This window comes from Leptodactylus fuscus, chromosome 7 (assembly GCF_031893055.1).
Source record: "Leptodactylus fuscus isolate aLepFus1 chromosome 7, aLepFus1.hap2, whole genome shotgun sequence".
Lineage (NCBI taxonomy): Eukaryota > Metazoa > Chordata > Amphibia > Anura > Leptodactylidae > Leptodactylus > Leptodactylus fuscus.
The window spans coordinates 7,529,779-7,673,957 of NC_134271.1; the positions used below are offsets into that span (position 1 = coordinate 7,529,779).

Genomic DNA, 144,179 nt, shown 5'->3' on the forward strand with positions numbered 1-144,179 from the left:
TGGTGACAGTAACCTATCTATCTGCAGGGCTGGGGTGATATGCTGGGTCTGGTGACAGTAACCTATCTATCTGCAAGGCTGGGGTGATATGCTGGTTCTGGTGACAGTAACCTATCTATCTGGTACAGGGCTGGGGTGATATGCTGGTACTGGTGACAGTAACCTATCTATCTGCAGGGCTGGGGTGATATGCTGGGTCTGGTGACAGTAACCTATCTATCTGCAGGACTGGGGTGATATGCTGGTTCTGGTGACAGTAACCTATCTATCTGCAGGGCTGGGGTGATATGCTGGTCTGGTGACAGTAACCTATCTATCTGCAGGGCTGGGGGGATATTCTGGGTTCTGGTGACAGTAACCTATCTATCTGCAGGGCTGGGGTGATATGCTGGGTCTGGTGACAGTAACCTATCTATCTGCAGGGCTGGGGTGATATGCTGGATCTGGTGACACTAACCTATCTATCTGCAGGGCTGGGGTGATATGCTGGTTCTGGTTACAGTAACCTATCTATCTGCAGGGCTGGGGTGATATGCTGGTTCTGGTGACAGTAACCTATCTATCTGCAGGGCTGGGGTGATATGCTGGGTCTGGTGACAGTAACCTATCTATCTGCAGGGCTGGGGTGATATGCTGGTTCTGGTTACAGTAACCTATCTATCTGCAGGGCTGGGGTGATATGTTGGATCTGGTGACAGTAACCTATCTATCTGCAGAGTTGGGGTGATATATTGGTTCTGGTGACAGTAACCTATCTATCTGCAGGGCTGGGTGATATGCTGGTTCTGGTTACAGTAACCTATCTATCTGCAGGGCTGGGGTGATATGCTGGTTCTGGTTACAGTAACCTATCTATCTGCAGGGCTGGGGTGATATGCTGGTTCTGGTTACAGTAACCTATCTATCTGCAGGGCTGGGGGGATATGCTGGGTCTGGTGACAGTAACCTATCTATCTGCAGGGCTGGGGTGATATGCTGGTTCTGGTGACAGTAACCTATCTATCTGCAGGGCTGGGGTGATATGCTGGGTCTGGTGACAGTAACCTATCTATCTGCAGGGTTGGGGTGATATGCTGGTTCTGGTTACAGTAACCTATCTATCTGCAGGGCTGGGGTGATATGTTGGATCTGGTGACAGTAACCTATCTATCTGCAGAGTTGGGGTGATATATTGGTTCTGGTGACAGTAACCTATCTATCTGCAGGGCTGGGTGATATGCTGGTTCTGGTTACAGTAACCTATCTATCTGCAGGGCTGGGGTGATATGCTGGTTCTGGTTACAGTAACCTATCTATCTGCAGGGCTGGGGTGATATGCTGGTTCTGGTGACACTAACCTATCTATCTGCAGGGCTGGGGTGATATGCTGGTTCTGGTGACAGTAACCTATCTATCTGCAGGGCTGGGGTGATATGCTGGGTCTGGTGACAGTAACCTATCTATCTGCAGGGCTGGGGTGATATGCTGGATCTGGTGACAGTAACCTATCTATCTGCAGGGCTGGGGTGATATGCTGGTTCTGGTTACAGTAACCTATCTATCTGCAGGGCTGGGGTGATATATTGGTTCTGGTGACAGTAACCTATCTATCTGCAGGGCTGGGTGATATGCTGGTTCTGGTTACAGTAACCTATCTATCTGCAGGGCTGGGGTGATATGCTGGTTCTGGTTACAGTAACCTATCTAGCTGCAGGGCTGGGGTGATATGCTGGTTCTGGTGACAGTAACCTATCTAGCTGCAGGGCTGGGGTGATATGCTGGTTCTGGTGACAGTAACCTATCTATCTGCAGGGCTGGGGTGATATGCTGGTTCTGGTGACAGTAACCTATCTATCTGCAGGGCTGGGGTGATATGCTGGTTCTGGTGACAGTAACCTATCTATCTGTAGGGCTGGGGTGATATGCTGGTTCTGGTGACAGTAACCTATCTATCTGTAGGGCTGGGGTGATATGCTGGTTCTGGTGACAGTAACCTATCTATCTGCAGGGCTGGGGAGATATGCTGGTTCTGGTGACAGTAACCTATCTATCTGTAGGGCTGGGGTGATATGCTGGTTCTGGTGACAGTAACCTATCTATCTGCAGGGCTGGAGTGATATGCTGGTTCTGGTGACACACTCCCTTTAAGTATTTTTGTTTTTATCTCCAGACTAGAAAGAAATCTTCAGACTCTTACCCAGTCTAGCTGTATTGTGCACTGAATAGAGCACAGCATTCTGGGTAAGCGAGGAGACAGACCGGGGATGGATTAGACATTGACAATGGTGCTCTGCTTTGTTACAATGTTGCATTGTTACTTTTGTTCTATAGCGTCTTCTTTTCTCCTTCACCTATTTGTATCGATTGAATAAAACACCTCTATTAAACTCATTCTGAGGAAGATGGCAAATGCAAAAAGTTCTGATGAGCGGAGTATAATGCCTCGGGGGGAAGGAAAATGATTTCCAGAAAAAAAGAGCAGCCTGGTCACCAATTTACATCATTATTATGTTGTTTTCATGCCAGCTTGTAATTAAAGGAACGCTAAAGCCTTGAAGAAGAACTACTTAGAAATGTAATGTGCTAATGACTGCCATCGCCTCCCAGCTCTGGATCATAGCATAGGCTGCACTTGCCAAATGTGTTTCTTAAAGGGGATGTCAGGATAGCCATCGATGGTAAGTTGTTAGTACTTACCACCAGTGGCGTAACTTCCAGGGAAGCAGTGGAGGCGGCTGCCACAGGGCCCGGGACATTAGGGGGCCGGCGATACCCACTACCGTTGCAATTTTTTTTTTTTAATAGGTCGTTACCGGCTGGAGTGACACCACAGGCCCCGCAAAGATCATTATTATACTCAGGGGTCTTTTCAGACCCCCGAATATAATGATCAGAGGCCTGGGAGAGGTGAGCAAACATTACAAACAGTGTTACTTACCTCTCCATGCTCTGTGAAGGCTTCGAGGCCTACTTGCAGGGCCGCCGATAGGCCAGTATTACTGGTACTGGCGTCAGGGGCCCGGCCAAACTGAAAACTGGTGGGGGCCCGGTTTTGGCCCGCCACCGTGTGCCGGCCCCCAGGTGCCCGCACCAGTCATTCAGGGCCGGCGTCAGCGCAGGGCATAGTCGGGCAAGTGCCGGGGGCCGGGGCCCACAGAGCCTCTTGGGGCCCCCGGCACTTGCCCACCCCAGCGCTTGCCGGTCCCGGTTTCAGCTCATCGGCGTCCATCGGACGCCGATGAGCTGAATACTTACGCTTTAAACTCTGCTGCTTTAAACGCTCCTGCTTTAAACGCTGCTGGCCATCTGTAGGCGCGATGACATCATCATATCGCGCCTAAATTATTTCAGTGGCGTGAGAGAGGAGCGGCGGGGGATGCGATGGAAGAGGTAAGTGAAGGGGCCCATGAAACAGGGGGGCAAATGAAGGGGAGGGGGGGACGGCATGGCACTGTGGAAGATGAAGGGGGTGGGGAGAGCATGGCATGATACTGGGGCAGATGAAGGGGGGGGGGGAATGGCATGATACTGGGGCAGATGAAGGGGGTGGGGAGAGAATGGCATGACACTGGGGCAGATGAAGGGGGTGGGGAGTGAATGGCATGACACTGGGGCAGATGAAGGGGATGGGGAGAGAATGGCATGACACTGGGGCAGATGAAGTGGGGAGGAGAATGGCATGACACTGGGGCAGATGAAGGGGGGAGGAGAATGGCATAACACTGGTGCAGATGAAGGGGGTGGGGGGAGAACAGCATGACACTGGGGCAGATGAAGTGGGGGGGAGAATGGCATGACACTGGGGCAGATGAAGGGGGAGAATGGCATGACACTGGGGCAGATGAAGGGGGGGAATGGCATGACACTGGGGCAGATGGAGGGGGGAGAACGGCATGACACTGGGGCAGAATGGCATGACACTGAGGAAGATGAAGGGGGAGAATGGCATGACACTGGGGCAGATGAGGGGGGAACGGCATGACAATGGGGCAGAGACGGGGGGGGACGTGAAACTGTGGGCAGTTGAAAGGGGGAGAACAGCATGAAACTGGGGACAGAGATGGAGGGGGGACATGAAACTGGGGGCAGAGGAAGGGTGTGTATGAAACTGGGGGAGAGATGGAGGGGGGTATATAATTTACGGGTGACTGTAGGAGGATTATACTATGTGGGAGCACATGGAAAATGAATGGGCGGAGTCAACAGAAAAGTGGGCGGGGCTAAATTTGCTGCAGCGCGCAGAGCACGCCGCACATTTTCTCCCTCTTTCTACTCTTCAAAAGTTGGGAGGTAATAGATAATTGGTATGTCACAAAATAAAGTAGTTTTAAAATGGCGGGGGGGGGGGGGGGATGGCGGGGGGGAAAATGGCCCAGACACTTAGGCTGTATGGGGCCCCAAAATTCCTGATGGCGGCCCTGCCTACTTGTGTGACGTCTCAGACGTCACATGGCCGGGGCCTGCGTCCTTATGCATTGCGATGCAGGCCCCCAGTCACATGAGGTCCCTGACGTCATTGAAGATAGCCGTCAGCGAGGAAGTAACAGTGTCTATGTTTGTATCCCCCTCTCGGTCTCCGATTATTATACTCTGGGGTCTAAAAAGACCCCAGAGTGTAATAATTGTTAATGGGTGTCCACAATGGAGCATAATACTGGGTGATGGGGCCGCTATGGGGCATAATACTGGGTGATGGGGCCACTATGGGGCATAATACTGGGTGATGGGGCCACTATGGGGCATAATACTGGGTGATGGGGCCACTATGGGGCATAATACTGGGTGATGGGGCCACTATGGGGCATAATACTGGGTGATGGGGCCACTATGGGGCATAATACTGGGTGATGGGGCCACTATGGGGCATAATACTGGGTGATGGGGCCACTATGGGGCATAATACTGGGTGATGGGGCCACTATGGGGCATAATACTGGGTGATGGGGCCACTATGGGGCATAATACTGGGTGATGGGGCCACTATGGGGAATAATACTGGGTGATGGAGCCACTATGGGGCATAATACTGAGTGAGGGGGCCACTATGGGGTGTAATGCTGTGTGCAGGGGCCACTATGGGGCATAATAGTGTACGCATGAATGCGGGGGGTGGGGGAGTTGGTCGGGGTCTTTGGCGTCGGTCAGAGGGGGGGCCCCATGTCAAAGGTTCACCACGGGGCCCCGCCATTCCTAGTTACGCCTCTGTTTACCACCATAGTCCACATGACAGGGATCCAATTTGAGTGATCCCTGCAACAAACTGGCAACATAAAATGTCAGTACATCTTGGAAAGGCAGTTGACCACGCCTTTTGGCTCCATTCTACTTCCCCAAGTAGCCACAGGTTGACCTATTACAGACTAGACGACCATGTGCCCTTTCCTACATCCAGCCCCATTGGATTCTACCCCTAGCAGAGATCAGTCCATGCCATCTGGACAATACTGGCACGTATCCTAAAATATCCATTCATGACCATTATACTGGCCAATTGCCGTCATAATTCAGTGGTCTCTAAACAACTGGGCGCTAGTGGGGAATATAAGTCAGGGGGCACCAACTAGCCACTATGGACTCACAGCGCCCCACATGGACCAGTGATCATTCATGGAACCATTAGGAAACAATGGGTCAGTAATACGGCCAGCCCATTGACAAGGCAGACGGTTACACTACAAAGTCCCCTATTCCCGCCATAGAGCCCCATTGTCAGCCACAGTTGCCCACATTACTAGCACAGCATTATACGGTGAAATCTTTCCCTCCTGGCGTCATTCAATCCTCTACGGCATGGAAGGGATCGGCGCTGCCTGGCTGTGATTGGACGGTAATGATTTAATTGGCGCCTCTGTCTGTAGGTAACATTTACACATGAACAGTTTCCAGTAATGATAGATTTCGGTGGACTCCAGCCTCTTCTAATTACAACGTGAAGCCTAAATTATAACCCAGCCGTAATGATAAATGATGTGGATTTTGCATCTGTTTCTTCTTCTCACTTATACAGTCGGCGTAAAACAATCCTAGGAAACGATCTCCTCGTCTGTCTCGCAACATTTCTCCAAGGAACCTCCATCAATCCCAAACTGGGCATCAATCATCGCTGAGAATACTCACTTATATAAAGGGGAACATTCACACTTTTGAAACCAGGCTTCCTATTGTAGAGTGGGTGCTGGTTATGGACCCAGGACCATCCATCCGAAACATAGGCTCTCCATATCAAGAGCTGGAGAACCCCTATAGGCCAGGGTGACCCTAAATACAGATCTGCCTCCTAGTGAAGATTCTGTAGGATACTCATGTTCATACCTCCCAACTTTTGAAGAACCGAAAGAGGGACAAGCCCCACCCACTTTTGTGTTGACTCTGCCCATTTTCATTAATTTTTCATGTGCCCGCACACAGTATAATCCTCCTACAGTCACCCGTAAATTATATGTCCCCCCCTCTATCTCTCCCCAGTTTCATATACACCCTTCATCTGCCCCCAGTTGCATGTCCCCCTCTATCTCTGCCCCCAGTTTCATGTCCCCACATCTCTGCCCCCAGATTCATCACCTCTCATCTCTGCCCCCAGATTCATGTCCCTCATCTCTGCCCCCAGATTCATGTCCCCTCCATATCTGCCCCCAGATTCATGTCCCCACATCTCTGCCCCCAGATTCATCTCCTCTCCATCTCTGCCCCCAGATTCATGTCCTTCATCTCTGCCCTCAGATTCATGTCCCCTCCATCTCTGCCCCCAGATTCATGTCCCCTCCATCTCTGCCCCCAGATTCATGTCCCCTCCATCTCTGCCCCCAGATTCATGTCCCCTCCATCTCTGCCCCCAGATTCATGTCCCCTCCATCTCTGCCCCAGATTCATGTCCCCTCCATCTCTGCCCCCAGATTCATGTCCCCCCATCTCTACCCCCAGATTCATGTCCTCCCATCTCTGCCCCAGATTCATGTCCCCTCCATCTCTACCCCCAGATTCATGTCCCCCCCATCTTTGCCCCCAGATTCATGTCTCCACATCTCTGCCCCCAGATTCATGTCCCCTCCATCTCTGCCCCCAGTGTCATGTCCCCACATCTCTGCCCCCAGTGTCATGCCGTCCTCTCCTTCATCTGCCCCCAGTTTCACGTTCCACCTCCACATTACACTTACCTTCTCCTCGTTCCCCTGCTGCACTCTGCGCACCTCTCTCTCTCACTGGCGTACAGTTGTAGACGCGATGTGATGACATCTACAAGCCAGTAGGCGGCGTTCAGCGGCGAAGCAAGGAGCTGACCTCTGGATGCAGATCTGAGTTGAAATCGGGACATACCTCCCTCCAACCGGGACCGTGGGACACGTCACTGGAATCGTGAATGTCCCGCGGAAATCGGGACGGTTGGGAGGTATGCATGTTCTGGCGTTCTCTGCTATACGAAGCTCGGCAGTCTTATGTCACCATCTTCCGCACACCTTAAGTAACATATTACTTGTTGCTTTATGGCAGCCATTCAAGTCTGTGTGTGAATATTTGTCTAAAGCCCCGACGGTAACAATGATGGATAATCTGGCAAGGCAATGGAGGCTTCACATCAATGCACATGTTTGCTAAGTGCAGATTCTCATGTATTATTCACACTGACATGACAATTTACTTCGATCTCTCGCCATTCCCGACTTCCCACTTCACACTGCTGCGGTGTACGTTCTGCTCTAACAGCGGCGTTGTCAGACCCGATGACCACCGAACCTACAAGGATGAGATGACTTCTTACAAGACGTAGCTGCTAAGAACAGATGTAAATATTTAAGGGGGACTTTATAAGAGATGGAGATATTTGATGATCTTGTCAGTGTGTAGGTGTCATAGGATGTTAGTGGTATAATCCCCGTTTAAACTGAATATGCACCTTTAAGGTGGCACCTGAGGTCTTTTTGGGCATTACTCTCTGGCAATATCCCAGCTCAGTTATATCCAGACACGTTGAACCCTTTCATTATTGGCAGTTGTGTCATGTGATCACCAGTCTGACTACTAGTAAAAAGCAATATGTTGGTGCCTCCTGTGTGCAGAACTTCCTGTGGACTACAAGATTGCATGATCACCTATCAAATCCATCCCCAGTCTATCCAGCTCCATCTTCCATGTTTATCTGTATACTTCCACATACTGCTGAAGACAAGGATGTAGAGGTAGCCGTTACTACTGAGACTCAGACCCTGAGGGGGCCCCAAAGGTCCTTCTGCCACATAAACTATACCACTATTCTAAATGGTACAAGGTAAGTAGGAGTTCCATGATAGATTTTGCATTAAGGCCCAGGAGCTACAACCCATGCCTATGGCAAGATATCATGTCTACCCTAAGTGAGCAATGAATAGCACATATAATGACTGTCTACCTTGTGTGCTGTGTGCAGAATCTCCAGTGTATTGCTATGAAATGCAGTTTCACTCTGCCTCCTTCTTTTCAGAATCGATGGGGAGAAACCTATCACAAGCAGGAGGCAGGAAAATCAGAATGAAGTTGCATTGCATAGGGATACACTGATACTCTATCCATCTGGTCTGTTACTTCTGTCCTTGCTGCAGAGAAGGCTCAGTGAGGGTTTCCTTATCTGTGTCCTAAGTCCTATTTATGTCCTTAACACATGTAATGAAGGACACAGATGCATCATTTCCAATCACATCGTTCATCGTGGTGTATGTGTATATGAGGGCCTATAGAAGAACACTAGAGAGACATTCAGTAGGAGAGGATTAGAGTGTCATCTAACATTACCACTTATATAACAGGGCCGGCTCTGCTCGGTATATACTGTACATAGAAAAGCTCATTGTATCCCCTCCTACACAACGGCCACAACATCACATCCAAGCGCCGGTATTAAATGGAAAATAGACAAAGGGTCAATAACTTTTCATTTTCCTTACCTTGTGTTACTGACATTTCCTCTTAACTGCAATTGATTCAATGAGCCCATCCATGACCAATGGTAAGAACTGAAGGATTCGCAGCGAAAATAGGATTTTATATGGCGACTACTAACATAAGAGCGGGTCCGACAAGGTCTAACGTGCTGCAAGTGTATGTTACTTATCACTACACCCCTGAGACCACCCCAAGAGGTGGAATTGTGACTGGTGTTTTTGACCACCAGAGAGGCTTAAAGGGGTATTCGCATGTACCTTGCTCACCAGTATTCACTGCTGCAAAGACTTCTTTCTTCCTGGTTTTCGACGTCAATTGGTGGGCGGGGTTTCATATGCAAAGCCACACTGTCCGACTACCACCAGTTTAGCCCCGCCCCCAAATTATTGTGTAGCCCCGCCCACCACATAGCGTGATCCTATGGGACGACTGAAGGGCCTGTGATGTCATCAAAGGTCCTATAACACTTGGATTTAGCTTGTTCTATATAGAGTCGGCTAAATCCTAGTGGGCTAAGGGACCAGGATTTAGACTGTTTTATATAAGAAAGCAGCACTCATTTCCTCCACTCCTTTATCTGAGAGCAGGCAGCTAGGTCACATGTGTGGTGCAGACACAGGAACAGCTACAGACACAGGCTCGCTCCCGTGTACTTAGCTCCTCCTCCCTCCCCCCCTGAGAGCAGGCAGCTAGGTCACGTGTGGTGCAGACACAGGAACAGCTACAGACACAGGCTCGCTCCCGTGCACTTAGCCCTTCTTCCCTCCCCCTGAGAGCAGGCAGCTACCTCACTTGGGAAATGAGCAGTTAATCCCAAGGGCCATAGAAACACAGTGTCAACAATGAAGTGAATAAATTAAGATAGTGGACAAACAAAGCAGTTTTGCTGAAGCAGTGTATTTAGGAAAAGTCTTACATCCACATTAACAAGCAGTATAGATAGGATCCTTGTTATGGGACGACCCCTTTAAAGGCAATGGGTCACCAGAAAGTTAAAAAAAATTGCAGTTCTTATTATAATATGCTGAGACTTCTTGTTTTCTAGAGAATTCTTTTCAGCAGTCCCTTCACTTACAGCTCGTTGACGATCACAGTGATCACGTATATGTAGATAATAGACAGAATTCACCAGTGGATTTTCCATCTTATCTACCAACCCTCTACTCAATGACCCCTGCCCGGGTCACAGAACATGCCACGAAAACTCTCCCATAAAGGTGAATGGGATCTGCTGCGGAGCATCGTGTCTCCAGCCCATCTATAGGAAATAGGAAGTCGCAGAATGTTTTAGGCTTAGTGGCCTAAAAAAATAAGCCTGAACATCCCCTTTAAATCACTAAATGCAGCCTCAGAACTGACTGACACTTGCACGTGGGCTCCAATTACCATTGTCTATGATGAATTCTGCACGAAGGATCTACAACCAGAATTAGCGCCTTGTGAATGACACGGTGAAGCATCTGCGCCCCCGGATACAATTCATTTACAGGTTTCGGTGCTGTCACAATACTTATCTCTACTCGCTGGTCATCGGATACTATTTCACGGCTGTTGCGATGTGTCACATTCTCGCTGACAGATAGACAGAATGCAGAATGCGCCTTCACGTTCTATATTTGGGATGTTTGCCAGGACGCCGTCTGAAGACATCGCAGCGGAGATTTCTCTCTTGGACTTATTAAGTTTGTCATTTTCGAGAACGAGAAGTCAGGTGATCGCTAAATATAACGCGAAAGCGAAGAAGCGACCGTTCTACGGTGCGAATATGGCTTATTGTAGGTTTGGACTTGAAATATTGGCGGTGTTATGTAAAGGGGATATCGTCACTCCATAGGGAGAGACCACCGTATAGGTGTGTGGAGTCTTATTAAGCCATGAGCGCTCCACTGCAAAGGAACATGGGAAGAATATGCAAATCTGACTTCTATGATGTAATTAAGATGCACACCAATAGAGGGCGCTGACTGAGAATGTGCAAGTCTAACTTCCATAATTAGGAAGACAGAGTTTCAGTCAAACACACCTATAGAGGGCGCTCCCTTTAACATCATGCCAACCTTCTCAGAGGCCTTTGTTTGCAATGATGTTGGGATTATACCAGATACAGTCTTCTCAGCCAAGGACAGCCGTTTCGATGTATTTGCATCTCATCAGCTTGGCGTAGAGAGGACTGATCTGGCAGAGGTGAGAGGCTTAGACAGGGTTAAGGGGATATCGTCACTCCATAGGGAGAGACCACCATATAGGTGTATGGATGAGATGCAAATACATCGAAACGGCTGTCCTTGGCTGAGAAGACTGTATCTGGTATAATCCCGACATCATTGCAAACAAAGGCCTCTGACAAGGTCGGCATGGTGTTAAAGGGAGCGCCCTCTATAGGTGTGTTTGACTGAGACTCTGTCTTCCTAATTACATCATGGAAGACATACTTGCACATTCTCAGTCAGCGCCCTCTATTGGTGTGCACACTTGAGGCACTAACATCCTAATTACATCATGGAAGACAGACTTGCACATTCTTCTGGTGTTATGTAGTCAAGGTTCACTGTATGTCACACGACCAGGGTCAGATTATAGGCCATGTTCTATTTGTGGCCCTTTTCACGGGTCTCACCCTATACTCGAATGTATGATGGATCTGCGAAAACAGCCGCCCCTCGGGTACAATGCATATGTTTGCACCTCAGTCTTGTGAATGGAGCCTTAGCCCGGAGAAAGGGAACGTCCCTCTTCGATACGCTGTATTATTTGGAATTTTTCGGCCACCTTTTACCTTTGCTGGAGGAGGGGTTACCTCGGTTCGATCCCCGTGTCGGGGGGTTCACAAAACAACTCTGAGCTGTGGCTTACAATATATTTTTTTTATTAAGAACAATAGTATTTGTACAGACGAGGTCTCTAGAAATAACACACCAGACGTGGAACTCGTGTTTAGAAGATTTACACTTTATATAAAATTTAGGAAAATCTTTGACGGTAACAGGATATTTCCGTTCATATCTCATATGAGGATGAAACATGCACCATATACAACACAGTATATCATCAGGACAAGCTTTCAATGCCGAGAGATTCTTGAGACGGCTCCAAGAATAACAAGGGAGTCGACCTGCACAGTGCCAGACGCTGGATTTAAAGGGGAAGTACCGAGCGACGTGTAAAACCCCTTTTTAGGCTAAGGCCGGGGTCCCATGTTGCAAAAAATGTGGCGTTTTACAATGCCTGCAAAGTGGATGGGATTCGCCACTGGACCCTGCAGTATAGTAATTTCACTTTTGGATCTATCTGCACTTACTTGTGCCGAATAATCCTTCTCTACCTATAGATACAGTATACGGCATTTTCCAAAAGTGGTTTCACCATCATATGAGTCCAAATTGACCGCATGTGTACAGCAGTGCATGGAGTCTGTATGGCTCCCTAGTATGGACCTACAGTATATAGCTGCCATATAGGTGCTGTATATGTAGAGACATTGGGCCCTAGAGGTCATGGTGGAGCATGCCACAATCCTTCTCAAAGTACAAGAAAAACTGCCCCTCTGGAAGGGACGATAGAGGCCCTGTGCAATTCTAGGGGAGCCCTATTGACAGTACCTATTGACAAGGCCAAGCCCCTTTTTCGGGTGTTACATCCCTTTTCGTTATTTGGTTATGCAACGTGCTGATCACATCTCTTTTTTGTGATGTAACCGACACATAACATGTCGGTGGAGCATTCTGCAAGACTCGAGAGATTTGGCCGCCTGGATCTTTCGAGAGATTTGGCACGTAATATGGCCATGTGTATGGAGGTTTACCATACAAGCTGATACAATTTGTCATCTGTTGCATAGAATCTATGGGTAAGGGATGCCTCTCCTGTTTTGCGAAAACGAGTGCCACAACTGAATGCCAATTTGTCATCGTAGAACAGGGGTCAGGAACCTTCGGCTCTCCAGCTGCTGTGAAACTACAACTCCCAACATGCTCCACTCACTTCCAAGAACAGCAGAGCAAGTATGCATGCTGGGAGTTGTAGTTTTGCAACAGCTGGAGAGCCATACGTTCCCTACCCCTGTCCTAAATGCTATGGAAAATCTGGTGTCACTTTTGCCAATATGGCCGCCGCCACCAAAACTGGCAATATCCATAACGGAAGTAACAAGACTTTGGAAATCCTCTTTGATGGTTTTTATTACACTGTGCATGTCCACATCCCAAGTAGCACATGACCTCCTCTCACACTACAAAAACATCAGTCAAGGGGGACTCCGAATTTTACTATAATGAAAACAATGATAATACTGAAGAGAACATACTGAATTAAGAAACCGGAAAGAATAATGTTACCCGTGGATGAACCAATATTTATTAGAAAACCAACACAGGCCATAGAATGATAAGATGTGAGCAGATTATGTCGGTGGAACTAAGCAGCATGCCATAGAAAAACATTCCAAATCTAGTGACGTCATCATCAAGTGGAAAGGAAAAGACGGAGGAGGGGGGGATGAAAATAACAAAATAACAAGTAACGCACACTCAAGAACATTTATGAAAACCTGCGCCCCAGAAAAGATGCAAAACTCATGGCTCTTGTGTCTTCTACCGTTGACTGCGATGGTCTGTAGGGTTTGCCATGGCTTCGAGCAACTTCTAGCAACGTTTTCCCGGTGCCTGATGTCATAGATGTTCCTTATTAAATCTTCTAGTGTCCAACATTCTTCCTTCTGGCCTCAGAGGTCGCGTTGGTGCGTGAAGCCAGCCATCCTTAATATTCCATATGACAAGCTTGGCGTTCTCGTAGCTTATTCAACTGTGCTCACGGAGATGGTGGACCCTTCAGAGAGTTGCATGACCCATTGCCGGTTGCTGCATTTTGAGCAGACCACTAGGTGAGAGAAAGAAGATGAAGGTTACAAAATAACAAAAACATCACCAGGTTCTTCCAGATATCAGAATATCTTTATGTTACTTGGGAATGGTCATGTTCATGGCCAATGGGTCTTGGGCTTGTCTTGTAAGATGTGAGTGATGGTAGCACCCTACGTTGTTGAGACCTAGGGCATGTGCCCCCAATTATCTACCCCTGTTTTACAAGACCTAAGAGAACATCTGTTTGCAAACAGTCATGAACAGGTCAAGAAGTCCATAGTGTAAATCAAAAACTGTCCAACAATCCCAACCATTGGTGGTGATTAGAGTCTGCTCACATGAGGTCCATCCCATCACGACCATGGGGAACCTGTGTTCCCATTTATATGGGAGATGGTTGCACATGTGCACTGCCACTTCATTCAATCTCTATGGCACTGAGCGATAACTGAGTACACAACTTAGCTCTCTCCATCAGTCATGGGGATGAGACACTTCCCGTCAACACCAGAAGTCAAGTGTTGAATCTCTATTGTTTAACACAAGGATGAGATCCAACTGGAATGGACATTCCTTCTACAGTTACATTATAGTAGCCACATGGGCCAGTGGTTACTATAGGAGTAACAGGAGTTGACCTAATAGTCAAGAGGTCCCACAGATATAGAGACCACACCACATCTTCTGCTGAGTATCAAGGTGGCTGTCCAACACCCGCCACTTCTCCAATGTGAACAAAGTGGTGACCTTGGAGGAACCTGTCATGGGTGGTATCAGAGGGGAAGCAAGATGTCTCCTGGTGGGGTTAAGGTCTCATGTGGCCTTGTAGTAAAACAGCGCTGGAGATTCAGTGGGAACTAAGAAGCCACCTGAATGTGAAGAACCCAACCAGAGTAGACAGTAGACCAAGAACCTTTGGCGACAAGACATAAGGAAGCAAGCTCTAGATAAGAGGTTGGGTGTTGTTGTGACCTTTATCAAAACTGGCCATGGTTCACATTTGACCCAGTAAAATCCATCATGGAAACTATTCCCAACAAATTGCATTTAAATGACATTTCTGAAGCCTGTCAGTCCGGCCCGTAAAGGCCAATTCTTCTCCTAAGACGGTAAAGCAGCTGTCAATAAGATTATATCGTGGAGGGATAATGACTCAGAACAAGGCCGGGACAATGGATCCAGCCTGCTATTTACCTTGGACGGCTTGCGTTTCCTCAAGACATTTGTTTTGTTTGTTATGGCAGATTAGCCCCATATACTGTAGTGTCCATCTATGCCCTACATCAATTGGAGATCACAATCTAATTCTCTTCCCTTACATCTGTCAGATTTTGAAGGTTATGATATAAATTATCTGCGAGAACCTTCCATCTGTACACAAGTGCGTATAGCCGAGGATCTGAACATAGAGCGTATACAGACAGGAGTGATCCTGGCGTACAAAGCCAAAGCCTTACATGATGTACATAGCCTTAGCCCCATGGAATTAGGGGAGTGGGATGGTTCAGGGTCGTGCCCCTGCTCTCCCGCCTCTGTCTTTGCATTAGTAGAGCTGCTAATCTGGAGGAACAGGGTCAAATATTGGGTGGACACTAGTCGGAATCTCACAGGACTATCTATTGTACGTTCCTTCACATGTCACATGGTCAAAAATATTTGCGTGACTTGGCGTGTCCAACAGTGATGGAATTTTTAGACAGTCAAATAAGACAACAATGTGACAATCACTAGATTTGAGTTCGGTCAAATGCTCGTACAGCCAACTTGATTCAGTCAACGTACATACTGCAGGTTCAGAATGGGGAGAGAAGAGTAGACAACCTTGGTGGAGACTACGGCTACACGGTGACCTTTGTCACAGCTTCCATTGAGTGACCAAAGATCGCGGCATCGCCGTGCGACTCATTCACCAATAAGTGAGTGGTCACATTGCAACCTCAAGAAGTCTCACGACTGCGACCTCTAGTTACAAAAAGTTTCAGCACTGGCGGATTTGTTTGTGACCAGAAGCCTTGGGGTCATCAATGGCTTGTGCCAGATTGGTGGTGGTTAGGGTTGTGCGATCGGGTTTGAAAAAGATCGGATCCCGATTGGCGATTGAGCAAATTTCATGATCGTGATCGGGATGGGGATCGGCTGGAAAATTATTGAAAATCGGATTTTGAAATCTCAAGATTGGCTAAAGCCTAAAAGTGACTTTTCCCATAGAGAAACATTGACTAGGGTTGAGCAATCATGATCGGAAAAGATTGGATCCCGATCGGCGATCGAGCAAATTTCAAGATCGGGATCGGCTGGAAAATGATTGGAAATTGGATTTTAAAATCGATCCTGAAATCTCTAGTGGTGGTGTGATAGCTGGGCTCCCCAATAATCTCATGATCGAGGGGTCCTATCACTTGTTCTATCCTCATAGTAAACACAAGTTTGGAATAACTTTTTGATCTTTGGAGTGTAGCCACCGTGACATGAATGGCAAGCTGTAAGGAATATTTAGCACACAGTGTGACAGTCTCCTGTCACCCTCCGCTTGTTCTCAATGCTAGAACGGTTCTGAGGTCTCCTGAGATTCGGGGGTGGTGGGGAGGGGGATTATTTCTTTCTGTACAGATGTTTCCATACAGTACATCCAACACTTTCTACAATCCCATCCATAGTCAATGAACTTTTTGATGTAAACCAGATTCGGGGTGTGTAATTTAAGGGTCACAATCCACTACTCATGTAGGATGATAGAACAATGCGCTGGAGGGGGCGAAACGGGAAATGCTTACGTATACTGAGATGTGCAAAAATTAGTTCTTCTTGGTACTTGCAGACAGTTTTTGGCAGGGAGGTTGTTCCCGCCAGAACTAAGCCCAGATTTTCTGTGGATGTTACTTGCTCCAAACCGTCTGACTCTTCACGCCATCCCAGACAGACTGGACGATGTTGAGATCAGGGCTCTGCGGGGGCCGGATCATCACTTCCAGGACTCCTCCTCCAAAGGGCAAAGGTCACACCAAATATTGATGGGAAAATCATTGTGGCCACTGACTGATGGACATAGCTAGCACAGTATTTTACTAGCTTTATCCTTTGAATGGCTTGTCAGTGCACATGTGCAACCATCACTCAACACCAATGGTGGACAGGAGGCGATCAGGACGTCCCAGGGATCAGATATGTCTCATAGGTGATAAGTTATGTTGGTGGGACTGTCCCTATAAAACTAGGGGAAAAACATGGGCCTATGTCTGAAGGAAAGAAAGCTAGGTACTAAAATAGCTGCAGAGAGTAGGTTACAGTGCAGACGCGGCTTCTGTTATCACTTCTGCACAATAAACAAAATCTGTACCTAATGATCAGCTGTGAAAGTGATTCACACTCCGACACCTTGGCTTTTATTTTCATGTATGTTAATCTGAAACGCGTGGGACGTGTTGTACGATTTACTAACATCTACCATTCTTAAAATACCCCAGATGGATTCGAGATGGAAAAAAAGTTTTCCAGACTGGTGAAATTTGCTAAAAAATCGAGAGGAGGGTGGGGGTTGGGCATTTCAAAGGTTTGCTATGGTGCCCCAACATTCCTAGATAGGACACTGGGTCTAGATACTAGAAAAACACAATGGGGCAACTTTGTTACACCTTGTACGTCCGTTTTCTGGCACCACAATTTAAGCAAATTGGGTTTTTGCACAAAAATTTGCAAAAAGGAAGCATGACGAGTAGAGATGAGCGAACACTAAAATGTTCGAGGTTCGAAATTCGATTCGAACAGCCGCTCAATGTTCGTGTGTTCGAACGGGTTTCGAACCCCATTATAGTCTATGGGGAACAGATACTCGTTAAGGGGGAAACCCAAATCCGTGTCTGGAGGGTCACCAAGTCCACTATGACACCCCAGGAAATGATGCCAACACCTCTGGAATGACACTGGGACAGCAGGGGAAGCATGTCTGGGGCATCTAACACACCAAAGACCCTCTATTACCCCAACATCACAGCCTAACAACTACACACTTTACACACTCAATACCACCTCTCTGACAGTAGGAAAACACCTTGAAACATGTGTATTTGGCACTTGCAGTGAGGAGAGCTTGTCACCAGCAGTGAATTTGGCCCTTGTAGTAAGTTGAGGTTGGCACCAACATTTGTTTTGAAAATCAGGGTGGATTGAGCCTCTAACCAGCAGAGTTTGGGCAAATTCATGGTGGAGGGAGCCTCTAAACACCCCAGTTTGGGCAAATTCATGGTGGAGGGAGCCTCTAAAAACCCCAGTTTGGACCAATTCATGGTGGAGGGAGCCTCTAACCAGCCCAGTTTGGGCAAATTCATGGTGGAGGGAGCCTCTAAAAAACCCAGTTTGGACCAATTCATGGTGGAGGGAGCCTCTAACCAGCCCAGTTTGGGCAAATTCATGGTGGAGGGAGCCTCTAACCAGCCCAGTTTGGACCAATTAATGGTGGAGGGAGCCTCTAACCAGCCCAGTTTGGACCAATTAATGGTGGAGGGAGCCTCTAACCAGCCCAGTTTGAACCAATTCATGGTGGAGGGAGCCTCTAAACAGCCCAGTTTGGGCAAATTCATGGTGGAGGGAGCCTCTAAAAAACCCAGTTTGGACCAATTCATGGTGGAGGGAGCCTCTAAACAGCCAAGTTTTGGGAAATTCATGGTGGAGGGAGCCTCTAACCAGCCCAGTTTGGACCAATTCATGGTGGAGGGAGCCTCTAAACAGCCAAGTTTTGGGAAATTCATGGTGGAGGGAGCCTCTAACCAGCCCAGTTTGGACCAATTCATGGTGGAGGGAGCCTCTAAAAAACCCAGTTTGGACCAATTCATGGTGGAGGGAGCCTCTAAACAGCCCAGTTTGGGCAAATTCATGGTGGAGGGAGCCTCTAACCAGCCCAGTTTGGACCAATTAATGGTGGAGGGAGCCTCTAAACAGCCCAGTTTGGGCAAATTCATGGTGGAGGGAGCCTCTAACCAGCCCAGTTTGGGCAAATTCATGGTGGAGGGAGCCTCTAAAAAACCCAGTTTGGACCAATTCATGGTGGAGGGAGCCTCTAACCAGCCCAGTTTGGGCAAATTCATGGTGGAGGGAGCCTCTAACCAGCCCAGTTTGGACCAATTAATGGTGGAGGGAGCCTCTAACCAGCCCAGTTTGGACCAATTCATGGTGGAGGGAGCCTCTAACCAGCCCAGTTTGGACCAATTAATGGTGGAGGGAGCCTCTAAACAGCCAAGTTTTGGGAAATTCATGGTGGAGGGAGCCTCTAACCAGCCCAGTTTGGACCAATTCATGGTGGAGGGAGCCTCTAAACAGCCCAGTTTGGGCAAATTCATGGTGGAGGGAGCCTCTAAAAAACCCAGTTTGGACCAATTCATGGTGGAGGGAGCCTCTAATTAGCCCAGTTTGGACCAATTAATTGTGGAGGGAGCCTCTAACCAGCCCAGTTTGGACCAATTAATGGTGGAGGGAGCCTCTAAACAGCCCAGTTTGGGCAAATTCATGGTGGAGGGAGCCTCTAACCAGCCCAGTTTGGACCAATTAATGGTGGAGGGAGCCTCTAACCAGCCCAGTTTGGACCAATTAATGGTGGAGGGAGCCTCTAACCACCCCAGTTTGGACCAATTCATGGTGGAGGGAGCCTCTAACCAGCCCAGTTTGGACCAATTCATGGTGGAGGGAGCCTCTAAAAAACCCAGTTTGGACCAATTCATGGTGGAGGGAGCCTCTAAACAGCCCAGTTTGGGCAAATTCATGGTGGAGGGAGCCTCTAAAAAACCCAGTTTGGACCAATTCATGGTGGAGGGAGCCTCTAACCAGCCCAGTTTGGACCAATTCATGGTGGAGGGAGCCTCTAAACAGCCAAGTTTGGACCAATTCATGGTGGAGGGAGCCTCTAAAAACCCCAGTTTGGACCAATTCATGGTGGAGGGAGCCTCTAACCAGCCCAGTTTGGACCAATTAATGGTGGAGGGAGCCTCTAAACAGCCAAGTTTTGGGAAATTCATGGTGGAGGGAGCCTCTAACCAGCCCAGTTTGGACCAATTCATGGTGGAGGGAGCCTCTAAACAGCCCAGTTTGGGCAAATTCATGGTGGAGGGAGCCTCTAAAAAACCCAGTTTGGACCAATTCATGGTGGAGGGAGCCTCTAATTAGCCCAGTTTGGACCAATTAATTGTGGAGGGAGCCTCTAACCAGCCCAGTTTGGACCAATTAATGGTGGAGGGAGCCTCTAAACAGCCCAGTTTGGGCAAATTCATGGTGGAGGGAGCCTCTAACCAGCCCAGTTTGGACCAATTAATGGTGGAGGGAGCCTCTAACCAGCCCAGTTTGGACCAATTAATGGTGGAGGGAGCCTCTAACCACCCCAGTTTGGACCAATTCATGGTGGAGGGAGCCTCTAACCAGCCCAGTTTGGACCAATTCATGGTGGAGGGAGCCTCTAACCAGCCCAGTTTGGACCAATTAATGGTGGAGGGAGCCTCTAACCACCCCAGTTTGGACCAATTCATGGTGGAGGGAGCCTCTAACCAGCCCAGTTTGGACCAATTCATGGTGGAGGGAGCCTCTAAACAGCCCAGTTTGGGCAAATTCATGGTGGAAGGAGCCTCTAACCAGCAGAGTTGTGGGAAAGCAGGGTGGAGGGAGCCTCTAACCAGCAGAGTTGGTGGAAATCAGGGTGGAGGGAGCCTCTAACCAGCAGAGTTGGGGGAAATCATGTTGGAGGGAGCCTAGTATTAGCAGAATTGTGCAACGCTTATGGTGGATGAGTATGAGGATGCGGAGGAATTGGAGAGGTTGAGTACAGACATGGAGTTTCATGTTGGGGTGCTTTACACAGGTGGGCACAAAAATGAAGGCTCTATCCAGTAGTGGTTCATTTTTATCAAAGTGAGCCGGTCGGCACTCTCAGCTGACAGACGGGTGCGCTTGTCAGTGATGATGCCACCGGCTGCACTGAACACCCTCTCAGATAGGACGCTGGCGGCAGGACAGGACAGCACCTCCAAGGCATATAGGGCAAGTTCAAGCCACAGGTCCAACTTCGACACCCAATACGTGTAGGGCGCAGAGGGGTCGGAGAGGACAGGGCTGTGGTCGGAAAGGTATTCCCGCAACATGCGCCTATACTTCTCACGCCTGGTGACACTAGGACCCTCCGTGGCGGCACTTTGGCGAGGGGGTGCCATCAAGGTGTCCCAGACCTTAGACAGTGTGCCCCTCGTTTGTGTGGACCGGTGAGAACTTGGTTGCCTACTGGAGGAACTGCCCTCCCTGCCGCCACTGTCACATGCTGGAAACATCTCCATCATATTCTGCACCAATTGCCTGTGGCAAGCATTGATGCGATTGGCCCTCCCCTCTACCGGAATAAAAGACGAGATGTTGTTTTTATACCGGGGGTCAAGGATAGCAAAGATCCAGTACTGGTTGTCCTCCATGATTTTGACAATACGCTTGTCGGTTGTAAAGCACCCCAACATGAACTCAGCCATGTCTGCCACAGTGTTAGTTGGCATGACTCCTCTGGCCCCACCGGAAAGTTCAATCTCCATTTCCTCCTCATCCTCCATGTCTACCCATCCGCGCTGCAACAATGGGACGATTCGAAGTTGCCCGGAAGCCTCCTGTATCACCATCACATCATCGGACAACTCTTCTTCCTCCTCCTCCTCCTCCTCCTCCTCCATTAAACGCAGTGAAGCGGACAGATGTGTGGACCTACTCTCCAGCTGTGACGGATCGGATGCTATCCCTAACTCCTCTGTGTGATCTGAGTTATCCCTGATGTCAATCAGGGATTCTCTCAGAACACACAAGAGCGGGATTGTAAGGCTCACCATCGCATCCTCAGAGCTCACCCTCCTTGTGGACTCCTCAAAGACCCGTAGGATGTCACAAAGGTCTCTCATCCATGGCCACTCATGGATGTGAAACTGAGGCAGCTGACTTTGTGGCACCCTAGGGTTTTGTAGCTGGTATTCCATCAAAGGTCTCTGCTGCTCAACCACTCTATTCAACATCTGAAACGTTGAGTTCCAGCGTGTGGGGACGTCGCACAAAAGCCGGTGTTGTGGCACATGCAGGCGTTGCTGGAGAGATTTTAAGCTAGCAGCGGCTACTGTCGACTTGCGAAAGTGGGCGCACATGCGCCGCACTTTCACCAGTAGCTCTGGAACATTGGGGTAGCTCTTTAGGAAACGTTGCACCACTAGGTTGAAGACGTGGGCCAGGCATGGAACATGTTGGAGTCCGGCAAGCTCCAGAGCTGCTACCAGGTTCCGGCCGTTATCACAAACGACCATGCCTGGGCCCAGGTGCAGCGGCTCAAACCATATTGCCGTCTCATCGAGGAGGGCATCCCTCACCTCGGAGGCAGTGTGCTGTCTGTCCCCCAAGCTGATCAGCTTCAGCACAGCCTGCTGACGTCTACCAACGCCAGTGCTGCAACGTTTCCAACTCGTAGCTGGGGTCAATCTAACAGCGGAGGAGGAGGCGGTGGCGGAGGAGGAGGCGGTGGCGGAGGATGAGGCGGTAGAGGAGGAGGAGGAGGGGGGTGTTCTTCTCGTGTCCCTGCCAGGAATGTTAGGCGGGGAGACGAGGTACACCGGGCCAGTTTGGGAAGCAGTCCCAGCCTCAACTACATTCACCCAGTGTGCCGTCAGTGAAATGTAGCGTCCCTGTCCGCATGCACTTGTCCACGCGTCGGTGGTCAAGTGGACCTTTGTGCAAAGCGCGGAACTAAGGGCCCGCCTGATGTTGAGTGACACGTGCTGGTGCAAGGCGGGGACGGCACACCGGGAGAAGTAGTGACGGCTAGGGACGGCATAGCGAGGTGCCGCAGTTGCCATCAGGTCCAGGAAGGCGGGAGTTTCAACAAGCCGGAACGCCAACATCTCCTGGGCCAGCAGTTTAGCGATGTTGGCGTTCAAGGCTTGCGCGTGTGGGTGGTTAGCAGTGTATTTCTGCCGCCGCTCCAATGTCTGAGAGATGGTGGGTTGTTGTAAAGAAACGCCTGATGGTGCCTTTGATGGTGCAGGAGAAGGAGATAAGACAGGACCAGGGGAGGATGAGGTAGAAGTCAACAAAGTGGCGGAGGCAGATGAAGTGGTGTCCTGGCTCGTCCTCTGGAGTGCATCGCCAGCACAGTCAGCAGTGGCAGTGGCAGAGGCAGAGGCAGAGGCAGAGGCAGTGGCAGTGGCGTGAACGGCAGGCGGCCTTTGTCCTGCCGTTGCTGCCTGCCACTGATTCCAGTGCTTGGATTCCAAATGACGGCGCATTGAAGTGGTGGACAGGTTGCTCTTCTCAGAGCCCCTAATCAATTTCGAGAGGCAAATTGTGCAGACAACACTATATCTGTCCTCGGCGCATTCCTTGAAAAAACTCCACACCTTCGAGAAACGTGCCCTCGAGGTGGGAGTTTTTCGGGGCTGGGTACGAACTGGAACATCTTGGGAGATTCCGGGTGTGGCCTGGCTTCGCCTAAGCTGCTGACCTCTGCCTCTGCCTCTAGCTACCCTTTTTGGTGCTGCACCTGCCTCAACATCCACACTACTTTCCCCGCTTGACATCCCCCCTGTCCAGGTCGGGTCAGTGTCCTCATCATCCACCACTTCCTCTTCCAACTCCTGTCTCATCTCCTCCTCCCGCACAATGCGCCAGTCAACTGGATGCCCTGACGGCAACTGCGTCACATCATCGTCGATGAGGGTGGGTTGCTGGTCATCCACCACCAAATCGAACGGAGATGGAGGAGACTCTAGTGTTTGAGCATCTGGACACAGATGCTCCTCTGTTAGGTTCGTGGAATCGTGACGTGGAGAGGCAGGTTGAGGGACAATGAAAGGAGCGGAGAACAGCTCTGGGGAGCAGGGACAGTTTGGGTTATTGTTCTGTAAAGCTTCGGAATTTTGGGAGGAAGGAAGACAAGACTGTTGGGTAATAGGAGGAGAGGAGGCAGAGTCTGACTGGCTGCTGGACAATGTGCTGTAAGCGTTCTCTGACAGCCATTGCAAGACCTGTTCCTGGTTCTCGGGCCTACTAAGGTTTGTACCCTGCAGTTTAGTTAATGTGGCAAGCAACCCTGGCACTGTGGAGTGGCGCAATGCTTGCTGCCCCACAGGAGTAGGCACGGGACGCCCTGTGGCTTCACTGCTACCTTGCTCCCCAGAACCATTCCCCCGACCTCGCCCACGGCCTCGTCCACGTCCCTTTCCGGGAGCCTTGCGCATTTTGAATTCCTAGTTAGAAATTGGCACTGTATACCAGTAGTAAAAATTGTGGGTGCACGTAACCCCAATATATTCTTTGAATTCCCAGTCAGAAACTGGCACTATATGGCAGTAGCAAGAAATGAGGGTATTTGTATTCCCAATATATTCTTTGAATTCCCAGTCAGACAATGGCACTGTATACCAGTAGTAAAAATTGTGGGTGCACGTAACCCCAATATATTCTTTGAATTACCAGTCAGAAACTGGCACTATATGGCAGTAGCAAGAAATGAGGGTATTTATAACCCCAATATATTCTTTGAATTCCCAGTCAGACAATGGCACTGTATACCAGTAGTAAAAATTGTGGGTGCACGTAACCCCAATATATTCTTTGAATTCCCAGTCAGACACTGGCACTATATGGCAGTAGCAAGAAATGAGGGTATTTGTATTCCCAATATACTCTTTGAATTCCCAGTCAGACAATGGCACTGTATACCAGTAGTAAAAATTGTGGGTGCACGTAACCCCAATATATTCTTTGAATTACCAGTCAGAAACTGGCACTATATGGCAGTAGCAAGAAATGAGGGTATTTATAACCCCAATATATTCTTTGAATTCCCAGTCAGACAATGGCACTGTATACCAGTAGTAAAAATTGTGGGTGCACGTAACCCCAATATATTCTTTGAATTACCAGTCAGAAACTGGCACTATATGGCAGTAGCAAGAAATGAGGGTATTTGTATTCCCAATATACTCTTTGAATTCCCAGTCAGACAATGGCACTGTATACCAGTAGTAAAAATTGTGGGTGCACGTAACCCCAATATATTCTTTGAATTCCCAGTCAGAAACTGGCACTATATGGCAGTAGCAAGAAATGAGGGTATTTGTATTCCCAATATATTCTTTGAATTCCCAGTCAGACAATGGCACTGTATACCAGTAGTAAAAATTGTGGGTGTATATAGCCCCAATTCTATTGCTAGGGGACTTGCAGGGTATTTCTGGGGTGAAGGTGGGGGGGCACACCGTTGGAACGGGTATCGGGGTATATATCGGGTATACGGGAATACACTGACAGTGTATTCCATTCAGGATCCTGGGAAAGCTGGGTTGCGGCGATTGAGCCCGTCAGTGCCACGTTACACTGACAAGCTTCTCCCTGGAATTTAGCTCTTACAAGAGCTGTTGGTTGTCTTCTCCTTCCTATCCTAGCCTGTCCCTGCCTACCCAGAATCTAAGCCCTAGCTAGCTGGACGGAAACCTCCGTCCTCGGTGAATTGCAAGCTCAGAATGACGCGAAGCTGGGCGGCGCTGTTCTTTTAAATTAGAGGTCACATGTTTTCGGCAGCCAATGGGTTTTGCCTACTTTTTTCAACGTCACCGGTGTCGTAGTTCCTGTCCCACCTACCCTGCGCTGTTATTGGAGCAAAAAAGGCGCCAGGGAAGGTGGGAGGGGAATCGAGTAATGGCGCACTTTACCACGCGGTGTTCGATTCGATTCGAACATGCCGAACAGCCTAATATCCGATCGAACATGAGTTCGATAGAACACTGTTCGCTCATCTCTAATGACGAGGGCTCCAGGGGACAGGACGAGATTTACGATAGCCGGTGATGGAGCAGTGAAGACTGGTGATTATTACGCCGGTCTTCATAGCTCTCCGCCAGTCACTTTATTGTATCGTCTCTTTCTTTTATTGCCTAATCTATTTTATAGCTTAGACTTTTAGGACTTGTCTTGAAGGGTAATGATTTTTCTCAGGATATGATCGATATCGATCTCTTGCAGGGATGATCTTTGCTTTTTGTATCTGTGGTTCAGAAACAATCGCTTTGATAAAACTTTAGGATTGTTTATTGATGTCCAGTATAAATTCAGATGTACAAGTCCTCAAGTCAATACGCCACCATCCATCTTGTCAAATTTTTATATATACAGTCCTATGAAAAAGTTTGGGCACCCCTATTAATCTTAATCATTTTTAGTTCTAAATATTTTGGTGTTTACCACAGCCATTTCAGTTTGATATATCTAATAACTGATGGACACAGTAATATTTCAGGATTCAAATGAGGTTTATTGTACTAACAGAAAATGTGCAATATGCATTAAACCAAAATTTGACCGGTGCAAAAGTATGGGCACCTCAACAGAAAAGTGACATTAATATTTAGTAGATCCTCCTTTTGCAAAGATAACAGCCTCTAGTCGCTTCCTCTAGCTTTTAATCAGTTCCTGGATCCTGGATAAAGGTATTCTGGACCATTTCTCTTTACAAAACAATTCAAGTTCAGTTAAGTTTGATGGTCGCCGAGCATGGACAGCCCGCTTCAAATCATCCCACAGATGTTCAATGATATTCAGGTCTGGGGACTGGGATGGCCATTCCAGAACATTGTAATTGTTCCTCTGCATGAATGCCTGAGTCGATTTGGAGCGGTGTTTTGGATCATTGTCTTGCTGAAATATCCATCCCCGGCATAACTTCAACTTCGTCACTGATTCTTGAACATTATTCTCAAGAATCTGCTATGACCCTCAACTTTAACAAGATTCCCGATGCCGGCATTGGCCACACAGCCCCAAAGCATGATGGAACCTCCACCAAATTTTACAGTGGGTAGCATGTGTTTTTCTTGGAATGCTGTTTTTTTTGGACGCCATGCATAACGCCTTTTTGTATGACCAAACAACTCAATCTTTGTTTCATCAGTCCACAGGACCTTCTTCCAAAATGAAGCTGCCTTGTCCAAATGTGCTTTTGCATACCTCAGGCGACTCTGTTTGTGGCGTACGTGCAGAAACGGCTTCTTTCTCATCACTCTCCCATACAGCTTCTATTTGTGCAAAGTGCGCTGTATAGTTGACCGATGCACAGTGACACCATCTGCAGCAAGATGATGCTGCAGCTCTTTGGAGGTGTCTGTGGATTGTCCTTGACTGTTCTCACCATTCTTCTTCTCTGCCTTTCTGATATTTTTCTTGGCCTGCCACTTCTGGGCTTAACAAGAACTGTCCCTGTGCTCTTCCATTTCCTTACTATGTTCCTCACAGTGGAAACTGACAGGTTAAATCTCTGAGACAACTTTTTGTATCCTTCCCCTGAACAACTATGTTGAACAATCTTTGTTTTCAGATCATTTGAGAGCGGACTGTCCATGCTCGGCCACCATCAAACTTAACTGAACTTGAATTGTTTTGTAGAAAGAAATGGTCCAAAATCCCTTCATGCAGGATCCAGGAACTGATTAAAAGCTACAGGAAGCGACTAGAGGCTGTTATCTTTGAAAAAGGAGGATGTACTAAATATTAATGTCACTTTTCTGTTGAGGCGCCCATACTTTTGCACAGGTCAAATTTTGGTTTAATGCATATTGCACATTTTCTGTTAATACAATAAACCTCATTTCAATCCTGAAATATTACTGTGTCCATCAGTTATTAGATATATCAAACTGAAATGGCTGCTGCAAACACCAAAATATTTAGAACTAAAAATGATTAAGATTAATAGGGGTGCCCAAACTTTTTCATAGGACTGTATAAGTGCTGCACAAGCCAAGCACTGTGTAAGCTAGGAGACCTCATTGTCATAAGCTGAGAACTCTGCCCTCCAGTCTCTGATTGACAGCATTTTCACTGTTTCTGGGGCATAGGGAGAGATCTGACAATCAGACACCATCCATTTTGTCAAGTTTTCATACATGTAAATGCAGTACAAGTTGAGTACTGTGTGAGCTGGGAGACCATGCTTTCATGAACTGTGGACTCCCGATGACCTCCAGTCACTGATTGACAGAATTCTTACTCTTACTATGCTTAGGGAGAAAGCTGACAATCAGCAGATAGTGAACAGAACATGGAGGGCTCCAGGAGACACGCACATCATTGGGAAGATAAAGATTCAATTTGCTGCCCTATCCCCATCTCTACCATGCCTTCTTTCACCCCCATTGACCCCAGAAAGTCTCTCCAGGGCACAAGCCTCTCCCCTCCCTGCCTGTCCATTACTCTATTCAAAGGGAAGACTTGGTGGGATCCCCAACAATCAGACCACAATAATAAGACGGTGCCAATCTTACCTCGACAAGTGGGTGCCAGTGGGCGATGGGCTTTCTTGGATATGATAGCATTTCACTCCAATGCTCCCGACCCAGGCTCTCTGCGTCGTTGCCTACTTGACACACCCCAATGACCTCATTGTGACCTACACTGTGAAAATGTTAAATAATGTTTTTTCTGCATGAAATACATCGAAACACTTCACAGTCATAAGACATTTCATCAATAGTTAAAAAATGGAAACCATAGTAAGAAATTTGGTGGATAAGGTTGATGTGCGATACCAAACACAGTCCATGGAGAGCGATGCCGCTGAAAAAATTCTAGATAACCCTTTTAAATCATAATATTTTGGAGGCCATTATCCACCACTAGAGGGAGCCCATGAGCTTAGGGCATATTGATCTTAATAATAACAGTAAGCTACTATACTCCCTCTACTGGTGGATACTGAGAGGCAGAATCTGACAATTTAATGAGTATTTGCTGTTTCAAATTTTTTATATATATAAATTAATAGATCATGTGAATATTAGAAACTTTGTAAAATATTTTATAATAGGAAAATACTTCTATCTCCTGTTATCATCTCCTTTCCTGTCTGCTAAACTGCTCATTTTACTGCTCAGACCCATCTTCAGTGAAGGAATGGTAGCGCTCACGCAAAGATCAGGTTACATAGAAGTCTATGGAGAAGGGAAAGTGGAGGAGGAGCCAAGTGAATGAGAAAGAGAACCAGGGACATGCACCCTCAGATAACAGTAGGGGTTTAGAACTTTTATAGCAGTGACATACATCCAGAATGTCCGTGTCTGAGTCTATCTCCTTCTTTCCCTCCCCCCTCCCCTCTCCATAGACTTCTATAAAGATGAATTTGACAGTGAATTGAGCAGTTTAGCAGACAGGAGAGGATTATGATAAGTGTATACGATACATTACAAAGTGTCTTATATTCACGTGAACTATTAATTTACCAAGAAAAAATTGGGCTGAAAATGACTCTTTAAGTCGGGGATGTAATGATAAGAACCGGAGCTTTCAGCGCTCTAAGGATACATTCGGAAATGAATCATCATGGAATGTTAAACCTAAAAAATGACATTTTGTGACAAGTCAGAATCAGATCTTCCATGACTGTAACCTAAAAGTATAAAAAAAACGAAAAAATCCGGAGGTTTTACTATAGAGAATATAAGAGCTGGTAATGGCAGAGAATTCATTGTAATATCTCACCGGTCGTAATCCATCACCGCTATTAACAGACTGATCTGATCGATATTTTCTGGCGGGACATCGAATACTATGGCTTCATTATAAACAGGATTTAATGTGTTCCTCTTGGTCGATGTTTTCCTTTTCTTCAGCCTCCTCCCTTCGCACATTAATGACACCTTCACATACGGATCTAAGAGAAAGGAATGACCTGTTAGTCAGCGCAGGAGCCGCCATGTACGAGATCACCGGCACTCATGTTCTATCTCCTATCTATCTATCTATCTATCTATCTATCTATCTCCTATCTATCTATCTATCTATCTATCTATCTATCTATCTCCTATCTATCTATCTATCTATCTATCTATCTATCTATCTATCATCTATCTATCTATCTATCTATCTATCTATTATCTATCTATCTATCTATCTTCTATCTATCTATCTATCTATCTATCCATCTATCTATCTATCTATCTATCTCCTATCTATCTATCTATCTATCTATCTATCTATCTATTATCTATCTATCTATCTATCTATCTATCTATCTATCTTCTATCTATCTATCTATCCATCCATCTATCTATCTATCTATCTATCTATCTATCTATCTCCTATCTATCTATCTATCTATCTATCTATCTATCTCCTATCTATCTATCTCCTATCTATCTATCTATCTATCTATCTATCTATCTATCTCCTATCTATCTATCTATCTATCTATCTATCTATCTATCTCCTATCTATCTATCTATCTATCTATCTATCTATTATCTATCTATCTATTTATCTATCTATCTATCTATCTATCTATCTATCTCCTATCTATCTATCTATCTATCTATCTCCTATCTATCTATCTCCTATCTATCTATCTATCTATCTATCTATCTATCTATCTCCTATCTATCTATCTATCTATCTATCTATCTATCTATCTATTATCTATCTATCTATCTATCTATCTATCTATCTATCTCCTATCTATCTATCTATCTATCTATCTATCTCCTATCTATCTATCTATCTATCTATCTATCTATCTATCTATCTATCTCTTATCTATCTATCTATCTATCTATCTATCTATCTATCTCCTATCTATTTATCTATCTATCTATCTATCTATCTATCTATCTATCTATCTCCTATCTATCTATCTATCTATCTATCTATCTATCTATCTCCTATCTATCTATCTATCTATCTATCTCCTATCTATCTATCTATCTATCGATCTATCTATCTCATATCTATATTCTATACAGTATCTGTACCACCTTACAGCTCTATGGAGTACCTGAACCATCTTAGCACTCTATATAGTGTCCGGCCCACCCTATAGCCGTGTAGATAGAGTGTCTGAGCCTGGACCATCTTGATACTCTGCTGAGTGCTGGAACCACCTTAGAGCTCTGTAGACTTTTGCACCATCTTAGGTATCTTTGGTTCTGCTTGAACACGGAAGTCCCTTATATTATATAGACCATATGACAAATACCATATCTTCTCCTAAGAGGGTTTACAATATTGTTTGCTATTCAAATTCTTTTGGAAAGATCAGGCAACAGGACCAAAAACATCGGCAACATTTCAGAAGCTGAGACTCTTGAGGCCATCAAAGCCAAAGCAATAAAACATCAAAGTTATCATCACCTCTAAGTCTGAGGAATCAGATGGAATGGGCAGAAGATCTTCCTTTGCTCCACCACATACAATTTTTATGAGTTATCAAGTAATTCCATCTCCAGGATTTGACCTCTTGGAGACCCCGAATGCCTCATCTTATCGTATATCCTTCCCTCTACATACTGTACCATGCTTTACAATCACGTCTTATAGGTTAAATCCTTTTAAGTGTCCAGGACATGGCAGATGAAATACTTTTAGTGTTAGAAAAAAATAAAATATTTATTTTTTATATATTTTATATAATTTTTTCATATTTGTTAATGCCATATCTAAACCCCCCTCAGCCTGTAGTATTAACCTCTTTTGGTTCAAATTTAAAAAAAAAAAAAAAAATGTTTAACTTGGTTTAACACATTGTGAGAAAATTCTCAAAATTAACCCTCAAAATGCACCTTCAAATCTACAACAACTTTTTATAAATGAGTAATACAAATGCATAGAAGAAACTTTGTAATAGATCTTAGTAATGAGATGTTTCCTTTTCCACCTATTGAGCTGTTTTTGTCTTCTTTCCCTTTATCAGACTCTTATCTCTTATTGTATGCAGCTCATACATAGAAGTCTATGGAGAGGGGAGGGAAAGGATGAGGCTGCTGTCAGCTACAAAGTAACTCATTGCCTCATTCTGTACATCACTAAATACAGCAGAGTACAAAGAGTTATCTTACTTCCAGAATGTTGCAGAATTTAGAAGCCGCAGTGTCTTTTCCAGTAGCCCCTCCTCCCCCTTCCCCTCCTTAGACTTCTATGTTTAAGTTACTCAACCTGATAAATGGAGACTGAAGCATTTTTGGTAATAAGTCCCTTCTATCCCCCTCATACTATCCATTTTTGAAAAGTTGGTATATAGTTGGATATACAAAGTGAGTTTCCTGTGGAACCAGCCCAAGAAATTGGTTGCCAAGATCTTTGCTTCCGTGCAATTGAAAGGAATCTCTACTCTATTTAAGATTAGGAGTCCAGAACCCAAAGATTTGGAGGTCTCATTGGTAAACGATAGTCTTAGCCTTAGCGACCACGAGGTACAAATTCAGGGCTCAGTCTAAGAAACCACAAGGTGCAAATTCAGGGCTCAGTCTAAGAAACCACAAGGTGCCGAATTCAGGGCTCAGTCTAAGAAACCACAAGGTGCCGAATTCAGGGCTCAGTCTAAGAAACCACAAGGTGCAAATTCAGGGTTCAGTCTAAGAAACGACAAAGTGCAAATTCAGGGCTCAGTCTAAGAAACCACAAGGTGCAAATTCAGGGCTGAGTCTAAGAAACCACAAGGGGTCACGTTCAACAATTCCTTGAGCTCGTAAATCTTCCACCAGAGCAGGGCTCCTTGTATACAAGGACTTGCATGTACCACATATGACCTGGATTGCCAGCACCTATAGATGACATTTTATGGGATCCTCAGGGTTGTCCCTTTCTAGACCCAGGAGACCCATTTTAAGACACATGAGTCTCTATAGTCATGGCAAAATTTTTGTGCCGATTGTGAATATTTCTAGGCCGGAGGGTGGAACTGCTCTTCAACATTCAGTCGGGCAACAATGTAGACGTGGTTCTACCCAAACTGTCTCAAAGTTCCATCGGAATCAACCAAAGTTGGCTGGATACATTAGTTGCATATTGTATGTTGTCCCCACCTGTGTATGGGGTCTCCCAACTCTTCCTCGTTGCCAGATGTTGGGGGAGGATAAGGGTGTCTAATGCTCGACCATCTTGAGAGGTAGAGACAAGTGAGCAAGGAGGAGTTGAGCGAGATAGCATGGCCGCCAGCCCGGGCAACATCTCCACCCCAAAGCAACTACAATTTGTCCACAGTTCCCCATAGTTACTCACCAGAAGCCCCCGTGATATCCATCGCCTTAAGATTTCTTGCCTTTATGATAGTGATGGTGAGTCTTCCGGCAGTCGGGAGGTAGCAGAGGGAGAACATCAAGTCACCAAGGTCAACATTGTCCTAGGAAATACAGAATGAAATATTTAAGGATTAAGCACAATACACGGAAGAAGAAGATCGGAGGACAATGCAAAGCAAAATGACTTTCTATTGAAGAATCAAATTGAAGAAGAATCGGAGGCTCCTTCCTTCAATGTCATTACTTCTGTGCTGAAAGGTTAAATCATCTCTCAGTTATGAATCAGTCTTTATTCTAAAAAGTTACAGTAAAAAAATCATGAAAATCTATTCACCAAATCACATTCATCTTCTGTGTGTTGTGTTCTGCCTCAGCTGAAGGACAGAAGACCCTTGTTTACATGGGGGGTGTCCTTGTAAGGGGCTCGGTCATGGAAAGAAAGGGGGGGTAATATACCAGGATGGATAAATATACAACAGATGATAAATAGATACATAGATAGATGGATAGATAGACAGATAGATAGATAGGATATAGATAGATAGATAGATAGATAGATAGATAGATAGATAGATAGATAGATAGGAGATAGATAGATAGATAGATAGATAGATAGGAGATAGATAGATAGATAGATTGGAGATAGATAGATAGATAGATTGGAGATAGATAGATAGATAGGAGATAGATAGATAGATAGATAGATAGATTGGAGATAGATAGATAGATAGATAGATAGATAGATAGGAGATAGATAGATAGATAGATTGGAGATAGATAGATAGATAGATAGGAGATAGATAGATAGATAGATAGATTGGAGATAGATAGATAGATAGATAGATAGATAGATAGATAGATAGATAGGAGATAGATAGATAGATAGATAGATAGATAGATAGGAGATAGATAGATAGATAGATAGATAGATAGATAGGAGATAGATAGATAGATAGATAGATAGATAGATAGATAGGAGATAGATAGATAGATAGATAGATAGATAGATCGATAGATAGGAGATAGATAGATAGATAGATAGATAGATAGATAGAAGATAGATAGGAGATAGAAGCTGCTCCAGTATAACATATGTCCCTCCATAGGAATGCACAGAACCTTTGTGCCATAATAACATAAAATAATAAACTGGAGACTGCTGAGGGAATTCACTTCCCGGCTTCAAAGATGAGATGAGTAATTTTTTGTGTAAATATTACAATATGACCTGATGCATTTTTCTGTTTATACACTGCAGAATTTACATGAAAGCTGCTTTTCCTGCAGAGCTGTCTTGCAGCCTCTAGGGGTCCAGCCTAATAACCGGGGCACTGCTGTGATAAACTGGGTGGAAATCATAAAGTATTCAAAATATGCCATCAATTGTAAATCAGGTACATGCTATCTGCAATACAGCGCACACACGGAATATCAATAAGCTACAGAAATAATACCGCCTACATGGAGAAGAGCAAGAGCTGGACCACACAGCAAACACAGGACATGGAGACACACAGCGAACTGGTCTATCTATCATCTATCTATCTATCTATCTATCTATCTATCTATCTATCTCCTATCTATCTATCTATCTATCTATCTATCTATATCCTATCTATCTATCTATCTATCTATCTATCTATCTATCTCATATCTATCTATCTATCTATCTATCTATCTATCTATCTATTTATCTCCTATCTATCTATCTATCTATCTATCTATCTATCTAATATCTAACTATCTCCTATCTATCTATCTATCTATCTATCTATCTATCTATCTATCTCCTATCTATCTATCTATCTATCTATCTATCTCATATCTATCTATCTATCTATCTATCTATCTATCTATCTATCTCCTATCTATCTATCTATCTATCTATCTATCTATCTATCTATCTCCTATCTATCTATCTATCTATCTATCTATCTATCTATCTCCTATCTATCTATCTATCTATCTATCTATCTATCTATCTATCTATCTCCTATCTATCTATCTATCTATCTATCTATCTATCTCCTATCTATCTATCTATCTATCTATCTATCTATCTAGCTATCTCCTATCTATCTATCTATCTAGCTATCTATCTTCTATCTATCTATCTATCTATCTATCTATCTATCTATCTAATATCTAACTATCTCCTATCTATCTATCTATCTATCTATCTATCTATCTATCTATCTCTTATCTATCTATCTATCTATCTATCTATCTATCTATCTATCTATCTAATATCTAACTATCTACAGTTCTCAGCTAACCTTGTCTACCTTTTGTATCTACAATCTGGGCTCCCCCCCCCACCCTTCTCCATAGATATATATTATGGTGAGCTGTACTTTGATGCTTCAGTGCCTTTTACAGCCCATATTGGGAGAACAAGATAGACTAAGCAGAGATTTCAGAGTGAGTTTCAGTTTAGGGGTGTCAGTCTATAAGATATATTAAGTTTCTTATATTTTTGTACATCCATACTATAAACCCTCCTGGGTGATCTGTCCCCAACACTGGGACTACTCCTCTAGCGACCAAGTCATTCTTTGCTGCATTCAATAAATCCCTGTACAAGGGTTAAAGGGTAAAAATCATATTATTTTAGACAACACCCTCATGAGTAGCCCAAAACCAAACCAGTTAGGTTACAATACATATCCAATTGACATGTTCTCTTCCAGTACACTGACTCCTACAATGGGGATCCCTATGTGACTAGAGGGCCCGTATTGTAGGGTATCTTTACTCTTATATGTTGCTCCTGTTGGGGCATGAGGGGTTAACATCGTCCTATCCCATTTATCTTTCCTGCTTTATAAAATTCTGATTATTACAAATCTGGAAAATTTCCCCATAGTAACAAGCAACGACGGTGACGTCAGACCGGCCTCATTGGAACATGTTGACTGTCATTTATCATGTCGATGAGAAGCCAGAAGAGTCGTCTCGTCACGAGCATCAAGAACGAATGAGTCGTTTTCTCCATTGATGGCCAGAGATCGCTTTCCCTGGAAATTCTGAAGTTTATCTCATTGAGAAGAATATCCTCGCGTCAACCCAGGAAATAAATGTATCATAAATGTATCATAAATGTATCGTAAATGTATCATAAATGTATCGGCTCCCGCATTAATTAGAACTCAGAATTAGAATATCCAGCCAACTAGCAGTGCCAAGGTGAAGCCCAGATCGTGATGCCCTAAGGCTTAGCCTTCAATGACTAAATCTGGATCTGTATTACCCTGACACGGCATAAAAATAGCTAGAACTACATCTATTGAAACACAAAGGACACTGTATATATATATATATATATATATATATATATACACATATCTCCTCCCAGGGTCCTTCACTGATCACATGACTAAGGCTTTGTGCAAACAACTATTATAGATTTTTATCCTACTTGTCACATTTTTGTGCGGTTTTTCTCCATGAAGTCCATCTAATACTATAAAGAAAACCCAGCGGAGGTGACACTGGAGGCCGCAAGGACACAGATTATCCGTAACGGAGGTGAATAAAAAATTTAAAAAATTAGAAGTCTGCGACCAGATCCATGAGAAGCCTCTGACTGTACTGGACGCTCTGCAAAGCTTATGGCATCTGTTTTCAGTCCTAAACTAGACAGTTTTCTGTGTTTTTTAAGTATGGGACTGATATCTAACACTATAGGGAAAAGAATACGGTTTTATATAGAACTTCAGTCGTCGCATCCAAACAATTGTGTCCATCAGTAACAAGAAACCGCAGAGTCCGATAACAAAACTAGAAATGGCGCAACAGACTCCGACTACATCACAGACGCTTGTAGCAGCAAGAACAGAAGATTTCTATTATTCACTCGCTACTCTGTGTCTTGTATTGTTACCTGTTATACCGGGGTAATGAGCAAAGTCACAATACACAGAGTGATGTCACAGTACAGAGATAATACACACAGTGATGTCACAGTACAGGATAATACACACAGAGTGATGTCACAGTACAGAGATAATACACACAGTGATGTCACAGTACAGGGATAATACACACAGTGATGTCACAGTACAGGATAATACACACAGAGTGATGTCACAGTACAGAGATAATACACACAGTGATGTCACAGTACAGGATAATACACACAGAGTGATGTCACAGTACAGAGATAATACACACAGTGATGTCACAGTACAGGATAATACACACAGTGGTGTCACAGTACAGGGATAATACACACAGTGATGTCACAGTACAGAGATAATACACACAGTGATGTCACAGTACAGAGATAATACACACAGTGATGTCACAGTACAGGATAATACACACAGTGGTGTCACAGTACAGAGATAATACACACAGTGATGTCACAGTACAGGATAATACACACAGTGATGTCACAGTACAGGGATAATACACACAGTGATGTCACAGTACAGGGATAATACACACAGTGATGACACAGTACAGAGATAATACACACAGTGATGTCACAGTACAGGATAATACACACAGTGATGTCACAGTACAGGGATAATACACACAGTGATGTCACAGTACAGAGATAATACACACAGTGATGTCACAGTACAGGATAATACACACAGTGATGTCACAGTACAGGGATAATACACACAGTGATGACACAGTACAGAGATAATACACACAGTGATGTCACAGTGCAGAGATAATACACACAGTGATGTCACAGTACAGGATAATACACACAGTGATGTCACAGTACAGGATAATACACACAGTGATGTCACAGTGCAGAGATAATACACACAGTGATGTCACAGTACAGGATAATACACACAGTGATGTCACAGTACAGGATAATACACACAGTGATGTCACAGTACAGAGATAATACACACAGTGATGTCACAGTACAGGATAATACACACAGTGATGTCACAGTACAGGATAATACACACAGTGATGTCACAGTACAGAGATAATACACACAGTGATGTCACAGTACAGAGATAATAAACACAGTGATGTCACAGTACAGAGATAATACACACAGTGATGTCACAGTACAGGATAATACACACAGTGATGTCACAGTACAGAGATAATACACACAGTGATGTCACAGTACAGGGATAATACACACAGTGATGTCACAGTACAGAGATAATACACACAGTGATGTCACAGTACAGGATAATACACACAGTGATGTCACAGTACAGGATAATACACACAGTGATGTCACAGTACAGAGATAATACACACAGTGATGTCACAGTACAGAGATAATACACACAGTGATGTCACAGTACAGAGATAATACACACAGTGATGTCACAGTACAGAGATAATACACACAGTGATGTCACAGTACAGGGATAATACACACAGTGATGTCACAGTACAGAGATAATACACACAGTGATGTCACAGTACAGAGATAATACACACAGTGATGTCACAGTACAGGATAATACACACAGTGATGTCACAGTACAGAGATAATACACACAGTGATGTCACAGTACAGGGATAATACACACAGTGATGTCACAGTACAGGGATAATACACACAGTGATGTCACAGTACAGAGATAATACACACAGTGATGTCACAGTACAGGGATAATACACACAGTGATGTCACAGTACAGGGATAATACACACAGTGATGTCACAGTACAGGATAATACACACAGTGATGTCACAGTACAGAGATAATACACACAGTGATGTCACAGTACAGGATAATACATATGGTGATGTCACAGTACAGGATAATACACACAGTGATGTCACAGTACAGAGATAATACACACAGTGATGTCACAGTACAGGATAATACACACAGTGATGTCACAGTACAGGATAATACATATGGTGATGTCACAGTACAGGATAATACACACAGTGATGTCACAGTACAGGATAATACATATGGTGATGTCACAGTACAGAGATAATACACACAGTGATGTCACAGTACAGAGATAATACACACAGTGATGTCACAGTACACAGATAATACACACAGTGATGTCACAGTACAGGGATAATACACACAGTGATGTCACAGTACAGGATAATACACACAGTGATGTCACAGTACAGGATAATACACACAGTGATGTCACAGTACAGAGATAATACACACAGTGATGTCACAGTACAGCATAATACACACAGTGATGTCACAGTACAGAGATAATACACACAGTGATGTCACAGTACAGAGATAATACACACAGTGATGTCACAGTACAGAGATAATACACACAGTGATGTCACAGTACAGGATGATACACACAGTGATGTCACAGTACAGGATAATACACACAGTGATGTCACAGTACAGGATAATACACACAGTGATGTCACAGTACAGGATAATACACACAGTGATGTCACAGTACAGAGATAATACACACAGTGATGTCACAGTACAGGATAATACACACAGTGATGTCACAGTACAGGATAATACACATAGTGATGTCACAGTACAGAGATAATACACACAGTGATGTCACAGTACAGGATAATACACACAGTGATGTCACAGTACAGAGATAATACACACAGTGATGTCACAGTACAGGATAATACACAGAGTGATGTCACAGTACAGGATAATACACACAGTGATGTCACAGTACAGGATAATACACACAGTGATGTCACAGTACAGAGATAATACACACAGTGATGTCACAGTACAGGATAATACACACAGTGATGTCACAGTACAGAGATAATACACACAGTGATGTCACAGTACAGAGATAATACACACAGTGATGTCACAGTACAGAGATAATACACACAGTGATGTCACAGTACAGAGATAATACACACAGTGATGTCACAGTACAGAGATAATACACACAGTGATGTCACAGTACAGAGATAATACACACAGTGATGTCACAGTACAGAGATAATACACACAGTGATGTCACAGTACAGAGATAATACACACAGTGATGTCACAGTACAGGATAATACACACAGTGATGTCACAGTACAGAGATAATACACACAGTGATGTCACAGTACAGAGATAATACACACAGTGATGTCACAGTACAGAGATAATACACACAGTGATGTCACAGTACAGGGATAATACACACAGTGATGTCACAGTACAGGATAATACACACAGTGATGTCACAGTACAGAGATAATACACACAGTGATGTCACAGTACAGGATAATACATATGGTGATGTCACAGTACAGGATAATACACACAGTGATGTCACAGTACAGGATAATACACACAGTGATGTCACAGTACAGGATAATACACACAGTGATGTCACAGTACAGAGATAATACACACAGTGATGTCACAGTACAGGATAATACACACAGTGATGTCACAGTACAGGATAATACATATGGTGATGTCACAGTACAGGATAATACACACAGTGATGTCACAGTACAGGATAATACATATGGTGATGTCACAGTACAGAGATAATACACACAGTGATGTCACAGTACAGAGATAATACACACAGTGATGTCACAGTACACAGATAATACACACAGTGATGTCACAGTACAGGGATAATACACACAGTGATGTCACAGTACAGGATAATACACACAGTGATGTCACAGTACAGGATAATACACACAGTGATGTCACAGTACAGAGATAATACACACAGTGATGTCACAGTACAGCATAATACACACAGTGATTTCACAGTACAGAGATAATACACACAGTGATGTCACAGTACAGAGATAATACACACAGTGATGTCACAGTACAGAGATAATACACACAGTGATGTCACAGTACAGGATGATACACACAGTGATGTCACAGTACAGGATAATACACACAGTGATGTCACAGTACAGGATAATACACACAGTGATGTCACAGTACAGGATAATACACACAGTGATGTCACAGTACAGGATAATACACACAGTGATGTCACAGTACAGAGATAATACACACAGTGATGTCACAGTACAGGGATAATACACACAGTGATGTCACAGTACAGAGATAATACACACAGTGATGTCACAGTACAGGGATAATACACACAGTGATGTCACAGTACAGGATAATACACACAGTGATGTCACAGTACAGGGATAATACACACAGTGATGTCACAGTACAGGATAATACACACAGTGATGTCACAGTACAGGATAATACACACAGTGATGTCACAGTACAGGATAATACACACAGTGATGTCACAGTACAGGGATAATACACACAGTGATGTCACAGTACAGAGATAATACACACAGTGATGTCACAGTACAGAGATAATACACACAGTGATGTCACAGTACAGAGATAATACACACAGTGATGTCACAGTACAGGATAATACACACAGTGATGTCACAGTACAGAGACACATCATATTATTATAGTATATAGATAATGTATACAAAATGTCGCCTTGTATAATCCCCCCTATGTACCTGCACAATGGTGTGACCATAAGTTTAGTATTTTAGTATTTCCTATTCCATTATTTATAGTTATTGATAAATCGCTTTTTCATTTCCCCAGTAACAATCCGGGGTCTGATATTCTTATACAAGGTCTGGATATATAATTATCCTTTATAAAGGCCATACATTTTACTTCTATGAGCCCCAGAAATTCCTGATGTGATACCCGATGGCGGACTGCACAACCCCATCACCTGCTGTAATCTGCGGGGTCCATGTGACTCTGAGTGGGGGGAGGGGTGATCACATTCGATACAATTGTCTCCATCTCCGCGTCAGTAAACAACATTGTAGTAAAATAGTAACAATTAAAGTGAGATTATGCGCCATTCTAAATCCCTATGCAAATATTTAAAGGCAATAGCAATAAGAAGGGAATATTAGAATATCGTACAGTAATAGGCGACAAAACTCTCATCTCCGGATCCGTCAGGGGAAGTTCAGAGAACGTGTTTACGTGTGTGACTTTGGCGCTGACCTGCTGCGTAGAGACATCTGCTCTTTTCTGCATTCTGCCTGGCCGTGTCAATGATTTTAATACGTTCCTTTGAGGAATCCAGACAGCTGAGATGACGCAGGCGGTTATTGGCTGGCGCTGTCATTCAGTCCGTGCGGCTCTTCTAGTCCTCCGCATCTGATACCGAATTCATTTCCATTTACATAGTCTGAATGGGGACTTGGCGCCCGGCCAGCACATTCATCTGAAATGTTTCTCTAGCTGAATATTCCTACGTTCCACTTAAGTACAATCCTTTCGCTTTTTACCGCCCGCGTCGCACTGGCAGACGCAATTTTCGCTGTCGAAAGTATCAGATTTTTTGTTTTATTGATCAATGCCCAATCATGATTAAAAATGTGAAGAGCGTCGCATCATTAAAGGACGGCGTGTAATGGAGACAATGTATCCACGTGAATGTGCTGGAGGGATTATGTGCGGGGACGCTTACGTAACCGGAGATTCTGAAGTCAATGGAGCTGAATAGCATGGCAAGGTTCGGGGCCCCAATTCAATGGTGGTCCCAACGCCAGGACCCCGATTGTAATAGGTTTTGTTAAATAGACAAAGGTGGGAACCGGGATCATAACTTGGCTTATTCTGCAAGCCAAGGGCCATTATGGCCACTTATCTCCTATCTAAAGGACATAGACTAGTGATCAGGATGATGGGCTACCTAAAACCCCATAAGGCCTCCTTGCGTAACCATCAATCATTCTCATCTATGGGGCTGGAGATTACAGTTTCGGAAGCCCCATAGCAGTAAATGGAGCCCCGGGCAACCAAGTGATCTGTGGTGCTTCCTAGACAAGGAGGCTTGAGATGGACTTGTGGATCACTGATCAGGTCTCCAGCGATTGGACACTTATTCCATGGCCTATGGATAGGGGGTAAGTCTCCATAAGGGCACAACCCCTTTAAGATCAATTTGACGCTATGTTCTCATCTGTGTCTGGTGTCCCTGATAAGAATAGGGTTACACAGCACATACCAGGATCCATCTTTCGATCCACTTCCTACTACACTACACCAAATACTCAGCTGTGAGGGCTGTCTACTTCCAAAGACTCTTTGCCCACATCCCAGACTTCATATCTGCAGATGAGAAGAGGAAACTCTACATCCTACTGGGAGAAGAAGAGGCCATTGTGGAGATCGCTGCCCAATACGTGTCCAGCTGTCACCAAATAAGAGGAAGATGAGACTCCACGGACTGTTATATTTATCCCAATACACCCACCCCACCCCACCCCCACCTCCCCATATAGCAGTCACCAACGAAGAGGAAGATGAGACTCCACGGACTGTTATACCCCAAACCACCCACCCCACCCCCCCATATAGCGGCCATCAACTAAGAGGAAGATGAGACTCCACGGACTGTTATACCCCAAACCACCCGCCCCACCCCACCTCCCCATATAGCGGCCACCAACTAAGAGGAAGATAAGACTCCACGGACTGTTATACCCCAAATCAACCCCCCCCCATACCACCACTCTTCCCCCCCCACTTTACTAACTTTGGCAATGCCAAATATCTATTCATACGTGCCAATAAAGCCTGCTTGATTTGATTTGATTTGATCCATCCGTCCATGGGTAGCCATCAAAAAATATGACCATTTGTGTCCTTTTTTGGCGGATCCGTTTCCCTTCCCTTCATCTTCATTCTGAGCATGTGCAGAGAAGAATGAAGAGGGAAAACCGGATTGTAAAATGGACACAAATGGTTCACTCTCCTTTGGCAATCTATTTGTGTCCGCCTTCCATAGACCTCAATGGTAAAGAAAATGGATTAGTTGTATTAGGGATGGGGGAAAGATCGGATCCCGATCGCGATGGAGCAAATTTCACGATCGGGATCGGTTGGAAAGTGATCAAAAATTGGATTTTAAAAACGATCCTGAAATCTCAAGACTGGCTCAACCCTACCGCGTATCCTTATTTTTTGGATGGAGCAAAAGTGCGCCATGTCCAACTTGTCTCTGTCCAAAATAGTGGATACATGGCGGAAATGCCCCAAATGCAGACCGGGGGTTGGTTTGTAAAAAATATTTTTTTTTTTTTAAATTACCCGTTCTAATTGGGTTTTAGGATCCTTTGATGGATCACAGAAGCAGATCGGGTGCGGTGTTACCAGCATAGATATGGACCGAACCTTAAAATGCACCCCGAGAGGTGTATGGTGACCTTATGGGGGGACAATGTATAAAAAACATGACCTAAGAATGAAGCCCAAGATGCAAAAATGATTAAATTAACCTAAAAAAGATGTTCTAGACCTCCAAACTGCTGACCATATGTCCAATCAAGAACCAGAGAAAGTGGCCCCGGTAATGAAGTGGTTAAGAAATAATTTGATCATCCAGAAAAGACGTCGGGTCTCTCCGCAGCTCCAATTCTCGATAGCTCCTCGCCGTCTGTACAGTATGGGCTGCTAATACAACATCTCTGCGCTTCCAGGATGGTGACAGCTCCGATCTATTTCCTTCCTATAACCCCCCCCCCCCCCCCCCCGGTACGGTATTACCTGCAGCACGCCAGCTGTTGCTACACTACAATTCCCAGGATGCTCGGCTCACGGCGGCCGCACTAATTCAAGCACTAGATTTCAACAACTGATTGGAAGGTAATTTGCATCCCTGTTCCAAGTCTGCGCGGCCCCCACACGCGGCGCGGCGGAGAGCGTAATTATCAGGAAAATGTTTCTTGATTTGCAAGGAAACCAAAACATACAAATGTTTGCAGTAAACACAAAAACAACTACTTAAGGGAATCGCAAGGAAAATTGGTTCTTAAAGGGCCGCGCTCTGGAAATCAACTGGAATCTTACATTTACTCCTGGAAGGAAGTCAATATCCTGAGTGATCCGTAACAGCGGCGCAGGCGCGGAATTGTGGGATATCAATTCTGGGGAGCCAATCCTTCTATACTTCCAGCGCCCCTTGTCCGTCTCTATATAGATGTATACACGGCACCCTGGCAGTTTCTGCAGAGGGAGGTGGGGGGAATGCACTGGACTTATATACTATGTATCCAGTTTATTCTTTCAAATCTTTACATTCCATGAACAGGATTTGGAAGAAATGTCTGTTGGGTGGGTGACCCTTGGCTTGAGAATAGGGGACTGAAAGTTACCCTAAATGCTCCATGTGGTGGCCCCACCACACCGTTCACATAGAACCAATGGCGCCCTGTTCTCCTAATCCTGTGTATAGGGTAACCCTTTTACAAGCCCCTAGTAGCCAACTAACTGGCCTGTAGTTGGGGTATGTTGCCCTTAGATAAGGTGGCATATTAAAGGGGTTTACTAAGATAACTGGAGAACCCGGGGGTGGTCTGAGATGATGGAAAAAAAAAGTGGTGATATTCACCAACCTCCCGGACTCACTCCAGTGCCAGGACTGGGAACGCTGGGGCTCACATGACCACTAATGATCACATGTGCAATACTGATGATGTCACCGGTGCTAAAAATTGACCACAGTAGTCAAGTAACACCTCCAGCCTGGATAGCTGAATGGAGTAGGGTATTGCTCCATTTTAACACCACCCTCGGCCTCCCCATATATCTTTGCTGTATAGGATACGGAGACGTTTTATAGACCTTAAATGTATCTAACATAACACAGAAAAAATTCTTGATTAAATACATTGTATCATTTGTGTTCTGTGGTTCCATGGCTACAGACTACAAACAAACTCTGTGTAGTCAGATCTTTAGTTTGTGGACTGTAACATCTACGTCTGTACAGGACTTGTGGACACAAAATGGAAGTTTTTTCCCAATAAAATTCTAATTTTTTTTCCTCTGTATTGAGTCAGTGCACCTGATAGAGCAGCGATCCAGTGGCCACGGCTACACGATATCCTTCCTATCCCCTGTATCTGCCATCTGCAGTATATTATGTTACCTGCACCATCTCGTCCTGGATCCTGAGCTCCAGCTGCACCGGCTACACGACGCCGACTACTCGGACTCCATATTGTTCATAATTAATTTTCCGCTGCCAGGAATCTGTATGGATTTTTTTTTCACCGGCATTAACAAGTTCTTGTGGGATATGTGTCAGGTTTAGTGTCTGAGGACTAAACACAAATCTGAGAGCCAACCAATCCCCCATTAGACGCTGGATGAGGCAGAACGTATAGGAGGACGCACTTTACCGTCTATTATATTGTGGGTTGCCTAAAATAGTCTAAAATTTAAAGGGGTTATCCAAATTTTTGAAAAATTGGTGGTTTATATTTAGGATAGGCCATTCATATCAGATCGGAGGGGGTTCAGCTCTCACCCCCTTATGTGTGGTCTGAATGGGGTTTGTAGATATACACTAATGACATATTGTTAGGATCCAAACACAGTGACCCCACAAATGCTAAAAAAGAGGGGTAAAGGTAGTGCCAGGGCATCCCATGTTAGATATGGATATGACGGGCCAACCATGTATCCTCTATAGTATTGGTCTCCTTATATTGGAAAATGGCCCTATGCTCTTGGGTCTGGATGCGATTGGGATTAAATTGGGATCACATTGGTCTGATGTTCCCACTAGATACTCATGGCATCAATGTCATGATTTATGGGAATCTCTTACCTATTGATCTTCATAGGCTAGGTTCACATCTGTGCAGGGCTCTCCATTGGGTCCGCCGAGGGACCCGAAAGACAGAGAGTAGGACTTAGCCTTAGCTGATCAAGTGGTCGCTGACTATACCGTTAGTTATCTGGCACTCTCATTCCAATGAATGTCTGACCACTGGTCCATAAGGAAATGGGGACAAAACTCCCCCATTCCCGTTATCGGTGGAGGACTGAGTGGTCAAACGGTGTTAAGTTTGGATTACCCCCTTAAAGTTCCCATATACATAAGAGAAAACTGGTGTAAACCTAACAATCTTATACTTATGGGGATCTCCCAACTATCCATAGACAAATGAAGTTGGGGCAAAGAAGAATTCTAATGTATTTGGCAGCGCCTTACACTCCTCTCCCATTGAGAAGACCTATATGGCCCATTCATCAGTCTGGGGGATCGGGAGGAATAGCTGAAGTTGTATGGGTACCTATAGGGTCTTACTGTCCCTTCCTCATGCTATACATTGCTGCTACTCTGCTTATTTGTTGCTACATTGTGAGTCTTCTGTAACATTTTTTGGAATGTGGCTACAGTCAGAAAGGAAGAGTTACCACGAGCTTGTGCCACAGCCAATGTTATCAACAAAGTAGCCGCCAACGCCCAATAGGGCCAACTTGAAGGTGTAAGAGTATCCTATGGGCATCGGCCCCACCTGCAATGAGCCGCTTACGTTCTATGGAGGTTAACTTGTTGTTCACGGAATATTCCGAATAATATTATTGTGGAAAATATGAAGCTGGTGGCGTCTCAATGGCGCTTTTCTAGAGGTAGACTCGGTGTATAATTATCGTGTGCCGTTATTATGCAGACCTGTCATCAGGTAAATTATAGGTGCGGCAGGAATAGAACATTAGGTATAATGAGAGCGGAACATGTGAAGTCGGGATCTGGAACATTCACAGACAGGGGGTTTATGATCTCATATGGAGGCTTTCGATTAACACTTAGTAATGAGTCTTAAATGTTAAGATCATTAAGTTAGAAAGACGGACAATGTGTTCCGGTCGTAACTAGAAATTACCAAATGTTGCGTTCTTTAGGGGTCCCTGTCTAGGAGGATTTCCCTTGATCAATGGCTCTAATGCAAAGTAATGGGCAGGAATTTTTTATTTATGGCCTATCCTTAGGATCAATGGAGATGACAGCTGGCCCCGGATGGATCAGGTGTTTGGGAAGCTTCTGATGCCCATACTACACACAGTACAGAGCTGGAAGCCATTGGATCTGGTCCCTGTATAGTGGCCGGGCGCCATCACTGCTGGACAGCTCCCAATGACGTTGCCCCCCCACCATTCTGATATTTATGGCCTGTTCTCCTCTGACATAGTCTACATCGCCCCTTTCATTCCCTTTGAGTTCCCGTAGCCTCATGGACTGTAAGAACTTGTAATTTTGGGACGTTTATTGATCCCATTAATTATTCTGTACAATGTACTGGGAAGAAGAAAAAATTCAGAATGGAGTGGAATTGGAAAAAAAACTGCATTTGTGCGACTTTCTTATGGGCTTCATTTTTATGGCGTTCACTCTGCAGCCAAAATGACGTCACCTGTATTCTATGGGACGGTACAATACCAGGGATACCAAGTTTATATAGGTTTATTTACCTTTTAACCCCGTAAAAAAATCCAAAAACTAGGCAGAAGTTTGCAAAAGTTCAGAAAAAATTCTACAAAGTAAGAACGCTTTCAGAAATAGAAGGGTTAATAGTTTATTTTTGCAAATCCCATCAAAATTTGGCCCTTGGGAGGAGGAGTCATCAGTCTGTCAGTCTGTTTGGGATGACATGAAGAGAGAGACGGATTGGAGCAAGGAACATCCCCAGAAGATCTGGGCTTGGTTCTCCAAGATGGCGGCAGGAACAACCTCCTTGCCCAGTTCTACCAAAAAACTGTCTTCAAGTATGGAGAAGGACTGATGGAAGGCAAAGGGCAAAGGTCACTTCTATTGACAAAAATAAACAATTAACCCTTTGATTTCCTCCTTTCCAGCATATTTTCCACACCTGCCTGAAACTTGAAACTTTTTGGTCTTTCATTTTTGGAATAAGAGAACCCAAGAACATTACGTTATTGGAACAAGTTCAAAACTTGTCTGGAATAGAATCTGCGACACAACTTTTTACTTTCGGCACGGAATACATAATCATTGCAGTTGGGAAACCAGGGCGACAGGGATCCCTACTGATAAAAAGATACAAAATGCAGCCGTTGCAACTTTTTGCCTTCCAGGACACTTTTCTCATCCTGACTCGTCAATGTCTTCGCTAACAACATGATGCAGGTGGTGGGAGTCAGATCTCCTGTGCGAGCGCATGGTGGGATCAAGGTGCCGTAATGCCAATGTCAGCATCTTAGTTGAGTCAAAAACTTGGATAAGTCGGTCACGCTGCTATGGGAACTATTTTTAAGCAGTCTCCTTAATATAAGAACATGAAAACTAAAAGCTTTCTAGTAGAAATTTTTTACAGATTAATTTGTTTTTAAGTTTTTTTTTTTTTTTGGTATTTTGCAATGCTTTTTGATAACTGGATCCATTGCTGCTCCAAATAATCAGCAATTATCTGTCTGGGAAGTGTTCAATTTCCCTGCAGCTCCCCCGCAGGCCAAATAAAGTATTACATGGCTCCATGTTAAAATGTGGCAGGTTCTTTACTCATTGTAGCCAATCTCTATTACTTGTAGTCCCTCAGAATGTCCTAATAGAAGCCTTGAAAATATAATTTAATAGGCAAAACCCAATCAAATCCGGATTATACACCCAACAGGCAAAATCATTTGTGCATTTTTTAAAAAAATTATAATTATATATTCTCTAAAAATAAACTGGTCACAAGATCCCTTACTGCTAGATTGCTAAGGGATCAGCTTTAATTTGTAGGGTGTTTAATTGCCCTACAGCACCCCCACAGGTGAACTAAGGTATTACATGGATCCATTACATGAACCAAGAAGGTCTGGACTTACAAAAATCCCCCCCCCCCCCCAAAGTCCTAAGTATATCAATTTACTCAGTTTTGTTACAATTTATACAGTTTCCTAGCTCCTAAGGGATCAGCTTTAATTTGTGGGGTAAGTGTTCAATTGCCCTACAGCACCCCCACAGGTGAACTAAGGTATTACATGGATCCATTACATGAACCAAGAAGGTCTGGACTTACAAAAATTCCCCACAAAAGTCCCAAGTAAATCAATTTAATCAGTTTTGTTACAATTTATACGGTTTCTTAGCTCCAAAGGGATCAACTTTAATTTGTAGCATAAGTGTTCAATTTCCCTACAGCACCCCCAAAGGTGAACTAAGGTATTGCATGGATCCATAACTTCCAAAGTAAATGGCCCAGAATCAAAAATAGGACCAGTTACTTTGGAAGTTATGGTGTTTTCTCTATGTATATATATGGCCTTCTGTTATATGAGGAAGTTTTGGTGTGTTTGGTATTACACGGATCCATTACATGAGCAAGTAGGTCTGGACTTACAAAAATTCCCCCCAAAAGTCCCAAATATATAAATTTATTAATTTTTGTTACAATTTATACTGTTTCTTAACGCGTAAGGAATCAGCTTTAAGTGTAGGGTAAGTGTTCAATTTCCCTACAGAACCCCCAAAAGGTGAACCAAGGTATTACATGGATCCATTACATGAACCAAGAAGGTCTGGACTTACAAAAATTCCACAGAAAAGTCCCAATTTAATCAATATACTCCGTTTTGTTACAATTTATACAGATTTGTTACAATTTATACTGTTTCTTAGCTTCTAAGGGATTAGCTTTAATTTGTAGGGTAAGTGTTCAATTTCCCTACAGCACTCCCGCAGGTGAATGAAAGTATTACATGGATCCATTATGTGTTCGAGAGATGCTAATGAACCAAGAAGGTCTGGACTTACAAAAATTCCCCCCAAAAGTCCCACGTAAATCAATTTACTCAGTTTTGTTACAATTTATACGGTTTCTTAGCTCCTAAGACTGGATCATTAGTTTCTATGTTATTGGCTTTTAGGGCCCGGCATGAAATTCTCTTTTTCCTTTTTCTTAATCCATAAAAACATTCCCTTCTAAAATGTCAAAGTCTTACTTACTGTCATTAGTCTTCTAGATCAACAGGATCACCTGTCATTTTTGGTAGCCCGTCAAAGAGAACTTGTCTTCCTTTGTTAGTTTGTTGCCCCGCGGGTCATCGTTGGGCAGAACAGTCTGTCATTTGGCTTTGCCAGTGGATCATTAGGCCGCTTTGACTAGTCTGCCTGTCTAGTGAAGTCAAGTTGTTGTAGCTCAGCCATCACATTGTAGATCTATAAAAATCTGGGTCTCCTCGTCCTTGGAATCATTATACTTAGCTTTTCTTCCTCTTCGTGACAGCTTGTTACTAGATGATGTCTTGAATTTACTAAGAAATACCCATGTGGTACCCACGATATTTAGAAGTGAACTAAAACTTAATATCTCAGGGAAAAAAAATGATATTTTATGCACAGACAACTTTCATAGCATAAGCAGTTTTGCATGGTGAGGTGACCCTGGGGGTATGGGGTCCTCCATCCTGGTGCCGCTTCATGGCTTCATACCCCTCTGCTCTGACATTGCCCCTTTGAATCCCTTACCGTAGCCTCATGGACTGGAGAACTTGTAATCCGGAAGGTTTATTGATCCCTATGGGAGATGTTGTGGGCATGCTCTATGACCTCTGCAGGGGTCACTGTGCAGGGAAGGGGAGGAAGTCAAATGTGTCTATCACCAATAGTGAATAGTGGATCCTGTGTTATCTACATTACCTGTTATTGTAATCATGATTGTAATGATAACAAGCAGACTACAGAGCAGGAAGTGTCAGTCTATCATTAGGCTTAGTGGCCAGAGTGAAAACTGCTGGACTTTTGTTTTTACCAAAATTCTTTAAAAATGGGTATACTGATGTTGCATTCCCTGAAGATCAAATCCCTTCTCTGACTCTCACTTAATGGGGCGAATGGAGTCCATTTCTGTCCTTGGGGTTCTTATTTAGGTTTGTAGGTTGGGGGAACACGTGTCCTGTCCACTCTGTGGTTTAGAACTGGGCCAAGGCTAAATGTTAAGGTTGAGTAGATGACATCACTATTGTGTCCCCGATGCTCAGATTGGTGACCCACATATGTCTGTGTATAAAGCCTTGCTTCAATCCTCCGGTATACAGACATATTGAACATTTTTGGAAATAAGGGAGCAGCGGGCCCTGCAGCAAGCACTGTACATGGGGCCCCGGCCCTCCAGCAGCTCATCATAGATCAAGCCTTTCTGTTGCTCTTACAATTCATCCGCAGCTACGAGCCATTAATATCATTAGTTTTGCAATCCCATACACAGTAGGGACCTGATTTTAATGTGGAATTTATCCCCCCCCCCCAAATTGCTTAAAGAGGATCTTTCTTCACCTCCACTTATTCTATTTCTTCGCATCTGATTCACTGATTCCAGCCAAGTTGGAATTTTCTCTCTAGACCCCATCGTTCCTGAGCAACAAGGGAGGGTAGTTTTGGTGCCTGATGTGGTATATGAGGTCAGGTGGGCGGTGGGCAGCGGGGCGTGTCTCAGAGCTCCAATCAGAGGCAAACTGTGTCAGAGCTCAAAATCACACCCAGTACAGAGGCTATAGTATAGTATATCAGGGACCAAACATAACAACATCGATTACTCAGGAATGGTGGGGGCTGGAGAAAAAATTCCAAATGTGCCGGAATCAGTGGATCAGCGACTATTATTTGTACAACAGGACTTGTTGGTTCTCTTTAAGTAGCAATTTCTGACAACCTTGGTAACAAATAAACAGTTATCTATCTATATATCATCTATCTATCTATCTATCTATCTATCTATCTATCTCTCTCTCTCTCTCTCTCTCTCTCGCCTATCTATCTATCTATCTATCTATCTATTATCTATCTATCTGTCTATCATCTATCTATCTATCGATTTATTTTCTATCTATCTATCTATCTCCTATCTATCTATCTATCTATCTATCTATCTCCTGTCTATCTATCTATCTATCTATCTATCTATCTATCTATCTCTCTCCTATCTATCTATCTATCTATCTATCTATCTATCTATCTATCTATCTATCATCTATCTATCTATTTCCTATCTATCTATCTATCTATCTATCTATCTATCTATCTATCATCTATCTATCTATCTATCTATCTATCTCCTATCTATTTCCTATCTATCTATCTATCTATCTATCTATCTATCTATCTATCTATCTCCTATCTATCTATCTATCTATCTATCTATCTATCTATCTATCTATCTATCTATCTATCTCCTATCTATCTATCTCCTATCATCTATCTATCTCCTATCTATCTATCTATCTATCTATCTATCTATCTATCTATCTATCTATCTCCTATCTATCTATCTATCTATCTATCTATCTATCTATCTCCTATCTATCTATCTATCTATCTATCTATCTATCTATCTATCTATCTCAGTATGGTGACATATTCCACTATCCCTCGGTTCGCCTATACATTGCTATATGCCATACCATCAACATGGACTCTAGAAATGACCTAACATCTCCAGATACAATTCTTCCATTTGGCGACTTCCATTTGCGCTCCTCTACATATTTCGGAGATTAGGACTCCGCCTGACAGCCGTGGCAGGTGAGTGACAGTCGGTCATGAATGCGGCATGTGGTTGGGGGGCAGAGAGCTAGTAGATGAAATCTCTCCTGTCACTTATAGAGAGTCACAGGACCGCGGCCTGTCGCTTCGCTCCTCGTGCGTTCCTTATTTCGCGTTGCCTAGCCCTGGCTGACTGCGCTGCCTTTTATTCAGTCAAATTACATTTGTCCCTTATAATAAATCAGCGACGCTGTTTATTCCCCCACAGGCTGAATATGAGGTGTCCGCTTTCCATTTAACATAATAGACCGCCACAACGCGAGGAGCTTGTTCATCCACCTTCTATACTTTTACATTCTATTTTCCATTTCAGCAGGAGCTATGTAATACTTCATTTCCCCTGTGGTGGCGCTGTAGGGATTTGTTTTATGTAGCATTCCTACATATAGGATCATCAAGATTTGCAGGGACCTTTTTTTCAACCCTTTAAAACATGGTATCTATCAACGGGTGAGGAGCCATTGTGTCTAACCAGTTTGGCTTTGGGATAACTCCTTAGGGCACTGTCTAAGTGACTCCCCTTTAACCCCTATACAGGGATCTAGACTTCATTTAGGGAGCCATCAGGTTGCTACTTGATTACTTGGAGTAATCCCGGTGTAGCTGACCAAGAGATTGAGATACAATGGCGTGTCATACTAAGGGATCAAGCAATAGTGGAGTCCAGGGAATGGTCAAGGTCAGGACTGGCAGAGTTTGTGCATAGGCCGAGATTGGGCAGAGTTTGTGTATAGTCATAGGTCAGGGTTGGCAGAGTCAGTGCATAGTCAGTGGACAGGGGGAGCAGAGATAGTATATAGTCAGAGGTCAGTGCTGGTAGAGTTTGTGCATAGTCAGTGGTCTAAGGGGCAGAATTTGTACATAGTCAGAGATCAGGGCTGGCAGAGTTTGTGCATAGTCAGACGTGAAGGGGACAAAGACTGTGCATAGTCAGAGGTCAATGCTGGTAGAGTTTGTGCATAGTCTGAGGTCAGGGCTGGCAGAGTTTGTGCATAGTCAGAGGTCAGGGATGGCAGAGTTTGTGCAGAGTCAGAGGTGAAGGGAGCAGAGACTGTGCATAGTCAAAGATCAGGGCTGGCAGAGTTTGTGCATAGTTAGAGGTGAAGGGGGCAAAGATTGTGCATAGTCTGAGGTCAGGGCTGGTAGAGTCTGTGCATAGGCAGATGTCCGAGGGACAGAGTCTGTGCATAGTCAGAGATTAGGGGAGCAGAGTGTGTGCATAGTCAGAGGTCAGGGCTGGCAGAGTTTGTGCATAGTCAGAGGTCAGGGCTTGCATAGTTTGTGCATAGTCAAAGGTCTGAGGGGCAGAGTCTGTACATAGTCAAAGATCAAATAATAGGTTGGGAGGGGGGAGATAGAACAGACACAGAAGTCAGTAACAAGCTGGACCTAGATATGGCTATGCCATATTCCTCTGTATGTTGTGCCATTCCTCCATTAATCCTCCAGGAAATTTATGAATACATTGACAACTAGATGATACCAGTTACCATCATCCCACCAGTGTTGAGACGCATCCTGGGAGAGTTGTCAGGAGCTCTTTACGCGGTTTGCTATGCTTTATTGGTTTTGGATATGACTTTGCGACTTGTTCGGATATTCTGTACGTGTTTCCCTGCTGGATTTAGCAGAGTCGCATGAACTTTGTAGTAGTTTTGGGTCTGTTTATATCCTGAACAGAATATAATATATATAGCAAAGAACAAGGCTCCAGGAGAGGAGCCCGAGGCTAGTCAGCCCTAATAGGGTCATGTCTGTGCTATGATTCTTATATTTCCTCCTGCACTGGTATATATGGCGTCATCTTATATATCAAATCTGTATCGATGGAATAATATCAAGAATCCCATAATGTCAGGGACTAGTCATCAGGGACATTGTGGGCAATAGTAGTATAAGAGGGAATATGAATACATGAGGGGCATCAGGGGACCTCGAAAGGGCATCATCACCCCTAATATTTCTTTAAACGTATTTCCAGGAGGAATAACAGAGGGAACAATGCAGATTTCTTCAAATAAAAAAAAGCTACTGGAACAGAGATGGGCGATTTTGTGCGGTCCTAATGGCGCTTGCTCGGTGATATATTTTAGCTCTTGTTTGGTTGATATACTCTGCTACAGCAAAACATATGTGCCGAAATCCTGCGTGTGCGATGAATCAAACATGGCCACAGAAGTAGGTCTGTTAGTGCATAATTTATGAGCTGCTAGAAGCTCTGTAATCTCCGCGCAGCCATTAGGCTAGACTATAATAACCCTCCATTCACACATTACAGATTTTCCAGTTATTTCCTCTGATTTTCTCTGATCAAAGGTTTCATCTTGGCCCTGCATATATGCAAAGGAGCAAGGTCTTGTGTCCCGTCCATTGAGATGTGAAGGATTCTCCATTGTGTAGCCTAATTTTTACAATACAGCTGAATGCAGGAGATTTACCTTGCAGGTATGACAATGAAAAAGTGATTTCCACAGGTCAGGCCGGGATCTCCACGTCTGCCCTATAAACTGGTGAGATTTTATCTAGATAGGTTGACAATTCAGTGCTCAGGTTTTGCAGGATTGTGATGACTTATCCTATGAGATTGGTGAGGTTTGATACCTGGCCACAATCAGATGAAGAGTTTGTATCACCAATTGGCACCAATTAGTATAGGGGAAGAAACACTTGCCCAAGCACTGTGCTGCTTCAAACAACTGATCAGTGAGGGTGCCGGAGTTTTAGACCCCCTCCCTTCTGACCGCTCCTAAGTCCTATCAGGTACTCTAACTGGGGCACTATCTGGCACTCTAATTAATAGGGTACTTTCTGGCACTCTAATTACTAGGGCACTCCATGGCACTCTAATTACTAGGGCACTATCTGACACTAATTACTAGAGCATTATCTGGCACTCTAATTACTAGGGCACTCTCTGGCACTGCAATTACTAGGGCACTCTCTGGCACACTAATTACTAGGGCACTATCTGGCACTCTAATTACTAGAGCACTATCTGGCACTGTAATTACTATGGCACTCTCTGGCACTGCAATTACTAGGGCACTCTCTGGCACTCTAATTATAAGGGCACTATCTGGCACTCTAATTACTAGGGCACTATCTGACACTCTAATTACTAGAGCACTATCTGGCACTCTAATTACTAGGGCACTATCTGACACTCTATTTACTAGAGCACTATCTGGCACTCTAATTACTAGGGCACTATCTGGCACTCTAATTACTAGGGCACTAACTGGCACTCTGATTACTAGGGCACTATCTGGCACTCTAATTACTAGAGCACTATCTGGCACTCTAATTACTAGGGTACTATCTGGCACTCTAATTATTAGAGCACTATCTGGCACTCTAATTACTAGGGCACTATGGTACTATCAGGCACTCTCATAGCTAGGGCATCAATGATGATGCTATCTGATAACTAGGGCACTATTGGGCACTCTGATAACAGGGCACTATTGGGCACTCTGATAACAGGGCACTATTGAGCACTCTAACTAGGGCACTATCAGGCACTTTAATAACAAGGGACTATCAGGCACTCTGATATCTAGGGCACTATTGGATACTCTGATAACTAGGAAATGTTGGCACTATCGGGTACTCTGATAAGTAGGGCACTATTGGGCACTATTGGGAACTCTAACAACAAGGGGCTATCTGGCGCTCTGATAACTAGGGCACTATTGGGCACTGATATTTAGGGCAATAGAAGTATTGGGTAGTCTGATAACTAGGACACTATTACACTGTTGCGCATTCTAATAACTAGGGCACTGGAACTATTGAGCACTCTGGAAACTTTAGCACTATCGGGCACTCTAACTAGGGCACTGGCAGTATTGGGCACTCTAATAGCAAGCAACTATCGGGCACTCTGATAACTAGGGCACCATTGGGCACTGATAACTAGGGAGACTATGGGGTACTATGATTACTAGAGCACTGACACTATCGAGCACTCTAATAACTAGGGCACTATTTGGCACTATCGACCACTATGCAATAACTATTATCACTATCTGTGACCTTATTTAAAGGAACATTCGCCCGTTTTAGAAGATGAATGGGAGATGAATGAAGACAACGCAAGAGACTGGCAGACAAGTTTTATAGGACACACTAAGAGAAAATTGTGCTAAAGGCAGGTGTGAAGATTTCAATACATTCATTAGCACAAAAGTAGTAAATTTCAAGTTGGGATGTGTGAATGACGAAGTCTATGGATAATTTTAGCTACCAGGTGCTAAGAAACTTCCTAAAGTCGTGACAATCCAGGGAAACTGGGATTTTTATTGAGTCTCTGCTCTTTGTATTGTCCCTGCAAACTCTGCTCCTTATTAAGTTTGGACTGGTCATAGAGAGAACCAGAAGAACCTTCGGTAGACCCCGGACCAAATACAATGAACCCCAAAGTCCGGCAGAGGAACACCCTGTTTAGGAGCTCTGTGACCTGTGCCGGAGGGGAGGGGAGGGGGAGCACTTGAGTTTTGCTCATTGGCGATTGAGGATGATAGAACCTTGATCCTGACTGTCACAGTAATCCTGACTGATGGCAATCTCCAGGCTGCTGATGTCATTAATATAGTGGACATTTATGGATCCAACTCTTTGCACCCTTCAATAGACGCCCCTTCACGGATTCTGAGGCAGTTGGAATTTTTTCTCTAGCCCCCACCGTTCCTGACCAGTTAGCGCTGTTAGTTTCAGAACCCAATCACTCTCTACTGTCAGGTGGGCGGTCTCAGGCTATCTGCTCCAGCCAAGGACCACCCACCTGACAGTAGAGAGCCTAATTAGCCTATTAGGTGCTAACACTGACATCACTGGTTGCTTGGGAATGGTGGGGGCTAGAGAAAAAATTCCAACTGTTCCAGAATCAGTGGAGTGGGGGCTATTGAATGATAAGTTGGTGGAGGTGGTGAGGAGTTCGTTTAATAATTCTGGGGCTTCTTGGGTGTTCACAAATGGTGGGGTGGGCAACTCTTTGTAATTTTTGTCACTACCTTCCCATTAAATGCTTCCAGGATTTGTAAGAAGAGTCCTTGAGTCCTGTTCTCCCCCTTCCTACAGAGAGTGACTGACAGCTATACTATACTGTTGGAGAAGTGAAGCAGGACTCTTAAGCTTTCTCTAGGAGTCCTGGTATTATAACACCTAAAATACAGAAGAAAACCATACACATCTATATATCCCCGAGCTCAGTATCTCCCTCTCTATCCTTTGCTTCTCTTAGATAGGAGAAAAAAACATTTTTTGGTTGTTTGGTCGCTCCTTAAAGCCACGAATCGCAACGCGTTTCCTCCATCATTGACGTATACAGACACATGGCCTGGGCTTGCGATCAAGGTGCAGCCAAGGTCTTGCATGGATCTTGTCAGGGGTAGAAAACAAATCACATGCCAGCCATGGTGGGTTCTGAAGGGGCTCGGGATCCCCTGTGGAACATAAGAAGACAGCAATATGGCCTGTTATACAGTAACTTTTGCATTGCGCCTTGGATTTTCCAGTTATTGGGGGGATATAATATATTTTATGCAGAAAACCTGAAGGTCTTCCATTCTATTGATGCTGTGATGCGGCAGAATCCGAGGCAGTGGCAGATGACATGTTTGCAGGCGGCTGTAGCTCTGATTATGATGTATTTGCTAGACTAATCTGACTGGTGTACAGGACTCCGGCAATGATCACTGTTCTCTTAATGTTCATCCGACACAACAAGGTGAATTTCTCGTCCGCCTGAGAGGATTTACCCAGCGACTGATTGCTGTTTTCCACACCTTGGAGTAACATTCATCTCCCACTGCTGTGGGTCCTTGTAGAGCGTTGCATGCCTTTCTAGCTGCACAACACTCTGCATTTTATCACTTTGACTGAAATTTCATATTCTAGAACCCTTGAGCTAGTTGCTACGGTAACAAGGGTAAATATGTGGCGTAATCGGTCAATGTGTCCCTCCTACAAGTCGCGCTGACTCCGTCTCTATACAATGACACTTCAATGGCTCAGACCGCTTTACAAACATTCAGAGGAGAAGTGGAACCAAAAATGGAGAACCCGGAGGTCAAAAAATTGTGGAGGACGTAACGTTAGACCGACCTCACCCTGCAGAGAGAACAAGTGATGTGTGGTCTAGGGCGGGTCCATCGTCTGCTGTAGTCTCTCCATCACACCCTGCTCACATCTGTCTCTTCTCTAACCCCTGCTCACATCTGTCTCTCCATCACACTCTGCTCCAGTCTGTCTCTTCTCAACCCCCTCCTCAGGTCTGTTTCTTCTCTCCCTCTTGCTTGGGGTCTGTTTCTTCTCTGTCTCCTTCTCCGATCTGTCTCTTCTCTACCCCCTGCACAGGTTTGTCTTTTCTCTCCCCCCTGCTCAGGTCTGTCTCTTCTCTCCTTTTTGCTCGGGGCCTGTCTCTTCTCTACCCCTGCTCAGATCTGCTTCTTATCTATCCACTGCTTAGATCTGCTTCTTCTTACCTACCCCCGCTCTACCCCATAGTCTCTCCATCACCCCCTGACCTGTTTCTTCTTCACCCCTCCTCTCCTTCATCCTTCAGTCTCTCCACACCCCTCCTCCGGTCCGTCTCTCCTTCTCTCTGCAGTCTCTCCATCACCCCCTGACCTGTTTCTTCTCCACCCCTCCTCTCCTTCATCCTTCAGTCTCTCCACACCCCTCCTCCGGTCCATCTCACCTTCTCTCTGCAGTTTCTCCATCACCCCCTGACCTGTTTCTTCTCCACCCCTCCTCTCCTTCATCCTTCAGTCTCTCCACACCCCTCCTCCGGTCCGTCTCACCTTCTCTCTGCAGTCTCTCCATCACCCCCTGACCTGTTTCTTCTCCACCCCTCCTCTCCTTCATCCTTCAGTCTCTCCACACCCCTCCTCCGGTCCGTCTCACCTTCTCTCTGCAGTCTCTCCATCACCCCCTGACCTGTTTCTTCTCCACCCCTCCTCTCCTTCATCCTTCAGTCTCTCCACACCCCTCCTCCGGTCCGTCTCACCTTCTCTCTGCAGTCTCTCCATCACCCCCTGACCTGTTTCTTCTTCACCCCCTGTTTCATTCTGTCTCTCCCTCCCAAGAATTATAAACTCTTCTGCTTGTGTACAGAGAAAAGACTGAAAACACTCGATAAGAGATAATAGCATCTTCATGACTCCTGTCTATTTCTTATCTGAGTAATTTCAGTCCGTATTCCATACACAAGCAGTGTCAGTTTACAATGAAGTCTATGGAGAGGAGAGAGAGAGATATGAGGAAGTAAAAGCATTAAATGAAACACTTCTGTCATGAGAAAGTTGGCTAGTAATTCCTGATACTCCAATGTATTGTGAAAGAGAAATGTCTCTCTATACTACAGAAGTCTCTCTGCTGCGAGGAGCTCCTCCTCCTCCCCTCTCCATAGACTTCTATTGTACAGATTTGATCATTATAAAATACATGACAAAGTTTGTTCCCTTCTCCTACACTATGGATACTTTATGATATAATCAATAACAGTTTCGTTCCCCTGTAATGGATATCAGATATTGATATTACATTACCGCCCATGTGTCATTGAGCTTCGCCATCTACTGCACAACACGCTGACCGATTCCTCCGCCATAATGACACGATCTCGCCTCCCTATTCCCATCCAATACGTGACGGCGCTCATCATTTTGTGGCTTATAAATGGCGGTATGGCTTTTGGTGGAGTCTCGTGATTGATGTATTGAATACGGCGTAACCATCGCGCAGAACTATTTATATGCTGTATCAGCGCATCTTTTATTTCTCTCGACATCCAGGCGATCTTAACCTTTGGTCGTCATAGAAACACCCGCTGGTGACGCTCAGATGTGACGCTCCTGCAGGGATCCCTACGGTGGATTTGTCAATATCAAATACTGCAGCTATAAATTCTACTTCACTTGGTGTCAGCTCATTCCCAAATCATCTTCTCTTTATGGAAAGTTCGGGCAGCGGCGCAGCGAGACCTTGGAATTCGCAACGTCAAATGAATAGATGTTCATGCCGGCTCATAAGCCACCAATTTATGCAGCAGAGTATAGTAATCCTATCAGGGGACCGTGAGGAAGCCATGAGGTCTGCATTAAAGGGGTTGTCTAAGATCCATGGTAATGTATACAGAGACAGGTGGACACTTTGTCACGAGTCCGGTTCCAACTGAATATCCCATTGGGGAATCATCTTGGACAAACCAAGAGACCCCAGAGTATAATAGGTGAAGGTCCAAACCCGATCACAGGTCTCAGCGGAGAGCCCAGGCACATGATCATTGAGGAGACCGAGAGAGTGACGGACGCAAAGAAGAGGACCGACAGAGGTGAGGATAGGTGACTGAAAATGCCTTTTCGTTTTTGCACCTCCCCTGGGACCCCACCTGTTATACTACCTGACGAGACCCCAGAGTATAGTGACGTTATGTCTGCTTCTATCCGAACTTGTTTGACCCAAAACAGTTCAAGGACCCGAAACAGAAACAAAATTAACCTTGGGAAGTTCGCCCATCTCTGTACACTGCAGTGGTCTGTCACTGGAATCAGCATATCACCCCAGCCCTGCAGATAGATAGGTTACTGTCACCAGAACCAGCATATTACCCCAGCCCTGCAGATAGATAGGTTACTGTCACCAGATCCAGCATATCACCCCAGCCCTGCAGATAGATAGGTTACTGTAACCAGAACCAGCATATCACCCCAGCCCTGCAGATAGATAGGTTACTGTCACCAGAACCAGCATATCACTCCAGCCCTGCAGATAGATAGGTTACTGTCACCAGCACCAGCATGTCACCCCAGCCCTGCAGATAGATAGGTTACTGTCACCAGAACCAGCATATTACCCCAGCCCTGCAGATAGATAGGTTACTGTCACCAGACCCAGCATATCACCCCAGCCCTGCAGATAGATAGGTTACTGTCACCAGACCCAGCATATCACCCCAGCCCTGCAGATAGATAGGTTACTGTCACCAGATCCAGCATATCACCCCAGCCCTGCAGATAGATAGGTTACTGTCACCAGACCCAGCATATCACCCCAGCCCTGCAGATAGATAGGTTACTGTCACCAGACCCAGCATATCACCCCAGCCCTGCAGATAGATAGGTTACTGTCACCAGATCCAGCATATCACCCCAGCCCTGCAGATAGATAGGTTACTGTCACCAGACCCAGCATATCACCCCAGCCCTGCAGATAGATAGGTTACTGTCACCAGACCCAGCATATCACCCCAGCCCTGCAGATAGATAGGTTACTGTCACCAGACCCAGCATATCACCCCAGCCCTGCAGATAGATAGGTTACTGTCACCAGACCCAGCATATCACCCCAGCCCTGCAGATAGATAGGTTACTGTCACCAGCACCAGCATATCACCCCAGCCCTGCAGATAGATAGGTTACTGTCACCAGAACCAGCATATCACCCCAGCCCTGCAGATAGATAGGTTACTGTCACCAGAACCAGTATATCACCCCAGCCCTGCAGATAGATAGGTTACTGTCACCAGAACCAGCATATCACCCCAGTCCTGCAGATAGATAGGTTACTGTCACCAGACCCAGCATATCACCCCAGCCCTGCAGATAGATAGGTTACTGTCACCAGAAGCAGCATATCACTCCAGCCCTGCAGATAGATAGGTTACTGTCACCAGAACCAGCATATCACCTCAGCCCTGCAGATAGATAGGTTACTGTCACCAGATCCAGCATATCACCCCAGTCCTGCAGATAGATAGGTTACTGTCACCAGAAGCAGCATATCACTCCAGCCCTGCAGATAGATAGGTTACTGTCACCAGAACCAGCATATCACCCCAGCCCTGCAGATAGATAGGTTACTGTCACCAGATCCAGCATATCACCCCAGTCCTGCAGATAGATAGGTTACTGTCACCAGAACCAGCATATCACCCCAGCCCTGCAGTTAGATAGGTTACTGTCACCAGACCCAGCATATCACCCCAGCCCTGCAGATAGATAGGTTACTGTCACCAGAACCAGCATATCACCCCAGCCCTGCAGATAGATAGGTTACTGTCACCAGAACCAGCATATCACCCCAGCCCGGCAGATCGATAGGTTACTGTCACCAGAACCAGTATATCACCCCAGCCCTGCAGATAGATAGGTTACTGTCACCAGAACCAGCATATCACCCCAGCCCTGCAGATAGATAGGTTACTGTCACCAGAACCAGCATATCACCTCAGCCCTGCAGATAGATAGGTTACTGTCACCAGAACCAGCATATCACCCCAGCCCTGCAGATAGATAGGTTACTGTCACCAGAGCCAGCATATCACCCCAGTCCTGCAGATAGATAGGTTACTGTCACCAGAACCAGCATATCACCCCAGCCCGGCAGATCAATAGGTTACTGTCACCAGAACCAGTATATCACCCCAGCCCTGCAGATAGATAGGTTACTGTCACCAGAACCAGCATATCACCCCAGCCCTGCAGATAGATAGGTTACTGTCACCAGAACCAGCATATCACCCCAGTCCTGCAGATAGATAGGTTACTGTCACCAGAACCAGCATATCACCCCAGCCCTGCAGATAGATAGGTTACTGTCACCAGAAGCAGCATATCACTCCAGCCCTGCAGATAGATAGGTTACTGTCACCTGAATGAATCAAACAGTGTTTTCCCCTTGTGTATTGCTGCCTATATTGCCACTGTTTTTGCCAATATGGAAATGAGCCTTTTGGATCAACAATAGTCCTGCCATTGCTCCAACTCTGGTAACTATGTAAGCCATTTTGCTGTCTTCAGAAGCATCACATAACCCATAACATAATAATGTATGTGGTCTCCTATGTTGAAAAATTATTGTTTGATCGCAAATTGCCTAGATGTTGCATCATTTGTGAGCCCAGATCAACTGCAATATGTAAAAAACAGTCCAGTTGGGTTTTATTTAGATAGTATAGAAAATCCTCTTATGAACCAGTCATCTGGTCATCGACCAACTCAATCTGCCTGAAACGTCCACTTACGTAGGTTGAAAGATTATTACGGCCCAGATATGGACAGCTTACACGATTATTACTTAGTGCAGTGATATTTACTGTATGGTGGTGGTGATTTTTCATGTTGAGCAGTAGATAGATAGATAGATAGATAGATAGATAGATAGATAGATAGATAGATAAGTCATGTTCATAGTTTCATCTATTGATTCTTCAGACTATCATATCTTTGATTCCAAATATTGTTATACCAGTGCTCATCTGCTGATGGTTGTCTTTTGGACAAGATTGTATGATTGGATTTATTCCAAGCCATGACACATGGCTTCTTAGAAAGTCAGGCATTGGTTTTTAGGGAATTACCCTCCAATAGGTGGTGCTAGAGGTAAAGTTTTGCTGTCCCCAACTCAGAAATATTCCAATACTCCAGTTACAGAATAGCCATTTACTAAGTATCTTTCAGAAGATGACACCTAAACCTGGTAACATCTACCATCACCTCTAATGAACAAAAAGATTCACAAAATACATTGGGGAAAATTTGTCTACGAAGTCATAAAGCCTATAATTTTATGAGGAAGACAGTACATGTATGAGAAGGTAACCTGACCACAATAAGGACATCATGGCTGGTTATCAGAAGGACACTACATGTATGAGAAGATAACCTAACCACAATAAGGACATCATGGCTGGTTATCAGGAGGACACTACATGTATGAGAAGATAACCCGACCACAATAAGGACATCATGGCTGGTTATCAGGAGGACACTACATGTATGAGAAGATAACCTGACCACAATAAGGACATCATGGCTGGTTATCAGGAGGACACTACATGTATGAGAAGATAACCCGACCACAATAAGGACATCATGGCTGGTTATCAGGACAAAATGGACCAAAGATGGTCAACAACCGATATCAGCACCAATTCCAGTTACACAGATCCCAGGTCTCACTTGATTTGGAGGATCCAAGTCTAGTAGAGCATACGCTCCACAATTATTTAGGTAAGGGCTGAGTAAACACGGAACCTTCTTTGTCTCTATCACCCTAAGGACCACATATGCTCGGAGCAGACCCCAGATAGAAGGGATGTTTTTGAAACTTGAGACACATCTCCAGAATAGAAATATCACCTGTAAACAAGATTAAAAGCTCAGACCACTGAAACTTTAAAGCTTTTATTTGAAAGAACTAAATGCCCAGAGGTCATTTCCTGCTCAGAACATTCACAAAGCCTCAATGAATTCCCAAGTCAGCCGTGCGAATATCCAGAATAACATTAAAAACCGCAGCATTAGAGCGAGAACGCGAGGAAGTCAGCTGACCGCCCATCATTGGGTAAATGTACAAAGCTCCGTGTTGTGAGACAAGCTTTGCTAATGCCTCTGGTCAAGGTTTCTTCTGTGTTTGATGGCTACAGCTTGAACTCCTCTGAATGACTGTATTTAATTTATAAGTTCTTTTATCCCGTGGCTTCTCGAGAGGTTAAATTTCAATCTGCCCTCCTGAACAATTCATCACTATTGCACTTTTTCATAAGCTTTATCCGCATGAGTTACTGCGTAAAAAGCAATATATATTCTATCAGCTTCTGCTGATTTGCTTTTTATTGTGACTCTCTTTGTTGTGTATCAATCCTGGGGTTTAGGTAAGAGATGCATAATGGACAGGCTGCATGAGATTCAAGCTTGAAAATGGACCGGAGCGACTCGTATGATACGGGATCTCGTAACCACCAGCGTGACCTTGATGTTTAGGGGAGCGTTTGAGGGGGTGATACATAAAGACACTGAGTATTGCTCAAAAAATGGCTTGTGTGATCAAAAACTGCTGCTCTTCCTCCCCTCTCACAGCATGAAATCTCAGAGACATACTGACAAAGAAATACTGCAGCTGCAGCCCTTCCTCTCCCCTTCTCCTAGACTTACAATTACACTAAGGTTGTTTTTTGACATGAGATATAGTAAATCTGGCATATAGTTTCCTTCCCTGCTCTTCCCATATCACGAGTAGTGAATGCAATGCTGGAGCGGAGATGCACAAAAGAGTCAAAATGCTTCTAAGAGCAGCAAATCTGGGCCAAATCTGCAATGAAATCCTCTTTTCCCACCATAGTAAATGGCATAAGAATAAAACTATCTCTCACTCGAACCACTCCCAGTCTTGGCCATTGAGGAACTGGAGCTCAATCATTTGTATAGTGTTGAGTTTTAACTCTCTGTACCCACACCTGGCCACAAGAGGCGCTGTGGAGCAAAATGCCTCATGCCTTAAACCCTTTGACTCACTAATCAATGGGGGTTCCAAGAGTTTGACGGCAAGACAAACATTGTAGACTGTGTTATTGCCAAAAATGCTGGAAAATTTGACATGAAGCCCAATGGACTCCAACCTCCGTGCCCAGGTGTGAACACAGCCGAAGCTACAATGCTAGTAGACTGTTATAGATAACATAGGTGAAGAGGAGGTCCTCATGAACTGAAGTTTAGGAACTAAATTGTGTAGAGATGAGTGAACTGGTTTGGAATGACCCAGAATTGTTACAAATTTTCAAAAAATTATGGGTTTGAAAGAGCCCAAGTCTTTGGGGGTTCATCACCTACGAATTATTATTATACCCTGGAGTGTCTTACAACCTCAGAGTATAAGTGGAGGCCCAGGGGAGGTTCACAAACATAATAAACATTGTATTCACCATCCCTCACCTCTCCTGGACTCCCTTTGATCATCTTCTGGCCTCCTTGGTGATGTCACAGGGCATGATGATGTCATGATGCTTGCAGTAAAGCACCATGACATCAGCATACACCACGTGACAGCTGAGACCCAATCAAAGGCCATAATGGTGTAAGAGACCAGAATAGGTTGGAAGATGAATGAAGACAACCTGACCGAGCCTTGTACACCACAACTTCGGAAGTGTGGAGACTTAGTCAGATCAGAAGTCCATGGTGGACCCGAGCGACTAACACGTCTAAAGATGACGTTGTCTCCAACCCTTGTCTTAACCTAATTTCTTCCTGCTGTTGGTGCCATAGATAACATCTACTCCTCCGGTGTGGTGTGAACGTCGGCCAGGAAATAATTACAATGCTTTAGTTAAAATGTACAAATCCTTCTCGGCTCCTCGGTGCAATGTTCTTTATACTGTTTTTAGCCTGTGGCGAACCAAACAGTTGAAAAAAAAAATGTGTTTTTCTGTCTGCTGCAAAAATGAAGGCAATCAGGAGCCACGGGAAACCCGACTCATCTCCTGTTAGCGTGCAACTCAAGACCTCCGAGATGTGGATCATTTGTTCGCGAGTGTAGCCGACAGTGGGAGCTCAGACCTGTATTAGCCTTTCGTACAAGCAAGACACATCAATATAGAAAAAAAACTCCTCTGCTTCTAGTGACGCTCACCTCTAAACTCCCTCAATACAGCTAGAGGAACAAAACCTCATGGTTTAAGGATTTCTCAAAAAGTTTACTGTTTATTCCAAAAAGACTGATGAGAAACCTGTAACCTGCACGCAAAATAATTATCTAAAAACATCCAGGAGACATGCGTTACTGAAAATTCTCCCAAATCTCGTTCAGACAATTTAATCTTCTCCACCAATGGGATGTGTTGGATAAGTGGTGGAAAGTTGTAGAAGAAAGATGGGGTGGTGGCCTGGCGCCAATGCTTTGGCCACTGCTATGGTCCTCTCCATGGCGCCAGAAGCCAGGGGAATCACAGGCCACAAGAACATGGCCGCTTACTTACTGTGTAAGCGGCCATTTTTCTTGTGGCCACGAGGCCTACAAGTTTCAAAGCCTGTGCTGGAAAAAGACACAGGAAGATGACGTTCCTGAAGAAGATGGAGGCGGCGTTGGAGAGTTCTTTGGCAGCATTGGGGATGCCCTCAGTGCTGTTTGAGCTCTGGGGCCTGCCCCCAGTGCTGCGAGAGAACTCATTTACATACTGGCGAAAACCGGTATTTCTACAGAACGGCGGCACAGAGAAGACATCTAAAGGTAGGAGATGAATAGCCTTTCATAAGGCTATTCTGACGCGTTAGGGACAAAAAATTCATTCTCAATTATAGGATCCCTTTAAATTTATCATAGAGTTACTTTTGAATATTTATAGGGAGGGTGTCCAAACCTGTAACCCTGTAAAGAGTCTTTCCTGACCCAGTACCAATGGTTTATGCCAAAACCACCAAAATTTGTAGACCTTTCGCATATGTTTACTCTACCCAATATGACTGACAGTTGGGTCCACGAGATTTTGATACAAAGTATTTTTGGTACATAGTATCAACTTATCATGTCAGGTCTCTCAATTCCACCAGCTGAGAACCCATAAAGGTCCCAATGAAACGTGACCTGATAACATTGACGCTTGGTTCACTCCTACGTTCGGACACCTGAAAAACGGAAACCCAAACCACTTAAAAAACAGTTACCCACTGAAACCTGCAGACCCCATAAACTATAATAGGGTTCAACAGCCTAAAAGGGGTTTGTATTTTGATACTTTGATGACCTTTCCTAGTATTACTATACATTGAGTCATGTGACCTCTACCTTTGGCTCAGAATACATGAACTATGATATATGAGAAACCCTATAAGACTAATAGTTACCTAAAAATATCCTGCGATGCTAAATATACAGACCTGTAATATCACAGCTGACCTAGAGGAGGGGTCCTGAGTATGAGCGATGGGCAGCGCCATTCATCTGTCTTACATCCTATCTGTAATATAAGAACAATCCTCTACACGCTGACTGTATCTGCTGACGTCCTATCGATTATATCTAATGAAATCAATCAATGTCCTCTTTTGCCTGCGCAGTTTTTTTTTTTTTTACACATAATATGATACAGCGAATACACCACATAATACCGCCATATAGTCCGAGGGGTCATCTAATGCAGAAAGACTTGGTACAACTTGACCTTGTGGAACAAGCATAGAAAAGCTAAGGCTGGAAATCCAGGAGAGCGGCTGATAGCCGGGGGGTCCGACTACTGAGAGCCACATTGTGAGAACGAGAGTCCTAACAGTTACACATACATGTAGCCCTATCATTCCTCTATATATCTATTTACATTTCATATCTGTAATCTTCTATCTATCTATCTATCTATCTATCTATCTATCTCCTATCTATCTATCTATCTATCTATCTATCTATCTATCTATCATCTATCTCCTATCTATCTATCTATCTATCTATCTATCTATCTCCTATCTATCTATCTATCTATCTATCTATCTATCTATCTATCTATCTCCTATCTATCTATCTATCTATCTATCTATCTATCTCCTATCTATCTATCTATCTCCTATCTATCTATCTATCTATCTATCTCCTATCTATCTATCTATCTATCTATCTATCTATCTATCTATCTATCATCTATCTATCTATCTATCTATCTATCTATCTATCTTCTATCTATCTATCTATCTATCTATCTATCTATCTATCTATCTTCTATCTATCTATCTATCTATCTATCTATCTATCTCCTATCTATCTATCTATCTATCTATCTATCTATCTATCATCTATCTATCTATCTATCTATCTATCTATCTATCTATCTCTCTCCTATCTATCTATCTATCTATCTATCTATCTATCTATCTATCTATCTATCTTCTATCTATCTGATTGCTCCTCTGATATATATTATATTCCTCTGGCTTAGTACATGATATATAGAACATGATATCCGACCATTATACATGACAACGTCGCAGACATGACTGGATGAGCAGCAGAGACAAGCTCAGCAGCGTCCGGCAAATCCATGGCCGCTTTCATTTGTATAGACTTGTGTGATGGCACAAACACTATTAAGAGCTTACTGGGTTTTTAGACAAGAGGTGGAGTGACCCAGATTTGTCTTGGAAGCTTTTAGAACGGCAGCGACGTCTATCGTGGCCATAAATCTGGCCCGGAATAGTGTTAATAAATCCTGGATGCTGAATAATGTATGGCTGCATCCATCACAGGACCGCAGCGATTTCATCTGTCAGGCCCAGACGGCTCGTACACTCGGCCGTACGCAGGATTCTCACTTATCGTAACGTATAGTCAATGTAGTTACCTCCGAGGGGTAAAAAGTGATGTGAGGACAAGGTGTCTTAAGAGGCAGGAGATCCTATAGTGAATGGGTTCCCATAGACTGTATTATAGTCACTGGGGTGAGGACTGAGCTCCCTTTCCAGGACCCTCATCTATTAAGGAGGTTTCCAGAACTTTAGGATAGGCCCCTGATTGAAGATCCTTGGGGGTGCGATATCTGGGAGCAGGGGTGGAGCTATAGGGGGTGCGGGGCAGCCATGCTGAAGCGGCCCAAAGGCTAGAAGCTACCGGAATTATAGATAGGACATGGTAAGTAGGGGCCCCATTACAGATTTTGGGGCCCAGGAGCTTTGAGTAACGCCCCTTCCTGCAAACCCTATAGATCAACTCGATGAAGCGTCAGCTCCACGACACAGGTCACGTTCATCAGTCACAAGCCGTGTTTGTAGCTCAGTCCCATTCAAGGGAATGGGCTGGACAGCAATGCCAAGCACAGCGAAGTACTCAAATGGCTAGAGCCTCTTTAAACAGTCAATTGGCTGGGGGCCCTGGTATCGAAACCCTGCCTATCTTTAATTGATGATGTATCCTAAGGAAAGGTCATACATTATTTAGCCTGGAAGATCCCTTTAAGAAGGGCAGAGAGCATTTCTTCCTTTAGAGGACCTCCCAGGCCCATGCAATACATAGACATGCTATTGTGATCTGTGCAATACTTCATTTCACCCTTGGGGGCGCTGGAGAAAAACTGAACACTTGCAACAGTGACCGCACACACTGGTATATATGAGATGGTGGCCATTAAGATAATACAGCAGTGCCAGATGTCAGTGTAGGATTATATTCCAGGTCTGACGTGTAATTGAAGGGAGATAATATAGACATTACAGAAGATCCATCGGCTCCTGAAATATCTATTTTAGTAATGGGGTAACCTGAAGTTCCTGGGTGCAAAGTACGGTATATAATGGGGCCCCCACTTACCATGTGCTTGCTATAATACTGGAGTTGTAGAAAGCTATTTGGGCCCCCAGGGGCTCTAGGGCCCCACCTCTGCAATACATCATTAACCTATTGTTCATCCTGGAAATATGTGAATACATTGATAATCTTGCAATATTCCATCTGTTAAATGGGTCCTTACATATCCTAAAACTAACAGGTCAATACTAACAGTGACATTATATCCTATATATAAGACTATAAGTATATAGTTAGGGGGCTGAGCTGTGCTCCTGTATCATAACTGTGTGACGGGAACCGTCTGCTCATCAGTAGTGTCCATCTCCCCCATGGAGAGTCCGTGTGGTACAGTCCATCATACAGGAAGTCCGGGGACCTCCTATACATTCTATCTGGTCATAGTGAGAGTCACATGACCGTACTGAAGAGAAGAGTGCTACTTTATACAGCAAACTGCTTTTTGCAAAACGTATACATGAATAATAAGCAAATGACAAGATGCCTCATTCCTGAGACCACAAGCCAGGGCTCTCACTTGCCACCTAGTACCATCCCATTAGACCAGTGCAATGGCCCAGTGATCATCTTGCAAAAAATAAGGTTCATTTATTTCATGTCATTGCGACTTCCCTTTTTGTATACAACAAAAATCCACCATCAGGGACCTACAGATTATTAGCACACAGCGTATGGGAAATGGGACAAGTGCTTCTAAAAAAAATGATATCAAAGAGGGAAAATGGATCGGTTACCTATATGGGTTCTCCAACCTTTTGAGACACACCCTGCTACCAGGGATCATCAGCAATCTGAGAAATCCAATATTAGCTGTTCTGTTTCCCTACAGCTCCTCCGCAGGATAAATGTAGTATTACAATGTGTTTATTAAATTCCATAGTTTGTCCATGTGATTCTTGGATATGAGTATGAGGCCATGTTATAGTAACAACAGTCTTTTGGAAGTTTGTGTGTCCTCTACATGAACAGGGAACATATAGACTAAGATCTACTGACAAACCATAATTTTTAGGCCACTTGACTTCCCCCCCAGTGGAGATGTTGGAGGAGATCAGGATTGGACAATTGGATTTCAACATGCCTGATCCTTATGTTCTGAGGGTGATAAGCCCCCTCCGAGGTGTCTTACCCCTCTCACCATTCATGGCAAGCCAAGTGTTCACGTGTATGGGGAGGATCAGGTGAGATAACTGTTCGGCCAACAACTATCTAACGTGTCTGGTCTACAAGAGGATTTTGAAGACCTTTGGATCCAGATTCTTCTAAAGTTATATACAACTAACAGACAAGATCGGAAGATACTTTTTGTGTGACTACCAAAAAACAAAGAGTGAAATCTCCACTTACTACATCGTGAAAATACAGACATTTGATAACTTTGGTACTCACATTGGTGACGTGTTCGATGTCCCTCCAGATGTTACTTTCCCTGGGAAAATCTGCCAAATCTAAAAAATTATCCACTATGACCTGTCCAATGACGTCGTGTCTCGAGAAACGGTCAAAATCGTAAACTGAAAAGTGGAGTTTCCTGGTGGGCAACTCATTATAAGGGACGGGAAATAAAAAAACTTCATCAAACACCGGGTTTAGCGTCTTCCGGTGGACCTTAGTCTGGTGTTTGGTTTTTCGATCTGGAAGTAAATAAATCTTGACGTAAGGATCTGAGGTTCCCGAGAAATCCTTGGCTGGCAGGCCGACGGCCTTATGAATCTTTACTATAAGTTTTTCCAAGTCGCAGTCATATTTAATGATAAAATTGAGTTTCCCACAAGATTTGCTATTGTTTCTCCGACCATCATCGGTCTCCACCGACCTTTGTTTGTAGAGTTCTGGTTTGATACGACCAATGCCGGTGAGTTGCTCCTGTTTCTGAAACTGTTGGATGTTGAAGTCGGGATTGGAGAGGTTCAGCTGTCTTCTGATGGAGTTATGTCTTAAGAGAGAAATGAAAGAAATGGTTATCATTATGTGCCGTATCTTAAGGGTAACTCAAAAGGTCGGAGTAGTCATCTTACTTCTCCTAACTAATGCAATGGCGTACATGGACCAAAGAAGGTCTCTTGGATCAGAATAGACCAAGCATAAGAAAGCTTTGGCCATGTAAGACTGAAGGACCTGATATTTTTATCCCCTCCATGCCCTGATCATGGGCCCTGTCCACTGGTCACAGAAATGGAGCCATCAGTCAACCATGATGAAGAAGAGGGAAAGCTTTGCCAAGCCTGACAACCAGCCACTTCATCATGTCACCAACACATGAGGAGGAAGAGAAAAACCCATCAATATTGACAAGATTAACTTTTCGGTGTATCCATCTCGTTCATGTACTACATAGTCAACCACTCAATTCAATGGACAGGACGTAATTTACCTGGTGGCGCCATGCCAAGGGTTCTAAGTCTTAAGAAAAGGGGTTGTCTTGATGAGTTCCTTGAGAGTATATGGATGTATCTTAAGTGCAAAGCAGGCTGATCAATCAGGGACAGCAGCAGAAGAAGATGAAGAACAAGACAATGTTTTCTTCAGATCACCGAGAAGAACGTTTCCGGGGAGGGTTAATTCTCTCATGACTCTCTCATGCCAAGTCGTTCTTGGCCAGAACACCCTCATTAGTGTTATCCAGGGCAGTCAACTGTACTAAAAGTATCCCTCTCAAAGCAAATTTCCAAAGTGTCAATCACAGAGAGATGTTCTGAGCCGGAATATTTGCAAAACTGAGAATATATCCCACTGACATTGATGGAGATTGCATTGACAATATCAACAAAAGTTGATCCTTCTCCTGGAATGTTAAAGTGCAGAACCGGGAAGCATTCATTTATGTATCGTGTGTATATGGAGATGATATTGGGGTGTTCTCACCTCTTATGATAGGAAAGGACTCAATCAGAAAAGAGGGCGAGGACTCAATCAGACATTGGCATGAGGTTTTTCAATATGGAGCAGTGTCTGGTGATATAAATCGTAAAAAGTGTCAATAGATCCTACCAGGGTGAACTATGAGATGGTTCTACAAGGAGGCTAAAGATCTAATGAGAACAGTTTTCACATGAGGTCCTGGCATGGAAAGGTCTATATGTTACATAAGTCTGAGCAGATTTGGTTTAGGCTAGGGTTGGATGTCCATGACTCAAAGACAATCCACAACCAAAGATCAGCTTCTTGCCCTGCTATAACTTTATGAATGAAAGTCAATGGAGTAGACTCTGGCTTCAAGGGTTCTACGACTATGACTAGTGACAAAAAATTCAGCAGTGCTCAATCTTTTTGCAGCTAGAATTTGCAATGCATAGGGTGGCAATGCAACCCCATTCACTTACATTAGTTGAGGAGTGGAAGAATGACATGAAAGTCTTTGGTTATGCAACAGTAGTCATGGCCTTAGGCCTAATGCACACAGCCAACTATGCAAGCTGATGCTGCCATGGATGGTCCTTTCCTTCCCAATGAATATACAGAAGGTCTTATCCCCCTCCATGTCACCAGAACAGATTGGAAGCCCCCATATAGATGAGTACATGACAGAATCAGATTGCCCTTGAGTGATATTTGGATGTCATTCCAAGGGTCATCCAAGGGCATTCCTCTGCAAAATGGACCCCACCTCAGACGGCACACTTGGTCTTGTGCATGGGGCTTTAGTCATATTAGCTGGGTGGGGTCTCAGATTTAACAAGGTGTATGCACATCTTTTTACCATGATCGATGACATTGAAGGAGAGAAGAATTGAGCATGTCAAATTTCAATGCCTGTTATTTTTGTTCTCAGGGAAGCTAAGCCCCTCCAGAGGAGTCTGGGGGCCTCTATCTTGCAAAACACATTGCTGAGTGTGCATGTGCAAGGGGTGTTGGGAGTGCAAACAAAAAATGTACATTGTTCATCTCTCTGGAGGATAGCCAAATGAGAGGTGCTCCAAAAAGTTCATGAAATGGAAGGTTTCCTGAGAGTATGTTCTACGCGTAAGACGGCTTTCCAAGTGTTTCTGCTTTGTGTACTTATACATCTATATAAATTATGCACATCCCTATGATCATCTCCATTGAAGCTGCTATTTTTAAGAACAAGGTCTGCTCTACCAGAACGCGCCACGTCTGCTAATTGACAGCTTTACTAGGTTGTGTAATGGCTTCATCCCAACTAATCCATTTATCACACACCTCTTGCACTCTAAAACGATTCCTTTCCCCTCTCTGTAAAGCAATTTTCCCTGGTTTATCCCTTCGACAAATTTTATAGCTATCTGTCGCCTGTGGCAGAAATTCTCATTGAAATTCACATACAGGCTCCAGTCGGATGTTTTGCGATTCTCTCTCATAACACTGGTGAAAACGGCTCCTTCACACGTTCCCAAACTTGCTATGATTTTATATAAGTCAATTATACTGCCATGCGTCACTAGTGATGGGCTTATCATTGGCAGGAGAAGGCCGGGTACAGGGGGCAAGGTTTTCCGTCACACTTTTGCAACTTTCTTAAAGGAACAGTCTGGCGGGACAGTCATTTGGAGACCACCCTACTGGCTGGTTGTTTCTACCAACAATAGTCATGGATTGGATTGACTTTAAGACTGCAAGTTGCCAAATTGGGATTATTTACCAATAGGCAACTTGTAATCAGATTTAGTCTCAACCTACCATTCATGAGGTTCAAGACCCCTCCAAATAAAAGACGTTCAGACTACCATCCGTGCCAACATTCCTAATTTTCCCAGGAAAATCCATAACTGGAACATAAAGAGGGTTAGGGTTTATGCAAACTCCATCCGAAAGTTGCTAGGAGTTCCCAAGGCTTAAATTTACCAATTTTGGCAACTCAAATTTTGGCAAATTCTTGGAAATATGGAAGAACTTGATAGTCAAAGATTGTGAAGACGTGAGTGATACTGTGAACATAACATGTAATGGCACATTTGGTGTAAGTTTATCTATAGAGGTTTTAGCTTCTTTTGTAATCCAACAAGACAGGATTACAGAATTGGCAAGTGTCTATTATTATTATTATTATTATTATTATTATTATTATTATTATTCTAGTCCAGGATATTGTATTTGTTAAAAATATAGATATTGTTATAGAAAATTTGATTATTGAAAATTCTTAAAAAAATAGGTTTAACGTAAAAATTTGGTTTACAAATGGGTCATTTCCTGGTGGGGCGTTCCCTTCCAAGATGAACAAGGGTTTTCATCTAAATCCAGAGAACTACTTGGAAATCTCCAGACACACTTACCAGTATTTAAGTTGGGATATTGGGATGTTAAAGTCATAAGTGGTGCTACCCATTTTGGTCAATGGTCTTGGAAATGGTTTCCAGACAGGACATACACAAATTTGCCACAATTGTTACCAAAAACTCCAAACTGTTCTACCAGATTTGGGACAGTTGGAAATCCAGCTGTGTCAGGAGGCTGAGCCTGATCCTCGAGAATAGGGTTGAGTGATCGGGATTGGATTCAGATTGGCGATCGAGTAAATTTCACGATTGGTTTTGGATGGAAAATGATTGGAAATCGGATTTTAAAATCGATCCTGAAATCTCAAGATTGGCTCAACCCTACTCGAGACCCTCCTCAGTTACTTCTTATAGTGCATATGTAAGACAGCTGTGTCAGGAGGCCGAGCCTCATCTCCGAGACCCTCCTTAGTTACTTCTTATAGTGCCTATATAGGAGGTTGCCACAATAGACAATCCTCATGCCCTTGGTGGTGCACAGAGTCTATATGGCTGCGCCCTGAATTTCTACTACCCTGTACTTCGGAGCTGTGGCGACTTTGTGTAAATCTGTAAGACCCCTCCTAATGGCGCTGTAGTAATGATCATATTCTCCTATAGAAGAAAAAAAAGTAATTTTTTCCTTTCTTGAGAATGATTTGCCTTCACAGAACACAGAAATGAAATGCATTAAAATCCCATCTACTAATTTATTCATATATCTGAGCGCTCACCGTCTTCTCGGTAATAAAAACGTGAGGAATGGCTGATTAAAACAGTATTGACGTCTGGAAATTGTACATTTAAGGAGGGTTTGGCACCTCTCCTGACATGTCTATTTTAGTACCTACTTGTATTCCCCATCAACAAACCATTCTAGAACCTCGTGCCTTAGAACTTTACATTGTATCCTTCCTCTGTTATTCCTCCTTGGAATGTATCAATTCGTTCACCATTCCCTTATCAGAGGGGTGTGTCTCTATAAGAGGGGTGTGTCTCTATAGTCTGACCAGTGCTGATTGGACAACATAACAGAGACAGCAGGGACACCCCCCCAACTAGTAACACCCCCAATTTACGCATCAGTTTCAAGGATGAATAACAGAGGGACAACACAACATAGAACAATAAGAAAAGATGCTCCAGAATTCTTATTTCATGGAGAATACAAACATTTACTAAAACGGACATGTCAGGAGAGGTGTCGGGTCCCCTTTAAGAGTAGGCTATTCACAGCTTGGAGGATTTTCCCCAAATAATCCTTGGCTTCAAGTTTGAGATGGAAGAAAAATTTCATTAAACACTTGAGACAGATATAATTATAATTCACATATGAAGTAAGAAGGATAATTAGACTTCATGTTATCGACCCTGGATCATCCATGTACAATATAGTAAAAGAATGTTTCTTCCACTTTTTGGCTGAGCTGAATATCTGACCCCATGACCACTATGAGAAAAACCAGATATGGATATAGTCGATACATAAGAAGTAAAAAGTTGTGGCCACTCACCGAGCAGATGAGGTCGGCTCTGTAATTTGCCGTTGCATCCGAACATTGTGGACACAGTTTTCCTTGTTGGTGGTCTTGGCTTCCAATGGAATATCGGGGGACGTATGGCTGATCTTCATGGATGACTCCGGAAATAGAGGGGGCTGCCCCAGATAGTTGTCGCTGTAGTCATGCTCATTGGTGTCGCTGTCCGCATAGTTCAGGTGTTCGTGTTCTTTACTCCCTTTCAAGCCACGTTCTCGCCAAGGAATCCAGCAGAGTTTCCAGGAAACAAAAAGTGATACACCAAAGAGGGCAAGTCCACAGGCGGTCACCAAAAGAGACAGTAAGCTCACCGAAACATCTAGAACAAGAGGAGGATAAGGAACGACAAGGTAAGTCAAGGCTTATTAAGTATTTATCCTTCTCATATTCACTTGTTCTCAGTTTCTAAATATGGGGCACTTTGTTAGATATTGTAGTAAATGGAAAGGAACTATATTGTCCTCCATGAGAACTTCCCACTTCATATCCTTAACCCAATACTTACATATAGTAAATGTCCACCCAAATTTGGTTAAAGACTCCAACCATTTCAATGCAATATTGGGACCCGATTTAACGCTTGGCAGGTTGCAATACACAACCCAACCACTGGATGGCCAACTTAAGGACATATAGCCTATCATTGCATGATACAATATCGCAAAAGAATATCGTCTTGAAAATCTAATAATCTTGATACTTACCCGTCCACATATGTCCAGCCCAAATCCTTCAGATCTTAAAATTTAATTTCCCTACCTAACTGTTAGATGTCTATTCAATGGGAGTCCCAGTGGGGGTGTCTTTGGTACCCCTGTCCTGATGGAGCTGAGGTCATGCAGATGTGCTGACGCTCAGTTCACTTCTATGGCACTGTGAGATCGGCAGTTCAATAGAAAGGAATGGTGAAGTGGTTATAGTAACCTTACGCCTTCAAAGTAACACATGCACTCTTGGCTGAACTGAAGGTGCATGTGTATACAGATCAGAAGGATTAATTGGTCTTTATGGTCACCTTTACAACCCTTGGTCATCCCTTCAACTCGAAACCTTCAAGAGTAGTGTAGATAGATGATACGGGATCTCATAGCCATGAGCTGCAAGACACAAGCACACATCGGACCTGATACCCCTATCCGACTTTCATGATGCCAGTTCTTATTTAGATTTCCATGTCTGCTAACATTGCGACCACATTACTCTACAAGGTCCCACCATCCATGAACATCAACTCTTTCACGTCAGGATCCTCAGAACAGCTGCATGGGCTGCCGTCCATGATACGTAGACCCCTATCCCCCATGGATATAAATCAATACTGTATATAACAGGCAGCTGGTCACCCCACAGTCCCGATATACTGAAAGGAATGGAAAGACCCATTGGACGTGCGGCCATTGAGCGTAGACTTCACAGCTAAATGAGTATCTGAAGAGTTCATTGTGTTGTCATAGTTGCCAAAGACTATTACCAGTGCCGGAGGGATCCACAGGATGCACATTATATAATTTAATAGCTGTGAAAAAATATATCTTTGCTAGAACAAATCCTGTGTATTATTAAGTGGAGCCGAAGTGGAAAAAGGAAGATTGTGAAGTCTCTGAAGTGGGATTCAACCTCCACAGAATCTAATTAATAATGTATCCTGAATTCTTCCGCACGCATCGCTGCTCTGTTGAATCAGCTTAACATGTTTCACTTACAGTTAATTCGCTGCACTTTCAAGCAACCATTATCTTCTACGACGTGAATGTACTTAACCGATGCCGTCTGACAATGGCCTGTCTGGATCGCATTCTGTCTGGATCAGAATTCGGATGAACCGCCCAGACGAAAACAAGAGGGGGGAAACGATTTTCGTACGGATTTGTAATCACCGTAGATTACCTAGCGATTCGCTTCATTTACGACTCAACAATATGGAATTCCCGTGTCGTAGAGTAAATCGATTTCACAAATTTTGGTAAACTGGAAAGAATAGGTTGGACCAATTTTATAGGCTTGAGCAGAGTCAGAGTTAAAGTCAGGATCAATTTTGGTGGAGTTGGGAAAAAATGGCTACATGATAGAATTCTTGATTTTGTCTAAGTGATTAGATACATTGTTTGTAACATATTTACTTTCATAGAATGTCAATCACTTGTTGATGAATTAGAGGATCTTGACTGACCATGATAGAGCTGGAGTCGGAGACGGCTGTGGAAAGACAGAGGTGTCGGAGTTGGTGGTTTGACCGACCGACTCCGTAGCCCTGGGTGGATTGTCAAGGTTCTGAACAAGATAGGAGAGAATAGGGTCCGAATGTTGGTTCCACCAAAAGTTGGGCCATTGCCGAGATATTGCAATAGATATTTCTCATCGTTCCACAAATGGGATCTTACTAGGGTGTGGCCCTTTCTCCAAAGAGGTGTGACATCATTGCTCCAAAGGGCTTATTTGCATATTAGCAAAAATGGGGATCTTGCCAATGGAGGCATCTATGAACAAGGGGAGAATATTGTTTGTTAACCTATCCTTCGTGAGGGGCTGGGTTCTTGTGACAGACTCCCTTAATTTATGATTGCCTCAAAAATCTGAAATTGGAATTTTTGCAATTGAGATGTTGCAGTTACCTGAAGTCCCCTATACGTGCGCAATTTTTATACCCCCCACTGGAATACATTAGGAGCTAGCAATGTCACTCTGTGATAGAAGGCATTTGCAATACTGAGATAATTGTGCATTTAGTCCCCGGGAGCCCCGGCCTTAAGTAACTGGGAGGTTGTAGATTCCCGACTAATAGCCATCATTTTCTAATGCATTTTGTAATGGAAATTAAGCATTACAATAGATTTAGCTGTCACTGCGCAGCGGTCTATGAAGGTTTGTACGTAAACTTTTTGTTTTATGTATAAGTCAATAGCGCAGATGAAGGGAACGGACCTTGTAAAATACTTTGTGTGTCTTTAAGTGTTACTCTCATCTTTACTTCTTATCGCAGTGATTTTGGTCCATATTCCATGTACAAGTTTCATTTAACAATGAAGTCTATGGAGAGGAGGAGAAGGAGAGAGACAGAGATATGAGGCCGCCTACAATATGAAATGCCTGATGCTCCGATGCTGCAGATCTCTAGCTTTTTGCATATCGTAGACGTAAGTCTTTGTCTCTGGTCATGGACTGACTAGGCTAGGGAAACACAGCGGGGGGACTTTACTAACCCATCCACACCGGCTGTCTGGTATATAAGGGTGTAAATTTGGTGCACGGCCCTTTACTCCATTGGACTTACAACTCTTATACTCCCATAGAAGATTACAGAGAGCGTTGAGCATGCACTGAATGTGAGACATGGGGTTGGGGATACAGATGGTGGGAATTGCAAGATCCATTTTAGAAATATTCACAAGGTTCGTCCCACCAATTTTGGTTCAATAAATTCTGTCCAAAATGTTCTTCTTTTGGGTGGTGTCAATGGTCCATGGGGATCGATGGGGCCTGTGATGGTCATGTAGGGTATGTAGATGTAATAAAGTGTCCTGCTGGTGTCAACCAGGATGCCAGGAGAAGTCATAAGATGGTGCCATGAGGGATGGTGAGCATATTGTATTATTTCACCATACCTCCCATGGGTCTCCAGTTTTATTCTGGTTCACTAGTGAGGAGCACCCAAAAATTTTGGGATAAACTGTAATAAACCTGGCTTGTTACAAACCAGTTTAGCCATTTCATGTTGGGTAACCCTAGTTCTGGATACAATGTAACCTCTTCAAAAGAAGACCAGACCCTTAAGAAGATCAGTCCCTCACCCAGACCACATTTTCAGTTTTCCATGAGTACAATCTTCTTTTAGAAGACCATCCCCTAGAAGGCCACTTTTTGGGTGGTCGTCTCATAGAGGTTTCACTCTCTATGGCAGGTGTGGGTTCTAGAGATGGGTGTTTATGGAATATACTGTGGCTACGTCATAAATCTCCCAGACAGGAATATCCCTTTAATTTACTGCAACGCTTTCAAGACAAATCCCCAATTTTTCACTTTGGTTAATACCCAAATCATTTGGGTTATTCTGCTGAAACTCGACGCGTTTCAGCAATGAGATAACCTGCGATTCCTCTGGTTCTGTCAATATTGTAAGTCTAGGACGTCACCTCTAGATATTTCTAGTAAATTTTTTGCTGACGCCCGTCGTCCGCATTTTATCGGAAGCGGTTCCTCCAGACGCTTCGCTCTTCATTCTCTTCTGCTTTTTCTACTTTGATTGGATGTCTTTATTGGAAATAAACAAAATGGCAGAGTAACACCAAGAAATTGTCCTCAGATGATGGATTCCTGGCCGCATTTCCATGGCAACGAGTGATGTGCAAATCCATCCTCTCACCAATTACCTGGACCGTATATGTCAGTAGTGCCTGCATGTGGTAGAATAAGCCGCCGCGCTCTTGTAAGGAAATATTAAGGCGGACGTGTGTAAAGATTCAGACTTTTATAAATTAGATTCCTGTAAGATAAATTGGTCAAGACTTAACCCCTTCAATGGGTTCTCCCGCCTCTGTATTTATAGCTATATCCGTATCCTGTGCCATAAGGACCTGATAGATGACGTCCAATTGGGCGTATAGATCTATCAGGGCTCCGCCTCCCAGAAAGATTTGAATAAAAAAGCAAATCGATACATCAGATACATTTTGCAACATTGTATAAATAATAAGCAAATCTGATGCCGATAAACAGGCACTGTATGTATCCTCGTACACGGAAATATAAAAAGGTTATGGGGGCAACACGGTGGCTCAGTGGTTAGTACTGCAGCATTGGAGTCCTGGGTTCAAATCCCACCAGGAACAACATCTTCAAGGAGTTTGTATGCTCTCCCCGTGTTTTCCTGGATTTCCTCTCACTCTACAAAGACATACTGATAGGAAAAAAAAAAGTTATGGATGTCAGAATATGGCGACTCCAAGAATTTTATTTTTTTAAATTTTTGAATTTTTTTTTTAAAAGTTTAGGAAATGCTATATAAATTTTGTTTCCCCGGAATTGTACCGACCCATAGAATACAGGTGATATGTCAAATTGTCCAAACACAATTTTCCTCCAATTCCACCCCGCACTGATTTTTCTTCCAGCTTCCCCTGGAAATATTAAGCCTTCATATGTTTCTTGGAATGGAAAAATAAAAAGTTATGACTCTTGGAAAGCGAGGAGTCAAAAATAAAACTTGAATATCGATAAATAGTTGCAATGGGAAGGGGTTAAAGCATATATCCAATTCTAAGAGACCTCATCATAAATGAATTGTACAAGTGAATAGAATAAAATCTGTTTCCTTCTCCACGTATAAGGCTGAGTTATATTTTGCATAGAAGTCTATGGAGAGGGCAATGGAAATAGAAAAGGACACATAAATATTGCAGCTGGTATGCTCTACTACACAGTGAGTGAGGGTGAGCTCTACTGACACTGGTGTATCTTCATGTACTTACTGGCAGTATTATGTGGTTCATGGCACATTTCACTCTCTTGTGCCTTGTTTTCATGCACAGGTACAGACCTGGAGTCCAGCACAGTATCATGTATACCAAGGAAGTGACTATGCAGTTAAGAGCAGGCTGGACACCTGTATTATGCTCCACAGAGGACACCCACACAGTAGTATATGCTCCACAGTATTACCCCCACACAGTATATATGCTCCACAGTAGACTCCCACACAGTAGTATATGATCCACAGTAGGCCCCCCACACAGAAGTATATGCTCCACAGTAGGCCCCCACACATTAGTATATGATTCACAGTAGGCCCCCACACAGTATTATATGCTCCACAGTAGGCCCCCCACCCAGTATTAAATGCTCCACAATAGGCCCCGCACACAGTATTATATGCTACTTACCCAGTATGCAGTCCCACGAAGACCATCCTCCTTTTTATGACTAAAGGCGCTGATGACTTATGTCTGCTTCGGGACAGAGGTCACACTCTGCAGTCAGTGCTAGCTGAGGTCCTGTGGCCTTCACTGACAGCTTTCAGCTGTATGAGCAAAAGCAGCGAACGCTCACTAACGTGGAATCCTGTACTGGATCCCTGTTAGTGAGCGATCAGGGCAATGGTGCGCGTGCCAACAGAGAGGTCTCTGGGTGCCAGAGGTTTGCTATCACGGCTATAGGCTAAGGTGCTGCACTCTAGACCAGTGCAAGGATATGGGCTGAAGGGATGGAAGTTAAAGTGAGTTGAGCGCCCCCTATGTAATCTATGGAGTTCCCTGTTTCTGGCTCTGTGCACTGCAGAACAGCAGATCTGTGTGGGCACCACTGTTAGCCCCTTACTGATCAGATACAAAAATTCCTGTAAACCCCTTTAAAGCCCAAACCCTGTAATGCTAATGAGTTTTCCTGAAGACCCATCCAAGGTTTGCTCCCACTCCACCTCCAATCTCGCGGTCACATTGCTGCCCTCCCTGTCCGGTGCATTTTTCATGCATTTTATGGAATTTTATCCATAGAATTTTCCATGACAACCAAAGACATGAGCTATTTATTCTCTGGCGTCTCCTGTATAATAGGGTGAGCGGGGGCATTATACTGTATACGCTAGAAGATATTTTCTTTAGTATTCCGGGTCCATCATATCTAAGGTTTACCAAGAAGAATAAGCCCGCCATATTGTTATCCTCTGTGTCTAGACTTTCCTTTATTAAGAGACGCAAGTTTTATAATGGATTTTTTATTTTTTTTCTACAGGTTGGAAGAGAAGAAAGAATGGGAAGAGCGGATGATAAAAGCTCGTCGCACCGGAGAGACAAAGACGAGGGAGATTTCACTTTCACTGTCCACACAAATACCAGTTAAGAATGGAAAGCGTCTTGCGTTGGGTTCCACTACTGAAGAGTCGGATATTCGCGCAGATAAGATTATATCCAATTTGATAAGAAAAGGCTAATACAATTATGTAATTTAACCAGATTAAAGAAGGGAACATTGCGGGACGACGTGTTCTAAATCTCGGTGAGATATGAAAAGAGGCTGAAACGTAACAGACATCAATCAAGGCGAAGAGGGCCGGCGGGAAGGGGAGTCGCTGTGCGCCCGAGACCGTGCAAAATGTAACAAAATGTATCGAGATCTTCTCACCTGGCAATAGAGTCTTCACCAATATCTGAATTCCGAAGAGCAAGACATTTAAACCCCGCCCTTTCCTTAAGAGTGGGTGTGGCTTAAATGAATTCGATGCAACTTAGTTGTACAGGACAAATGGGGAGGAGCCAGGATACAGTAGAGTTTATCTCCCGCCACTGTACAATCGATGTCTTAGGACCCCAAGCACATGAACGAGTGTGCAGCCAATATAGGGCTGAGTTTGGGGCGGACACTTGGATGAAATTGAGATTGATATTTAAACCCCGCCCTTTCTATCCGAGTGGGTGTGGCTTAAATGAACTGGATGCAAATTAGTTGTAGAGGGCAAATGGGGAGGAGCCAGGATACGATAGAGTTTATCTCCCACCACTGTACAATCGATGTCTTAGGACCCCAAGCACATGAACAAGTGTGCATCCAATATGGGGCTGAGTTTGGATGAAATTCAGAGCGACATCCGTCATGCATGGGGGCTACAGATTTATTCCGTTCTGATGAAACGGTCCAAATAGAGTAAATTGGAAGCCAACAAGGACATGAGTGTATATCGGGATGCAGTCGGATGTCACTTAGGTCTTGTGCAAACTTTGTAACTATTATTTGTCTAAATTTAAATATGGCCGTGTTCATGGGAACATCCCCTTTAATATGTATTCCTACCTGGCGGTCCTGTCTGTGCATACATGTATATCCGCTTTCCTGCCTCTTTTATGAACAGATGGCTTTGCAGCGCTCGGGTCTAAATCAACCAGATTCACTTTTATCCACTTAATTCCATGGCAATTATCATGGAGACATTCCTGGACGTGTGATTCTTTGTCCTGGCACGTTGCCTGGAATTTTATGACAACAATAGGACACAAAATGCATCTCTCAATTAAAGGGCTATTCGCAATGTTACCATAACAACAACTATCAGGTCTGTCCCTGTCCAAGGTAAATAAATCAATCCTAAAAAATATCCAAAAAGTTAGTAAACGATAAAAGGTAAAGTGTGGCTAACCCTTTGGGTGGCATTTCAGGATAAGCTGCCCTATAACGGTCGGAGTATCTCTGATCATTATAGGACTTGTATTCTGCATTTTTAAGCATTTTGTCACCTTTTTGGGCTCTATCTCAAGTTGTCACTCGTCCCTGAACTGGTAGGAGGTCTCCCATAGACTATAGGACATTCTAGAAATCAGCCAACCAGTCCTGATGAGAATAAAGCACTTGGGGTGAAATAGAAACTTATTTTTTGTTAGCAAACAGCACCATATTTCTGTCTGTCTGTTTTCCTCCCCTTACGTTCTCTTGCTTCTTCCTTTTACCTCTCCATAGACTTCTCTGGCAAGCATGTCATCTGATCCTTCTGTGAATTTACAGTTAGTCTTGGCTCCCAAGACAGATTCAAATAACATTACAGAGTGAGTGAAGAGTTCAGGAGGGAGAGAGAAGAGGACAAGAGCCTGATAAGTGCAGAAAGAAGTATCCTCTGACATTCTCATCTTCTTCCCATGCCATCTGCCATCTTCTTTCGCCCCCCAGGTCACCATTGAGGACTGTGGTTGGGTCTCAGCAGTCACATGGGGGCCAATATCATTACACTTTGAGGTTAAAGTCTGTGTGATTACTCTGTAGGGTCAAAGTTAGGGTTGAGCCGATCTTGAGATTTCAGGATCAATTTTAAAATCAGATTTCTGATCATTTTCCAGCCGATCCCGATGGTGAATGTTGCTCAATCGCCGATCGGGATCCAATCCTTCCCGATCCCAATGGCTCAACCCCAATTGTATATTATATATACAGTGGGGTTGAGCTGATCTTGAGATTTCAAAATCCGATAATTTTCCAGCTGATTCCGTTCTCGAAATTTGCTCAATCGCTGATCGGGATCCAATCCTTCCCGATCCCAATCGCTCAACCCTAGTCAAAGTGAGATGACGACAATGTCACCAACCCAAGTGACCATTATGGAGGCCTCCAGTGATTATACTCCCTTTCTATTTATGGAGAAACCTCTTATACAAAGCATAAATCAGGAGACAAGTAACACTCGGGCTAAGCAGCGAGGCGTGCAGTATATCGAGGTTTTTCCTGCCTTGCTCGCTGGTGGATACAGGCCTCTATGACAGTTGTTATTATGCATGCTGTGATTTTGAAGCCTTATACACTCACTATCAAGTGATCCCTAATGGTACAGAAGTCATAAAAACTTCATCATTGTGTCATTTTGTGTCAGTGTTTAGGACGGCATGTCAGAGCTTATCACCGTGTCTGACGGTGAATGTGTCTGAGTGAGTGTGCAGGACAGAACTGGTGAGCTAGAAATAAATTAATACATCAGCTATGGCTGGTCTTTTCATTCCGACACATCTCTCGAAGAGCAAATTTTTTTGGAATTCTATTAACCGTATCATTGAAACAATGTTGCAGAAAAATAAAGCTTTGCACACATCTGCATCAAAAATATTACAGGTTAGGGTTATTCAAATTTTTGGAGATAACTTGATCCAGAATTGTTGGGTATGGAGTTGGGAAGGATTATTTTCCCCCCAAGATTGGGCAAGTGGCATCAAGCTCATGTTTTTTTTTATTTTTGATCCTCTAATGGACATGCGTCTTCTTCCAACCTCATTTACTATGTTACAATGATCGGTCACATAACGGAAATGGGAGACGATTATGTAGAATGGGATCTGTACCGAGGCCGGTTCGACCTGAAGATTCCAAACTATTTGTCTATTCACAGAATTGAACAAATGGGGATTCGTCTCAGACAAATTAAAATGGCCACCACATTATGTTATAGGTGAAATAAAAATTTTAAAAAATTCATACTCACCTTCCCAAACCTCTTTTGGGTCTTCTTGGTGTTGCCCAGCACTCTACTGATGACACTGATGACTTTCTCCTCCCCCTTGGTGACATCATGCTCTCTCCTCCCCCTTGGTGACATCATGCACCCGGGGTCACCACTGAGGCCTGTGATTGGTGTCATGATGCTGGGGACTGTTGAGGCCCAATCACAGGCCTCATCGGTGACACTGGGTGCATGACATGACCAAGGAGGTGGAATGAGAGCACCAGATGCCACCAGGAGGCCCAAAAGAGATGAAAGAAGGTGAGTATGGATGTTTTTTATTTTTTATCCCTCCCATGGGGCTTCACATATTATATTCTGGGGTCTGAAGTATATTAATGTCACTTTCAACCTTGACATAACGTTGGCTGTGTTCACCGTAGAAAGCGAGTTATTGGATAGAGCCTTAAGCCAATTTAAGGTGTGGTTCATTCCCAACTTTTTGGAATGAAATTTGTACCTGATCCAAGACGAAAAAAAATCCCAAGAGGTTTGTCATCTCTAGCCCCATCTACCCTACCTGACTTTGCCCCTGAACTAGTCGCTGTGTCCATCAAGAGCCTCTCAAGGGTCTACGGGCCAATATATCTTTAATTCCAAAAAGTAGTTACTATGTAACAAGCCTTGGAGTTCTAATGACAAGCAAGTTGTAAGGAACTATTAGAACCTAAGAATATTATCTTGGCCAGAACAGAATGGAACCTACAAGTAAGATGGCGGCATGGACGGGTCTAATAGTCTCACTATAGTCAATCCCTTACCCAAAAGAAACTTTTTGAAAGTCGATATTTTATATATAGATATGGCTAATCTAAAAACCCCCCAAAGAGTGGACTTGTGACTCCTTGTATGAAAGCGGAGCAGTATTAGTAGATAATAGGCACTTTATACAGGTCATTAGCTGACGCGAGTTGCTCCAGATTACAGTGCCCTCTCTCCGAGCCCTCTATTACTCATGGAGACAGAATAAGTAATGGGCAATTTTGACTTGCCCCAGAAAAAGATACCTCATATTTAATGGTGAATTTGGCCTTTTAACATCATATGCTTTTTCTAATTAAGTTGTCCGGCATGAAATGATATTACCGTCCACGCGGCCGCATGTTGATGTAGTGGTGTCGATGGCGAGCCGCTGAACTCAAGGGTAAAGCATTCATTTACATCACAAACTTCTATTTGCCTCTTCATCCCTCGTGGATGAGATGTATATTATATTATATTTAGATGTTACGGACTGAAGAAGCATAAAAACAATCGCACTGAACGGCGCTGACATTAAGAAAAACATCCGAGAGGATTTTAGTGGGACTTTTTTAAATAAAAAAAACATTCAAAAAACAAAAACTTTGGCCTTGACGTTAATAGAACCCAGAACTGTTTTAGTATTTCCAGTTTTCTTGGAAAATATCAATTACATTATTGTTTTTTTGGGGTTGGGCAAGTTACAGTTTCATTTGATAGATCAGCTTGGAGGTTGAGGTTCGGGCCCTTGCACCTCCAACTTGCTGACTGTACCTTGGGGGGTGAGGGGTAAATCACTTATACAGTTGATGTTCATCACATTTGCATGATCAAAGAATCAAGTTTTGTTGCAATTGCAACAATCCCTTTCTCTACCGGGGCATTGAACGTTCTGGAAGTCTGGCATTTTTGACTATTTTTGCACAGTCCCAATTGGAAATGGGGTAATAAAATAAGGGTTGTAGTAACATATTAGTGGGCCCAGGGGAACGTTTTAATGATTGTTCCCCTGAATATGCATACAGACCCAAGATCAGACCCCAAAAGCCCCCAGACAAGACTATATAAATGCAGACCCTCCTAAATACAGACAAAAACACCTAAATACCAGGCACTACTCTAGACCCTCACAAAAGACACCCTCCTAAATAAAGACCCTCCTAAATACAGGTAGGCAAAACTCCCTATAGACCCCCTTTAAATGCAAGATCCCCTAAATACACAGAGACCCCAAGACAAAACCTCCTAAGCACAAAACACAAGACCCCTAAATACAGGCCGGCCGATAGGACTGCCTAAATCCAGACTCCCGGCTACAGCGCCCAGAGAAGCTTAGGAAGCAGCTCCAGTATCTCTCACTCTCCTCCTCATTCAGTGGCTTGAGGACCTGCACACATCTGGTCATGTGACTGTGCAGGTTCTTTACTGGTAGCACAACCTGCAGAGGAAAGGAAGAAGCCGTGCTGGATTTTCTAGTGTTCCTCTCCGTTTTTGCTTGAGTCCGGCTGGGGAGGGGGTTTATGCGGCGAACATTTCAGAGGGCATAGACATAGTTGTAAAAGGTGCTAATGTCGAGGGGTCAACTGTTGGATTACCTGGTACAGATGGACCACTTAAAGTAGACCTTTCACCACCTCCAACAAGTCCATTCCTTTACATCCTTTAATAGCTGCTTTTCAATGCACTTTGGCACAGTTGGAATTTTTCTTCAGTCCCCACCGTTTCTGAGCAGTCATTGCAGGTAGTTTTGGTGCCTGATATACTATTTAGGTTATGCACTGTTGGGAGGGCGGGGTCAGACAGGAGCAGAAAGGGAGGTCAGAGCTCTGACATTGGCTGCCTCTGATTGGAGCTCTGAATCACGCCACCCCCCGTTTTACCCCTCCCTTCTAACATTCCAGAGCCTAAACAGCACATGAGGCACCAAAACTACCTGCACTTATTGCTCAGGAATGGTGGGGGCTAGAGAGAAAATTCCAACTGTGCTGAAATTAGTGGAGCGGTGACTAGTAGAATATACTAAGAACAAGAATAGGTGAAGGCAGTGAAAGGACCTCTTTAAATTTGAGGCCGCTGGTGGAATGGAAGTGTTTCTCCCTAGGACTTGGACACTTTGTTCCTCCTTAGAATGAAAGCAATAAAAAAGACCGTATAACCATAACCATAAAAATAAAGTCCCGTTTCAGGTCAAGCATCCTGTTGATTGTATTGCACATGGTGCTGAACCGTACGGCTTCTCTAATGACACCCTCATGTACAATAGGAGCGCTGCCTCCGTTATTACACGCCGGCGATTAGACCATCACTCGCCTGATCACCGGGATAATTTCCGCACATAATCAGGTCAATAATTTTCTTATAAGAGCAGATGCAATTAAAGGGATCCATCGCCCCCCCAGGAATACTCTCATTACTTTACATTGGATTAACGACTCAATAAAAGTCAGTGTTTTCTAAGTGTGCAAATATCGCTGTGATGAATGGCGCTGCGGACGGCGATACGTGGCTGGGGCACATGGGTGTGAGCGCCGCAGCCGTGTCTGCTCCGATTGTGGTGAGAATTAAATTCACTTCTTCACAGATGACGTCTATTTTAAGCCTGAGAAGAAGGTGATAAAACAATTGTTAACATTGTTCTCCATCTGTCCGCATTCATCATCTCCCCGACGTTCCTCAGCGCCATATCAGCAGATGCTCAGAGAACATCACCAGAACCTCAGGAGCTTTAGGAGCCTCATACGGGGCGTCTACTGACTATTACTGGGGAAACTATAGGGGACCCAGGGGAAAGACACCCCAATATGTGACTGCAATCTGTGCTAACACTAACATTGCAGTAAGGGGTTGTGTCACTACAGTCATTGATGACATCTATTTATCTATCTATCTATCTATCTATCTATCTATCTATCTATCTATCTCCTATCTATCTATCTCCTATCTATCTATCTATCTATCTATCTATCTATCTATCTGCTATCTATCTATCTATCTATCTATCTATCTCCTATCTATCTATCTATCTATCTATCTATCTATCTCCTATCTATCTATCTATCTATCTATCTATCTCCTATCTATCTATCATCTATCTATCTATCTATCTATCTATCTATCTATCTATCTATCTCCTATCTATCTATCTATCTATCTATCTGCTATCTATCTATCTATCTATCTATCTATCTATCTATCTCCTATCTATCTATCTATCTATCTATCTATCTATCTATCTCCTATCTATCTATCTATCTATCTATCTATCTATCTATCTCCGATCTATCTATCTATCTATCTATCTATCTATCTATCTCCTATCTATCTATCTATCTATCTATCTATCTATCTATCTATCTATCTCCTATCTATCTATCTCCTATCTATCTATCATCTATCTATCTCCTATCTATCTATCTATCTATCTATCTATCTATCTATCTATCTCCTATCTATCTATCTATCTATCTATCTCCGATCTATCTATCTATCTATCTATCTATCTATCTATCTATCTATCTATCTCCTATCTATCTATCTATCTATCTATCTATCTATCTATCTATCTATCTATCTATCTCCTTCCTACCTTTCTCTCATATACTAATCTATCTTTTCCATTCCTGATACTGCAGGTTGGTGCATTTATCTGATCCTGGTTTCGGTGGTTTCCTGCACCTGTATATAAGGTCAGTATACGCACTTGACTTTCCCCAGGATAATTCCTCTTCTACTAGATGAAGGATGGAGGGGCAGAAATTCTTCTGTTAACTCAATTGACTCCTATTTATATAAATATATCTATTGATCTAGATGAAGAAATAGAAAAACCTCAATGAAACCCTGGACGCTTCTATCACTGGAGGAGAAATCTGTTCCTGTAAGTAGGTTCATGCTCCATCTCCTGAGCCCGAGCAGATCAATATGCACAGAGGAGCAGATTATCCATAGACAGGGATGGAGAGGGGCCGAGGAGGCAAAATGGGACCAGATCTGCCCACAATGGACAATTCTTGTTGGTATAATTTTTCATTTCTATGGTACCTGGAAAAGCCAAGGTCATATCTAGGCATTCAACTAGGACAAAGCCTTGTGTTCCCGGTCCTGCATCGAAATATCCTGACAAATAGGTAGAGGGGTTTGTTGGTGCCCCCTCCCCCTATTCCGGCAAGAGCAAGCGCACATGTCTTATCATGTCCTCCGCGTTGCGTCCCTGTGCCAAGGACTTTATGTGCAATCGAGTAGCAGGTCAGGTCCCCGGCTGCCAGAGACTAATGTGAGTAATGTCACAACGGGGGGCTATTGTCATCCATAACTGGGACCCCTATGGATGCCCTAGTTACAAAGAAACTGCAAACAATAAAAAACAATAGAATGAAAAATAAAATAAAAAAATAAAACAAAAAATAATAAAAATGTATAAACGTCACTTGTATGACCTCTCGGAGGACTGATGATGTAGTAGAAATATATCATGTACATACATAAGGAAAAAACTATGAAAATAAACCCAAACTGTCACCATAGTGCCCAGCTCATCGGAGGTTACTATGTATCAATGACAGAATAGTATACAGAGATATAGAGTGATCAATGACAGAATAGTATACAGAGATATAGAGTGATCAATGACAGAATAGTATACAGGAATACAGAGTGATCAATGACAGAATAGTATACAGAAATACAGAGACCAATGAAAGAATAGTATAAAGAAATACAGAGAGATCAATGACAGAATAGTATACAGAGATATAGAGTGATCAATGACAGAATAGTATACAGGAATACAGAGTGATCAATGACAGAATAGTATACAGAAATACAGAGAGATCAATGACAGAATAGTATACAGAGATATAGAGTGATCAATGACAGAATAGTATACAGGAATACAGAGTGATCAATGACAGAATAGTATACAGAAATACAGAGAGATCAATGAAAGAATAGTATAAAGAAATACAGAGAGATCAATGACAGAATAGTATACAGAGATATAGAGTGATCAATGACAGAATAGTATACAGGAATACAGAGTGATCAATGACAAAATAGTATACAGAAATACAGAGAGATCAATGAAAGAATAGTATAAAGAAATACAGAGAGATCAATGACAGAATAGTATACAGAAATACAGAGAGATCAATGACAGAATAGTATACAGGAATACAGAGAGATCAATGAAAGAATAGTATACAGAGATATAGAGTGATCAATGACAGAATAGTATACAGGAATACAGAGTGATCAATGACAGAATAGTATACAGAAATACAGAGTGATCCATGACAGAATAGTATACAGAGATATAGAATGATCAATGACAGAATAGTATACAGAGATATAGAATGATCAATGACAGAATAGTATACAGGAATACAGAGAGATCAATGACAGAATAGTATACAGAGATACAGAGTGATCAATGACAGAATAGTATACAGAAATACAGAGAGATCAATGACAGAATAGTATACAGAGATATAGAGTGATCAATGACAGAATAGTATACAAGAATACAGAGTGATCAATGACAGAATAGTATACAGAAATACAGAGAGATCAATGACAGAATAGTATACAGGGATACAGAGTGATCAATGACAGAATAGTATGCAGAAATATAGAGTGATCAATGACAGAATAGTATACAGAGATATAGAATGATCAATGACAGAATAGTATACAGGAATACAGAGTGATCAATGACAGAATAGTATACAGAGATATAGAGTGATCAATGACAGAATAGTATACAGAAATATGTAGTGATCAATGACAGAATAGTATACAGGAATACAGAGTGATCAATGACAGAATAGTATACAGAGATATAGAGTGATCAATGACAGAATAGTATACAGAAATACAGAGAGATCAATGACAGAATAGTATACAGAAATACAGAGAGATCAATGACAGAATAGTATACAGGAATACAGAGAGATCAATGACAGAATAGTATACAGAGATATAGAGTGATCAATGACAGAATAGTATACAGGAATACAGAGTGATCAATGACAGAATAGTATACAGAAATATAGAATGATCAATGACAGAATAGTATACAGAAATATGTAGTGATCAATGACAGAATAGTATACAGGAATACAGAGAGATCAATGACAGAATAGTATACAGAAATACAGAGTGATCCATGACAGAATAGTATACAGAGATATAGAATGATCAATGACAGAATAGTATACAGAGATATAGAATGATCAATGACAGAATAGTATACAGGAATACAGAGAGATCAATGACAGAATAGTATACAGAGATATAGAGTGATCAATGACAGAATAGTATACAGGAATACAGAGTGATCAATGACAGAATAGTATGCAGAAATATAGAGTGATCAATGACAGAATAGTATACAGAAATACAGAGTGATCAATGACAGAATAGTATACAGAGATATAGAGTGATCAATGACAGAATAGTATACAGAAATATGTAGTGATCAATGACAGAATAGTATACAGGAATACAGAGTGATCAATGACAGAATAGTATACAGAGATATAGAGTGATCAATGACAGAATAGTATACAGAGATATGTAGTGATCAATGACAGAGATTATCCTATAGATGGACAACAAGAAATCCATAGACTGACCAGTAAGACATTAACCCTGTCATGTCACAACATTATGATCTTGTGAAGAAAATAACCATGTCCTATTTCAACTAATGTGAATAAGAACGTTGGCTGTGATTGAAAGCTTTTACTCAGTGCCTTTCTGCTCACTCCTCCCCTTTCCCTCTCCATAGACTTCTATAGAGAGGAGTAATCTAAGTCATGTGACCTTAGAGGAGCTGTACACAGGTACTGCCCGATTTATCACAGCGTCTGATCACGGACAATAAATCTGCTGCACTGTTTAGTCAATGTTCACACCACCTATAGATGACTTACTTTTGGCCAGAATTTTAAGCAAAAATATTGGCGCAGTTGGGTGAATTTTATGATTTTCCCGCTGTAGTTATTTGTGTATTACGTGAATTTCCGAGTCTCTGCTTTATGAAGCTCACTGAAGAAGAAAAGACTGCAGTGAATCTGAGCCATCAATAATGTATACCGCCTGTGTATACGTGTCCATACAAGACTCCGGATACCTCACCATCTGGAGACCAATCATTGTCGTAATCTTCACTAACAGCTCTTGTCTTTAAGACTCTGCAAATATAACCATGACCTGAATTAAAGGCGGACTGACATGTACAACAGCTGGAACACTCCTCCATATGTGATTAAACCCCCAAAGAATTAAATCCAGGCTGAACTTCAACATCTTTGTCTTTATTCAGACCATTTGTTCCCGGATGTTACTAGAACTGTAACATAAATAGTGCATAGAGGTAATGATAGCACCAGAGGGGGCGCCACTGAGCTGCTATGGAGGCAAGAAGTCCCACCTTATGATACTTCCTATAGCACTGGGCTGTAAAGGCTGCACAGTAAGAACGCCTTCAGACAGAAAAGGGTTAATGAGGAATGCAAAAACCAGCAATATTCGGTGTGACCTTTGCCCTTTGCCTTCCATCGGTTCTTCTCGGTACTTGAAGACAGTTTTTGGCAGAACTGGGCAGGGAGGTTGTTCCCGCCGCCATCTTGGAGAAATAAGCCCAGATCTTCTGTCGATGTGGACTTGCTCCAATCCGTCTGACTCTTCATGTCATCCCAGACAGACTGGACGATGTTGAGATCAGGGCTCCGCGGGGGCCGGATCATCACTTCCAGGACTCCTCCTCCAAAGGGCAAAGGTCACACCAAATATTGATGGGAAAACCATTGGGGCCACTGACTGATGGACATAGCTAGCACAGTACTTTACTATCTTTACCCAAGACAGACTGGATGATAATGAGATCAGGGCTACATCTGCGGGGGCCGGATCATCACTTCCAGGACTCCTCCTTCATGGGGCAAAGGTCACACCAAATATTGATGGGATTTACATTTCTCTTTTATTTATTCACTTAATTCAAAATAATCCATTCTGAAAGCTTTCTTATGTTGCAATATTTTTCCTAAGCTGTTATTCCAAAGATATAAGCCCTTAGAGTGTTGATACAGATTAGGGTTTACTAGGCAAGTGGGCGGTAACAACGCCAGACATAAGTGCACAGAGAACCCGCATTGTTACAGCCCACTTGGCTAGTAGACTGTAAACTCTGAAAGGGCTTATAACTTTGGAATAGCTGAACAGATTTGGATAAACAAAACACCAAAATGCTGAGGGTGATGGCGCCGATCACATGATGGATGTCATTAGTCTTTACGTATACCGGTCGGGTCATCTGGTCAATCCCTTTATATGGCCAGGGCATGATATTAGGACTGTCTCCTGGTCTGTAGTGCCTTCGGGGTCATGCTCCGCCCCTTGCCCTAGACATAACACAGTATATCAGTTTTATATGGAGTGTTCCTTTAAATCCTGTGTATTTCATAGACTGTTCCAGGCTGACTAATGTTATCCAGCTAATCGCAACGTATATAGCCAGTAATGGGAACAGCACAGCGTAATGATGTCGCGGGTCAGTCTGATGGCTTGTCACTCCCGGTTTCTATCTGTGATACTGAGGTTGTACAAAATGTCATTCACTTTACAGCGGGGCTGAGATAAATGATGGAGAATCTTGTTGAAGATTAGCCGTGAAGGGGCCCCGGATGTCTGACTTGACAGGTTTTTAATAATGAGCTGCACAATGTGTACGGTGCCGATTCTGCTGCCAAATTTAGACCTTGTCTGCGGATTGTACGGGGTTACAAACTCTTCCTGCAACGTGCCGAGAAATCTTTCCATCGCCCTACTCATGTGACGCAGGTCTGCTGACATGTTACCCCCGAAATCCTGCAAACTCATCTCATGCAAATTTGGATACAGTGTTGCAAGAAGCCGAGACTGATGGGGCGGGGATGACTTTTTGTGAGTTTGGCACCTTCTTGGCAGTTGTTACCTAATGTATGAGGATAGAACATTCTGTAGCAAGTCAGATAATAGGAATGTTCATAGGATCAAGAGCAAAACAGAAACAGCGCCACCTTTATACATTGGCTATAGTTGGTATTGCAGGTCTACAAATGAAGGGGCTGAGCTACAATGCCATAAACATTAACTCGGCACCGGACCCTAGACAACTCCTTTACGTGGGACCTGTTTACCTGGAAATATTTGCATTCTCTATCATGTATTACAGATGGAGCATCGTTTTTAGGATCCAATGTCCGTGCTGTGTTGTACATCTGTTACTCCTCCTGGAAACACATCTAAGCTATCACCCACTAGTCAGGAGGAATAACAGAGGAATGACACAATGTAACATTCTAAGAAAGATACTTAAGCATTGTTATGGGGAATACAAGTAGTATAAATACAGTAAATAGTCAATTCCTTTATAGGATATTTCTTATACCTGACGACCTCCATGTTGATCTGTTAACTCTTTAGTTGCAGAGGTTTTCCATCCTTCCTATATTTGTGACCGTCCATCAATACGAAGATCGGCAGCCATTAATGTTACTGCTACAATAAGTCATCTAAAGGATGGAAATCCCTTTAATGACAGGACACGCACTGAGCCCGTAAACACAGCTGTATACAGTAGTTATACAAACTGTTCTCTTGGGTGCAGTATACGGTAATGGAGGGGATGTCAATAATCTCACTGAACATCAATGCACCAAATACTTAACTATTTGTATACTGCAAGTGGCAAATAAATCCCAAATGGTTCATGTGAACGGAACTTTAAGACAGAAGTGTAACAAGAATTGTCAATGAGACCCTTCTATACCATGACTGTCTTAAGCAACAAATTCAGAGCTTGAAACGAGATAATACACACAGTGATGTCACAGTACAGGATAATACACACAGTGATGTCACAGTACAGAGATAATACACACAGTGATGTCACAGTACAGAGATAATACACACAGTGATGTCACAGTACAGGATAATACACACAGTGATGTCACAGTACAGAGATAATACACAGAGTGATGTCACAGTACAGGATAATACACACAGTGATGTCACAGTACAGAGATAATACACACAGTGATGTCACAGTACAGGATAATACACACAGTGATGTCACAGTACAGAGATAATACACACAGTGATGTCACAGTACAGGGATAATACACACAGTGATGTCACAGTACAGGATAATACACACAGTGATGTCACAGTACAGGATAATACACATAGTGATGTCACAGTACAGGGATAATACACACAGTGATGTCACAGTACAGAGATAATACACACAGTGATGTCACAGTACAGGGATAATACACACAGTGATGTCACAGTACAGGATAATACACACAGTGATGTCACAGTACAGGGATAATACACACAGTGATGTCACAGTACAGGATAATACACACAGTGATGTCACAGTACAGGATAATACACACAGTGATGTCACAGTACAGAGATAATACACACAGTGATGTCACAGTACAGGATAATATACACAGTGATGTCACAGTACAGGGATAATACACACAGTGATGTCACAGTACAGGGATAATATACACAGTGATGTCACAGTACAGAGATAATACACACAGTGATGTCACAGTACAGAGATAATACACACAGTGATGTCACAGTACAGAGATAATACACACGGTGATGTCACAGTACAGGGATAATACACAGTGATGTCACAGTACAGGATAATACACACAGTGATGTCACAGTACAGAGATAATACACACAGTGATGTCACAGTACAGGATAATACACACAGTGATGTCACAGTACAGGATAATACACACAGTGATGTCACAGTACAGGATAATACACACGGTGATGTCACAGTACAGGGATAATACACACAGTGATGTCACAGTACAGAGATATACACACAGTGATGTCACAGTACAGAGATAATACACACAGTGATGTCACAGTACAGCGATAATACACACGGTGATGTCACAGTACAGAGATAATACACACAGTGATGTCACAGTACAGAGATAATACACACAGTGATGTCACAGTACAGAGATAATACACACGGTGATGTCACAGTACAGGGATAATACACACAGTGATGTCACAGTACAGAGATAATACACACAGTGATGTCACAGTACAGAGATAATACACACAGTGATGTCACAGTACAGGATAATACACACAGTGATGTCACAGTACAGGATAATACACACAGTGATGTCACAGTACAGGATAATACACACAGTGATGTCACAGTACAGAGATAATACACACAGTGATGTCACAGTACAGAGATAATACACACAGTGATGTCACAGTACAGAGATAATACACACGGTGATGTCACAGTACAGGGATAATACACACAGTGATGTCACAGTACAGAGATAATACACACAGTGATGTCACAGTACAGAGATAATACACACAGTGATGTCACAGTACAGAGATAATACACACAGTGATGTCACAGTACAGAGATAATACACACAGTGATGTCACAGTACAGGATAATACACACAGTGATGTCACAGTACAGAGATAATACACACAGTGATGTCACAGTACAGGATAATACACACAGTGATGTCACAGTACAGGATAATACACACAGTGATGTCACAGTACAGGATAATACACACAGTGATGTCACAGTACAGAGATAATACACACAGTGATGTCACAGTACAGAGATAATACACACAGTGATGTCACAGTACAGAGATAATACACACAGTGATGTCACAGTACAGAGATAATACACACAGTGATGTCACAGTACAGGGATAATACACACAGTGATGTCACAGTACAGGGATAATACACACAGTGATGTCACAGTACAGGATAATACACACAGTGATGTCACAGTACAGAGATAATACACACAGTGATGTCACAGTACAGAGATAATACACACAGTGATGTCACAGTACAGAGATAATACACACGGTGATGTCACAGTACAGGGATAATACACACAGTGATGTCACAGTACAGAGATAATACACACAGTGATGTCACAGTACAGAGATAATACACACAGTGATGTCACAGTACAGAGATAATACACACGGTGATGTCACAGTACAGGGATAATACACACAGTGATGTCACAGTACAGAGATAATACACACGGTGATGTCACAGTACAGGATAATACACACGGTGATGTCACAGTACAGGGATAATACACACAGTGATGTCACAGTACAGAGATAATACACACAGTGATGTCACAGTACAGGGATAATACACACAGTGATGTCACAGTACAGAGATAATACACACAGTGATGTCACAGTACAGGATAATACACACAGTGATGTCACAGTACAGGATAATACACACAGTGATGTCACAGTACAGGATAATACACACGGTGATGTCACAGTACAGGGATAATACACACAGTGATGTCACAATACAGAGATAATACACACAGTGATGTCACAGTACAGGGATAATACACACAGTGATGTCACAGTACAGAGATAATACACACAGTGATGTCACAGTACAGGATAATACACACAGTGATGTCACAGTACAGGATAATACACACAGTGATGTCACAGTACAGAGATAATACACACAGTGATGTCACAGTACAGGATAATACACACAGTGATGTCACAGTATAGGGATAATACACACAGTGATGTCACAGTACAGGATAATACACACAGTGATGTCACAGTACAGGATAATACACACAGTGATGTCACAGTACAGAGATAATACACACAGTGATGTCACAGTACAGGATAATACACACAGTGATGTCACAGTACAGGATAATACACACAGTGATGTCACAGTACAGGGATAATACACACAGTGATGTCACAGTACAGAGATAATACACAGAGTGATGTCACAGTACAGGATAATACACACAGTGATGTCACAGTACAGAGATAATACACACAGTGATGTCACAGTACAGGATAATACACACAGTGATGTCACAGTACAGAGATAATACACACAGTGATGTCACAGAACAGGGATAATACACACAGTGATGTCACAGTACAGGATAATACACACAGTGATGTCACAGTACAGGATAATACACACAGTGATGTCACAGTACAGGGATAATACACACAGTGATGTCACAGTACAGGATAATACACACAGTGATGTCACAGTACAGGATAATACACACAGTGATGTCACAGTACAGGGATAATACACACAGTGATGTCACAGTACAGAGATAATACACACAGTAATGTCACAGTACAGGATAATAAACACAGTGATGTCACAGTACAGGGATAATACACACAGTGATGTCACAGTACAGGGATAATATACACAGTGATGTCACAGTACAGAGATAATAAACACAGTGATGTCACAGTACAGAGATAATACACACAGTGATGTCACAGTACAGAGATAATACACACGGTGATGTCACAGTACAGGGATAATACACACAGTGATGTCACAGTACAGGGATAATACACAGTGATGTCACAGTACAGGATAATACACACAGTGATGTCACAGTACAGAGATAATACACACAGTGATGTCACAGTACAGGATAATACACACAGTGATGTCACAGTACAGAGATAATACACACAGTGATGTCACAGTACAGAGATAATACACACAGTAATGTCACAGTACAGGATAATACACACAGTGATGTCACAGTACAGGGATAATACACACAGTGATGTCACAGTACAGGATAATACACACAGTGATGTCACAGTACAGAGATAATACACACAGTGATGTCACAGTACAGGGATAATACACACAGTGATGTCACAGTACAGGGATAATACACAGTGATGTCACAGTACAGGATAATACACACAGTGATGTCACAGTACAGGATAATACACACAGTGATGTCACAGTACAGAGATAATACACACAGTGATGTCACAGTACAGGATAATACACACAGTGATGTCACAGTACAGGATAATACACACAGTGATGTCACAGTACAGGATAATACACACGGTGATGTCACAGTACAGGGATAATACACACAGTGATGTCACAGTACAGAGATATACACACAGTGATGTCACAGTACAGAGATAATACACACAGTGATGTCACAGTACAGGATAATACATATGGTGATGTCACAGTACAGGATAATACACACAGTGATGTCACAGTACAGGATAATACACACAGTGATGTCACAGTACAGAGATAATACACACAGTGAAGTCACAGTACAGAGATAATACACACGGTGATGTCACAGTACAGGGATAATACACACAGTGATGTCACAGTACAGGATAATACACACAGTGATGTCACAGTACAGAGATAATACACACAGTGATGTCACAGTACAGAGATAATACACACGGTGATGTCACAGTACAGGGATAATACACACAGTGATGTCACAGTACAGAGATAATACACACAGTGATGTCACAGTACAGGATAATACACACAGTGATGTCACAGTACAGAGATAATACACACAGTGATGTCACAGTACAGAGATAATACACACAGTGATGTCACAGTACAGGATAATACACACAGTGATGTCACAGTACAGAGATAATACACACAGTGATGTCACAGTACAGGATAATACACACAGTGATGTCACAGTACAGGATAATACACACAGTGATGTCACAGTACAGGATAATACACACAGTGATGTCACAGTACAGGATAAAACACACAGTGATGTCACAGTACAGGATAATACACACAGTGATGTCACAGTACAGGGATAATACACACAGTGATGTCACAGTACAGAGATAATACACACAGTGATGTCACAGTACAGAGATAATACACACAGTGATGTCACAGTACAGAGATAATACACACAGTGATGTCACAGTACAGAGATAATACACACGGTGATGTCACAGTACAGGGATAATACACACAGTGATGTCACAGTACAGAGATAATACACACGGTGATGTCACAGTACAGAGATAATACACACGGTGATGTCACAGTACAGGATAATACACACAGTGATGTCACAGTACAGAGATAATACACACAGTGATGTCACAGTACAGAGATACTACACACAGTGATGTCACAGTACAGAGATAATACACACAGTGATGTCACAGTACAGAGATAATACACACAGTGATGTCACAGTACAGGATAATACACACAGTGATGTCACAGTACAGGATAATACACACAGTGATGTCACAGTACGGAGATAATACACACAGTGATGTCACAGTACAGAGATAATACACACAGTGATGTCACAGTACAGGGATAATACACACAGTGATGTCACAGTACAGGATAATACACACAGTGATGTCACAGTACAGGATAATACACATAGTGATGTCACAGTACAGGGATAATACACACAGTGATGTCACAGTACAGGATAATACACACAGTGATGTCACAGTACAGGATAATACACACAGTGATGTCACAGTACAGGATAATACACACAGTGATGTCACAGTACAGAGATAATACACACAGTGATGTCACAGTACAGGATAATATACACAGTGATGTCACAGTACAGGGATAATACACACAGTGATGTCACAGTACAGGGATAATATACACAGTGATGTCACAGTACAGAGATAATACACACAGTGATGTCACAGTACAGAGATAATACACACAGTGATGTCACAGTACAGAGATAATACACACGATGATGTCACAGTACAGGGATAATACACAGTGATGTCACAGTACAGGATAATACACACAGTGATGTCACAGTACAGAGATAATACACACAGTGATGTCACAGTACAGGATAATACACACAGTGATGTCACAGTACAGGATAATACACACAGTGATGTCACAGTACAGGATAATACACACGGTGATTTCACAGTACAGGGATAATACACACAGTGATGTCACAGTACAGAGATATACACACAGTGATGTCACAGTACAGAGATAATACACACAGTGATGTCACAGTACAGCGATAATACACACGGTGATGTCACAGTACAGGATAATACACACAGTGATGTCACAGTACAGAGATAATACACACAGTGATGTCACAGTACAGAGATAATACACACAGTGATGTCACAGTACAGAGATAATACACACGGTGATGTCACAGTACAGGGATAATACACACAGTGATGTCACAGTACAGAGATAATACACACAGTGATGTCACAGTACAGGATAATACACACAGTGATGTCACAGTACAGGATAATACACATAGTGATGTCACAGTACAGGATAATACACACAGTGATGTCACAGTACAGAGATAATACACACAGTGATGTCACAGTACAGAGATAATACACACAGTGATGTCACAGTACAGAGATAATACACACGGTGATGTCACAGTACAGGGATAATACACACAGTGATGTCACAGTACAGAGATAATACACACAGTGATGTCACAGTACAGGATAATACACACAGTGATGTCACAGTACAGAGATAATACACACAGTGATGTCAAAGTACAGAGATAATACACACAGTGATGTCACAGTACAGGATAATACACACAGTGATGTCACAGTACAGAGATAATACACACAGTGATGTCACAGTACAGAGATAATACACACAGTGATGTCACAGTACAGAGATAATACACACAGTGATGTCACAGTACAGGGATAATACACACAGTGATGTCACAGTACAGGATAATACACACAGTGATGTCACAGTACAGAGATAATACACACAGTGATGTCACAGTACAGAGATAATACACACAGTGATGTCACAGTACAGAGATAATACACACGGTGATGTCACAGTACAGGGATAATACACACAGTGATGTCACAGTACAGAGATAATACACACAGTGATGTCACAGTACAGAGATAATACACACAGTGATGTCACAGTACAGAGATAATACACACGGTGATGTCACAGTACAGGGATAATACACACAGTGATGTCACAGTACAGAGATAATACACACGGTGATGTCACAGTACAGGATAATACACACGGTGATGTCACAGTACAGGGATAATACACACAGTGATGTCACAGTACAGAGATAATACACACAGTGATGTCACAGTACAGGGATAATACACACAGTGATGTCACAGTACAGAGATAATACACACAGTGATGTCACAGTACAGGATAATACACACAGTGATGTCACAGTACAGGATAATACACACAGTGATGTCACAGTACAGGATAATACACACGGTGATGTCACAGTACAGGGATAATACACACAGTGATGTCACAATACAGAGATAATACACACAGTGATGTCACAGTACAGGGATAATACACACAGTGATGTCACAGTACAGAGATAATACACACAGTGATGTCACAGTACAGGATAATACACACAGTGATGTCACAGTACAGGATAATACACACAGTGATGTCACAGTACAGAGATAATACACACAGTGATGTCACAGTACAGGATAATACACACAGTGATGTCACAGTATAGGGATAATACACACAGTGATGTCACAGTACAGGATAATACACACAGTGATGTCACAGTACAGGATAATACACACAGTGATGTCACAGTACAGAGATAATACACACAGTGATGTCACAGTACAGGATAATACACACAGTGATGTCACAGTACAGGATAATACACACAGTGATGTCACAGTACAGGGATAATACACACAGTGATGTCACAGTACAGAGATAATACACAGAGTGATGTCACAGTACAGGATAATACACACAGTGATGTCACAGTACAGAGATAATACACACAGTGATGTCACAGTACAGGATAATACACACAGTGATGTCACAGTACAGAGATAATACACACAGTGATGTCACAGTACAGGGATAATACACACAGTGATGTCACAGTACAGGATAATACACACAGTGATGTCACAGTACAGGATAATACACACAGTGATGTCACAGTACAGGGATAATACACACAGTGATGTCACAGTACAGGATAATACACACAGTGATGTCACAGTACAGGATAATACACACAGTGATGTCACAGTACAGAGATAATACACACAGTGATGTCACAGTACAGGATAATACACACAGTGATGTCACAGTACAGGGATAATATACACAGTGATGTCACAGTACAGAGATAATACACACAGTGATGTCACAGTACAGAGATAATACACACGGTGATGTCACAGCACAGGGATAATACACACAGTGATGTCACAGTACAGGGATAATACACACAGTGATGTCACAGTACAGGGATAATATACACAGTGATGTCACAGTACAGAGATAATACACACAGTGATGTCACAGTACAGAGATAATACACACAGTGATGTCACAGTACAGAGATAATACACACGGTGATGTCACAGCACAGGGATAATACACACAGTGATGTCACAGTACAGGGATAATACACAGTGATGTCACAGTACAGGATAATACACACAGTGATGTCACAGTACAGAGATAATACACACAGTGATGTCACAGTACAGGATAATACACACAGTGATGTCACAGTACAGAGATAATACACACAGTGATGTCACAGTACAGAGATAATACACACAGTAATGTCACAGTACAGGATAATACACACAGTGATGTCGCAGTACAGGGATAATACACACAGTGATGTCACAGTACAGGGATAATATACACAGTGATGTCACAGTACAGAGATAATACACACAGTGATGTCACAGTACAGAGATAATACACACAGTGATGTCACAGTACAGAGATAATACACACGGTGATGTCACAGTACAGGGATAATACACACAGTGATGTCACAGTACAGGGATAATACACAGTGATGTCACAGTACAGGATAATACACACAGTGATGTCACAGTACAGAGATAATACACACAGTGATGTCACAGTACAGGATAATACACACAGTGATGTCACAGTACAGGATAATACACACAGTGATGTCACAGTACAGGATAATACACACGGTGATGTCACAGTACAGGGATAATACACACAGTGATGTCACAGTACAGAGATATACACACAGTGATGTCACAGTACAGAGATAATACACACAGTGATGTCACAGTACAGGATAATACATATGGTGATGTCACAGTACAGGATAATACACACAGTGATGTCACAGTACAGGATAATACACACAGTGATGTCACAGTACAGAGATAATACACACAGTGATGTCACAGTACAGAGATAATACACACGGTGATGTCACAGTACAGGGATAATACACACAGTGATGTCACAGTACAGGATAATACACACAGTGATGTCACAGTACAGAGATAATACACACAGTGATGTCACAGTACAGAGATAATACACACGGTGATGTCACAGTACAGGGATAATACACACAGTGATGTCACAGTACAGAGATAATACACACAGTGATGTCACAGTACAGGATAATACACACAGTGATGTCACAGTACAGAGATAATACACACAGTGATGTCACAGTACAGGATAATACACACAGTGATGTCACAGTACAGGATAATACACACAGTGATGTCACAGTACAGGATAAAACACACAGTGATGTCACAGTACAGGATAATACACACAGTGATGTCACAGTACAGGGATAATACACACAGTGATGTCACAGTACAGAGATAATACACACAGTGATGTCACAGTACAGAGATAATACACACAGTGATGTCACAGTACAGGATAATACACACAGTGATGTCACAGTACAGAGATAATACACACAGTGATGTCACAGTACAGAGATACTACACACAGTGATGTCACAGTACAGAGATAATACACACAGTGATGTCACAGTACAGGATAATACACACAGTGATGTCACAGTACAGAGATAATACACACGGTGATGTCACAGTACAGGATAATACACACAGTGATGTCACAGTACAGAGATAATACACACAGTGATGTCACAGTACAGAGATACTACACACAGTGATGTCACAGTACAGAGATAATACACACAGTGATGTCACAGTACAGGATAATACACACAGTGATGTCACAGTACAGGATAATACACACAGTGATGTCACAGTACAGGATAATACACACAGTGATGTCACAGTACGGAGATAATACACACAGTGATGTCACAGTACAGAGATAATACACACAGTGATGTCACAGTACAGGATAATACACACAGTGATGTCACAGTACAGAGATAATACACACAGTGATGTCACAGTACAGGATAATACACACAGTGATGTCACAGTACAGGATAATACATATGGTGATGTCACAGTACGGAGATAATACACACAGTGATGTCACAGTACAGAGATAATACACACAGTGATGTCACAGTACAGAGATAATACACACAGTGATGTCACAGTACAGAGATAATACACACAGTGATGTCACAGTACAGAGATAATACACACAGTGATGTCACAGTACAGAGATAATACACACAGTGATGTCACAGTACAGAGATAATACACACAGTGATGTCACAGTACAGAGATAATACACACGGTGATGTCACAGTACAGGGATAATACACACAGTGATGTCACAGTACAGAGATAATACACACGGTGATGTCACAGTACAGAGATAATACACACAGTGATGTCACAGTACAGGATAATACACACAGTGATGTCACAGTACAGGATAATACACACAGTGATGTCACAGTACAGGATAATACACACGGTGATGTCACAGTACAGGGATAATACACACAGTGATGTCACAATACAGAGATAATACACACAGTGATGTCACAGTACAGGGATAATACACACAGTGATGTCACAGTACAGAGATAATGCACACAGTGATGTCACAGTACAGGATAATACACACAGTGATGTCACAGTACAGGATAATACACACAGTGATGTCACAGTACAGAGATAATACACACAGTGATGTCACAGTACAGGATAATACACACAGTGATGTCACAGTATAGGGATAATACACACAGTGATGTCACAGTACAGGATAATACACACAGTGATGTCACAGTACAGGATAATACACACAGTGATGTCACAGTACAGAGATAATACACACAGTGATGTCACAGTACAGAGATAATACACACAGTGATGTCACAGTACAGAGATAATACACACAGTGATGTCACAGTACAGGATAATACACACAGTGATGTCACAGTACAGGATAATACACACAGTGATGTCACAGTACAGTTATTCTGAGCTCTTCCCTGACTCCGCCCATCTGTCAATACTAAATAGCATATCAGGCACCAACTACAAGTAATATTTGCTCAGGATGATGTAGAGAAAGTAACAAATTCCATTCTCCCTATGATCACTGGAGCTCTGTCTATTAGAGGAGGGTGCTTAGTTGGTGATTTGTCCTCATTATATACAGGTACAATACACAAGCAGGATCTATAGGTGACTGTAATGATCTAGAGCCTTCTTTCTGGCACATACATCACTTCTTTGGTGTAGTTCTGGGGGTGCAGACATCTCTATCAGAAAAGACACAAATGGGGACCTTGATCTTATATCCAATAGTTACAGATAGAACTATGGACATAAGAAATCCTATAAGAGTAGCCGTATACCTTCACTAGCTGCAGACTGAACGCTCAATCACATCTATAAGACAAGTAATACGTGAATGAGTTCTACAGCCCCTTGTCTGTGATGATCAATAAGGACCTTGGAGGGGTCCTACAGGTGAGAATGGGGCACGCCACAATCTAATATTTAACTCTTCCCTTTCCGCTCAGTTTGCAGTGCATTGCCCCCTCTCATGTGCTTATTTTTCCGGTGACCGTTTATCCCAGAGTGACATCTGATGCTCGGAGATCTCGTGAATGTTCAATGGTTTGCATGGACGGTGCTTGTACTAAATGCAACGAACAAGAAGACTATTGATAAGATTGATCCCTAAATTGAATGCATCCTCCATACACATGAATAATAGAGCATCAGCGCTATCTGGGAGAGAGTGGAAGTGTGTATAGGAGATATATCAGCTGTAAGGATCAATAATCCCTATGACGTGATCTGCTCAGTGTTCAGACGCCGCATGCCGAGATACAGCAGAAGTGCGGATATTCCAGACCAGCAATTGCAGGTTTTATGGGTTTTGCAATAAAATGCAAAAATGTTACAATGAAGAATGTATTAAGACTGGGGTTCTGTATGGCAGTGTTAATGAGGACCCCGACTGGTGCACCAAACTGCATCTGAATTATTAAGAGGCTCCAGCCAAGACGACCGGGATCCAGAATGGAAATTTCTTACCGTCGGGAGCCGGTTTAGATGTTCTATATAAGTTATTCCAGATTTCTGGTGTGGATTATAGTAGATTTTTAGGGCCAAGGTGTCCCTGTTCTGGCCCACCTTGGTCTCTACCCCCTCTTGGAACACCCGGCCCGCATGCTCCACCAGTATTCCCATCTGCACCAGTTTTGTGGTAGGGGGGACAGTAAATTCCCCCCATTGAGGTTCTCTGTTCAGTAAATTTATAAGGTCGTATATTATGAGTATCTATTGATCTGTACAGGACGCCATAGGCATAACCCAATGATTTCAGTAGGATCGCTCAATCATCTCATGTATATGGGGCGCTCCCAACTCCTCCAAAACAGTAACTACCTGGGATCAGGCAGTTGGATGTCATCATGTCCGAACCTTTTCATATGAGGGAAGATCACCTGTTATCAGAGGAATTTGGCAGCCGCTTACTCCCCTATTCCCATTCATAACACATGCATGCTCGGCTGATCTAAGCATGCATGTGTCACCTGAACGAGCATGTATATATCCAGCCTGTGCAACAAGGGTCTGGCTATGGGTTTACACTGCCGGATCCCCGATGTGATGAAGCAATGCAGAGATAATCATCTATTTATGGCAGCAAATCAGTCTGCAAGTGCACTGGGGGCGGGGCCTGATTTGCCAGATTTTCCTATAGCTTTCCAGCTCTCCTGTGGTATTGCCATCCTATAGCCATAATTGACACTTTCAGCCTGTGCTGGCATCATGTCTGTCTATAAACAATCTGGTAAATCAGTCCCTGCCCCTAGTGCACTTGCAGGGTAATTTGCATATCCATAAAACAATCATAATTTCTACATTACTTCATTGGGTTCTTCTATTACCTGGTGCTATCATTGGCTCAGAAGGTGTTTGGGAGATGATAGACTCTCCTTACGCCAGTATTTTACAATGTTGGACAATGACTCCCTTCATAAAAGGGGCCCTAATTCTTAAAAAATGCAAGAAATTAAAAATAGTAGAAAATCTTCTGACCATAGCCATATATTCTAGTAGGATGATTTCTATAGAGATTAGTAAGGGGTGACAATAACAAAGTGACAACCAGAATAGAATGCACAGACCGACTGTTCCTCAGGGGCGGGGATGTTGAATATTGAAACAATTGTTTGAGCTCTGTCTATATTTTGTATCCATTATATTGGGCTATTATTACTATATGATATAGTTTCTATTCCATAAAATAGCCCAAATAGTGACCCCCTAATATACCCTAGAAAGCCCTTAAAGGGGTTGTCCGGACCCTAAAGTATGCTTTAAACTAATGACCTATCATAGGACAGGTCATCACCCGGGGTCCGAAACAATTCAAACTCCAGGTGCCTCAACTTATAACAGTGGATGGGCACGGCATGCAGATTATAGGTAATGGGGGGCTGCACCGATTCCCCTAAACCACAGGGCTGCAGCAGCACCGCACCTATTATCGGCGCACCCACCCCATACACTACAGCAAGGCTGCCAAATCAGCCCATCTATGCTGGGTCCATGTGAGGAGAATCTTACACTTCCACCGATTTAGCCACTTCCTTGGACACATTTTTGGAATTTTTGGTACATGCGGTTTTATGACGAATATGTGACGTGGTCATGGCAGGAGAATCTGTTTTTGCCTTAATATTTAGCATTTCTTTTTATACATTGTGTCCTCCAGATGGATTTCAGCTTTCCGTTTTTTTTTTACCTGATTTCCCCTGGCATGGGGACCGATATATTAGCAGCTCCCGGCGCTCTCTGGATCACATGATCACATGGCGGATCCTATAGCTGCAGACGCAACTCCCATGGAGCTCCATGTATACAGTGAACAGGAAGGCCGCGGCGGTAATAAACCCTCCCCGCCATCTCTCCGAGGAGTCTGGATGTCATGGACAGCCCACTCCCCATTCCTGCAGCTACTAATTTTGCAAGTCTTTGCAGAACTAAAGAGTCACCACCTGGTTGCAACTGCAAATAGAGTCTCTATCTGTGGAGGACTCATCATGTCCATGCATTACACCTATGCTATTGACTTTAATAAGCACTTTGTAATACTCCTGCTGCCCTGCGGGGGTGCTGCATGGAAAGTGAACACTCGCTGTCAGGTTCCCCCAAAGATTACAGTGACTTCTAAGGTATGAGCAAAGATGACAGGCACCATTAACGTATGCGATTTTAATGGAAAAAAAGATAATAAACAAGACACAGTGTGGGGGAGCCCACATGGCCGACACCCCAATATACGGACAACACAAAGATAAATAGCAACCTATAGATGTCTAACAATCCAATGCGTTGTCTAGTATACTATACACTGAACACTTATACATGTATAGAACTTTCCAGAAGTTGAGATAAGTGTCTGCGTTGTGCGCTTGTCTTACGGTCACTGGTTTGGAACGTGACCTCGTGCCCTCGTAACAGACAGCACCAAGAATCAAGAAGCCAAATTAACCCTTTCCAAAACAATCGCTAATTTCTCAGCAGCCAGAGATCCGGTGACCACATCAATAGAAGATTTTCTTGATACTGTTAACCCCTTGTTTTAGAGGAAAGGTGTTATACACGTGAATATCTTACATATACCAACAAAGTTTCAGCATCGGCTACCAAAGAGGCGACAGCTATCCATGCTTACGGGGGCAGCTCAACTTAATTGACAAAGTGTCCATGTCATAGTTTGCAGCAATAAGTTCTGCTCCATCCCACGATACCTATCCACATGTAAGTAACATTGTGTCTTTACGTTGCAATGCCAGTGCCGTGGCTTTGCTTTGTGGCTGATCCTCTACTTTCTATGCTTAATTCGACATCATTCCCCTTCCTACCCTGGCTGGCTCTGTCCAGCAGATTTGCAAAAAGGATTTTTTTTTCTCATTTCAGATATGCCTGGATTACTCAGAAACACAAAACAATTAGTTAATGCACCTAACCTGAGAGGGTGGAAGCGAAAATGCACCCTCACCCTGCAACCAGCAAATACAAGGTGCAAAGCTCAGGGTGGTCTACAGTATCCTGACATGTATAATCCCCTGCTGACCCCTCACGTTATACCTGGGAATAATACAGATGGTTACAGCAAAGACAAGAGCGAGTCTCCAGAAGTTGTGGAATTGCAACGCCCAACATACTGGAATTTGTAGTTCCTCAACTTCCAGGAAGATCAAAGACATGGGTAGCACAATGGAGGTTCCTTGACTAAATATATGAAGTTTACCTTGGTCATTTAGTCGAGGTCTGGCTCTGTCTATCCGGTAGTAGATGAAGTCCAAGCAGTTCTCGTTTTCTACAATCCCACTACTGCACAGGTCCGCCACCAGTGTCAGTGCCTTCATGCAGATGTCCTGCTCCCTGTCTCCAGGCATTTCCTACCACCATCCTTGTAAACCCAGGAGCTTGATGCTCTGCTCTATCTCTCCCTACCCCTCTCCACCCAGGTTGGCAGAGAGGGCAATCTGCCTTTGGTCTGAAGCTTCTGTGATGTGGTCTCCTGAGATCAGTAGTCTCCTTTAAGATCACACCCAACTGAAGTTCTCCTAGATGACTCCACAAAATCCCACCCAAAGCAACTATTGTTGCTCAGTTGTCTACAAGCTTTGTCATCACTGGTGAGCAAATCCCACAAAAGCCTTCTTCACTCCTCTGAACTCCACATGGTCCTCGGCATCAACTCTTACAGTTGACTCCCTTGAGCTCACACCCCATTGAAGTAAATTGCTCAACTGTGGTCTTGACACCCCCCCAGACCTCACAAGGATCCCATCCAGGTGGTCTCCTGTCTACCAAGATGGACCCAACTCAGCTCCAAACCTTTCCTTTAGACCTTAACCCACCAGTTCACCTTTCTCACTTTGCAGAAGGGACCAGCTCCTCTCATGCTGCTAAGATGAAGAAGAAAGTGTCTGCTGCCTGCTCTGCTCATCTTCCCCCTCCCATACTAGCAGATTTACCGAAAATCCTTTAAAGTGTGTTTTCTACAGCAAACAAATGACAGGAGGAAAAAGAGGCTGAGACAATCTTAGACGCCAACTGCAATGCAAGTCCCCTTAGACTTCTGAGATGTTCCTCCTGTTGTCTCCAAGTTTTACATTGCAGGTAGAAGACGCTTGCAGAGGAGTGTGGATGCAAGCACCAGCCATTCTCTGGCTCCCTGTGCTCTGTGTGGTAGGAGCGAGTTCTCAGGATGTGTTGCTGAGAGCTGACAAAGACTGATGTGGAGGGAGGAGGGGTGCGGGGCTCAGAGCTCAGCCTAGAAGCCGCCTGCTCGTGTACCACTCACTACCACCACAATCTTCTTTGGGCACTTCAGTAATCAGCAATGCAAAGGGGTTTTTAATGGAAAATCCTAGAAAAAAATGTTTTATAAATTTCCAGATTTACATAAATCTATCTAGGCAGGAGGGTCTCCAGAGGTGGAGGATCTGCGCCTTCACCATCCATAGACCTCACATAGGATTAGGCGCTGTCCAAAGCTGTGGTGCTGAACTCAACACCTGCCAACCTGTGCTGAGGTCTTATAGGGGTCATGTCACGAAAAGTATTCATAGGATAGAGGAAAAATACCTGATCGGTGGGGATCTGACCAATGGGGTCACCATCGATTCACACAGGATTGGGCGCTGTCCAAAGCTGTGGTGCTGAACTCAACACCTGCCAACCTACACTGAGGTCTTATAGGGGTCATGTCCCGAAAAGTGGAGGAAAAATAATTAATCGGTGGGGATCTGATCAATGGGGTCACCATCGATTCACACAGGATTTGGCGCTGTCCAAAGCTGTGGTGCTGAACTCAACACCTGCCATCCTGCGCTGAGGTCTTATAGGGGTCATGTCCCGAAAAGTGTAGGAAAAATACCTGATTGGTGGGGATCTGATCAATGGGGTCACCATCGATCCCGAGAACGAGGGGTCCATTTAGCTTGGTGCGCAATGGTTGACTGTAAGAGTGACCGGTGGTGGATGACTTTACCAATCCCTTCAATGGGAGACAGATTCGGCTATTCCTGGTGCTCCCATTGAAGTGAATAGAGCGACGTCCACCACCAGCCAAAAACAGCCAAAAGGACCCCCCTCCCCCGTTCTTGCATCTTGGCATAACCCCTTTAATAGGGATCTGTCAGCTCAACCGATATGCCTGTTTTATAACTACTCATATTCCCCATGAAATAACAAATCTGTAACATTGTGACGTTCCTCTGTTGTTCTTCCTAGAAATGACTGAATATCGATAACTAGGTGTTACTATTCCTCTTGTCAAAGGGGTGTGTCCCAGTATCGTCTGACACTGGCTGCAGTCATTGCACAGGGCGAGTGTGCAGAGGGACACACCTCAAATGGTAACACCCACTTGTCAATTTATTCTTATGTTTCCAGGAGGAATAACAGAGGGGAAGTATAAACCCTAAGCAAACATGCTGCAGAAACCTTATTTAGCATGGGGACATTATTAGAACAGATATTTTGGGAGAGGGGGCAGGTCCTATTTAAAGGGACACTACCTATGTGTCATACATTGGGGCACAGTAACACGTCTGATTTCCTATTTACTTGTCGGTACTTGTGACATTTACTGTCACGTTCTGTTTGACCTTGTATTGTGTCTGCATAAAAAAAAAAGTGTCTAAAATCAGGTTTATGTCATGTAGTAATCGCTTTGTAAGTTTTGACGAATTTTGGCACGTCGGTGATTTTTACGGCATTTCTGGCGCATCGGAGGCCATCTTGGAAAGGGTGTTGAATATTTATACATCAAAGTGACGCTCAAAAGTTTGGTATCTGTGATAGTCAATGTACCCCAAAGCTTTCTTCAAGTCGTCAGCTCTGTTTTTCTAAGGAATGACTTAAAGGGATTGTCCAGTCTCAGCAAATAAATGTGTTATATATTATATTATATATTGTTATGTGATAGAATGTTCTAGGGTTTTCCAATAGACATTTTGTATCTATTCCTCCTGGTTTTCTAGATCTCTGCTTGCTGTTATTCATTCTGCTGACCCCTGCCGGATACAATTCAGTCCATGGTCATGTGATATAAGGTCCTTGGTTGTGTGATGTACAGTCCATGGTCATGTGATGGACACACAGAGGCACGGCTCGTTACCTGGCAGATGTCTGATTACTGTGCTGTGGCATGCTCCTGTGTGTCCATCACAGGACTATGGCCTGTACATCACATGACAAAGGACCTTATATCACATGAAAATGGACTGTATATCACATGATCATGGACTATACATCACATGACCATAGACGGTACATCACATGATCATGGACAGTATATCACATGATCAAGGACCTTATATCACATGGCCAGGGACTGTACATCACATGTCCAAGGACCTTATATCACATGACCATGGACTGTACATCACATGACCATGAATGGTACATCACATGATCATGGACTGTACATCACATGTCCAAGAACCTTATATCACATGATCATGGACTGTATATCACATGACCAAGAACCTTATATCACATGATCATGGACTGTACATCACATGTCCAAGGACCTTATATCACATGACCATTGACTGACTTGGCTAGATTTCACTATGACATCTGCTTTCCCACCCCTTTAAGAGCTCTATTTAGAAATATAGTATGTGTCGGCCGCCTTAGATTTGTACCCCGAGTGCAGATTGAAGGGCACAAATTAATAGATATTTTCTTCTTCATTATTATTTTTGCATATACCGTGTCCTCGTACTTGTTTACATGTCATACCTATTTGTTTCCAGCAGAGGGAGACAATTAAAGGGACCTTTACATTTCTATCCCGGTATTCTAAAAGAGCTTTCTATGCAAACTGCAATGTGTGGTCGATAATTACCATTGGCTTTTCTATTATAATTAGAGTGTAATATCAATAGGAGGCGCTGGCAACACGGAATCACAAGGAGTTATAATTAGTCATATAGGCGATTGTGTATTGTGTTACAGTCTGAGATACTCATTGCTGAGCCCTGATATGCCTGCATGAATTACTGTATACCTATTCCTTCTGCATTGGTGACTTGTCTGCATTTACTGTATACCCATTCCTTCTGCATTGGTGTCGGTGACTTGTCTGCATTTACTGTATACCCATTCCTTCTGCATTGGTGTCGGTGACTTGTCTGCATTTACTGTATACCTGCACCACTTGGTTTATAGGTGTCAGTAAGGGCTCCTGCTATATACTGCTAGGAGTCTATAAAGGATGATGGGAGGGATGGTTTAGGATTTGCACCTAGTCACTAGCTATAAATGAGTCTGGGTTTGAAGGGTTAAAATTAAGACAATTTTTGCAACATTTTTGGTTTTTGCAGAACCCCCTACATGAGTTATAATAAAGGGTCTTAATGATCGAGCAAACTGATGTTTTTGGCAGAAACGCATATGCACCGCGGAGCCTCAGCCAGGTCCAGTCTATGCCTGACAGCTTAATATACATGGGTGAGGCCGAACTGTCTATTGGAGAACACCCAGAGCCATTATACATGGACACATAATGATACATATAACACATCACAGACACTCACAAACAACTCAATACAAATCTCTCTACAAAGCCCCTACACAACAAACCTCCAGACTAACACAAGGCACAAAGCGACAACACCTGGAGACATGCCAATGATTAGATACGTATCTTCTGGATCAGGCACAATAGTCTATCGATCTGACTAAGAATAGATTCTAAATGGGAAAATTACTATTATCCAATCCCAACACTGAATTGCCCAAAACAATCCGAACCTGACAATTCTCAAGGACTCATTCACCACTGATGTGTCCTAAGCCAAGAATTCCTTGATAACACCTGAGACGTTTGAAGGGAATTCCCATGAACACAATATAATCATCATCAGCGACATCATAATAAGGAACATATTTAGATTTGTAACTACTAATAGTCTAATAGTTAGGAATACATTGTTGCAAATATATATTTTACAAAAAAATTGCAGTTTTAAAGAGTTCCTCTGTGCATCATCTGGTGTCAGCTGTTGTCGTGACCATGAATGCAGGAACTTTAGATGATTTGGGACCTGTCAGAAATCCAGCCATAATGTGGTTATTGTGGTCAGGTTATCTTCTCATACATGTAGTGTCCTCCTGATAACCAGCCATGATGTCCTTATTGTGGTCAGGTTATCTTCTCATACATGTGGTGTCCTCCTGATAACCAGCCATGATGTCCTTATTGTGGTCGGGTTATCTTCTCTTATATGTAGTGTCCTCCTGATAACCAGCCATGATGTCCTTATTGTGGTTGCGTTATCTTCTCATACATGTAGTGTCCTCCTGATAACCAGCCATGATGTCCTTATTGTGGTCGGGTTATCTTCTCATACATGTAGTGTCCTCCTGATAACCAGCCATGATGTCCTTATTGTGGTCAGGTTATCTTCTCATACATGTAGTGTCCTCCTGATAACCAGCTATGTTGTCCTTATTGTGGTCAGGTTACCTTCTCATACATGTAGTGTCCTCCTGATAACCAGCCATGTTGTCCTTATTGTGGTCAGGTTATCTTCTCATACATGTAGTGTCCTCCTGATAACCAGCCATGATGTCCTTATTGTGGTCAGGTTATCTTCTCACACATGTAGTGTCCTCCTGATAACCAGCCATGATGTCCTTATTGTGGTCAGGTTATCTTCTCATACATGTAGTGTCCTCCTGATAACCAGCCATGTTGTCCTTATTGTGGTCAGGTTATCTTCTCATACATGTAGTGTCCTCCTGATAACCAGCCATGATGTCCTTATTGTTGTCAGGTTACCTTCTCATACATGTAGTGTCCTCCTGATAACCAGCCATGATGTCCTTATTGTGGTTGCGTTATCTTCTCATACATGTAGTGTCCTCCTGATAACCAGCCATGATGTCCTTATTGTGGTCGGGTTATCTTCTCATACATGTAGTGTCCTCCTGATAACCAGCCATGATGTCCTTATTGTGGTCAGGTTATCTTCTCATACATGTAGTGTCCTCCTGATAACCAGCTATGTTGTCCTTATTGTGGTCAGGTTACCTTCTCATACATGTAGTGTCCTCCTGATAACCAGCCATGTTGTCCTTATTGTGGTCGGGTTATCTTCTCATACATGTAGTGTCCTCCTGATAACCAGCCATGATGTCCTTATTGTGGTCAGGTTATCTTCTCACACATGTAGTGTCCTCCTGATAACCAGCCATGATGTCCTTATTGTGGTCAGGTTATCTTCTCATACATGTAGTGTCCTCCTGATAACCAGCCATGTTGTCCTTATTGTGGTCAGGTTATCTTCTCATACATATAGTGTCCTCCTGATAACCAGCCATGATGTCCTTATTGTGTTCAGGTTACCTTCTCATACATGTAGTGTCCTCCTGATAACCAGCCATGTTGTCCTTATTGTTGTCAGGTTACCTTCTCATACATGTAGTGTCCTCCTGATAACCAGCCATGTTGTCCTTATTGTGGTCGGGTTATCTTCTCATACATGTAGTGTCCTCCTGATAACCAGCCATGATGTCCTTATTGTGGCCTATAGATTCTCAAAAATATACTACTGCATTGTCATGATGACACTAGAACACTCCAAGAGGATGAGGGCAGGTGTATTAAAGGGGTTGTTTAGGAATTGGAACCAAAAAACACGTAGAGGCTGGGGGAGGTGAAAAAGAAATAAAGAAAACTCACCTGTCCCCGGAGCACTGTTGTCCATCACTGGTGTCTATTCGATCTCACGCCAGTACCTGGTTGTCGGAAATCCTCAGTCTTACGGGACTGCTGAGACATCTCAGTGGCCTCAGGGGTTACTTGAGATGGACCAGTGATGTCACTAACATTGGTCTCCACAGTCAACCGAGGCTGAGAACTTCCATCGTCCAGGCACCGACATGAGACCAATGGCAGACCAAGGAGCACTATGCTTTATTTTCTTATTTTACACCTTCCTCGGACTCCACACGAGTTGCACCAATTCCTGGACAACCCCTTTAATACCATCCTAAGAAAAAACTCTACAATTAACAGATCCATTAAAAATGGTTGACCAATGGCGCCAACTCTGCACCCAGAGGTTCCCCTAGCCATGGTGAGACCTTGTAGCAAACATTAGGACAGACTCTCTCGCGGTGCGGGTGAATACCAGCCTGCAGGAAACCGTTAATAATCCTCTGACAGCTTGGAACGAAAATGTCTAGTTTCGCTCTCGCTGTAAGAAAGACAAAAAAAAAATGTATTTTAGTCTCACGAAGAAAGAGGAAATTTATGTAATTACAGACTAATTCCTTCAAATTGACAAATTACGTTTTTTTTAGCAAATTAAATCGGATACATTAAGTAACTTTGGCGTAACGGAATCGTTTCCATCATGATAGTATTAAGATATGGAAGCTCGCGGAAGCAATACTGAAGCTTGTATATACATGGGGTGTTATATCACATGGGGTGTCGTCATATTTTCCAAATATTTATCTTGCTCCAACCCCAATCCAGATTCCTCTCCTTTACTTGCTCTGCTGTTCTTGGAACTCCCACGGAAGTCTATGGAGCATGTTGGGAATTGGCGTGCCTAAGATTGCCTACCCCGGCTAGATACATACAGATACATATCATATGGATGTTTCCTCCCTTACCGTCCCTTTGGACAGACATGATCAGATATGCTGAACTGGTTACAATTGGATTCAACCCGAACATTCCAAAAGAATTCCACCGGAACCTGAAGACTGATGGGGTGAGTAACGTCCATCCCCTTGACATGTCACATACTGTGATATTCTGCGCAGTGATGACATCCTTTACTATTATCCTTCATCTTATAATTATTATTTGTTTTACTCATTATTCCAAAGAGCAAAACTCAAAAAATTCCCGTACAAGACTGCGAGAGACTTCAAAGGGACGCCGAGACATAGAGGGCATCATGAATAAAAGAACGAATGCGGGGAAAGCGAAGGTTTCGCCTACAGCGAGCAGCGAGATGTTTGCTTTCACTTTCGGATCTTTACTTTGAAATTGATGATTGATATAGGATTGATGGCTGACGGCGGCGGCGGCGGACGAGGATTGCCATGTGGGAGCAACAACAGAGGATTTGGGATGCAAGGTTAGGGAATAGGGTCAGGGCTTTGAAGACCTCGTAGAGTGAAGTTTACAGATCAAAACCATTGGTTCCTCTTGGATTCATCTTTCACATTAAAGGCTTGTATGGATGGACAGTGCTGTGCAAATGTTTTAGACAGGTGTGGAAAAGTGCTGCAAAGTATGAACAGTCTCAGAAATGGAAGGGATAATTGGGAGAACTGGGCAGGGAGGTTGTTCCTGTCGCCATCTTAGAGCACGAAGCACAAATCTTCTATGGATGTTGCTGGCTCCAATCCGTCTGTCTCTTCTTGTCATCCCAGACAGACTGGATCATGTTGACATCACGGCTATCAAGACTCCTCCTACAAAGGTCACACCAAATATTGATGGGATATAGATTTTTTCCCTTCGTGAATTTTATTTTCAATTTGTACAAGAACTCCAAAAATGTTGGGTTCTATCCAAAATTTCTGCAACATTTGTAACAAACCTGGCTCATTCTAAATCGGTTCTCCAATCCCCAACACCAATGGACGGAATCCATATGTATCAATCTTAGAACAACCCTCGATGAACTCTAATAGGTAGTGAATCCATAGAGGACTATATATGTGCTGGTGGTAGAAGAGCTTGTAGACCCTATAGACAAGGGCTGCGGGAGGACATGTCATCTCCTTGCAGGCTTGTCTCGTGCTCCATACTGAGCAGCTGGTTTATAAATGGAATCTTCTAAGAAAACAAACATCTCCATGATATTTATATACCACCATATGACACGAGAATTAGCTCATAGGCACGACTCTACGGTTACCTCGCAGGTGTTCGGTCTCTCTGTCACTAATTCCTACATGGCGTATTTCATTTATACAATTTGGTTATGCGCTGTCGGCTTGACAACCCTAATCTATAACATGAGGCTAATATTAGAAGAAGCCACCCTACAATTCCACTTCTCCTCCACGGCTGATTTGCTGAGCGTGTGACAATAAAAAGATGTTCTTCTCAGATGTCTCGCTAAACAGAGACTTTACCATCTATTAAGTAAAACGTCTTGCTAAACGTTTCATTGATCCGAGATCTCCACTTGTAGGAAGCCATTATGTCTCGGTAGGATTCCTTCGTGTCTTCACAAAGACGGCTTTATTGACAGCCCATTGTTACAGGGGGAGATAGACCGTAGAACGCCTTCTCTATAGTGGTGTTAACCCTTTATATGTTCCGTTATTTACGATTCCATTGATGGGATTGTCTTCTGCTGAATCTGGTTGGGGCTGGTCCTGTTATCATAGAGTCGACCCAACTGGTCAACAAATATCCTTTATGGTTTTTGACCATTTGTGGCCGAGCTTTGTTAGTGCTACGTGAGTCAAGCTCTTTGTTTAATAGGATTCTCCATAATATTAAGAAGTTGTAGACTAAGAACAGTTGGTCCTCACAAATCCTCTTCCTGGCCAGACATCTCTGGTGGTGGCCTATCCCCCATGAAAACAAAAGGACATGTTGATATCTAACAGGTTGACCCTTCTTTACCCCAATATGTACTGGTGGACCAAACACAATGGGGGAGACATATCATTAATTCTACGCTTGTTTTCAGGGTGTTTGAGCAAGGAATTTGCAACTTTCACTTCTTTTTGGGAAGAGTTCATGGTGTAGGTGGGCCCACTGTACCCACCAGATTCATGATCATTTCTACTGGTAACAGTCCCTGGCATAGATTCCAATGCAGTATGAAGAAGGGTTTGCATATTTTATAGGGAGGGCAGTCTTCATAATCTGCCCCAATAGATGGTCAACTGGTTCTTCCAAAATTGCTAGGTTTGGCCCAAAATACGGTAAGGTATATGGTCGACTTCACCATCAGATGTTGGGTGTAAATATTGGGCTGGAACCATGCGTAGCTATATTGTGCAATGACAACCCATGTATTTGTAGATTGTTGGCCGTCCACATAGTCCATGGAGTTTTGTTTATATAAGTCATGACCAAGGCCTTTGTAAATCCAGGGTAAGACATTGATATTCCATTCTCCAGAGATCGTAACTTGTTGATGGAATCCACACAAACCCTTGTAATAACCTTGGGTGGGTTAACAATTGATGATGGAGAGAGGTGTTCCACTCACTCGGGATCCCTGGATTTGCCGGTAAGTCAAGGTCTCACCCTTCGTAGCCCTTAATGGAGCTAGTTCTTCATCTACACCATTAAGTTCAGGCTTGGTTCTCCTCCAGATGAGGCTTTTATGTTCTGATATTATCCTGGACACGCTCGTGTCACTAATGTAAGTGGATTGAAGAGAGGCTTACCATTTCTGTTGCTAAGACAATTTTTCCATTTCTTTCATGCTATGAAGAGCTCATAATGATTTTGCCATTACTTGAGATTGTGCTCAAACCATTCTTATTTCCTAAGAAATCTCATATGTTGCTGTGTTGCTTTTTCTCCCTAAATTTCATTGTTAATTTGTATCATTTTCAAAAACACAATTCAGAAAAAGAAGGATAATTAGTTTCATAGGATGGCAGCGGATACTTACGTACGCGATCATCACCGGGTATAGAGGAGGATTGGATTGTCTTAAAGGGATTCTACCACTAAACCAACATTGTTTCTAATTACCACGTCGGAATAGCCTTAAGAAAGGCTATTCGTCTCTTACCTTTAGACGTGGTCTCCGCGGCGCTGTTACTTAGAAATACCGAAATGAGTTCTCCGCAGCAATGAGGGCGGGTCCCAGCGCTCAAACGGCAATGGTGGCGTTCCCACTGCTGCCCCAGAGCTCTTTCTAGCGACGCCTTCATCTTCAGCTGCAACCCTGCCTCTTCTGTCTTCCTTCTCAGTCCAAATTCTGACGCCTGCGCAGTACGCTCCTGTATTGAACTACAAGAGCAAGAGCAGCCTGCCAAAAATGGTCGTCGGCCACAGTACGCTCCTACATTGAACTACAAGAGCAAGAGCGGTCTCCCAAAAATGGCCAGTGGCCATTCATCTCTTACCTTTAGAAGTGGTCTCCGTGGCGCCGTTTCTTAGAAATACCGGCGGCAAGAGCAAAAGCAAGAGCGGTGGCCATTTTTGGGAGGCCGCTCTTGCTCTTGTAGTTCAATACAGGAGCGTATTGTACAGGCGTCAGAAGTTGGACTGAGATGGAAGACAGAAGAGGCGGGGTTGCAGCTGAAGATGGAGGCGTCGCAGGAAAGAGCTCTCGGGCAGCAGTGGGGCCCGCCCTCATTGCTGTGGAGAACTCATTTGCATGCCAGTTAAAACTGGTATTTCTAAGGTACAGCACTGCGGAGAAAGGTAAGAGATGAATAGCCTTTCTTAAGGCGATTCCGATGCGGCAATTAGAAAAAAATTTAGTTTAGTGGTAGAATCCCTTTAAAGTCTTAAATTCTTAACTCTTGACATTATTGCAGTAACTCGTTCCTTAAAGGTAACCTGCCATGTTGTATATGCTGTCTAAACTTACAGAGCAGGAGGAGTTGAGCAGATTGATATACACGACGTTGTGCAAAAGTTTCAGTGGACTCTTGATGATGACGGACCCTTACCCATTCTTTCTTCTCTGACATCATGTGATCAGATGTAGCAGTCTGACCCCCGGGTCGCTCTATACCAGGGGTCACTCCACCCCCTACCACCTGCACTGTAGGTCAGCCCCCATAGTACAGGTAGTACAGGGCAAGTGGGAGGGGGTGTAGTGACCCAGGGGTCAGAGGGGAGTATGTTCCATATTTAACCCCTTACACATGACCCTTTCCACCATGTCCATGTTGAACTGAGCCAGTGACACCATATTTTATACCTGGCATAGAGATTCTGTACATCTATCTGGATGTTTTGTCCCCTTTCAGCTTCGATGTATATTTCCATTTAACATTTGTTAGGGAATTCCTAGATGACAATTCCCCAGTAGCTGCTGGAGAACCCTGGAGGAAGGGGCACAAGAGACAGTGAGCCCTAAGCTGAAACCCCCCCACTGTCCCTTCCTCTTGCCTGGTCCTATCCTATGTAATAGGCGGCAACTTGGAGACGATCCCTTCCTATATAGGTGACACACAAAACGCAGACAAGACAAACAACAACAAGGGGAGGTCAGCTAGCCAGGGTTCGGTAACAGTTGAGCAATGCAGTGCCAAATCAAAGTCCAAAAGAATAGTCAATAGGAAAAGCCAGAGGTCAGGATTCAGAATACAAGAAACAGCAAGAGAAGCCAGCAAGCACGAGGCAATAACAGGCACCAGTGTGAATGTGAGCCAAGACAAAATAGGGGAGGATGAATCTGCCGGGACCTGACAGGAAGGCAGGCTGGCAATCACAGGGCAAGACCAAATTTAACTACTTCATGGACTGAGGCAGACAAGGGTAGAAGACGGGTGTGGTGCAAATTCAATTACAGAACTAAAGCCTTGTTCACACAGTTCAACCCAAAACTCTAAGCAAGGAACTAAACTGCACACACCTCCTGCAACGCCGCATGCGAGCAGAGGATGGCGCAGTGACCTGCACAGGCAGAGATGTTACAACATTCTTTAAATTTGGTATATTATATATTGATATGAAGAATATGGTCAAGGGAATATAATATGTGAAAATAAGACCTGGAAGAGACAGTGGAAATAGAAATGATAATAAGGTGAGAGGGGGAGAAGAGGAAGGAAGAGAGGAGACTGAGATGAAGCAGAAGGAAGGTGCCCAGAATTGTCCATCTATTATGTATGGAGATTCCAATATGCCCAGTATTGTTTTATAAATTTACTTTTTTAATCTGTTTTGATTTTCTGATTTTACATTTTTAATCTATTTTCCATACATGATGATGGGGGCCGCCATCTTGCCTGAGCTCCTCCTCTGCTCTGTTAACAGCATTTAGTGATACGCTTTACAGCAGACTCATGACAAAAGGCAGTGATTGGCTGATTGGCAGTGTTGTCTAGTGTCAGATCTCCACTGATCAGATATCAATGGCCAGGCCTAAGGATAAGTAATCAATACTATTGTCCAAAGAACCCCATTAAACATAGCCTGCCATTGGATTTAGCTGCATTATCATATGACCATATTCCATCAGTGAGGCACAGTCTATGAGCAGCCCTCATTTCCCAGACTAGCCATGGCTATGTGAATATGCCCTAAGAGTGAGGGTTAGAGATAAGCAAACATTGTCAGGGCTCCTAGGACTATATATATCTATAATACATAGTGTATGACACTGTCAGGGCTCCTAGGACTATATATATCTATAATACATAGTATATAACACTGTCAGGGCTCCTAGGACTATATATATATATATATATATATATATATATATATATATATATCTATAATACATAGTGTATAACACTGTCAGGGCTCCTAGGACTATATATATCTATAATACATAGTATATGACACTGTCAGGGCTCCTAGGACTATATATATCTATAATACATAGTATATGACACTGTCAGGGCTCCTAGGACTATATATATATCTATAATACATAGTGTATGACACTGTCAGGGCTCCTAGGACTATATACAGTCCTATGAAAAAGTTTGGGCACCCATATTAATCTTAATCATTTTTAGTTCTAAATATTTTGGTGTTTGCAACAGCCATTTCAGTTTGATATATCTAATAACTGATGGACACAGTAATATTTCAGGATTGAAATGAGGTTTATTGTACTAACAGAAAATGTGCAATATGCATTAAACCAAAATTTGACCAGTGCAAAAGTATGGGTACCTCAACAGAAAAGTGACATTAATATTTAGTAGATCTTCCTTTTGCAAAGATAACAGCCTCTAGTCGCTTCCTGTAGCTTTTAATCAGTTCCTGGATCCTGGATGAATGTATTTTTGACCATTCCTCTTTACAAAACAATTCAAGTTCAGTTAAGTTTGATGGTGGCCGAGCATGGACAGCCCGCTTCAAATCATCCCACAGATGTTCAATGATATTCAGGTCTGGGGACTGGGATGGCCATTCCAGAACATTGTACTTGTTCCTCTGCATGAATGCCTGAGGATTTGGAGCGGTGTTTTGGATTATTGTCTTGCTGAAATATCCATCCCCGGCGTAACTTCAACTTCGTCACTGATTCTTGAACATTATTCTCAAGAATCTGCTGATACTGAGTGGAATCCATGCGACCCTCAACTTTAACAAGATTCCCGGTGCCGGCATTGGCCACACAGCCCCAAAGCATGATGGAACCTCCACCAAATATTACAGTGGGTAGCATGTGTTTTTCTTGGAATGCTGTTTTTTTTGGACTCCATGCATAACACCTTTTTGTATGACCAAACAACTCAATCTTTGTTTCATCAGTCCACAGGACCTTCTTCCAAAATGAAGCTGGCTTGTCCAAATGTGCTTTTGCATACCTCAGGCGACTCTGTTTGTTGCGTACGTGCAGAAACGGCTTCTTTCTCATCACTCTCCCATACAGCTTCTCCTTGTGCAAAGTGTGCTGTATTGTTGACCGATGCACAGTGACACCATCTGCAGCAAGATGATGCTGCAGCTCTTTGGAGGTGGTCCGTGGATTGTCCTTGACTGTTCTCACCATTCTTCTTCTCTGCCTTTCTGATATTTTTCTTGGCCTGCCACTTCTGGGCTTAACAAGAACTGTCCCTGTGCTCTTCCATTTCCTTACTATGTTCCTCACAGTGGAAACTGACAGGTTAAATCTCTGAGACAGCTTTTTGTATCCTTCCCCTGAACAACTATGTTGAACAATCTTTGTTTTCAGATCATTTGAGAGTTGTTTTGAGTAGCCCATGATGCCACTCTTCAGAGGAGATTCAAATAGGAGATCAACTTGCAATTGGCCACCTTAAATGCCTTTTCTTATGATTGGATACATCTGGCTATGAAGTTCAAAGCTCACTGAGGTTACAAAAACAATTTTGTGCTTCAGTAAGTCAGTAAAAAGTAGTTAGGAGTATTCAAATCAATAAAATGATAAGGGTGCCCATACTTTTGCACCGGTCAAATTTTGGTTTAATGCATGTTGCACATTTTCTGTTAGTACAATAAACCTCATTTCACTCCTGAAATATTACTGTGTCCATCAGTTATTAGATATATCAAACTGAAATGGCTGCTGCAAACACCAAAATATTTAGAACTAAAAATGATTAAGATTAATAGGGGTGCCCAAACTTTTTCATAGGACTGTATATATATATATATATATATATATATATATATATATATATATATATATATATATATAATACATAGTGTATGACACTGTCAGGGCTCCTAGGACTATATACAGTTCTATGAAAAAGTTTGGGCACCCCTATTAATCTTAATCATTTTTTGTTCTAAATATTTTGGTGTTTGCAACAGACATTTCAGTTTGATATATCTAATAACTGATGGACACAGTAATATTTCAGGATTGAAATGAGGTTTATTGTACTAACAGAAAATGTGCAATATGCATTAAACCAAAATTTGACCGGTGCAAAAGTATGGGCACCCTTATCATTTTATTGATTTGAATTCCCCTAACTACTTTTTACTGACTTACTGAAGCACAAAATTGGTTTTGTAACCTCAGTGAGCTTTGAACTTCATAGCCAGATGTATCCAATCATAAGAAAAGGTATTTAAGGTGGCCAATTGCAAGTTGATCTCCTATTTGAATCTCCTCTGAAGAGTGGCATCATGGGCTACTCAAAACAACTCTCAAATGATCTGAAAACAAAGATTGTTCAACATAGTTGTTCAGGGGAAGGATACAAAAAGTTGTCTCAGAGATTTAACCTGTCAGTTTCCACTGTGAGGAACATAGTAAGGAAATGGAAGACCACAGGGACAGTTCTTGTTAAGCCCAGAAGTGGCAGGCCAAGAAAAATATCAGAAAGGCAGAGAAGAAGAATGGTGAGAAGAGTCAAGGACAATCCACAGACCACCTCCAAAGAGCTGCAGCATCATCTTGCTGCAGATGGTGTCACTGTGCATCGGTCAACTATACAGCGCACTTTGCACAAATAGAAGCTGTATGGGAGAGTGATGAGAAAGAAGCCGTTTCTGCACGTACGCCACAAATAGAGTTGCCTGAGGTATGAAAAAGCACATTTGGAGAAGCCAACTTCATTTTGGAAACAAAAATTGAGTTGTTTGGTTATAAAAAAAGGCGTTATGCATGGCGTCCAAAAAGAAACAGCATTCCAAGAAAAACACATGCTACCCACTGTAAAATTTGGTGGAGGTTCCATCATGCTTTGGGGCTGTGTGGCCAATGCCGGCATCGGGAATCTTGTTAAAGTTGAGGGTCGCATGGATTCCACTCAGTATCAGCAGATTCTTCAGAATAATGTTCAAGAATCAGTGACGAAGTTGAAGTTACGCCGGGGATGGATATTTCAGCAAGACAATGATCCAAAACACCGCTCCAAATCCTCAGGCATTCATGCAGAGGAACAATTACAATGTTCTGGAATGGCCATCCCAGTCCCCAGACCTGAATATCATTGAACATCTGTGGGATGATTTGAAGCGGGCTGTCCATGCTCGGCGACCATCTAACTTAACTGAACTTGAATTGTTTGTCCAAAATACCTTTATCCAGGATCCAGGAACTGATTAAAAGCTACAGGAAGCGACTAGAGGCTGTTATCTTTGCAAAAGGAGGATGTACTAAATATTAATGTCACTTTTCTGTTGAGGTGCCCATACTTTTGCACCGGTCAAATTTTGGTTTAATGCATATTGCACATTTTCTGTTAGTACAATAAACCTCATTTCAATCCTGAAATATTACTGTGTCCATCAGTTATTAGATATATCAAACTGAAATGGCTGTTATAAACACCAAAATATTTAGAACTAAAAATGATTAAGATTAATAGGGGTGCCCAAACTTTTTCATAGGACTGTATATATATATATATATATATATATCTATAATACATAGTGTATGACACTGTCAGGGCTCCTAGGACTATATATATCTATAATACATAGTGTATGACACTGTCAGGGCTCCTAGGACTATATATATCTATAATACATAGTGTATGACACTGTCAGGGCTCCTAGGACTATATATATCTATAATACATAGTGTATGACACTGTCAGGGCTCCTAGGACTATATATCTATAATACATAGTGTATGACACTGTCAGGGCTCCTAGGACTATATATATCTATAATACATAGTGTATGACACTGTCAGGGCTCCTAGGACTATATATATCTATAATACATAGTGTATGACACTGTCAGGGCTCCTAGGACTATATATATATATATATATATATATATATATATATATATATATATATCTATAATACATAGTGTATGACACTGTTAGGAATCTTTGTATAATGAAATTTTTGAAATGTAAAAATGTCTTGGAACGATTTTTGAAATGTTAAATGAAATCTTACAAAGTGCGGTTTAATAAAGCCTATGGAAACAGAGGAGATCAATGGTCATACACTAGCCTGGCTATACAGTACTGCTTGAACTCCACGGAGAGTCGGAGAATGAATGAACTCAGAGATTTTCCTTCACCTTCATGTATTTCTGTATTGTTAACTAACCTCAGCATTATGCCCTGATCCATCTAATGACTACATCAGTCTGCATTTCAGTGGATAGTAAAAGCAGTAAATTGCTCTATTCCTTGCTGGGATAACAGAGTCAGTCGAACGTCGCTTCTTAAGGTCTTTTGACGTTTTCTATGTTTCAGCACAGCTGGGGATCTTGGATAATCCAAAATGAAGCAGGATCTGTTTGACCCGCTGCAGTCTGGTATTTGCTGTAAATCTGTGCGGCTCAATGTTGAATTTTTGGCATCAATATTAATCTTATATTGTACGCTCACTACTAACTACAATGCCCGCATGGAGTCACTGTATATAGCTGAGCAGCAGGAAAATCCAACGCTTTCTATTAATCCACCCAAAGGAAAATCAGCAATTTTTGATGTAGCAAAGCTGAGCTGGTTAGACAGAGCAGATATGACTTTCATAAGGTTTATTTCAATGCTATTAAAGGGGTTTTCCATACAAAAGACATGTCCTATCCACAGGATAGAGGATAAGAGTCGGGGACCCCCTGCGAGCACAAGGATGAGAGTGACTAAGTCCCCTGTGTGAATGGAGTTGCAATAATCCACGTCTTACAGAATATATATATATATATATATATATATATATATATATATATATATATTTGTTTCATATGCTCACACAGTGTTTCCACCTTCTATCAGGGGTCTGCATGGAATTCTTATGGGGTACAGCATGGCCACATCGTCCTACTATTCGGCTATTATATGTACAACCTACAGGATGATCAACTTTGAAAAAAATCCCTACTTAACCTTGTTTGACCTTTCAGGATACGCTGCCTTGTGTGTATCTTGGTCTTAAAGATTAGCACAATTTCTGGCCATTATATGACTTACGTTTCTTGCAGTTTTCCCGTCTGTAGACTTTGTCTCTAATTTTCAGTTTTCCCTTAGCTCATCGGTGTAGACGAGTTGCTATACACAGCACATGCAAACAACAGTAGATTCTGCTCCCTGTCTCTCTCATTTGCTAAGAGGAATCATGTAGGACATTATACAGAAGTACTGACCAGAAGGGATGTAAATAAAACTCTGGGGTGAGATAGAAAACTTACCATTACTGCAGGATCGGGCTACACACTTCATGAGCAGCTAAAGTGACACAAATGCTTGCATAGAAACTTTATGCACATTTTTTTGCACTTTTCCCCTGTGCAGGTTCTGTCTCTAATTTTCAGTTTTCCCTGAACTGGTCGGTGTAGGCAAATTGCTATAGACATCATATGATAATAACAGGAGATTCTGCTCCCTGTCTCTTACTCAATCAGAAGAATAATTGAGGACATTTTGGAAAAATATTGACCAGAACTGATACAAAACTGGGGTGGGATAGAAAACTTACCATTACTGCAGGATAGGACTACATACCTGCATAGAAATTGTATACACATTTCAAGCAGCTTTCCCCTCTCCCCCTGCAGACTCTATCCCTAAGGCTCAGTTTTCCCTGAGCTATTCAGTGTAGACTATTTGTTATGACGTCTCCTATAGGTGGAACATGGAAAACAGTAAAATTTGCTCCTTGATTCTCTCTCTTTTGCATCATGGAGGACATTATAGAGATCTGATGTAATTAAAGTTCAGGGGTGAGATAGAAAACTTATGGGTGTCCACAGTGGGTCATAATACTGTGTGCAGGGGCCACTATGGGTGATAATACTGTGCGCAGGGGCCACTATGGGGTATAATACTGTGTACAGGGGCCACTATGGGACATAATACTGTGTGCAGGGGCCACTATGGGGAATAATACTGTGTGCAGGGGCCACTATGGGTGATAATACTGTGCGCAGGGGCCACTATGGGGTATAATACTGTGTACAGGGGCCACTATGGGACATAATACTGAGTGCAGGGGCCACTATGGGGGATAATACTGTGTGCAGGAGCCACTATGGGACATAATACTGTGTGCAGGGGCCACTATGGGGAATAATACTGTGTGAAGGGGCCACTATGGGGACATAATACTGTGTGCAGGGGCCACTATGGGACATAATACTGTGTGCAGGGGCCACTATGGGACATAATACTGTGTGAAGGGGCCACTATGGGCATAATAGAGCGCACACAGGAATGCGTAGGAGGGGGTCGGTCGAGGTCTTCGGCATCAGTGTTGGTTGGGGGCATGTCAAAAGTTCGCCACGGGGCCCTGCCATTCCTAGTTACGCCACTGCTAGCTGTAATAAAGTAGATTTTACTCCGTTTCTCACTCACTTGCATCCTGAAGGACATTATAGAGATCTGATGTAATTAAAGTTCAGGGGTGAGATAGAATACTTACTGTTGCTGCAGGATTGGATTACACATATCATGGGCAGTTTGTAACCTGGGAGACACACATGCCTGCATAGAAATTGTATACAGATTTCATACAGTTTTTCCCTCTGTTGGCTTTGTCTGTAATACTCAGTTTTCCCTGAGCTATTCAGTGTAAACCAACTGTTATGATGTAGATTTTGCTCCCAGTTTCTCGCTCACTTGCATCATGGAGGACATTATAGGAATCTGATGTAATTAAAGTTCTGGGGTGAGATAGAAAACTTACTGCTGCTGCAGGATTGGGACAGAAGTGCCTGCATAGAAGCTGTATACACAAAATGTTAATGTTATTTATATCGAGTATTAGTAACATTGTTTATTTTTGTCTTTCATTTCCGATGAACTGGAACAATTAAAGGTGCTCTCAGCCCTTTAAAAAACAAAATAACCTTTAATACCGACACCTTATACATTGTGATATAATGAGAGCAGAGAAGACAGTTTCTAATTCTACGTACATACATATTCCTAGAAACTAATTGGCTGTATTCCAATTAACAGATTATAATTAATGGAGACGATGAAATGCCATGGGCAGTTTCCGCATAGTAATGAGACGGAGTTGTGTTTTCTAAATTGCCTGTGGATTAATAATGTAACAAGTCACTGTGAAGACTGTCAGAAATCTCCAACTTTCACATGTTTACTGCTGCTATCTATGTCACAAGAGCGGCCGCAGCGGGTGTCCCGTCACCGCTGCAGCATAAGGCCAAATTCTACAATATTTTAATCACGTAACCCATTAAGATGCAAAATCGTCTCCCAGCATTGGCGTCAGCTGGTTCCTTGTGGCACTAGATTGGGGTCTACTCTCCAAGAACCCCTGGAAGTATCCCATAACAGCCTTCACATTTGGGTTCCTTTTGCCAAACCATTACTGGGTTAGGGCCTGGACCACGAAAGGGTATGTTGGTATGCTGGTGGTACAGTCTGGCACCGTGCCAGTTTGGAATTAAAAAAGGGGTCAACTCTTTGGAAAATTTGCAGGTTTGCAGATCTCGACTGTGAAAGTCTAAGAGAATGGAGAGAAAGTATTTAAGAAATGAGACAATTCAGGTGAACTAAAAGGTCATCGAGTGGAAAAGTTAAGACTTTTTCATTATACAGGTAGAATACGGACAAGATGTAACAAAAAATTCCATTAGTTCGATGGCGAGGATGAGAATCTGATAATGAGTAAGACAAAGGTCTCTCCTTGTTGCCGCCTACACTATATGGTCTATAGGATCAGCCAAGAGAGTGAAGTAACAAGATTAGATACATTGTATCATTAAGGAGGACAATTAAACAGATCAGATGTTATAGACTGGAACGGGACCCTGCTGTGGTACCGATAATGGCGTCTACTAAAGATGTAACTTCTTATTCACCACTAATGTAAGTGCACGGTTGGTTGCAGACGATCGGCCATGAATTAAAGACATGGGGAACACATGGATGTGTAATGAACAGGAGCCATGGAAGCAAGGGCTGCAAAATCGGACAAGAATAGGACCTGTTCTTTATTTTGCAGCCTGGACTGTCGGCCTATGTCATTCCCAGTCATATGTAGGGGCTCGTAGAAATGAATGGGTCAGCGTGCTAAAAGCTCCAAAAATCACTGCAAAAAAGTAACATTTTTTACTGCCTTCCATTCGTTCCAATGGGGTTTGCAATGTAGGGTGATGACGGCTTTGGTTGGGAGGATAGATACACCCATGGAGCACAACTGGTACAATCTATTGGGGAATATGGTAACAAGCATTCCATTTATCTACAGCACCCCCTCAGGAGAAATGAAGTATTACACAGTTCACCTTAAAGTCAATATGAGCTTTCTTGTAAAGCCTGGCCATTCTGGGACCTCCAGAGTGAGAGACGCTCTTTGTGGTCACTCTAAGGAGTCGATGAGATCAGGACCACCCACATGAACCCCAAATACTCAAACAATGTAATAGAAAGTAAGCTTCTAAATGATGTTGTGGCCTATTTCAGTATCAGATTAGGCCCCACCGCTGGTATCCATAGGGCCATGAGCTACAATGTTTATCCTCGTGGTCGTTCCTCTGTAAGATGAGTATAAATCTTCTATACTTTGCGTTTTCGTGTCTGCTCCTACATATATGCTTCTCTGGTGAGCAAGAAAAATAAATCCGCTGACTCCGTAAAGTAGTTTTATCCATTACATTTTATTACACCTTTCAGCGGAGCCAGTAATGAGAGGAGAGGCTATAAAGAGCTATTTCCAGAGTTACAACTAATGTTGTTGATGTCACTTTAATTTACCATCTTCTTGAAGCTACTGAGATGTTTGCGAGCAGAGAAATCACCAGATCTACCAGGAGCTGTTAGGGGGAGATAATGCTCTGGTATTGGATTACGTATCACTAATACGGCCTGAGAAGCCCGGACCATTCTAGTATAGCCTGCATGCCGCAACCCTGAGCTTCTATAATTCTCCATTGGTGTATTTGTTGCTGGGCTGTGGTCGTTATTTTGCAAAGTTCTGTATGTTACATACAACCTAGGGATTCTTAGCCATGATAACACACTCACATGTCCATTTCTATAGCGTCATACACATGTCCATGTTTTATCACGGCCAGGGCAAAACTCAGGTTTTGCACTGATGAACATGAATGGGGCCATAGAGGCACGAACGGCATTCGGATATCATCCATGCGCTGGACTGGTCATATGTATATAGTCTAGGTTTGGGAATTATATACCCATTGTAGTGTTCACCACTACACCGCCTGTTTCAGTTTAATGGACCCCATTATAGTCAGTGGGGATGGTCGGAGTCAGTTCATCTCTCGTTGTTTAGGTTCACACTAACATCATTCACATTTTTTGCTTTTTGGCATGCATCAAAAAAAGTTGACTTTTGCACCAAATTTCTGCTCAGCGTCTTCTCCACTTTTCACCCCTCCTGGGCCTTAGCCTGACCTGTTCACTATAACTCATGCCACTTCTCTGTTGTGAGCTCTAATGAAGTCTACCCCAGTTTCTAACCCATGTAGCTTTCCATTCCGGTGCTGGGATGTGAGGCCAATTTATGAAGAGGTCGGGGCCTGGGGATTTCGTGTCAACAGTACAAAGTGAATGGTTTGAACAAGGAACCAAAAATTGGGATCCTGCGAAAACAACCAACTCGATGATAAAGGGGTCAAATATAGAGCTGGGTGAACCACGGAAGATTCATTTAGCTTCAGGTTCAGCCCAAAGATTCATTTGTTGAATAAGTTCATCAAAAATCTAGAGACCCCCAAGAATATTAGGTGGAGGTCCATGGGAGATGGACATCCTCTAGGTCTTCTTCTGGCTTCTTCCAGCCTCCTCAGTGACCTCATGTGTTTCAGTGTCATGACGCTGATGCACCCCACGTGGCCACCAAGGCTGCAGCAGTGACCCTGGGACATGTGACATCATCCAAAAGACCAGAGGAGGACCCAGATGGAGCGTTGGATGCTGCAAAGATTCCTAGAAGAGGTGATGGAAGAATCTCCAGAGTATAACCATTTCACGTCCAGCTCATGGGTGCCAAAAACCCAATCTTTGGGTTCAGGTCAAGCCTGAAATTTTTGGAAAATTCATTAAATCTGGCTCAATCTGAACCAGTCCAGTCATCTCTAGTCAATGGAGGATGTCACTAACATAAGGAGCACGGTCAAGCATCGCCGGCGTCTGAATGTCCAACTGGTCACATCTTAGCACGGACATTGGGCGACCACGACTTTCCAAAATTCAGCCTTTAAGCTTATCTCTTCACAGCTCTTACTAATCTGCCAGAAGAAACCGTTTCTCAGAATCCCAGTTTGTCATCTGTCTTCATATCTTAATCTTTTCCTGAGATTGTAACTCCGCGGTCTGAAGACAAGATCAAATTTCTCTAGAAACAACTGCCCTCGGGTTAGAAGAACATGACAGGTTCTTTGGTATATCTGGATCTGTTCGGTTTGTCAAAACAATTTGTTCTTGTGTAAGGGGAATGTCCTCGGTTAGGAAGGATTTCGGTAATTTACAACCCCGGAAAGCGATGTTTATCATAATGAATGTTTTGGCTTCTGCATATCCTTAGATGAACGGTTACGGTATTCTTTATATACTCTTCAGATTTTACTTCATACACAATAAAATGGTACAATATACTACATACTGCCTGGGAATTCCAACCATTGGGTCTATAAGGAGTCCATATAGCATGTAGACATCAAATATGGTGTGAACACTGCCTTAGATAGGAACAGCAAATAAAGTTTTATGGCCGATGATCGCTTTGTGGCGCCGTATAAGGTCACACAGAAGTGTAAAGCCAGGTTAGACACCAGAGTATAGTAGTTGGAGGCCCCGGGGAGGTGAGAAAACAATACTTACCTTCCCTCTTTTGGGCCTCGTCACGTTGTTCACCGCTCTTCTGGTGATGTCATGTGCCCAGGGTCACCACTGAGCCCTGTAATTGGGCCACCAGTGGTCACAGTCATGGAAACATTGTATATATCCTCTCTTGCCTCTTCTGGGTTCTGTCGTGGTGTCCAGGACTACCTTGGGGTCCTCTTTTAGGCTTCTTGGTGATGTCACGGGTCCTGGGGGACTGCTAAGGCTTGGGATTAGGTCTCAATGGTCCCATGTGGCATGCTCATGTCTTGGCACTTTAATGCATCCATCATGATGTTGACAGTCCCCACGTGGCCATAGAGGCCTGATCACAGACCGGGAGAGGCCAGAAGAGGACCCTGAAGGAGCGCTGGACACCACTCAGGAGATGGAAATGGAAGTGAGTATTGCATTTGGCGTCTGAAGAGAGAGAACCCAAATCTTGCAAGGTTCGGTAGCTCTAACCCATTTTGGGTCAACTGTCCCCAATTTTTCTCCCGCTACACAACCCCCTTAATCCTCATGAATGATCTGCACCGTATATCTGCAGGAGATACAGGGCATTTACAGTTTGCAAGCTTCTTTCCGCCCAATGCCCTGTACGACTGGTTAGCAATTCCCCGATGCAGACGATCCATTTTCGGAGCCAACTCTAAGAAGTTACTTTTGAGGAACATTTATTGTTAGCCCTTTAATGAGTCGCTCTAAAGCGCGGTATAAACCTCTGACTGGCAATTCGCTTTCCTGAGCGATGCACCAGACATAATAGAGTCTCCTGGGAGATTTTGCTCTTCTTTCTTCCAACCCTAGGATGACAGCTGAGCTTGGTGTGAAAACGGAGTTGTGGCTGAAATCTCATCATTCCTTTAAGATAATGGATTTTTCTTTTTCACTCATCGACAGGCAATCTAATAAATGGAATTGATTTCCCCGGACCAGTCAGTAGAGATCGATCCATTGGTTTCTAATGAGCCTTGTAACGTAGTCGTGGCCGACTTTTCCCGGCACAGGTATAAAATAGTGAATATCTTCTCGTTGTTTGCTAATCTGTCTGGACTCTGGGGGTAAGCCTGGGTATATATAGTATATGACTGCTAGTACGGATGAATAATGTAATACTTCTACTGTACAACTGGACAGTGTCAATGCTAATGTCCTAACCCACTAGCTGAGAAGGTTAACCCTTTGAGTGGTTTGCAGGTAGCCTTGTTTCTTTCACTGGAGTTGGGGTCTAATAATGCAGGAAAGTGAGTCTGGGGGGTCAGTGCTTAGATATATAGTTATATCACAGCCATTGTGAAACCTAGAACAATTCTCTGGGTGTCCTATAGAAGCTGAGGTTCTCATGTTTTATGTGACACTAAGATTGCTACTTTATATCCAGAGATATCATCAATTTGGAAGCAGCTGTATAAAAATATGCCAATGCTGACTATGTTGGTAACTGATGTTATCTCTGGAAATAATGTAGCCATCTAGGTATACCAAGCACTAGAATCACAGCTTTCATACGACACCCAACAACACTGTTCTATGTTACAGATTGGCTGAATATAACTGTAACTGTAATGTAACTAAAAGTAATACAACTGCTTACCCTCCACAGCTTCCTTATTTAGTTAAAGGGGATGTCCAGAATCTGAAGGCAACTAGCACCGATGACCTATCGACAGGACGTTGTTTGATTGATCAGGATCCGACAGCCAGACCCCATCCCGATCAGCTGTTTTGTCAGCCATATACTAGGTGTACAGCCAGAACCAGTCCTGCTCCTAACCATATAAATATGTATAATAAATAAATATATAAGATAAGATAATCCTTTAATAGTCCCACAATGGGGAAATTCAGTATATATGTATATATATATAACAGCAAACATCAGTTCATAGCACTTATGGCTCAAGACTGAAGGAAGGAGAATAGATGTCTGAAGGTTAGCATCTTGAAGGCAAGGATGATGTCATCGCTATTTTTTAGCAATTACTTGCATTAGTCAACCCTTATTTAATGTACAATGATGAGATAAAGAGCAGAACCTCTTACACATAAGACTTCAGTTCTGGCTGATGTGTTCACGAGAACATAAATCCTCCTGGTTTTAAGAGCAGCAAAATTCAATGGATTGTAGGAGATTAAAAAAAAACCCAATAGTTCTTTCAGAAACGGAACCAATCTTGCCCATGGGCTGTATCGGGTATTGCGGCTCAAAAATTCACTTAAAGGGGTTTTCCTGCTGACCTAACCATATTGAGAATTCTAGACCATTAAAAGTGAAACAGTTTTGCAAATATAAATAATTACAAATGTTGCGGAGTCTTAAAGATTTGTAACTGTTTTAGTCATTTGTTTCAATTGGTTGCCAATGGATGCAACCATCATACGTCCAGGGTCACCACTTAGGCTAAGTTCACACGAGGGGGGCAGTATGGCGGATTTTGGCACCAAGAGTGATGCGGGGAGTCAAAAACCCGCCTGCCACGACAGTCGCGGCTTCCCCCTCCGGAGTCGGCTCAAATGAATGGGCCGAATCCTCAGGTTGCTGCCACCAGGCGGACACCGCGGCTCAACAAGCTGAAGAAAGGGTAGCCCACTTCTTTTTTCCATGAGCCTGGCGGTCTCCATAGACCACCATTGTGGGGGGCGGATTATGACGTGGATTACCCTTTAGGGCCATAGTGGTCACATGGGTTATGACATTATGATTCTCAGTGTGCCCATGTAAGATACGATAAGATAATCTTTTAATAGTCGCACCATGGGGAAATTATGACCACTATGGACCAATCCCAGGCTTCAGCAGTGACCCCCAGGGGCATGATGTCACCAGGAGAGCACCGGGCACCATGAGGAGAGCCAAAAGAGGTCGTGGAAGCTGAGTATGAGTGATTTTATATTTTTCAGGTCCCTTACTCCCTGATATTTGGAATATTCGAGTCAAATCTGGCTCGGAACAAGTCGTTTCACCCATCTGGAACTGCAACCTGAAAACAACAGGGTGCACCCAAACCTTAACCCCTTCCAAGCCGTGCCTTTCGTTGATAGAGACCGGTGCAACGTCACATTCTGCAAAACACAGTAGCAGTTTCGAAATGCAATATATTCCAGAAAGAAGATTTGTCTAATTGTCTATAAAGTCTATATATCGAAGGGACTTGATACCGTCTTGTTTCATTTCTGACAGCAACACTTCCCATATTCCCAGGGGGGTATCTGAGCGCGGCTGGAAGTTGTTTACCTCGGAACGAATCTTTGCGTACACGAGACAAAGTAAGTGAATTATCCGATGCCTGGGTGTAATCACCTTTCTCACCAGATGGCAAAGAATAAAGATAACATTATGTTAAGGTTAAAATAAAAGATAATTTGATTGCGTCTCCACGAGGACAGGATTGATAGCCGCCTCAGATCTCTCAATGAGCTGGACCGAAAACACAAACGCCTCCAACCAAAAAACTGCAATTTAATTTAGACGCCAATGAGAATTCCGTCATTTCCCCGGCTCTCATTCGCTGGCAGAGTCTTATCCAATCTGGGATATATTTCTTTAGATTTCAGAAGCAACAAACCTTCAAGGGCAAATATCAGTGTATGAAAAAGGAAATTGCAATCGGGAAAAAAATAGACGCTCTGTTAAAGGGGAAGCGTTCTTGCAATCCTTAATATTCTTAATATTTCTTTATAGTGCTTAGGGCTATGTTTTTTTCTGGAATGGAGCTGCAACTATTCTGAATTAACATAGGGCAGTTTGATAATTGCACAAAGGATAACACAATAGGGTCCGATGGCTGGGACCCCACGATCGTGAGGATACGAACAGGGTTGCAACGTGAGCCTGCACCCTGCCACACTACCCATCTCTATGGGGCTGCTAAAGACGATCACTGAGCTCATGAACGACCATATGGGAGACGCTGGACCCTCATGCTCAGGGAGCTTTTGCAACAGACTTCATCTTGTGATCCTAACCTAGGTCTCTGCATACTGTGTAATGGTTGAGTTCCATGTCTATGTTACATAGTATGCGTTAAGTTCAAAAGCTCCCCCTTGTGGACAGAACATTATCATTTATTGTGACTTTAAATGAAATGCCAAAAATAGTGGAAAACTTGCAAAAAAAAATTCTGCCCCTATGCGTGCTGATTTCATAAATAAAACAGCTGAACTGAAGACGTTTCTAGATCGTTTGGATAAAATCGGGAATATTGCTTCTTTTTCCTAAGAAATTGCTGGCTCATTATATGACAGATCACACCGAGAGAGATTTATGTCTAACATGTTCAACACTGTTTTCACATTGCCTCCGTGTCGGCAGAGGGGGTGCCCCATCTATGACAAGGTGCACGCCTCCTCCTAAATGGGATACACCCTCATGAAATAGCTGGCATAGATTTCCAGCACCAATTTTTGGGAATTTTGGCCCCCAACCCCAAGATGCCATTGCTACACCCCATTTTTGGGAAAGTGGCGTTGGTGGTACAATGGCCACAAATCTTGACATTGTCATGCCCTTTATTATGCCCCTGTCTTGTAATGTGGGAATTGGGGTTGAGACGATCTTGAGTTCTCAGGATCAATTTTAAAATCTGATTCCCAATCCAGATCCCGATCATGAAATTTGCTCGATTGCTGCTCGGGATCCGATCTTTCCCAATCCTGATCGCTCAACCCTATTAACGATATATACATGAATAGGGTTGAGTCAATCTTGATATAACCTCTGAGCTCGATCCCACCAAAAAAGATCGGGATCGGAATTCTGATCGCGATCGTGAAATTTACTCGATCGTTGATCGAAATCCGATCCGATCGCTCAACCCTAGTGGGAATGTCTTCTGATGTGGCCATATTCCCTTTTGGTCATATACAAAGTGTACCCAGAGAAGTGCAGGAGGTCCCCCTTTTTTTGGGGGGAGCTTTGGGAGAGATGGCAAGTGTGACTATTATCTGGACCATCAGGTTTCCGTAATAATGTCCATCATTTTCCCACCCAAACTAGCGCAGCAATCTGCAATATTTTGTCCATCATTTTTGGCAGAAGTCGGAGCCACGACACACCCGACCGTGGATTGGTGGTTACAAGGTTTCCAGTACTACTACTGGTTTGCATCTAGTGAAATGATGACAACCACAAGTATCACAAACGGTTAACTCCTTAACCAGTATCCGTATAGCAAACCCATGGGAAATATAAAATTGTTTATATCAGAATACAGGCAACAGATACGCTAGAGTCATTTTTATAGTTTAGTTTCCATGGAGACAGGTGCCCTGTATAGGCTTCCCTTTAACAAGTGTCTGTAAGTCAGATAAAGTGATCGTGTGGTGCAAAGAGTGAGGAGGGCGAAGATACCTATTAATAAGGCCTGGGAAGCCATGGGGAGGTTACTTAAGGTGGAGGACGCTGGGCTAAGCTTGTCTTGTATCGTAAAGGGTCGGGATGATCTTCTGATCTTTCTTGGATACCCTTGGAAAGATCTCAGGCTACGCGAATCAATAACAGTTTATCTAAAATGTTGTGTCAGGTTTCCAATAACACAAATCTCTGAGTCGTGTCAAGGGGTGATCCATAGAACTTCATCAGTCACAGACTCCAAGATTGGGATCTACTTGTATGTGTCCATCACCTATCGGAAGGTCCATCTGTGACCAGGGTCAGTGGACTCAAGGTCTAAGACAATAATGCTACAGTAGAAGAAGATACAATTTTGTTTTGTCTTTTCAATCGAACGTTTAGAAAATTTTCCATGCATAAGAAACATAGTAACAATATCAAGGCCAAACATTTGAGTCATAGTTACAATATCAAGGCCAAACATTTGAGTTCACTTGTCCATGTACATAACGAACATAACCAAATGCTTTATCCACATCTTCTTCCTTTGGTTCCAGTGTTTTTAGAGGTCCTCTTCAGATCCATCGCATCAGGCATGTGAATCTGAAACACCTGAAAGACTTGCAAA

At 43.2% G+C, this 144,179-nt stretch overlaps 1 protein-coding gene and 1 long non-coding RNA gene across 2 annotated transcripts; one reads left to right on the top strand and one right to left on the bottom strand.

The window, feature by feature from the left end:
- Window positions 1-13,014: 13,014 nt before the first annotated feature.
- Window positions 13,015-115,087, bottom strand: SYT9 (synaptotagmin 9). The gene is made up of 7 exons (XM_075280906.1): window positions 114,105-115,087; window positions 77,900-78,242; window positions 72,559-73,105; window positions 32,784-32,904; window positions 29,274-29,445; window positions 28,061-28,190; window positions 13,015-13,767 (listed from the first exon to the last, which is right to left on the bottom strand). The coding sequence occupies exons 1-7, from the start codon at window positions 114,250-114,252 to the stop codon at window positions 13,699-13,701; spliced, it is 1,530 nt and encodes a 509-aa protein (XP_075137007.1). The 5' UTR covers window positions 114,253-115,087; the 3' UTR covers window positions 13,015-13,698.
- Window positions 31,914-32,295, top strand: LOC142212841 (uncharacterized). Its single transcript, XR_012717216.1, has 3 exons — window positions 31,914-31,975; window positions 32,082-32,117; window positions 32,223-32,295. It is a non-coding gene; the product is annotated as an uncharacterized LOC142212841 (long non-coding RNA).
- Window positions 115,088-144,179: the final 29,092 nt, after the last annotated feature.

Excerpts from the sequence above, each read along its gene's own strand:
- SYT9 (XM_075280906.1), bottom strand. The coding sequence starts at position 114,252 with ATGCCTGGAGACAGGGAGCAGGACATCTGCATGAAGGCACTGACACTG. Across the intron at positions 29,446-32,783 it reads GGATATCACGGGGGCTTCTG|ATCCGTATGTGAAGGTGTCA; the intron begins GTGAGTAACTAT and ends CCTTTCTCTTAG. Across the intron at positions 13,768-28,060 it reads ACTGGCACCCACTTGTCGAG|TGGTCTGCTCAAAATGCAGC; the intron begins GTAAGATTGGCA and ends TCTCTCACCTAG.